This window comes from Eulemur rufifrons, chromosome 16, assembly GCF_041146395.1.
Source record: "Eulemur rufifrons isolate Redbay chromosome 16, OSU_ERuf_1, whole genome shotgun sequence".
NCBI classification, from domain to species: domain Eukaryota; kingdom Metazoa; phylum Chordata; class Mammalia; order Primates; family Lemuridae; genus Eulemur; species Eulemur rufifrons.
In genome coordinates, this window is record NC_090998.1 from 42555065 (window position 1) to 42678791 (window position 123727).

General features: G+C 48.8%; 4 protein-coding genes across 8 annotated transcripts; 1 reads left to right on the top strand and 3 right to left on the bottom strand.

The window, feature by feature from the left end:
- Window positions 1–19049: 19049 nt before the first annotated feature.
- COPZ1 (COPI coat complex subunit zeta 1) lies at window positions 19050–37580 on the top strand. Of its 3 annotated transcripts, XM_069491871.1 has the most exons (9): window positions 19050–19100; window positions 29836–29904; window positions 31237–31318; window positions 31955–32046; window positions 33368–33423; window positions 34744–34821; window positions 34978–35029; window positions 36650–36688; window positions 37497–37580. In XM_069491871.1, exons 1-9 carry the CDS (start codon window positions 19083–19085, stop codon window positions 37542–37544), a joined length of 534 nt encoding a protein of 177 aa, XP_069347972.1. In that variant the 5' UTR covers window positions 19050–19082; the 3' UTR covers window positions 37545–37580. The 3 variants fall into 3 exon arrangements, with proteins under 3 accessions (XP_069347972.1, XP_069347973.1, XP_069347975.1); XM_069491872.1 differs by lacking the exon at window positions 36650–36688 and having other exon boundaries at window positions 34978–35017; XM_069491874.1 differs by lacking the exon at window positions 29836–29904.
- A 10849-nt stretch (window positions 37581–48429) lies between these two features.
- On the bottom strand, window positions 48430–49738 carry GPR84 (G protein-coupled receptor 84). Its single transcript, XM_069491069.1, has one exon. The coding sequence runs from the start codon at window positions 49736–49738 to the stop codon at window positions 48548–48550; it is 1191 nt and encodes a 396-aa protein (XP_069347170.1). The 3' UTR covers window positions 48430–48547.
- A 4274-nt stretch (window positions 49739–54012) lies between these two features.
- Window positions 54013–74533, bottom strand: ZNF385A (zinc finger protein 385A). Of its 3 annotated transcripts, XM_069490219.1 has the most exons (9): window positions 69013–69119; window positions 68203–68305; window positions 67780–67916; window positions 60334–60444; window positions 58521–58683; window positions 56322–56564; window positions 55801–55970; window positions 55495–55590; window positions 54013–55350 (listed from the first exon to the last, which is right to left on the bottom strand). In XM_069490219.1, the coding sequence occupies exons 3-9, from the start codon at window positions 67864–67866 to the stop codon at window positions 55120–55122; spliced, it is 1101 nt and encodes a 366-aa protein (XP_069346320.1). In that variant the 5' UTR covers window positions 67867–67916; window positions 68203–68305; window positions 69013–69119; the 3' UTR covers window positions 54013–55119. The 3 variants fall into 3 exon arrangements, with proteins under 3 accessions (XP_069346320.1, XP_069346319.1, XP_069346321.1); XM_069490218.1 differs by lacking the exons at window positions 68203–68305; window positions 69013–69119 and adding an exon at window positions 74470–74533; XM_069490220.1 differs by lacking the exons at window positions 56322–56564; window positions 68203–68305; window positions 69013–69119 and adding an exon at window positions 74470–74533.
- A 4113-nt stretch (window positions 74534–78646) lies between these two features.
- On the bottom strand, window positions 78647–99687 carry ITGA5 (integrin subunit alpha 5). Its single transcript, XM_069491618.1, has 30 exons — window positions 99262–99687; window positions 92708–92838; window positions 91360–91472; window positions 91105–91225; window positions 90873–90934; window positions 90736–90781; window positions 90356–90481; window positions 90080–90124; window positions 89894–89937; window positions 87754–87810; window positions 87529–87581; window positions 87017–87225; window positions 86559–86750; window positions 86287–86332; window positions 86005–86106; window positions 85768–85823; window positions 85482–85636; window positions 85073–85210; window positions 84870–84937; window positions 84379–84529; window positions 84200–84292; window positions 83956–84035; window positions 83763–83843; window positions 83549–83654; window positions 83027–83179; window positions 82042–82125; window positions 81820–81933; window positions 81121–81222; window positions 80412–80534; window positions 78647–79766 (listed from the first exon to the last, which is right to left on the bottom strand). The coding sequence occupies exons 1-30, from the start codon at window positions 99627–99629 to the stop codon at window positions 79683–79685; spliced, it is 3303 nt and encodes a 1100-aa protein (XP_069347719.1). The 5' UTR covers window positions 99630–99687; the 3' UTR covers window positions 78647–79682.
- Between the last annotated feature and the right edge of the window lie 24040 nt (window positions 99688–123727).

Here is a 123727-nt window from a genome sequence, read left to right on the forward strand (position 1 = left end):
CTGCCCAGCAGGGAGATTATTCACCTCCTTTAAAGGAGACCCTGGGTGCCCTCTGTCCTCCTTTCTCCCAGGCAAGGCACCCCAGCCGCATGGCAGCCACATACCTAGGATAGGCCAGGACATGTGTGTGGGATATCAGGTACCCTCAGAAGTCACTCATTCATCCTTTTGCTTCAGTGGGTGGGGTGGCTCACACCTGTAATCCCAGCAACTGGGAGGCTGAGGTGGGAGGATCACTAGAGGCCAGGAGTTTGAGACCAGTCTGGGCAACATAGTGAGACCCTCATCTATAAAAAAAAAAAAAAATAGCAAAAAACCCAAAAAACAAAAAACTAGCCAGCCATGGTGGTGTGTGCCTAGCTACTAGGGAGGGCTGAGGCAGGAGGATTGCTTAAGTCCCTACACTCACTCCAGCCTGGGTGATAGAGCGAGACCCTGTCTCTAAAAAAATAAAAATAAAAATAAATGAGAGAGAGAGAGATCTTTCTTCCTTCTAGCTTTTAGTGGCTTTCAGCTCTAAGGAAAGTCCTTCATAAGTCTAGCTTAAATCCTTATAGCAGCAGCTTACATTTTTTTCTCTATTTCTTTCTTCTTATGGTGTTCAAGTTAAATTAGAAACATTTGATCACTGGGGAAGCAGACAAGTGCCACCCCAAGGGAGGGCTGGCATTCAGCCAGCATGATCTAATAGGATTGTGCTCACTGTTAAAATAGTGGAAAATGTTCTGTCCTAGTTGATAAGAGCAGCTTCTGTGAGCCCTCCAAGTGTCCCCCACTACTGCACCACTACCTGGGCCACCCAGTTCTCCCCTGAGATCCCCCACCGCCCAGCAACACAACCATGCAAGTGAAGAGGCAATCCTGATAACACAAGGAGCCTGCTATGCCACCTGCATGTGCCGGAACTGATTAATGCCTATTCCAAACCCATGGTTGCACGCTTTGAATTCCATCCCTATCCTAGTAGGTCATGGCTGTGCAAGCCTGATCTACATAGGACAGGAGGCAATCCAATGACTTCATCGCATGTTACATGTGAGTTCAGAATCTTTTGATGACCTGGGCATGAATCTGGGTCACATACGTACGTGGGCTTTCAGCTATAGCTCTCTCACTTGCATACTTATTTGGGCCCCCCAGAGGGGATGAGCAGTGATGATAGTCACACTTGTGGCTGATTATATAATGATATCAGGTTACAGATAGGCAACAAACATTTATTGAATAAGAATTTCCGGTTCAGGACACTGTGGTGTTATAGCTGCATCTATGGATAACGCAAGCCTAATCATTCATCGAGTGTCTACTGTGTTTTACACTCCAGGAACACAAAGATGAGTAAGACAGTCTGTGTCCTCACTTACATTCTGGTCGGAGAATTACATCAATAAAGGTATAAAGTGGTATAGAACACAAGAGGAAATAAGTTCTGCCTGGTGAAATTCAAGGGAAGCTTCTTAGAGGAGGTGACAATTAAGCTGGACTGTGGAGAATGACTAGGGACTCCCCAGGCAGAGAAGGGGAAAAGAGCATTCCAGGCAAAGATGTGGCCGCACAGAGGCAGAAAACACAGAGTGATACTTTGGGTTTGCTAGGGTGGGGTATGGGGTGGAAAGCAGTAGAAGATAAGCCTGGAAAATTTGACTGGGGCTAGATTATAAAGTGTCTTGAAAGTGAAGCTAGTGAGAGTATATTTTATTCTGTAAGCAAGAGGGAGTCAAAGAATTGTTTGAAGTCATTTACTACTTTTTGCAGGGACGGACATGGTCACGTAGGGTGAGCTAAGTGAAGAGACAGCCTTCATTTAGGTGACTGGCTAGGGCAGAGGTGTCTCTCCCACCCTCACCCCCACTCCTCTCCTATAGGAAGAGGACTTTACTGTGGTTCCCAGGCTGTGTCCTGCCTCCACAGCACCCTTTAAAGCCCTCAGGGGAAGGCTGTAAGGGGATGGTTAGCTCCTTCCTCTCTTATTCCTGAAGCCCAGAGTCAACACCCTTCTACTTTAAGTCTCCTTTGCTTGATTTATGAATTGCAGGGCATTGGGAGCCGAGTGCCAGCCTGAATGGGTTGGATAGTGCCTATGGCTTGGCAGGGCAGGGATGCCTAAAATTTTCCTCTCCCCAAGATTCTCCCACTTTAACAAAGGTAGCGGAGACAGAATACAGAGAAAAATGTGGCCACATATCTTTACTATTTTATCATTCTTCACCTATTCTGCTCACCCCCACCCCCAAAAGGTGGACTTGTTGTCACACCTGGTCAACCCATCCCCACCCTCACTCTCATAACGTGTGGTGTGTGTACACCATCACCACCAGCAGGTCAAGCCACAAGCAATGTTGCCAAACACCCCACTGGGTTATGCAACCAGCTTCCCGAGAAGGGCGGGGTGGGTAGAGGTGGAACCAGGGGAGGGCCATGGGTCCCAGAGGGAGCTGACTGCCTTGCCTGCTTGACTGCCGGTCTGACCGCAGTGGCCTCAGAGGGTGGGGGAGGGCTGGCCCTTTATCAGTGCCCTGCAGGGTTGCACCCGCCACCCCCTGGCTTCCTCTCTCAACAGACGGAAAGGGGAGGCAGCCACAGGGGGCAAGGGGAGGGCTGGGCGTTATCCTAGGCAGCAGAGCCAGGCGGTTACCCCGGATGGTGGGGGGAGGTGGTGGAGGGGTCTGGGACCAGGGAATAGGGAGGCCCCTGTTACTAAAGTAAGGGGGGTGGTATAAACTGAAGCCCAGGTGGTGGACCAGATCTCCTGAGCTATCCATTCATTTTTCCTTATGTTCCAGTTTGGAATAGGATTTAAAAAAAAAAAAAGTCTTTGAGGAGGTTCCTTTCCTTAGGTAAGAATTTTTAGAGGGTTGACTCAGGAGTTGGAGGGATACTGAACCCCACTGTCAGGCCAAAAGAGCTTGAGGCTTTCAAGGGAATGGGTAGGACTGACGTTCTCAGACCCTGGCATCTAAGAGTTATATCCTGCTAGCAAAGTCCAGCACTGACAACAAAATGGATGAAGGCTGATAGATGAGTCTAGAATAGCCCAGAAGAAATAACCCCTGGGGCTTAATTCTAAATCAGAAAGAAAAGTAGGTTTCATGGTACCAGATCTTGAATCTTAAGACTTGGGCTTAGAGCCGGGTATTATAGTGTATGCCTGTAGTCCCAGCTACTTGGGAGGCTGAGGTGGGAGGATCACTTGAGCCCGGGAGTTTGAGGCCAGCCTGGGCAACATAGTGAGACCCCATCTCTAAAAAAGAAAAAACAAAAATTTAGGCTTGGGCTTGGGTCATGGCATTTACTGGTTATGTGGCCTTGGGCTACCCAATCTTTCTGAGCCTTATTTCCTCATCTGAATAATGGAGATGATGATGATAATACCCACTTAGTGGAATTGTTGGGAAGGTAAAATGGGATCAATACAAAAGTGAGGCTGTTACTATTAGGAGATGAAAGCTTAGATACCTGCAGGCCAGAGTGTCAGGGGCTTGAGGAACTGAGAATACCCTGTCTGGAGGCCAGGCTCTGGTAGAGAGATGCTTGGGACAGAACTGGAGCCAGTAAGACAGGCTGATTTTGGGAGAGAGCCAAGGCTAGGATGTACTGGTGTTGGTGGGGGGTGGTGGGGGCCGGACTTCCAGGAACTAGCCCTCGGGCCATGGCTCTCCATCCCAGCACTACTGGGCAGGGCTAGTTCTAGCCACACAATGGGCACAGTGCCAGGCTTATGGCTTCATTCACCTTCCAGGAACCCCAGAACCTTCACCCCACCCCACACTATTGCTGTCCTCTGCAGTGGGCGGAGCTGCCTAGGAAGTCCCACTCTCTGCTCTTTGAGGATGGAAGGCCAGATGCCTGGCTATTTACTTACCCCTTTCACAGGCATCCTTTTTGTTCCAGCCTCCCATCTTTGTTCCTGCTGCTCCCCTCGACCTGGAATGTCCTCCTTGACCTTTTCTACTAACCTGAGGCAGTATGGAGTAGAAGAGAGATCTGGGTTTGAGTCTCAGCTCAGCAATTAGCAGTGTGGATTTGGGCAAATCTTTGAACCTCAGTTTCCCTTTGGTAACTGGGGAGAACAGAGCTTCCATCACAGGTTGTGCGAAGGATCAGATGAGGCAATGTACATACAGTGCACATACAGAAAGTACATCAATGTTGCTTCCCTTCCTCTGATCTACTCTCCGAGGCCCAGTTCAGTTCAAGCTCTAGTTCTTCAACACTTTTTCTGGCTATTTTAGTGCATATACATATTCCTCTTTTCTAATTCCTTTTGCAATGATATGTACCGGTGAATTAAAAACCTCATTTAAATATTTTATTTTCCATTTGAACCATATAATTTCATGTTTTATTATATCATCCTATAATAGTAATGATATAAACTGTATTGTACCAAAACTTGTCTCAGGCACCATAGTATCACGGTTAACAGCATGAATTTCAGAGTCAGAAATGCCTACACTCAAACCTTGGCTCTGACATTTACTTTGAGATCTCAGGCAAATTTTTTGTTCAGAGGTGGGATCTCACTATGTTGCCCAGGCTGGTCTCAAACTCCTGGGCTCAAATGATCCTCCCACCTCAGCTTCCTGAGTAGCTGGGATTATAGGCTTGTGCCACCTGACCTGGATTTCAGACAAATTCTTAATATCTCATAGCCTAATTGTACCCATGTGTAATTTGGGGATAATAACAATACTTATTTTACATGTCATTGTGAGAAATAAATGAGTTAAAAAATGCATATGTATGTTTACTTCAGTGATTTTGTGCCTGGGATATAGGAAGTACTATTCAATGGTACATATATGATACACATAACAGTTATTAAATTATTAAATAAATATTAAATATATTAAATCATCATTAAATTAAATTATTATTAACTAAAAGATAAACTTCTTATTGAGAGGGATTCTATTTTATGTTTTGTCTTTTTTATATTTACACCTCAAGGTATCTAGTTCCGAGTATAATATATAGTTATTTATTCAACAAATATTTACAACGTATGTACTAAATTGCTAAATTCAGAGGATACCGGCATAATTAAGGTGTGATCCTTGCTTTGGGCAATTATAGTATAATGACACAGACACATGAATAAACAAATAAAAGGATGTGGCTAATGTGCATAAATTAAGTTCTTTGAGAACAAAGACAAAGGAGCAGCTGGCTACTTGGGAGGCTGGGATAGGAGTATCACTTGAGCCCAGAAGTTCAGGAGTTCAAGTCTAGCCTGGGCAATATATTGAGACCCCATCTCTGAAAAAAAAAAAAAAAAAAAAAGAGCAACTAACTTGGAGGGATGGCCTAATGGAGGTAGTCTTTAAACTCGTCCTTTTTTTTTTTTTCTTTTTCATTTAACTGAAGTCTAGGACACACTTCCAAATTGCCTTGGAGAGTGCTTCTTAAACTAGTCTTGAAGAATGAATTCTATAGGGAGAAAAATGGGGACAACATTAAAGGCAGAAGAAACAATATATGTAAATGTACAATTTTCGGGGGAAAGTCTATAAAGGTTTGCTCAATTACAGTGCATGAGAGCCCCAGGATCATAAAAGGAGGTTTGGGTGAAGTTTCTCAGTTTCCTGAGGTGGCAGGATAGGTCATGGTGACGAGTGCTTAGGGCTCACTACCTGACAGGAGTCTACTTGCCTGCCTAAGTTCTCAGATAGCCCTCTTCCTCCAAGTACCCTGGTACAGGTTGGGCTGACTTACACTGGTAAACTCAGAGGGATTTACTGAGGTATTTCCAGTCTTGCAAGTGAGGATCTTGGTCAAAACTAACAAGGAGAGGGATTCCTGGGGTCTCTTTACTGTAGTGAGCCAAGGCCCCTCTGATTCCCCAAGTCTCACATACAGCATATTGAAACACAGGAGGAGAGATCCTCTAATTTGTCCCAGTACCTCTGGGACCCTTCCCAAATTCTCTTGTATTTAAAGCTCTTTCCAAGGAGGCTGTCTCCATACCAGGGTCTCACACTCTCCCTGTTGGCCGTTCTTTTGTCTGTGTCCTTTGTGGTTGTAGCTAAAACCATGCTCATAACTTGGTTGCTACCGCCTCTGGCCATGTTTTCCCCAGAGAGATCTCTTGCCAGAAAATGAGACACCCACGAGGAGGAAGGTGTAGGGCTCCTAGCCTCATCTCCCGACAATGATCAACTTTCTTTTTCCAGAATGAAGACACAGAGACCCATACTGAGGATTGGTGGACCATCAGCTTAGTCACCCCTAGGCAGGTCACAAAAAGTAAACTTTATTGCTCTTTTCTTTCTGATAGAAGGAGAGATAGAAAGAAGAAATAAGGAAAAACCAAAGATTGGAAAAGGAGAGGAAAACTGGAGCAATTCAATTCAGAGAAAATCCTTTGAAATGTTCAAGTATCTCACCTTCTGCTTAGCATCTTCTGTCTCTCCTTCTCATATCCTATTACCCCTCTTCCTACCCTAACATCCCTCTTGTCACCCTAATACCTGTCTTCCCACAAAGACCTGTAAACCATTGGTACTATCTTTTTTTTTAATTTTAATTTTTATTTTTTGAGACAGAATCTCCCTCTGTTACACAGCCTAGACTGCAGTGGCATCATCATAGCTCATTGCAATCTTCAGCTCCTGGGCTCAAGTGATCCCTAGCTAGGACTACAGGTGTGCACCATTATGCCCAGCTAATGTTTTTTTTTTTTGAGATAGAGTCTTGCTCTGTTGCCCAGGCTAGAGTGCTGTGGCATCAGCCTAGCTCACAGCAACCTCAAACTCCTGGGCTCAAGCCATTCTCCTGCCTTAGCCTCCCAAGTAGCTGGGACTACAGGCGTGTGTGAACAGGCCTGGTTAATTTTTTTCTATTTTTATTAGAAATGGAGTCTCACTTTTGCTGAAGCTAGTCTTGAACTTCTGAGCTCAAGTGATCCTCCTTGCTTGGCCTCCCTGAGTGCTGGGATTACAGGTGTAAGCCATCGCCTGTAAAAAATTTAATTTTTAAATTTTTTTTGTAGAGACGAGGTCTCACTATGTTGCTCAGGCTGGTCTCAAACTCCTGTCCTCAAGCCATCTACCCACCTCAGCCTCCCAAAGTGCTGGGATTATAGGCATGAGCCACCATGCCTGCCCTATCTTTTTATTTTATTTTTTAAATAATTCATCAACTCCCCTTCATATCCAGAACTATAAACTTGCAGATATTATTGACTTCTTGCCCCCTTCCCCTCCATCAAACTTCCCTGGAAAGAAAAATACAATTCTAGTTAAATCCAACAATTAGCTTCTCCACATCTATACCTGGGCAGACCTAAATACTGATGGAGAAAATCTCAGAATCTTGCTGATTAGTATCACTTTAAATTTGTGCCCTCAAAACTCAACACTCCCAAATAATTCTATGTTTCCCTGGTAAATTCTATTTTCTACTCTGTGCAATGACTGTTTCACACCTTCTCTCTTCTAAAATCTCCAATACTACCTTTGCTCTCAGCAGATGACCTTGCTTCATGTTTCATTAATAAAATAGATGCAATTAGATGAGACTGCTTTATTTTTCCAATACCAAAACCACCAGTTTACTTAAATCTATTCTCACATGCTTGGCCTTCTACATAATTAAGATGACAAAAGTATCCCTCTTTCTAACGAAGGCCTCCGTCACAGCTCTGTGAAGGGAAGAAAAAACTAGATTTCTCTGAAGGCACAGCTAACATTCAATTCTGCCCCACAGCCATGTTGCTGTCTATCCAGCTGACTATGTGTGATGCAGTCCCGAGGAAGGCTGATAAAGTATTTCAGAGGTAGGGGTGGATCTCAAGGTAGCAGTGTAAAGAGTTCATCCAGGAAGCACTCCCAACCCATTCCCTTGGATGAAAGCAGCAGCTATATAACTCCAGGAATCTTCCTCTGTATGGTCGTAAGTTTTATCATAGTTGTGTGTTGGGGAGACACCTCCTATACCTCAGAGATAAAGCCAGACAGACTGTTGATAGGTCAGAAAAACGCCACTCTTCCACTGTCTCCCCAAGACCTGCTTCATTACCAGGGAATGCCCCACTGAGAACCAAAGACTCAGGGTGTCCTCCCCAGTCATCTTGTGGAGGAACTTGCCCACATCTTCAGGTCAATAGCTGTTGCTGCCCACTCCACTGTGATGACCACTGTTTGTGCTGCTTCCCATTCTGCAGTGGCTGGAGTGGAAACAATCTATGATTGCTATAGCCAGAGTCAGAGTAAGGCCTGGGCTGGGAGTTAGTGTCTAGAGCCTAATCTAGGTGAACAGTGTGGCCCTAGACTATTTAAATTGCTTTTCTGAGTCTCTGGTTTCATTCTAGAATGGAAAACAAAACAACAAAAATATTCCTCTCACTGTCTCTCTGAGCACTTGAAATAAGGTTCCTTCTAAAGTGGGTTGATGCTAGAGTGGCAATGATGGAAACATTGCTGATTTTTTTTCTCTAAGAAGATCTAAGCCTTGGCTTGAATGCCCAGAAGTTCAATTGTGGTCAATTAATTCATCTTAGGAGAACTCACTTATGCTGACCAAACTCAGAAGAGCATAATGTATAAGCCACATGGTTGATTTACATATTACTACATAAAACTTACAGTGGCCTAGACAATCCTATTGGCTAATCAAAACTGTTGACTACTTTGGAAGTCAAATATGATAATTAGAAGATTGCTTAGTGAACAAATGGAATTAGTTGGATATTTTAATGACTAATAAAATAGCATCTACCTCCTTTATACAGATATAAGATATTCATTCATATTGGCCAAACAGGTAATCTTCTCCCATAAATGTCACCAGAGAGATACTGACTACTTTTTTGGGGGGGGATTCTTTGTAGACTACCTCCCTACTCCCCCTTCTATGAAGACAAGGTACAATTCAATTGATTGGGTTTCAGCTCTAGCCAAGTTAATATAATTGATTCTGTTTATATTCCCTTCAGCCATTTTATTATAATTGATTGGGTTAGAATTTGATTGTGTTAGGGCTCCAGCCATTTTACTTTAAGTGATTAGGTTGCTAGAACTTTAGATATATTGATAGAATTATGCTTTCCTGAAACTATACCAGATCATGTGCTATTTCTGCGATGGCTGATCTCATCCATCACACTTTGACTTTTCCTAATTTCACTTGTGGTGAACATCTTTTGGGGACATTTTTCTCACTGTTACTGTTTTGTGTTCACTGTAACCTGAAAAACTGCAATGGCTTCCTAGTTGATCTTTCTGCTTTTCATCTCTCTTCCAATCCTTCTTGCACACACAGCTGTGAAATTAATCATCTTAAAATTGCTTCCATACAACCTACAGAACAGGAAAAAATATTTCCAATTCATGTATCTGATAAGGGTCTAAGTATCCAGAATATATAAAGAACACTTACAACTCAACAACAAAAAGACAAACAACCTAACCTAAAAATGGATGAAGGACTTGAATAGACATTTCTCCAAAGAAGATATGCAAATAGACTGTGAGCACATGAAAAGATGCTCAAATCATTAGTCATTAGGGAAATGCAAATTAAAACCACAATGAGACACCACTTCATACCCACTAGGATGGTTGTTAAAAACAATACGGAAACAAAAAAACTCAGAAAATAACAAGTGTTGGCCGGGCATGGTGGCTCACGCCTGTAATCCTAGCACTCTGGGAGGCCAAGGTGGGTGGATCTCTCGAGGTCAGGAGTTCGAGACCAGCCTGAGCAAGAGCGAGACCCCGTCTCTACTAAAAATAGAAAGAAATTATCTGGCCAACTAAAATATATATAGAAAAAATTAGCCGGGCATGGTGGCGCACGCCTGTCGTCCCAGCTACTCGGGAGGCTGAGGCAGTAGGATTGCTTAAGCCCAGGAGTTTGAGGTTGCTGTGAGCTAGGCTGATGCCATGGCACTCACTTTAGCCCGGGCAACAAAGCAAGACTTTGTCTCAAAAAAAAAAAAAAAAAAAAGAAAAAAAGAAAGGAAGAAAATAACAAGTGTTGGTGAGGATGTGGAGAAATCAAACTTCACATGTTGCTGTTAGGAATGTAAAATGGGGTAGTCACTGTGGAAAGTAGTTTGGCGGTTCCTCAAAAAGGTAAAAAATAGAGTCATGTCCCAACAATACCAGTGAAAATTGAAAATATTTGTGACATTAATGTTCATAGCACTGCTATTCACAATAGTCAAAAGGCAGAAACAACCCAAATGGCTGTCTATCAACTAATGAATGAATAAACAAAACAGTATATATCCAGCAGTGGAATATTATTCAGCCATGCAAAGGAATGAAGTACTGATACATGCTGAAAAATGGATGAACCTTGAAAATGTTATGCTAAGTGAAAGAAGCCAGACACAAAATCATACATATTGTATAATTCTATTTATTTGAAATATCCATAGGGACAAAAAGCAGATTGGTGGTTGCCAGAGCTGGGAGGAGGAGGAAATAGGGAGTGACTGCTTTATGGGTACCAGGTTTTCTTTAAGGGTGATGAAAATGTTTTGAAACCAGAGAGAGGTGGTGGTTGCACAACATTGTTAATATACTTAACACCACTGAATTGTACACTTTAAAATCGTTCAGTTTTCACATGCATTTCACCTCAATTTAAAAAATTGTTTCCGGTCAGGCATGGTGGCTCATGCCTGTAATCCTAGCACTTCGGAAGGCTGAGGCAGGATTGCTTTGAGGTCAGTAGTTCGAGACCAGCCTCAGCAAAAGTGAGACCCTGTGAGATATTCAACACTTATTATAAAATAGGCTTTGTGTTAGATGATTTTGCCCAACTGTAGGCTAATTTGAGCGCTGTGAACACGTTTAAGATAGTCTAGGCTAAGCTATGATGTTCAGTAGGTTAGGTGTATTAAATGCACTTTCTTTTTTGTTGTTGTTGAGAGAGTCTCACTCTGTTGCCTGGGCTAAGCTCACAGCAACCTCAAATTCCTGGGCTCAAGCGATCCTACTGCCTCAGCCTCCTGAGTAGCTGGGACTACAGGCATGTGCCACGACGCCCGGCTGGTTTTTCTATTTTTTAGTAGAGACCGGGTCTCCCTCTTGCTTACTCTGGTCTTGAACTCCTGAGCTCAAGCTCAAGCGATTCTCCCACCTCGGCCTCCCAGAGTGCTAGGATTACAGGCGTGAGCCATCGCGCCTGGCAACTCATGAACTTCTTGATGTTTAGTGGCTTCCAGGTTGTTGATCTATGACTTCCATGATGTATTAAAGTAATGCCGTCTTGATAAATAAATTATTGAAATTGCCTTGTCCTCCCTGAAGCACTGCACAGACAATGTGAAATCTTGAAAGAAACACACAGACCAGACCCTTCCTGTGAAGTCGTGTCCTGCTTATTTAAGGAAATTTTTATTCCCAGTTTGTGCCCTAAATAAAATTCTCTGTAGAACATTTAAAAATTGAAAAAGAACAAAGAAACTAGAGAATCAAATTAAATTACTCAATGATCCTGCTCCCTATAAGCAGCACACCATTCTTAACATTTGACATATTTCCTTCTGGTCATTTTTCTATGCATGTTAAAATTTGAGATTATACTATATAGTTATGATTATTTTTAATTTATTATTTTAATTGATAGGTTTAATGGTATATCATCTCATAAATAGTTTTTCTTGGCATAAAAAATTGTTTCCATAATTTCATACCCTTTCTCAGAAGTGTTCAATGGTGTCCACTTATTTATAAGATAATATCAATAGTAGGGCATTTAATATTTCACACATATTTTCACATGTGTTATCTTATTTAATCCTTAATTTATCCCCATTTTGATATCACTTTTTTCTTTATAAGGTTTGTTTTGTTTGTTTGTTTGTTTGTTAGAGATAGCATCTTGATCTGTCACCTGGGCTAGAGGGCAGTGGCCTCATTACAGCTCACTGCAACCTTAAACTCCTGGGTTCACGGGATCCTCCTGCTCAGCTCCCAAGTAGCTGGGACTACAGGCGCGCTGCCACCACACCCAGCTAATTTTTGTATTTTTGTAGAGACTGGGTCTTGCTTTTGCCCAGGCTGGTCTTGAACTCCTGACTTTAAGCAATCCTCCTACCTCAGCCTCCCAAAGCGCTAGGATTGCAGGCGTGAGCCACCGTGTCTGATTTCTTTATAAGGTGTTTGATTTGTTTTGTTTTGTTTTGTTTTGTTTTTAGAGATGTGGTCTCTCTAAGGTGTCCAGACTGGAGTGCAGTGACTTACAGGCACGATGAGAGCACTCTATCTCCTGACCTCAAGCAATCTTCTCTCTTCAGCCTCCCTAGTAGCTGGGACTATAGGCGTGCCACCACATCCAGCTCTTTATAAGTTTTTAAACTGTAAACACATGCTTGTTGTAATAAAGTAATATATAAAGAAAAACTATTTAAGAATCCACTTCTATCTCACCCTCTACGGATAACCTATAGTAATACTTTTATTCCACACTTTCCTTTATATTCTCTTTGCCTAGAATACTCTTCCCCCAAATATCCACATGGTTCATCCCTTATTTCTTTGAGGTCTTTTATCAAATGTCCTCTTATTAATAAGGTCTTTCTTGACCACCTCTTTAACTTCCTCTCTGTCTCTCACTTCTTCCCAATGTGAATGGTAGCTGCCATTCCAATTGTGCAACATAGAGCTGGGTGTGGTGCTGTGCACCTGTAGTCCCAGCTACTGGAGAGGCTGAACCGGGAGGATCCCTTGCACCCTGGAGTTGGAGTCCAGCCTGAGCGACACAGTAAGATCTTATCTCTAAAAAACAAATAAATAAATAAATAAAATTGTGCAACATAGCAGAATTGTCCTCTACCCTCCTTTTCAGTTTTAATTTTCTCTGTAACGCTTATCACCACCTAACCTCCTATATAGTTTACTTATTTCTTTGGTTTATTGTCTGCTCCTGCCCCCCAACTAGAATGCAAGTTACACGAGGACAAGAATACTTGTCTGTTTTGTTCACTGCTTTATCCCCAGTGTCTAAAGTGAGTGCCTGGCACAATGTTGGCATTATTATTATTTTTTTTTTTTTGAGACAGAGTCTTGCTCTATTACCTGGGCTAGAGTACTGTGGCGTCAGCCTAGCTCACAGCAACCTCAAACTCCTGGGCTCAAGTGATCCTATTGCCTCAGTCTCCCGAGTAGCTGGGACTACAGGCGTGCATCACCAAGCCCGGCTAATTTCTTTCTATTTTTAGTCGCCCAGTTAATTTCTTTCTATTTTTAGTAAAGACGGGGTCTTGCTCTTGCTGAGGCTGGTCTCAAACTCCTGAGCTCAAGCGATCCTCCTGCCTCGGCCTCCCAGAGTGCTAGGATTACAGGCCTGAGCCACCATACCTGGCCAAGGTTGGCATTCAATAAATATTTATTGAATGAATGAATAGAATAGAAACATTTACAAACATAGTTATTCATGATTATGGTCTTACATTTTCTTAAATGAAAAAATGGAATCATATCACATAAATTACTCTGCAACTTACTTTTGTCATTTAACATGCCATTGCTATTTCTCCAGGTTAATTACATATAGATCTAACATTCCTTTTTTATTAGTTGCATATTATCCCACAGTCTGGATGTACAATAATTTAATTAACTATTTCCCTGTTGATAGATAATTTAGTTTTTGTCATTGTAAATAATGTTGCAATAAGCATTCTTACATACATATCATTATGTATTGGATTGTGTTTTTATTTCTTTAGGAGAGGATGTACTCATGTTTAATTTTACAGGATATTGCCAGATATCCTGTAATCGTACCACAAAAATTAGTTTCCAAAAGAGTGTAGCAGTTCCAACTTCCATATCATCTGGTCCCTCTATAGCAGCTACCTAGGTTTGCTTTCAAGGTGTTTCATAATCTGGCCACAAACTACCTTTCCAGTTTTATCTCCATTCTCTTCCCTATGTCTTGATTTTAATTCTCTGTCCCATGAAATCAACCCCTCAAAGATTTCTTACACAACCTTTAGGATATTCTGCTAAGTTAAATAAGCTAGATGAAAAAGGAAAAATATCATATGATTTCATTTCATGAGGTATGAAAACAGTCAAATTCATAGAGTCAAAAGTAGAATAATGGTTATTAGCTGCTGGGGGAGCGGAGAATGGGGAGTTATTGTTTAATGGGTACAGAGGTTTAGTTTGGGATGATGAAAAAATTCTGGAGATGGATAGTGGTGATGGTTGCATAACAATGTGAATGTAATTAATGACACTGAACTGCACATTTAAAAATGGTTAAAATGGTAAATTTTATGTTACATATATTTTACCATAATAAAAAAGTTAAAAAAATTTCTCACATATCCTAACTGCCATACTTTTATTCACAGCAAACCCTACCTGTCATTTCTTCAATGCATGAATGAATTAAAGTCTAACTCAACATCCCTTCTCCTCCTTGACCTCACATTCCACCAATCCCCAGGGATTATTCCTTTCTCAGTATATGTCTCTTATATGACATTTAATCCTACATTACCCTTTGACACAGCCCATTCATATTTGCATCTTGCATTCTCACAAACATTTATTCCATTCAGTAAACACTGTTTGAGTGTACTGTTTGAATGCTAGGTGCTAAGGAAATAAAATAAATGGGACAAACACTCCCTGGGACAACACGTCTGGTGAGTTAAACTGATATGTTACAATATGGCTGTGACCAGAGTCGATGAGGGTGGCAAGGAGGAAATGTCCAACTCCACCTGGGGATATCAGGGAAGCCTTCACGAGGAGAAGACTTTGATTTTGTCGTTTACAATATTTTCTGCAGTATAACATAGCTCTCGGCCGGGCGTGGTGGCTCACGCCTGTAATCCTAGCACTCTGGGAGGCTGAGGCGGGAGGATCACTTGAGGTCAGGAGTTCGAGACCAGCCTGAGCAAGAGCGAGACCCCGTCTCTACTAAAAATAGAAAGAAATTATCTGGACAACTAAAAATATATATAGAAATAATTAGCCGGGCACGGTGGCACATGCCTGTAGTCCCAGCTGCTCGAGAGGCTGAGGCAGGAGAATCGCTTGAGCCCAGGAGTTTGAGGTTGCTGTGAGCTAGGCTGACGCCACGGCACTCTAGCTCATGCAATAGAGCGAGACTCTGTCTCAAAACAAAACAAAACAAAACATAGCTCTCACACCTTTTAGAACACCTAGAAAATATGGAATCACTGAAAAAAACCTATGATGTCAAAACAGCCGCTGGTTACATTTTGCTGTATTCCTTTCCAGTCACTTCTCTATATACATTTAATAAATAGTTTGTAATCATAGTTTGTAATTCATACATGGGTATATGATGAGAGAGATAAACATAAGCGTTTTCCATTTGATTGGTTCTTAAATGTTGAGAAACAGTTTTCCTTTTTTTTTTTAATTGGGAGGGGTGGTTGTGAGGAGAGTTGTTCAGTTTCTTTTTTTTGTGTGTGTGTTGTTGAGACGGAGTCTCACTCTGTACCCCTGAGTGCAGTGGCATCATCATAGCTCCCTGCAATCTCAAATTCTTGGGCTCAAGTGATCCTCCTGATTCATCCTCCCGAATAGCTGGGACTGCAGGCATGTGCCACAATGCCCAGCTGTTTTTTTTTTCTTTCCTCCTACTTTTGGTAGACACGGGGCGGGGGGGGGGGGGCCGCGGGGGGGCGGGGGGTGACTCACTCTTGCTCAGAATGGTCTAGAATCCCTGAGCTCAAGCAATCCTCCCACCTTGGCCTCCCAGAATGCTAGGATTACAGGCATGAGCCACCACGGCCAGCCAAGAAACAGTTTTCCAAGAGAAGGGGAGACAGAAGCAAAAGGAGCAGCAGTGATCGATCATATTATTTTATTTTATTTTTTAAAAGCTAGTTAAGTGAAGCAGTGGAAATGAAGAAAGAACAAGGAAATCTGTAACTGGTTGTGATCAATTAGTTGTAAACACCACTGTACTCGGACCAGCCATAGAATTTTATTTTATTTTTTTTGTTTGTTTTTTATTATTTACACCAACCAACTGCACTTGTCCAGCCATAGAATTTTAAAGCTAAGTAGAGCTCTAGAAAGCTCTGGTCTGTACCTCTCGCCTTTCCAGATGTGGCAGCTGTAGTCCATCCAGAGAGGGCAGTCTGGCAAGTCTCCAGAGAGACTTGCCAGAGGTCTCTCACTGATTAAGTCAAAGTCACTACAAAAACTAATGTCTCTAATCCAGTCAGTAGTCTTCCCCCCACAGTACAGTTACCCAATAGGCTGGAGAGCTAAGAATTAGCCATCTTCTAAATCTATGTCTTATTGTTAAAATTTGCCAAAATCCACAGAGAAAGAGGAGAAAACTAACCCCATGAACCAAACATATCACACCTTTTTCCTCCTCATGGTCTTTGTAGAATACCTGGCACTGGTGTAGGGTCCTTCACATAGGACTGGAATGTATGAGAAGCTGTACAGCAAACATGCATGAGTGAGTTGTGGGTAAGAATATGGTTTTAGAATCAGCTCTCCTGTGCTCAAATATATGGCTACCAAAATAGTTCTAAAACCTTAAGGAAATTATTTAACTGCTCTGAGCTTCACGTTTCTCATCTGTAAAATGGGCATAATAGCCATCTACTTCATAAGAGGTTTTAAAAACTGTATTAAATAATGTATTCAAAGATTTAGCTCTGTGCCTGGCACATAATAAGAGGTCAATAAATGTTAGTATTATCATTAAGCTGAAACACCAAGGACAACCCACTAACTGTGATGCCAGGCGCAGTGCTAAATGCTTGAACAACTAACTGTGTTAGAAATGGTGCAGTGGCTCATGCGTATAATCCCAGCACTGTGGGAGGGTAAGGCGGAGAGTCACTTGAGCCCAGGAGTTTGAGACCAACCTGGGCAACACAGTGAGACTTGTCTCTACAAAAGAAAAAGGAAGAAAGAAAGAAGAAAGAAAGAAAGAAAAAACAAACAAGCCCTTACCTCTTCCAGATATGAGGTATATGAAGTATGAGGCTTGTCACCTGGAACCTCACCAGAAAATCACTTTCCTTCATACCATATATTAGCTCTGTAGTTTTTCCTTTCTTTTCTTTCTTTTTTTGAGACAGAGTCTTGCTCTGTCTCCTAGGTTGGAGTGCACAGGCGCAATCATAGCTTACTGCTACCTTGAACTCTTAGGCTCAAGCGATCCTCTTGCCTCAGCCTCCCGAGTAGTTGGGACTTCAGGCACATGCCACCAAGTCTGGCTAATTTTTTCTATTTTTGGTAGAGATGGGGGTCTCGCTCTTGCTCAGGCTGGTCGCCAACTCCTGGCCTCAAGTGATCCTCCCTCCTGGGTCTCCCAAAGTGTTAAAATTACAGGTGTGAGCCACCTTGCCCAGCCTCTTTTTTTTTTTTTTTTTATTAAAAATAATTTTTTTTGAGAGGAGGTCTCACTATGTTGCCCAGGCTGGCATGCAGTGCAGTCGCTATTCACTGGCACCATCATAGCTCACTGCAGCCCCGAACTTCTGGGCTCAAGCGATCCTCCTGCCTCAGCCCCCCAAGTAGCTAAGATACAGGCGAGCTCCACCATGCCCTTGTATTGTTTAATAGGGTTCTCTGACTACTTTGAGATTATTAGAAAAACTCCTGGATGAGTTTGGGCTCTCTCTTGGAGAGCTCCTAAAGACAAAATTGTCACAGGGAGAGGTGTGTGGGGGTAAATCTCCTTAGGATAATTAAGGCAATAGGTGTCCCTGACCTAAGGTGGGTCAAGGACCAAGGAACTGAGGGGTAGGGGAAAGCTAAACTTCATCAAAACCCTTTCCTATTGTGAAATCCCTGCATTCAGTAAACTTCTCTTTTTTTAAAAAAGCTTTTTTTACAGAAAATTCAGAAGAGAAACTTCTCTTCTTATTTTGCAACGGCTTGTCCCTACCGAAAAACCGCAGAACCTATTCCCTATACCCTCCCTTATTCTAATCCTTTTACCTCTTTGCCCCTCCTACTCTCCTCTCTAATCCGCAGAGCTGTAACATCCTATTCCATGTTGAGTCAAAGAAAAGCTGCTGACCAGGCGGCGGTGGCTCATGCCTGCAATCTTAGCACTCTGGAAGGCCGAGCCGGGAGGATCTTTTGAGCTCAGGAGTTCGAGACCAGCCTGAGCAAGAGCGAGACTCCCCCCTCCCCCGCCCCCATCTCTACTAAAAATGGAAAGAAATTAGCTGGACAACTAAAAAAATATATACAGAAAAATGTGGCCGGGCATGGTGGTGCCTGCCTGTAGTCCCAGCTACTTGGGAGGCTGAGGCAGTAGGATCGCTTAAGCCCAGGAGTTTGAGGTTGCTGTGAGCTAGGCTGACGCCACGGCACTCACTCTAGCCTGGGCAACAGAGTGAGACTCTGTCTCAAAAAAAAAAAAAATAATAAAAACAAAAGAAAAGAAAAGCTGCTTTTAGAAGCTCACTGGCTTCTCATCCTTCCCTGGGCCCAGCAAATCCTGGGACTCCACCTTGGGGAGATTGTTATTGTGACAATCAACCCCTGGTGACCTTGGTTTACCTAGTTAACATGTTGGGCATCTCTTGGCTGTACTGTATTGTTGTGCAGACTTTCTGTGAGGATGCTTAAGTGACTTGAGCAAGCCTGAAGGGAGAGATAGGCGTGTTTGCCTCAGCAACTACCGATATCATGGACCTAATGGGGGCGCTGGGACTAGGGATTAGGGTATGATTCGGTCAGGAGGGGCCAGTGTTAAAGGCTAAGGAGACATAGCGCCCCCTAAAGGGAGTGCGGATTAAAGTCGCTAAATCAGGCCTATAATATCACGTGTCCTTGGCCCTACCAATTGAAAATTAACAATCGCTTCCTCTGTTCCCCATGGAAACAACCCCCGCCCCACTGACCCTCCCACCCGAGTCAGTCGTGAGGTTTTGGCGTTTTATTGAGGGTTCAAGCTGACAATCAAGTACCTGAGCCTTCTGGCTGGACACCTTGCTTCCGCTAAAGCAAGCTATTACAATGATTGGTCAACAGAGCAATGGCTGGCTAATCCTTATCCAATGATCCTTATCCTGGGCGGGGACTAATGAGGACGTAGAGCCAATCAGCGGCGGCGTTGTTTTTGCGGCTCCACGTCGGCACCAGCTGCGGGGCAAGATGGAGGCGCTGATTTTGGTAGGATCCGGAGGGGCAGCGGAGGTGCTGCGGTGTCCAGAAGGGCTGAGAGTCAGGGGTGCAGCCCGACTGAGATGGGGGGAAAGGGAGTTCCGGGTAATCCTCGGGGATTGAAGGTTCTGCCGGTCCCTGGAATAAGTGTGTGGCCTAGTGCAGGAGCTAAAGCCTCGGTTTAGAGTAGGAAGCCCTGCCGCAGAGAGAGGATAGAGTTGGTGGAAAGTTGAAGGGAACACATGGAGTCCTTAGAATACATAGGATTATAAGCCTACTGGATTGGAGTCCTTCAGGTTACCCCTTATTTTTATCATTGTGGATGATATCCTGATTTGAATTTCCTCAAACCTCCAAACTCGCCCCAAATTGTAAGAACAGAATACAGGTGTTTTGTCATCACAGGCGCTTCCTGATGGTTTTCAGAGTTTGACTCTCTCCTTTGATAATACTCTGTCATATTCCTGCAAAAAATTGTTTTCTCTTTACTTCGGTTTCCTGTTAATTTCAATTGTATAGGTTTGTCATGGTAAAGAATCAGTATTCCGTTAAAGTTCTGGAATGCCTAATAGAGTTAGTATGAATTGTGGAATGTTTTTCCAGACTCCTTATTCTGTTCTCCTTTTCCCTCTCCATTTAGACTTTAGGAATTCTTATTGTAGGATCTAGGATGCTCATTTCTCCCCCTTTGGTTACAAGAGAAGGGTGGTGGCCAACGAGGTGTATTAATTCTCTTGTCCATATGATCCTTTTTTGCTTGTTCAAACAAAATACTTATTACACCTTCTTTAGCGCTGGACCAGAGCATTTCTCTCAGAAGTGCCTGTTTTGTAATTTGGAGAAGTGTGTGTGTGGTGTAGGAATTTAGCTCCCAGCCTCCTTCCTTAAGCGAATTGAGTCCTAGGCCTCTTTTCAAAGGTTTCTTGTCTTTTATTTTCCTTCAGATCTTATGTGTGTACACATCCAGATCTTCATCAGGTAAAAGAGACTAACAGGTTTTAATTACCCTTTCAAACTGTCAAAGATAGAGATAATTTCTCCTCATAATATGGGTTGGTCAAGTCTAGGTAAAAAGCTTAAAATCTGAGTAGTTTTAATATTTTCTATATCAGGCAGTTAACAAGTATTCTTAATTAAGTAGCAGACTAGGATATATTTTAGGGAATTGCTTTCTTTGGAAGTTTTAGACTGTTCCCTTATGTTTGTAAGGGAGACTGCTTAGAGATAAAGGAATGAGGAAGATGATACTTGCAGAGCCCTTTTAACAATGGGTCTGTGTGTAGTGGTGAGTTGGGAGAGTTATATGTGAAAGTCTCTCTCACATTTTCTTTTCTCTTAGTTTTCTTGTCTTTGCTTCCTCAGTGAAGTCTACTTCAGCCTGCGTCTTCTTCCTTATTCCTTCACTTTATGCCTAAGATGCTGCATTCACAGATCCCTGCTAACTTGGTCAGATACCCCTGAACTTTGCTTTAAAAGCCACACTGATGCTTTGTCATGAGGAACCTATGTAATGGGGTTAGGGACAACCAAGGTCCCTAACCAAGGTATGGGGAAAAGGGCTTGTTCAAGGACATACAGTGTAAAAACTGTGATTAGATTTTGATTTCTTCATTCTTCCAGACCACGTCTCTCTCTGATGTTGCTGTAGGTTCTCTCATCATGGGCTTTCCACCTCTTTAATATTCAAAATTATCCTTTCAACCATCAGTTATATGTTGAGGACAAAGTACCAACAGGTATCAATTCTTGTGCTGGTCTCCAGAGTTCTTGGGATATTAAACTAGTATCCTCCTTCATCTTTGTAAACTCTTTTCAAAATTTTTTTTTCCTTTTTGCAATTTTGATTTATTTTGGGCCCCAATTAAGAATCTGTATCCCTTTCCCTTCATTCCAACCTTTTTCATCTGGAGTTTCATGAGAGAAATAAATCCTAAGGCATTCGTTGTATGTAATGAATCAACTTCTCTGTATCCACAGTGGCACTAGTTTTGTACCATCCTTGGGAGAAGTCAGAAAATAGTAATTTAAATAATTTTCTATATTCAGTGGTTCAGGAACCTTAGCTGAGAATCAGGGGATATTTCCTAAATTTCTATTTCTTTTCTTGCTGCCCACACATACTGGCCCACAAAATTTAGCTCCATCTGATTCACGATCACCTTTCTTCACTGCTCCTTGTTGTCTCATCCCCTCTTCTGTCTACTCAGCAATATCTCCTGATTCTTAGGTCTCTAATCTTCATTATGAAGAGCATGAGGAATCCCTGGATCTCACCTTACATCTCTACTGAGCTAAAGAGTTCATTGTGCCTGGATAGTGTTTAACAAGCCACTCCTTAGAGAGGCAGATTCCTTCTAAAGTTCGTTTAGGCTTCCTTTTTTTCCTTGTTTGGCTGGACTTTGGGGGCAACATGATTAAAGTATATTTTTCTATCCTCACCTCTGCAAGGCACACAGCTACAGGATGTTGAGAAAAAGGAAAGGGTAAGCTAAAGGGGATCAAGAGGGGGTCAAGAAGAACCGTGGATCAAAGTTTGCATGGGTTATGAAATTTGTAAATAACAATAGGTTCCCTTCATTTAAGTACCTTATAATGGGTCACGTTTCTTTCTTGAATTATGTAATCCAGGCCTAGCTTTCAAACGGATTCATCTCTTTCTCAGGTCTCTTTGTAGTCTCTAAAGAAAGAAACCTTTTTGTCTCTTGCATTCCCAGTGCTTAAAAATAATGCTCTCAACCTTCATCTTTCGACTCAGCTTCCTCTCTGCTGCTCTTTCTGCTAGTTCTCCCTTTTTGAGTTGTGAATGGAGAGGGATCTCTGCAGGTCACTATTCTCCGTTAATAACCTATGGAATCTTAAAGATAATGACTTATCCCCTTCCTCCTTTCCTCCTTTACTTTTTTCTCCTCAAAGCTGAATTATTCTAGCAGTCTAGATCCCTAAATCTTTCTCCATAGGTTTCATTTTTTCAAATCCTCTATGGATTCACCTTCTGAGTGCTGCTCCACTGCTTTACAGACTAGTCTTCTAATTCTGTCCTTTTTCTCCCCTTAATAGTTTATCCTGCAACAATGACCAAATCCTGAATTCTAAGCCTCACTTGAAATGAAAATAAGGCCATCCAAAGTGCATGAGGGTATGAGTATATATGGAGGAAGAAACTATGCAGAATACATCAATGACTCTTAAAGGCTGATTTGGCTCCATGGCCTTCGCTTCCTGAATCATCTTAATGGGGCTTTTGTTAAATTCCTTTGGCACTAACAGTAGAGGTACTTGGCCTAAATGCCCCCTCCCCCTGCTCTGGGCAAAGGTATCAATTACATTAAGCCCCCAAAGCACTCCCATCTCGTTCCTGGCAGTCCCCTGTGCCCCTCTCCCAGCTGCGTCCTTGCTGGTGTCTGGCCCCTCCATTTCGTTAGGAGAAGCAATCTCCTCTTTCCTGCGCTGTGGAGATATATTTCTCAGCTAGGGCGTGAGCAGTGCCAGCACTGCCCCCGGTGAGGTCCCTGGCAGCCATAAAAATTTTTATTGTGATTATGTTGGTGTCGGGGTGTCCATCTGGGTTATTGCACACCTAGTTTAATTGATTGAAGTTTAATTTATTGACACTTCAAATTAAATGATCAGAATAAACTGTGCTGTTACTCTGGCCGGCTTGTTTTAATGGTTGATTGCTGGAAGCAGACCTCGGCTTGAACTAAAACCCCCAAAGAGCAATTGACGCTGCTTCTAACTCTCCCCATGTCTTGCCCTCCAAGAAGACCTTGTTATAGATTTCCGACATATTTATATATATTTTTTCCCTCTCCTTCACAGTGGTGGGAAAGAGTTGGTCCCTGGCAAGATATAAATTATATCAAAGGTCTAGGGGAACTGTCACATGGCCAAAAGAGGAGGAGGGGGCCTCCACGTGAAGAAAACCAAACCCTTGAGAAGCCAGGTCTGCCCTGGGAGGCAGAGGATGAGTGCAGTTACCCAGATACTGAGGGAGCCTAGTGGCAGGTTTAGGGTCTTTTTCATCTGGATACTTGCTACTGTTTTTTATTTCACTCCATTGAGGGGACTTGGTTAGAGTCAGGATATCGACAAGAAAACAAGTTGTGGAAAGGGGAACTAGAGAAGGCAAATAAAAGATGGAAGAGGAATAAAGAATCATACCTACCTACTGACTTGTGCTGAAATAATTAGGAAGAGGGAAGACAGAGTGCCCACGGGGCAGCTGATGAAGATGGATTGGGAGGCTGAGTCCACGCACATTATAAGATGCCCGTACTGGCAAGCGCCCTCTCACATTCTGCCTTCCCTGTTTCTGGGCTGAACAGGTTTTCTCTCATATCGGATTATTAGAGGGATCTCTCCTAGTCTTGGATTCCCTAGCCTATGTCATCTCTGGTAGTATTTGACCACCCCCATCTCTTCAGGAGGCCCTTTCTGTTGGTATAACTTAAGTTATATATATGCTGCAGATGAAGCCTGTTTCGTTTGGCTTTTTTATTTTCTCACTATCAGTGCAGATATCCCCGTGCACAGCCAATTGGCTTGTATAACTCTGACACCCAATTTTCTCTAAGCACTTTTTCTATTGTGTAGTTTTAGCGGGAGACTGAAACCAGAGAAGAGAGCAGTTCTTCCTCAGGGTTGATTTGGGGACATAAATAGACTGAAAATAACATAGAGGCTGTCAATTCAGTCTTTCAAAGACTGGCTTCTTGTTTTCAGGAGTAGATGTTGGGAGGGCAGAGGGATAAATCATGATACAAATCATGACCAAGGATGCATCAGAAATGGATCTAGCTCCATTTGATTTTTTCCTTTTCTGAGTGATATTTAAGTGGGGACTCCCGGATTAAACTGGGAAGGCAGGAAGTTCTAATGTTGTTCTCAGGCTTCAGGTGTGGAGTACAGTCTAATACATCTCTCTTCCCGGCAATGCTGTTTTGCCCCTCATTTGTGATTCTGCACTTCCATGATAGTTGAAGAATTAGGAGCCTGGTGTGGTGGCTCACGTCTTTAATTCCAGCACTTTGGGAAGCCAAGGTGGAAGGATTGTTTGAGGCCAGGAATTTGAGAGACCAGCCGGGGCAATGTAGCAAGACCCTGTCTCTAGGCCGGGCGCGGTGGCTCACGCCTGTAATCCTAGCACTCTGGGAGGCCGAGGTGGGCGGATCGTTTGAGCTCAGGAGTTCGAGACCAGCCTGAGCAAGAGCGAGACCCCATCTCTACTAAAAATAGAAAGAAATTATATGGACAGCTAAAAATATATATAGAAAAAATTAGCCGGGCATGGTGGTGCATGCCTGTAGTCCCAGCTACTCGGGAGGCTGAGACAGGAGGATCGCTCAAGCTCAGGAGTTTGAGGTTGCTGTGAGCTAGGCTGACGCCACGGCACTCACTCTAGCCTGGGCAACAGAGTGAGACTCTGTCTCAAAAAAAAAAAAAAAAAAAAAAAAAAGACCCTGTGTCTAAAATAAGTTTAGAAATTGGCTGGGCATGGTGTGGCCTGTGATTCCAGCTACTTGGGAGGCTAAGGCAGGAGGATCACTTGAGCCCAGGAGTTCAAGGCTGCAGTGAGCTATGATGGCACCATTGCACTCCAGACCGGGCAACAGAGTGAGACCCCCCCACACACACAAAAAAAAATAATTAATTGATTTTAAAAAAAAGAAAGAAAAAAGAATTAGGGGCTGTGTGACCCCTGGGCAACAAATTCTGCAGCAGACAGACTTTCTGAATTTTAAGAAAGGACCTGAGACTTTGCATTTTTGAAGAACATGGGGTTTGGTTATCTTTGTCCTGCCCATTTCACAGTCACTAAATTCATCCATTAAAAGCTGGAAGGGTGTGGTGCTGACCTTTACTCACCCTGTTGGTTTTGGTTTCTCAATCATATTTATTAATTTATGAATGCCACACACACATTTATTGAAGTCATTACTACGTGCCAGGCAGAGGAGAGGGGTGATTTACAAAAGTATCACTCATTTCCCCCTTTTTTCCTCCCCCCTCCACACCATATTATTATCTTCAGAGAGAATCTCATTTAATTCTAAACCTGAGTCTATGAATCCTTGAAATCATAAAAATTTGTGCATTTTACTGGGAACAAGGTCCATAGATTTCATCATGTCATCAAAGAGGTCTCCTGTAACTCAGAAAAGGTATTACCCTTAACTGATCTAGGTCAAGCCTCATTTCTCCTATGAAGAAGCTGAAAAAGGGAGAACTTGAATTAACGGCTGATCCAGATATAAGGGTTGTGGGAGTTTCAAGACATTTTCTCCTGTACTGTTAGAACTCTTGGTGACTGTGCTTTCCATGCTTTGTATCTGTGTCAGGTAGGAAGATTCTTTTTAGGTGTCTCTTTCTGCCATCAGTTCTTCCTAATACACGTGTTCAGTTTCCTCTTTATAAACAATATTTGGTCTCATGTCAGCTGAGTAATGTTTTCTGCTACCTGTGGCTCTTATTTTTTTCTGAGCTGTGCTTCTTGAATCTAATCTGGTATGTGAAAACTGCTCTTCCCTGTCCAAGCCCTTAGCTAATTCTTTTCATCTGAAGTCCATAGGTTTGTGGCTGGCAAATTGGAGCCCTTAACCCCAGAGGAGCTTTTAATTTTAAAAAAGTTGGCACAGAGTCAGAGAGCAAAATACCTGCTGAGCCACGTGGAGCTGGAAATGGTATCTAGGAATTTCTCCTTCTAGTTTTTACTGTCTTGGTTTTACTTTATAAATAGGATGAGAGAAGAGCATCTTGTTACAGTTTCTAATTGGTCAAGACCTATTGCCAAGTCAGAGTACCCCCTTTTGGTATGGCTCTAAAGATTTATTTTTAATTAGGGGATGAAGAACTTTCCAGGAATCTCAGCCAGATTCTTACTTGTGATCTTTCAGCTCTGTGGATAGCATCCTCTAAATCCATGAAGGCTCCTTTTTTTTTTTTCTCCCCTAAATGAATCAGATAATTAATCTAGCTCTTAAATATACTGTCTACCTGCTCCAGACACTCTTGCCTCAAACTTTTGGTGGCTTATCAAGATTTTATCCCAGTGTTCTCTTACTGTACACATTGTGAATAGACTTAATTCAGTGGTTTTTCAGAGCCCATCTCTACTAGTTTGTCATTTATTTATTTATTTATTTATATACACACCGTGGAATACTATCTACTAGTTTGTCTTATAAGACACACAAATAGACCTTTTATCCAGAGCTTCCTTTTTAAGTATTTTTGCTAATGACTGCAATCCTGAGGAAGCTGCAGGTCACCCAGAAGACCCACAGGGGGCAGCACTAGGAATGACTCTCTGCCTCCAGTCTTCTATGTGCTGGGGAGGTGGTTCTGGGAAATGTTGATGTTTTTCATCAGGCTTCAGAAGCCTCTGATATCAAAGACTCATTTTCAGCAGCCTGGTTGCTTATTCGGTAGTGTTTTCCTTGTCCTGAGGAGAGCATTCTAGTTTTCTTGATAATAAAAGCATACATGAAAATCTATCTAAGCCACCCAACCTCCCACAAACCAATCTGTCTATACATCATTTCCAGGCACCATTAGCATTTGAGGTGAAGTTCTGTTATACACTCAGGCTGTGGCTCTCTGAAAGTCAGTGCATCACAGAACTTTGTCTCAAAAGCTTTCTAGCAGCTACCCATTTTGGGAGTGGGAGAGAAGAATAGACCTTTTAAATCCTTTGAATATGGCCCTAAGCTTATAGGATCTTTCTCGACAATCAGCATTTAATGTGTTACAAGGTCAAGCCTTGTCCATTGTCCAGGAAACCCATTTCTCAGTACCTGGGAGTTATTTATAAACTTGCCCTTTGCAAAAACTTAAAGTGAAATCACATTATCAGTAATGGCTTCTGGGGCCTTTAAACTGGCTGGTTTTATGGCATGAGGAGAATTCCTAGCCCTCCCCAGGTAGGGCCCCAGGCTGAAGTGGAACCAGCTGCAGTCAGGAGGTGGCAGGAGAAGTAAAGGAGAAGCTACTGGCTCTAGCTGTAGCAGAGTGGAGAATTAAAGCAGCATTTAAACTCTTGCCTAAATTCTCAGCTTTATTTAGTGTGGTTCTTCCTTTGGAAGTAAATGAGCAGCGTTTTCTGTAATGCCTTCTTTCCCCTTTCAGAGCTCTGACAAGTCAAATCTGGTCTTTCTCCTTGCCTTCCTTAGCCTGTCTTTTATTCTTCCCAGGAAGATCTAGTATTTCTATTTTGGAGGATTCTTTGATAACATCTTCTATGAAGCCAGTGAAAAAAGCCAGGAGCAGAACCCAGGGATGTCTTTCTCTCCTTGCCAGTGTGGCTGTTTTAGGCATTCATACCCTGTTGGCCACAAAGGACATTGTCTGACTCTCCCAGTTGGCTGGTGGCCATTAGGGCTTTTCATTTCTTTGGGTTCTAGGGATGCCAGACTCTATGACTGCAAGAACTACTTTCCTATGCCAGAGTAATGCCCAGTTTACACTAATGGGCAGCTCTCTAAGATTGCTGTGAATGTGGATAGAGGAACAAGCCAACAATTTCTAGGGGAAAAGTTGGGGGAAAAATGATTTCTTCTAAATTTCCTTCCCTTTGGACTTCTCTTCTTCCATTAAGGAAACTCATTCCCATTGATGTCTCCCTTTTGGTAAATTGAAGACCCAAGTTACTATAGAACTGAGCATGCTTAATGGGAAGGTCTGTCTGTGAGGAATTAGGAGTTGGGAGAGCTGCTTCTATTTGTGACTTCTAGATTAGACTGTAGAGGACTTCCCTCTACTAGACAGCAAAGTTCTTTAGTTTGAGAGGAGTTCCTCATGCCTTGTTTATTCCAGAGTGCAATGTTTATAGGATGGGTATCCCTTAGGAGTATTTATCAGAGGAGAGATAAGATTGGTAGTAATATCACTCAAAATGGCCACACCAGAAAATCCATTTAATGCATTTACATGTGGAAGTCTAATTATAAAAAGTCCCCCTAGATGCTTACTGCATCAAGAAAATTTTACTTTGTTCTCAAATTTCCTTTATTCTCTCAATTCAACAAATATTGAGAGTTTAGTATATATCAGGCATTTTTCTGGACAGGTGGGATAAATCAGTGAACAAAACATAAAAATTACAGTCCTCAAGAATTCAAATGGTGGGGAAAGTGCTCCTTTTACTCCCATTCTTAATCCTCCTCCCCTCCCTCAGCTAGGTTGGTTCTTTGCATGAAATGATAAACCTGGAGCCTCATGAAACAATTTACCTTTGTAGAGGCTGCAGTTTCTGGATCCCTGGCACTGATTCTTTCCTCCTCACTCTTGAATCTTTGTTAAACACATGCTTTTGTGTTTGGCCCCTGTCAGGACTGTGGGTTTCCTAAGGAAGGCCAGGAAAGAGGTAGCAAAGGCAACAACCTTGTCTCATAGCACAAGGGATATCAATGGTAAGTAATGTTGATTAGAAAGTCAAGGAATAGGCTGGGCATGGTGGCTCATGCCTGTAATCCCAGCACTTTGTGAGGCCCAGGAGGGAGGGCTACTTGAGGCCAGGAGTTCAAGACCATCCTGGACAACAACATAGAGACCTCCTCTCCTCTTTAGCTAGGCATGGTGGCACATGCCTGTAGTCCCAGCTACTGGGGAGGCTGAGGCAGGTGGGATTCTGTGAGCCCAGGAGTTCAACGTTGCAGTGAGCTATGACCACACCACTGTATTCCAGCCTGGGCAACAGAGTGAGACTCTGTTAAAAAAAAAAAAAGTCAGGGAATGTGAAGCTGCAAACACCTTCCATACCCGTATCAATGTCTCCTCTCCCTTCCAGTTTTTCCTTTCCTGCTGGTTTTCTAGAAATTGCAGTGATAGAGGAGAGAGCACACCAGACCACCACAGCTTTAGCAAAGTGATATGCTTGCAGTTGAAAAAGGGAGTTAAGTGTAACCATTAAGACTGAGGCTGTGATTCCTTTTCAAGAGCCAATATCCTCAATTTGATTCTTTTTTTTTTTTTTTTTGAGACAGAGTCTTGCTCTGTTACCCTGGGTAGGCTGCAGTGGCATCATCGTAGCTCACTGCAACCTCAAACTCCTGGGCTCAAGCCATCCTCTTGCCTCAGCCTCCCAAGTGTTAGGATTACAGGCATAATTCAGGTTAGTTTATGTCCTAGGAAGTTAAGGGATAGTGATTAGTGTATAATGGAGGAATTGGAGATCATAGGAGAGGTTTTGGAAGATGGCTGTCTTACTAGGCTGCATTCAGGACTGGGTGTACTCCGTACACTCATTTCCCTCTGCTCAGTGTGTGGGTGGTTTAGAGAAGGCTTGCTTTATGCCTCTGCATTGCTACTGCATTGGGACTGCAGAAACTTCCAAGTATACTAGGGCATTCAACCCTATTTTCAAATGGCCTTGTGCAGTGCCTATTAATTAATCTGATCACATTCCATACCCACCTGTGCATGGGAGACCAAGGAAGGAGGTTAATTTGGAAAATAACTGTATGTAATAACAGCATGACCTATCTTGATTAAGCTCCCTGTGAATCAGAGAAATTGTTTCTCTGATGCTGCTTTGCAGTCTTTTGTTGAAATGCTCTCTCCTTCAATTCAGTTTACTTAGCACTTGATCACTCTCAATGGGAAATGTCAAAATCTAACCATGTTGGGGTAGGGGACATATAGAGGCACCTCTGTATGCTTTGCAGCCCAGTGGGATGAAAGGAAGGTATCTGGTTTGCCAGTGGTGGTGGGATCCTTCAGGACTGAAGGTATGTTCATATCTCTTTAGGAACCCTCCCTGTATACTGTCAAAGCCATCCTGATTCTGGACAATGATGGAGATCGACTTTTTGCCAAGGTGAGATTCCCTTTGAAATTAGTTTAGGAGCAGGACAAAGACTTATTCTGAGATTTGAATCTTGGAACTGATCCTATTAATTCATATTCCTTGATAGTATAATTTTGAGAATTTTTCCATCTTGCCTTGACTACTCCAGATAAAACCTAAGTTTTCTTCTGTCTTTTAGTTGCCCTGCTTGCCTACTTGCTGTCCTCAGACTTTGACCTCCTTTTTTAAAATCAGCATTAGGATAGGAAAAAGCTTTGGAACCTTGGTTCCTAACAAAGCAGTATCTAGACATTACAGGGAGCCTGCCCATGTCTGTCACTCCTGTCCCCTTCCCTTCTACCTTGTCAACCTGCCTGGATATTTCCAGGTTATTCTCTTGCAGTTACAGGGTTCCAATCCTAGGTCTACAAGTTATCATCAAGCTTGTTTCTCAGGGTGATGTTTCCAACTTTGGATCTATTGAAAGAGAGCGGAAAGGACAGCACTCTCCTTTCCCTCCGTATTCTCCCCCTCCTGTAGAAATTTCTTCTGTCCCTGGTGTATTAACTCTGGGCGAGCATAGCATAAATCAATCAGCAGGTAGAGATTAGTTTAGAATTCACCAGCTGTTCCTTCCTGTAATTGGATGTAACTATGCAGGACACCTTTTGAAACAGTTATCCAGTTACTAAATGCCAGACCTGTCATAGGTCTTCAGCTGACTGCGACGGATTAGCCCCTAAAGAGCAGAGCGATTTAGCAGCCAGCATCTCCGCCCCCTTGCCAGGGAGAGCCTGAGAGTGGGCTAAGTGATGTGCTAGGTTGCCTCCTGCTTCTTGTAGTTTGCAGAAAAGAAAGCTGAGGTATAAGAGACGATAGGGCAGGGTTTGCCTTTCTTTGGAGGAGGTTTTTGCAGTCTTTCCCCATTCCTCAGCTTCATACAATGAGGAAGGGTCTAAAGGAAGTGTTCTCTGCTTCTAGTGTTTTGAGTATTCTCTGGCACTGCTCCGTGACATGGGGCAGCTCCTAGGAAGCACTTGATGAGAATGGTCTTAGGAGCACTCTTCTAGAACGCAGACAGGAGCAGAGCCTTGGTATAGGGCTGTGGGCCTCTCCCCTCAGATAGTCTTAGAAATGTGAGGTGGGATTGCTTACAGCAGGGTCTTTAATTTTTATTTTTTAATTTGATTATTCACTGCCCATTCCCTCCCTCTGTAGTCCTTCCTTCTCCATGTCAATATTTCTCCCTTGCCTCATGCCTTGAAGGAGAGAAATCTAAGATCCCAGTGTAAAACATAGTCACTAATCATTCTGGGCTTCCAGCTCTAATGACCCAACCCTGTCTGCTTTCCCTCTGACCAGTACTATGATGACACCTACCCCAGTGTCAAGGAGCAAAAGGCATTTGAGAAGAACATTTTCAACAAGACCCATCGGACTGACAGTAGGTCATTTTCCTTTCACTACTCCCTGTGTTGAGAGGGGAACCATGTGGTGGGAAGGGGGTGGCTGCAGGACTTTGCAGAAAGGATAAAATGACTCTCCCTCCTTTTTCTCTTTTTTTCCTCCTCCCCTCATATAATAAACTCTTCAGAAATGTAATGGGGAGGTGAGTGTACCTCACGCGGGAATACCGTGCTGGAAGGTTGGCTGTTAGCTACCTGTCTAGTCCCTGGATTTATGAGCCTCACTTGACAAATTTAACTGCAGCTCTGCTTATTGTACCGCATCCATTAGGGCAGGTAAATGGAAGTCTGTAAAGGTGACCGCTCTGCATTTTCACCTCCGAAGGATCGACTAGTATCCTGTCTCATATACAAGGAGGGAAATAAGTGTAGTGGGCAGGAGGAGGGGAGGGGGTGCTTAGAGGAGAAGATACATTTAGACTCCCCCAAGTTCATACTTTTCTTTTCCTGCTGCCACCCAAAAGAACAGATCAACTTCATTAGGTTATTACAATCTGCCTTACCTCAGCCCAAAACAGCTGGATACCAGGAGTTCATGGTAACTCCTTCTATCCTACATCCTTATTTCAGACCACCCACTGTTTCCACCTTTTTTTTTTTTTCCTCCCCACCAGGTGAAATTGCTCTCTTGGAAGGCCTGACAGTGGTATACAAAAGCAGTATTGATCTCTATTTCTATGTGATTGGCAGCTCCTATGAAAATGAGGTGAGAATCCCCATTCCTCTTTGCTATGTCTGATTCTACTTCCTAAACCACTGGCAGTACATAGCCACTGGTTTGGGGGCCTGGTAGAGCCACATTCTCTGCTTTAACAAACATGGGCCAGCAAATGAATCAGCCTAGAAAGGAAGTTTTCTCAGATCTATCTTTTATCTCTGTGTAGTAAACTCCATATATACATTAATACCCTTCCCCAGATAGTATAGTGTTTTTTAAGATAGATTTCTAAGGCGTGGTCAAGGTTGCGGGGTGGGAGGGGGAATACTTGCTCCTGCTATGAAGGGTCCATACCTGAGTTTGGGTCAGTTAGCCAACACCCTGGGGTCATGTTGAAGCCATAATTCTGAATGGGTCACTTGAGAAGACTTGGGTATAGTTCTAACTTGCTTCCTATATGCAGGAAAAGCTATTTGCCTCAGGTAGCAACTTCTAGGAGAGTAAATAAGTAAAAATAAGCCCCCAGGTAATTTGAGGCAGAAGTAAAAGTTTGAGAGAATCAACTCTTACTGAGCTCCTATTATTGCTATAAGTGCTTTGTAAAATACATTTGTTTGTTTGTTTTAAGAGACAGGTGGGGAGAGAGTGTCTCAGGGTGGGGGTGGGGGGTGTCTGGCTGTGTTGTGCAGGCTTGTCTCTAACTACCTAACTACACCTCAGCCTCCCAAGTAGCTGGAATTACTGGCATCTGCCTGGCTTAAAATACATTGTTATTTCAACCTTGCACATTGCAAGGTTGCAATTCTATGAATTGTAGAAGAACATTAGTGCTTTTGTTTTACAGATGAGGAAACCAAACCATGAAGAACCATATAAAATTACTTGTATTTGACCATTGTAAAACTACAAAAGTGGCAGTTTCATGTGGTTCAATCTAATAACTTTCTCAGGGTCACACATGTAGAAAATGGCTCAGCTGGGATTCAAGCCCAGATCTGTCTGACTCAAAAGCCCAAGCTCTTTCCACTAACTCTGCAGCCTTCCTCTGACCTCAGTTATTGCTTGGTTAATGATTTCTCTGCCTAAGACATCAGATAACACATATACAGTTGGTAAAGACATGTAGAGGACTATGACAGCAAAGTTCTGTTTGAACTTTTGGCTAAAAGAGATGTCAAATTGTAGGATCATATAGCAGAATTTATTTCTGTGAGAAATCACAGGTCCTCTTCCTGTGTGCTCTCACTTCCACCTTATGTTTTTTGTCCTTTGTGAAAGCCTGTGTCTTTTGAGGCTTAATGAATTAAAGGGTTTTGTTTTTAGATAGAGCTTTCAGGGCATTGAACCTTATCCTTCTGTCTCCCAACAGCTGATGCTTATGGCTGTTCTGAACTGCCTCTTCGACTCACTGAGCCAAATGCTGAGGTGAGCAGGCCATTCTTGACATCGGTTTGGGAGAGAAAGTAACTATTCTTCAGGCCCAGGGATTTGTGGGGGATTGGCAGAGGCTCCAGGAAGTTGATTTAGTTTAAGAAGTTGGGCCTATTATTTCAGAGTAATTCGCACTGATGGGGAGGACTGGATAGAGAGCATGTCCTTCCCATATACATCTCTTACGAAGGAAGGGGATTAGGAGGGAGCAGAATCTTCACCTCCATGTCTACTCTTGCAATCCCCTGTGGCTCTGTCAAAGTTCTAAGCACCCTCAAGGTGCTTTCCTGGGCTTCATTCTTTACATTAGAAGTAGGGAAAGGGCAAGCAGAAAAAGTGTCCCAGATGAAGCATTGGTACCTTGAGAATGAAAGCAGCACTCGAAATTTCCAGTTTTAGCCCTGAGTTGTTCCTTTTTATAGAATAGAGCAATGTGCCATTTGCCCTCTTCCCTTTCCACCTCCCCCCTGGCCCTCTGGTCTCCATGTAGATGGGCAATCGAAGAAATACAAGATACTTTTCTTGAAAACACCCAGGGCTCTGAATTTCATTCCCCCAGCAGCTCCCAAGTGAACCCAGTACAGACAGCCATCCGGAGCAGAACAGCAGGCGCTCTCAGGCCTGCAAAATCAGCAGGGCAAATGGCTCAGATTTCCTCAGGAAGAGGATAATTTATTTCTTAGCCAGGTGAATGAATAGACTTCATTTCGGGTAATCTAGTGAAAGAGTCAAACTGACGGATGTGACAGGCCACATGCACCAACCACCGGATCTGAGGCTGGTGTATGCAGACCCTGACCGTTCCCAGCCCCCTTGTTGAGCTTCTTTTTAGGGCCTGAGCAGAGCTGGTAAGGGAGGAGGAGGAGGGGAGCAGAAACATGCTTTGGAGGTTTATCAGAGCTTGAGTGCAAACAGGGTTTGCATTCAACCCCTTCCCACTTCCTACAATCTCCAGATTGAGTCTTTGCTCTGTTTATTTCCTTTTTCCACCCACTGATGTCAGTGTTTATGAGCAATATCATGAGCAGCAGCATCATGGCAGGTAGGAAAGAAATAATAGCTGTGGAGAAAAACCCTTGAATAGTCAGAATTGACTATTTTTTGAATTTCCAGAAATCTCTGATCCTTACTCAGCAGACAAGAGTAGGAAGGGGTTTAGAGTGGATTAGCTAAAAAGTTCTTCACCTTATTTACTTCTTTGTCTGTGTGGTTGGTGGAGACATTTATTGGTCTAGTTTAGGATCCCTGATTCAGACAATGTCCTGGGATTCCTGTCACACACAGGCTGGTTTTTCTTTTCTCTTGGGGATGCAGGAAAAATGTAGAAAAGCGAGCTCTACTGGAGAACATGGAGGGTCTCTTCTTGGCTGTGGATGAAATCGTAGATGGAGGGTGAGTTCTCTGACCTCCCTGGATCTGGGGTGAGGGGGGGTGGGGTAAACTGCCCCTGTCTTAAGTCAAGCAGGCTGAGTGGCCAGAGGTCCTGTCCCCACAGTAAGTTGGTCTTTCAGGACAGAGTGAAGAATGATCTCTTCTTTGTCTTTGTAGAGTGATCCTAGAGAGCGATCCCCAGCAAGTGGTACACCGGGTGGCATTAAGGGTAAGCAAGAATGTGTTCCCTTGCATCCCCTCTTCTATTCACAAATAACCCTCCGGAGCCAGACCTGCTGAATGTGTCAAGGGCTTATAGAATATATACAATCTTCTCTTTTCCTTTCAAATACATACAGCCTTCTCCTTCCCTTCCTTTCTCATTGTCCCAAAGAAGGGAAGCAGAAGGAACTTATTTCTGCCCCTAACGTGGTGCCTAGCATCATCTCATACAATCTTTGCACAAAGTGGACATTTAATACATATTGAATGAATGATGAAATAAAACAGACTGTAATATGCATGGTTCTGAAACTATAAAGGAACTTGAAGTTGGCTTATTCCCTTCTTTGGGGATGGATCCAGTCATGTGAGGCAGAGGAGCGCCTTTCTTGTCTTTTAAAATCTTATGTAACTGAGGATAATACCTCTCCATCAGAAAGTACTTATTTGCTAGAACCTCAGTCCTCTTTGGTGTTAGTGATATCAGAAAGGGGCCTCTGGCCGGGCACAGTGGCTCACGCCTATAATCCTAGCACTCTGGGAGGCCGAGGCGGGCGGATCACTTGAGCTCAGGAGTTTGAGACCAGCTTGAGCAAGAGTGGAGACCCCGTCTCTACTAAAAAAATAGAAAGAAATGATCTGGACAACTAAAAATATATAGAAAAAATTAGCCGGGCATGGTGGCGCATGCCTATAGTCCCAGCTACTCGGGAGGCTGATGCAGGAGGATCGCTTGAGTCCGGGGGAGTTTGAGGTTGCTGTGAGCTAGGCTAACGCCACGGCACTCTAGCCTGGGCAACAGAGCAAGACTCTGTCTCAAAAAAAAAAAAAAAAAAAGAAAGGGGCCCCCTGAGTTAACCATAGAAGTCTGTGAGTCTGCTGGGGAGATAATGGTAAGTTGCAGAGAGAGCCCACTAGCAAATTGTGGGGGTGCAGAGACGTCTGAGCAAAGCAAACCTTTCCATTCACAGAATGTCCTGGCTCTGACCTCCACAGAGTGAAGGCTGACAGTGCCGGGTAATGGGAAATCTTCTCCCTTAACTGCAGTGGGCTCCATTTGCATAGTTTAATCTTCTCCTCTAACATATGTCTCTATGTGGCAAGAGAGAGGGCCCCCCCAACTCCCCCTTTCTCTTCTCAGGCTGCTGTTGCAGCAGTTTATTTCTTCAAATTAACATGCTGTCGTTACCCATCAGGCCTTGCGGGATCTGTTAAACTACCCCTGGCTCCCCCTCATCCTTTCCCTAGCAATATTGATATTCAGGGAAGGTCTTCTCTGACTAGGGAATCGGGTCCCCCAACCCCAAGTTGAGAGAGTTCAGCATCAGATAGCCTGATGATTACTTGGAATGGAGTAAATCTTTTAAGAAGTCCTCCTGCCTTAAAATGGAGGATGGATGAAATGACTCTTTTTTGGGTCCCTCTGGCCCATGGTCCCTCTGGCCCATGGTCCCTCTGGCCAGGTAAAATTGTGGCTGTACTAATCTCTAAAAGGGACTGAGAAGTTTAGCAAATCTGCACTTTGCTTCAGTTTAAAGGATCACCTTTTTCTTCTCTACTACCAGACTCCAATCAGGGCTTACGCTAGCTTTCTCCCACACTAAATGCTTGTCTCTCTGTGCCACAGGGTGAAGATGTCCCCCTCACGGAGCAGACTGTGTCTCAGGTATGACTTTCTCCCTTCTTCCTTTCTAGATGGATTGGGTCACTAAAGAGGCTAGAATAGCATTCCACCTCTTCCTGCGAGGTCTGAATCAGACAAGAGGACTGAAGACACATCTTCGATCCCTCTTATTCCTGAGAACTGGGACTCATATAGCCAAACACTCCCTAGCCCCACTCCCAACTCCCCTCCTGGTTTCTTGTGAGCAGTGGCTGTCAGCTTTGCTCTGTACCCTTCAAACCCTCCCTGCCTGATGCCTCATTCAGTGATTTATTCCTCAGCAGAGGCTTGCCTTAAGCAGATGGTCTGTGTGCATGTGGGTACACACTCTCTCTCTTTCTCTTATTATTCAAATGAGGGCTAAGCTGGAAATGCATATTCCAGAATATGCAGCTTTTGCAGATCCATCTTGCTACCTTGACTGCAGATAGATTGTCTACCTGATGTAGGGGGGGAAGGGAGGGCTTCTCTTTTCTACCCACGTGGAATTTTTGCCAAGAAGTCCATCTGGATGTGGTAACCACCCTCTGCCTTTTTAACATGTCTAGTAACCCCCAGTTTTTTTCTTTCCTCCCAGGTATACCTCTTCTCTCTTCAGCCCCCCAGTAGATTTGAATTTTTTTGGAATTTCCCAAACTGAAAATCCTCTAGGGCCTTAGAGAGCTTCTTCCCATTCCTCTACCCTTGAGGATTTTCTATTCCCCATTCTTCTAAGGAAAGGGAAGGCAAGTGAGGGGAAGGAGATCCCCAACCCCCATCCCCACCGTGGCCCCTCAGCAAGCCTCCCTCAATGCTGCCGTTGTCTCTGCAGGTGCTGCAGTCAGCCAAAGAACAGATCAAGTGGTCACTCCTTCGGTGAAGACCTCACTGTTCCTGGCTCCTCAACCGCCTAAAAGAGAAGCCACGTCTGCTGTGAATTCTCATCCAGTCCCCCAACTGATACTCTCAGGGCCATCTTAGGGATCATAGGGGATCCTTAAATCTCCATCCTGTCTGTGGTGGTCCCCTCCCAACCCCTAAACCCCCTACACACTTCCCATTCCTTCTCACTCTTTGCAGTACTGGGAGTAAAGCTCCCAGGAGGCTTGGATACAGGGCAGGGGAAGCACCCTCTTCCTATCTAGGCTGGATCATGCTCCCATGCTCTCCTACCCCCTTATTTTCTCCTTGACTTCTGTGCTCTTTGCTATAGCTACACTTCAGATCAAAGCAGGAGAAAGAATGTGCTGAGTGTTTTCCTCCCTTTGCCTTTGCCCAGCCATCATCCCAAGAGCCCATATGTCCAGCAAGGGGAGGGAGAGAGAATTCTTTTTTATAGAATGAGTGGGGGTGGGGATGAATAGGGATGTATCCAGTGTCAGCCGCAGCCCCACTTACGGGCCTCAGCATTTTCTCCTATTCCTTCTTACTGACCTGTCTTCCACCTTGGAAAAGAGATTGGGAATAGCTCATAGGGAGGGGACAGAGTGGGAGAAACAGTGATTTAAATTTTATTGGATAGACTTTATAAAATTCATTCCTCTATCCTGATCCTGGCAAATAGCTTCAAAACTGCTGTGGTGAGTGCCCATCTCTTGGTCGGCTACCTCATGGGATCTTTGCATGGTTCGTCCTCTCTGTGTCCCGGAGCAAAGCCAGTCCCTGGGACTAAAACTCCATTTTAATCTTGGGAAGAAGAGTTTCTGCTCAGTACTGGAGAAAGTGGAATTTATGACTCGGGGCCTCTAGGCTCTGTTGGTTCCCTCGGCTCCCCCACATGCATTTACTCCTTTGCCTTGGGTCTGCAATCTGCTGCTTAACCCTGTCCTCTCTCTGCCTCAACCTTACATCCAAGTAGTGGGTCTGGGCTGTACCCCCTAGGTTGCTGAGAGTGCCGCCTTTCTTCATAAAACCTTTGGGATTCGATTTCCCCAGGAAGATGGAGAATGGAATACCCACTCTTGTGTCTAATCTTTCCCCTGGACCCAAAACTTCCTCCCCACAAAAATGTCTTAACCTTCCTGAGATTTAAGCATTCTGCCCCACCCACTAACTGCCAGTTCTTCAACACTGAAGTGGGGTAGACAACTGGGCATACTTAAGGGGGCATCTTTGTGTAAGAGATGTATGGAGCCAGGAGATAGCCACCCTCCTATACTGCTCTGTGCAAAGAGGAATAAAACAGATTTCTTTTTCCAAACTGCCTTTGTGTGGTGTTTCTTTTCCTCTTCCCCTCTTTTTGGCAGCTACCCCTATTCCTCTAGCCGCCCCCCTCACTCCCCATCTTATAATATTTCTTCCCTGCTACCTCAGAGACTCCCCAGCAATCCCCCCCATCCCTAATTTACGGGGCTGTTTGCCTCCTTGGCATCTCTCCGTCCCCTCGCCTGGAAATTGGCGCCAGGGGTGGGGTGGGGATGGTATTTTCTCAGTGGGAGTCCCAGGGAACCGAGTTCTTCCCCCACCACCCCCAAAGCCAGCTGCCTGGGCTCCCGCCTCAGCCATTAGTAACCGGGAGACGCGCACCTGCGTGGGGGCTCTCCTCCAGCCCCTGCTCCCTTCCTGCACCTCCCACTCCTGCTCTGAAACGGCGCTGAGCGGGTTATTTATCGGAGCCAGTGCTGCTCCAGAAGGTCAGGACGGTGGTGTAAATAACCTCTTCTCGCCATTTCCCCGTCCCTCCAGAGCCTGCTCCCCTCCCCCTCCTCCACCTTTATTCGCACAAATGAATGTGGCTGGGCTGGCGCAGAGCCTGGCCCTGCATCTTAATGGGGCGGTGAGCTCACAAGATGGATTTAGCTGGGGGTTTTATGGTTGCCGCGGCGACAAGAGAATGCTTTGGTTTTCTTTCCCCCTTCTTCTGCAGGATTTTAAGGAGGAGGGAGTGTGGGGAGCCTCCTCTCCACTGCAATTTGAAGGGTCTCCTTCTCAGTCACCTCTACTGCTCATAAAATGGGCCTGCAATTCCAGGATTAAGTAAGAGAGACCAAATTAGTATCTCAGATGGGAAAGGATGAGGGAAGGAAGGTAACAGGAATGGGGATGAACCTCTCTAGCATCAGGACATGAAACTCGGAATCCTCCAGTCTTGCCTGCTATTCTATGAAAACCTGACAATTAAGCTCACCACCTATAGGGCACCTGTGCCTGGGATCTCCCTCAGCTGGTAGAAAAGAAAAATGCCTGGGTGTACGGCCTCTGTCTGCAGTCCTGTATTGGAAGTTGGGGTGCAGGAGGTTGGATGAGGGCTGAGTACCTCTTTTGTCTTTGCTTGTCGGAGCTGGGGAAAAGCAGTGCCCAGCTTTACCACCCTGATCTTCCTACTCATCACGCAGCACTGATGAGTGCCAGAGCCGGGGGTTAGTGATCGGTGACCGTGTGGAGAGTGGAGATCTATTCAGCTCTCAAACTTGGAATCCTCAGCTTCAGTTTCCCCAGCCTGGCCTGGTTTGAACTTCTCCTGCCTGCTCTTTCCCCCAGGAATGGAACTTTGGTGCCCTGTCCTACCCAGTCCTCTGGCCAGCAATTTTCTTTTGGGACTATGGGCAAACCCATCGCTAGCACCGACTGAAACAGAGACTGGGGAGCAGGGTCTGGTTATCTCCCTCTCTTGGTCTCTTTCTGTCTGATTGTGAGCCTCTTTCTGTTTGTGAGCTTTTCCCTCTGTCCCAGGGGACCCTGGGAGGCCCCTCCTCTCCTCTCCCCCCTTTCCTCCCCTTTGGCTGGGAAAGTGACTACAGCCTGAACGGTGCCAGACACCTGCCTGCCAGATGTGGCGATTCCCCATTCCCCCCCAATGTCTATCCTTTCCCCACCCCACTGAGCTCAGGCAGAGGGAGCCCCCCCACAGGGTGATTTACTGCAGCAGCCTCTCTTCCTCAAGTGCCCCTCAGGCTGCTCTCCCTCCCCCTGGTGCCCAGGCCTCCTCTTTTCCCACCATGTCCTGCAGTCGCCTTCCTGATACAGCCTCCTCCCACTCCCACTCCAAGGTGCTGGGCTGTGTAAGCCCCAGCTCCGGGACTGGAGGACGAACGCATGGGGCAAGGGTGATTGGCCTGTGTTTCACCCATGGGAGAGTACATCAGCAACAGGGCTGAGGACTGTGGCAGCCAGCACTGATGTCATTCTCACTGGGGAACAAGGGAGGTGACAGGGGAGGAGGAGGTGAATGGGGAGGGAACCAGCACTCCAAGACTGTCTGCAGAGGAGAAAAGAGGTCTCTGAGAACTTCCTAGGCAAGCGAGAGAGTCCAGAATTGCGGCTGCCTGGCGGACATCGCATCTTTGTTTCTCTGGCGGGGTCTCCAGACCTTGTCTCTGGATCTGTGTCTCAATATGACTCAGTAGATTCCCCTCAGCTCCTCCCTTCATACTGACCCAATACACATACTTAGAGGGAACCTAAGTCCTTACCCCTCTCTCTTTAGTGTCTGCTCCTCTGTCTTTTCTTGATCCATCTCTTCCCTCCCATTTCACCGCTCCTCCCTTAGTTGTGCTTCTCTCTCTGCTCACCTCCTGGCCTCTCCCTGCCCCACTTCCATACCATAAGCATAGCCCAGTAGGATTCCCAGACCTCCCACCAAAGCAGGGACTCAGAGCCCCTTTCTTCCTTCCCATTCCTCCTTGCAACCTGACTACCAAAGGTCCCCCCTAGGCCAGAACAGGGTTCTGGGGTGAGACTGAGGTAGGAGGATGGCTAGGCTGAAGAGTAGCAGAGATAGGACAGATGGAGAGGCCAAGAAAGTAGGGGAGGGGGAAGAGGGGGACAAGAAGATGGAAAGAGAAACACAAAGAGAGAGAAAAGGTGATCACTGAGAGACAAAGAGGCAGAGGCTGAGAGTTCGTAGAAAGCGAGAATAACAAACCAGGACAGTGAGAGACAGAAAGAAAGCAAGGCTGAGCAGAGGAAAAGAATGCAGAGATGGAGGCAGGAAAGTCACAGCAAGAGAGGGCCACCAGGGAGGGACCAGGCTGGCTCTCCTGGGCTCCCTCATGGTGAAGGGTCATAAATCCTGTGTGTGTATGCGCATGTGCACGCGGCACACGTGTGTAGGGGTCTGCGGTGGGGATACAATGATTCCCACAATATTATTTTCCCATTTCTTTCAGCCGCCTTTTTCCTTGAGGCACCCCATACAAACCCCGTATCTCCCAGTATTCCTGATGCTCCAGGGGCCACTCTGAAGGTATTTCCACATCTCAAGAATCCTGGCTTTCTCACTTGGAATGCAGGCCTGCTGGAATGTCCAGGATCTGTAGAATCCAGAGGCCCCATCCCCTCACTGCCCACCCCCCCATGCCTGCCCACCAGCTGCTCCTGTCCATCTTCTCCTCCCACTCTCCTTGTATCTCCTCCACACTGACCCCTCCCCCAGCCCTGACCCCCAGCCCGCCTGGGGCCTGGGTCAGAGGGGAGACAAAGACAAGATTTATCACCAGTATTGAGAAGCAGCCAGAGACCAGAGCTGCGGGCAATGGCTGACCTCCCTGGGATGGGAGGGAGCACCAGGCCGGATACTGGGAGGCTGGAAGCCTGGGTTCTAGTGGCTCCTACTCACAACCCCCAACTTTTCCCACTCCAGCCTTGCTCTCTCCCTTGTCTCCAAAGACTTAGAAAACAGAGATGAGGATGACCCTGAGGTGATGGAAGAGATGAGATTGATGCCTTAGGGTTATTCTCTTATGGATACCGAGGAGGACTCAGAAACCAGGGCAATCAGGCACCAATTATTTCCAGGACTAGGAAGGAGTTCAGGTCTAATACTGCAACAGATGAGATGCAGAGGGTTTTCCCTCTAATATAGAGAGGGACTTCCCAAGAACAGGCCCTGATTGACAGTAGGGAGGGAAATAGGGGTGTTTATGGGTCCTGAAAGATGGGAGACAGTCTCACCTGAAAGCAAAGAAAGAAATGAATTTGCCAAGGGTTAATTCTAGCTGTAGCCCCTCTGAGACAGCCTTCCTCCCTGAGATCCCCAACTCCCTCTGGAGAGGTATAAGGAGCAGTTGGACCCTGCCTTTACAGTAAATAGGCTACTGGCCTGAAATCGTCTCTACTCAGCAGACAGGGTGTGTGCTTAAGGAGAGGGAACGGTATGATCCAGGAGTTTCTGAGAAACCAGACTGTATATCTTTCAGTGGACAGCTCCTGCAGTGTCCCTAGCTGCCCGTGGAGGCCCACCACCAGCCCCTCCAGAATCTCAGTGTGTCAGGGGCCTTCATAAACCCAACTCGGGAAGCTCTCGTGCCCCTTTCCAGCCCCTGGCACCCAACATCCTGCCTCCTGCCTTCACCCTACTGTCCTGAGAGAAGGCTGCTAAAGTTAACTCCAAGTGAGAAGAAGGTGGAAGAAAGAGAAACTGAGGGAACTGGGAGATTCCAGTCTCCCAGTCTCTCACCACAATCCCACCAACCCATTCCCACCTGGGTCTGGTGAAGGAAAATTTCTTTCACTCTTCTCTCCTGGAAACTGAAAACCATTCTCTCAATTTCTGATGGAAAGCCCCAAACTGTAAATTTTAGTGGGAAGGGGTCAGGGATTGGGAGGAGGGATTGGGAGAGGACAAAAGAATTGGGGGGTGGGGTGGGCACACTGTGTAAGGAAGAAACAGGAAAAGGGAGAAGAGAGCATGTCTTTTTTCCTCACTCCCCCTTCCCCCAATTGAGGAGGCAGATTTACAACCTTGGTTTGGGGGGGGTGGGTGAGCATAAGGAAGACAGATCTGCAGTTCTGCCCTCTGAGTGTCTGGGTACTTAGCTTTAACTCCCCCATTAGCATCAATCCCCATCTTGCTGCCCATCCGTCTTCTGACATCAGCTCCTTCCCCTCTCTGTAGCCCAGGCTTTCTGACCCTAAGTGGCTCTTAAAGGGCCAGTCTAGACCCTCTCTCCCTGTCATCCCCGCTCCAGGCAGCAGTCTGGTGTGTGTACGCATGTCCCCTGTAGCCAGCCCTGTTAAGGCCATAGTGGATGAAGGGAATGGTGTGGGGGGATGGGAGGGAATGGTGTGGGGGGATGGGAGGGTGGGTGACTCTTTCCCAGCTCTCTCTATTCTCCTTAGACCTCCCTTAGATCATGGACCCCCAGCTTTGTTCATTACCTACCCAAGCTCAGAGCAAGCCCTCTTACTGGACTGGGGGTCACAGACACATGGTTCCTGGAGCCGAGGGCTGGAGAAGGCATGTGGATCCACAGGCAGATCTTTTCTCCCTCCCTCATTTCCTGGAGGCCCAGGGCAAGGGATGTCAAGAACTACTGGCTGTTTTTAATTCTCAGCCAGCAGTGGGGGTGGACAGGTTGGGGGCTGAGACTCCTAGGAGATGCCCTGAGCCCTACATTCCTAGCCTCCTTTCCCAGGGACCCAGGCTGTGGTCTGTGGGAGGTGGGGGATTTCAAATCTTCCTCTCCCTGTGAGGGAGGTGACAAGCCAGAGAAATCTGCCTCCTAATTTCCTGGCTTCTCTCCTCTATTCCTCAGCAACTGAGCTTAAGGGGACAGGGGGGAAATGGGTTTCTCCCCATCTTCTACAAAAATGCTGTAACTGCACTCCAGGGGCTATAAGAATGCCAGGATACTTGGAAAGTTCCTCCCCTATCTGCCTTCAATCCTTTCTGCTGCAAAGCTCTGCAGTCCTCTGAGGGGCTCTCCAGGATAGTCAAACTCCCTTCCTGATATCTGAAACCCATTCCCCACCTCCCTCCTCTGGCTCAGGATGAGAGGGAATGGGTGGGTGGGGACCTTGGGAAAGTGGCCACGTTAAATATAGGAGCCCCCATCTGCACCCCCCATGGCCCCTTATTTATCACCTTCCAAACCTCACTCTCAAAGAAGCATAAATATTCCTAATTCCTGAAGGCCAACAACCCTGGACTCATAAATTTAACTGGGGAGGTGGGCAAGGGGGAGGAGTGAAGTGTATGGAATGGGGAGCCTACTGCAGCCTTGAGGAAGCAGAATGTCTCCTGGGGGAGGTGTCTAACTTGTCCCCGTGCAGACACCAATGGGTCTGCATAGAGAGGAGGAGTAGGAGTCCTTTCTCTCAGTATTTCCTCTGGGGGTTAGTCTTTTTTCACTGCACCCTGCTATCCCCACCAGCCCCCCCCCCAAAAAGTCCCCCGCCCTTAGGTCTGGTCCTCCCCATTAGTTCTCTATCCTTCTCCCTCCCTCCTTGCTTTGGTATTACCTTCCAGTTGTCCTTTCCTGCTTCTCGCTCTCATCTTTTTTTTTAAATTAAACATTTTTTCCCCTGATATTAAGAATCAGTCCAACCTTTTACCTCTCTATTGCGCCTTTCTCTCTGTCTTTGCTCCTCTCTAAGCCTTAAGCTTTTCTCTTTTCAGAGCCCTTGTCTGAAAAGGAAATTTCCGTCTCTTATTCAGTCTGGATAGTGAGGTTTGAAAAGAAAAGCCCCTCTCAGTGCCCGGATCTTTCTGCTGTAGCCCATTTGCCCCTCAAATGCGCCCTTTCCCTTCAGTCTCTCCTTTCTTCTCTTCGGATGCTCCTCCCCTTGTCTCCTCAACCATCTCTCTCCCTCAGCCTTTTCTTTCTGTCATCGTTTTACCCCCTCAGTTTCCCCTTCACTCCAGTTCGGTATCCTCTCTCCCTGTTCAGTCTCCTCTCTCTGCTCGACCCCTCAGACTCCCCCGCCCACAGGTGCCCCTCCAGACTCCATCTTCCCTTCAGTTCACACCACCACACCCCATTTTCCCCTCCCAGTGCACGAAGGGAGGAGGGGGCTTGAGGAACAGGTAGAGGGAGCACGATTCCTTGTGGGGAGGGAAAGAAAGAAGAGAAAAAGCAGGGAAGAGGGAGAGGGAGAGGGAAGCGGTGGCGAGGGGAGGGGCATCCTCATTCCCCAGCTGCGCCCCCCTCCCCACCCCCTACCCCCGCAGCCACTGAGCCATAAATCAGGGCCCAGGCGGTTTGGCCAATGGTAGAGTGACTCGTAAATCGGCCTGTCAAGCTCAGCCAATGAGAGGCGGCGTTAAATCAAGTTCTGTCAGCGCTTGGCCAATGAAAGGCCCTGGGCTGACCATAAATCTGCCTGTAAGAGACAGCGAAAGAGAGAGAGTGTGCAAACGAGCAAGAGCAGCCGGGCGGGGGAGGGGGGGTAGGGGGAGGAGGGAGAGAACGAGCTTCGGAGGAAAAAGGCGATAACGGAGGTACAAGAGATGAAGACAGCCTACAGGAGAGACGGACAGATGGGGAGAGACAAAGAGAAGCCGTGAGAGATAGCGTCAGAAAGTCAGCGATAGAGCTCGGCTCCGGCGGGAGACTGACAGAGATAAAGAGACAAAGCGAGACAGACGCTGGCTCACACTCATGTGCATACAGGGCCCCCACACGCACACACACTTCCCCGAGCCACGCGTGAGCCACGCACCGTGCAGGACCTAGTGTATGGACACACGGGCCAGGCACACCCTCAAGAGAGAAGGCTTGAAGAAAGCCTTGTTTTTCTTCCGTTTCTTTTCCTTCATTCTGCCCTGATTGAAATTAGAAGCGGGGTGGGGGCGAGGGGGAGTGTGGGCGGTAGGGGGTGAAAAGGAAGGGGTTGCTTTCTTGCTAAGATCTGCCTGCCCTCTCTGCTCTGACTCCAGGGTGTCCCCCTCTGTCCCCTTGAATCATTTTTTCCAGCGTCCCCTGAGAAATTTTTTTCCAGTGACTAAAAATTGGGAAGTCCTTTCTGAGGTCTAACCTCAATCCCTACTGCAGCTCCTTTCTACTTGACAAAACTTTTGAATTGCCTTCAAGGACTACGAAAAGTAAATCCTTTTACAGCCCTCCAGAGAGTTGTTGACTTTCAGATTCTTAGAAGGTCTGTGTAGGAAGGACTGTTAGAGATCATCTGGTCACTTGATTCTAGTTTTAGAAAGGCAGCTGTCCTGTAGTGGTTAGACTTGGGCCTCAAATCATGGTCATATAACTTAGTAGCCCTTCGACCTTCGACAAATTATTTAACCTATTTGTGCTTCAATTTTCTCACTAGTAAGGAAGAGATTATAATAGATACTCGTGGTAGTTCTGTGAGGATTACATGAAATAATATATTTACAGGATTTAGAACTGCACTGGGCACATGGTAAGAGTACACCCCACACCACACACCCCGCTTTGTACAGATGGTAAAACTTGAGGCCCGGAGCGGTCCAGAGATCTGCTCAAGTTCACAGAGCTAATTATCAGAGAGTCTTGACTGAAACCATCTCTACACTCCTAGGCTAATGTTCTTCATTGGTCCTACAGTTCACCTGTCTGGACCCCTGCCTCAGTAGCCCCACCTTGACTCAGTTTAGGCTGCTATGATTTTTGTGGGAGGAGGACGCCTAGAAGTGCATGTTCCAGGTTAGGAGTCAGGATTCCTGGGCCGTGGAAGTGTGTTGCATGTGAGGGTATTGATCTGTCCACCATAACTGTGGTTCTTTCTGCCTTTGTTTGAATCTCTCTAGACTTCACTTTGTTCTCTCAAACCATGGATGTAGGGGTAGGGAGGGGACAGCGTGCAGCCAGAGTGTTCATGTCAGCATGACTCGCATATTCCATCCTCAGTGTCATCACGGTGCCCACCCTGCTACTCCCCCCAGGCCCTGCCCCAAGTAGATAATAACTACCTCATGAACAACAAATGTCTCATTCTTCACTTTTCTTCCTAAGGTTTGGGGAAAAAGGAGAGTGCAGGTCCCTGGGTCTCCACTCTCTGGTCAGCAGTCTCTGACTTCCCGGCTTCTGTGCTCAACTGGGAAGCCAGAAAGGAAACACAGAGAACCAGCGTCACCTGGTGGCCACAGGTGCTTTAAGGCTGTGCGTAAGCATGCACACAGTGACAGGATGTCGGTAGTGCTGGAGGAAAGGAATGGTATGGTCTCCCCCTGACTTGGCCCCCTGGCCCTCTTAACTAGAATCTCTGTTCTTCTGCTTTCATAAACCAGGATAACAAGTGCAAGGGAAGTGAGGGCCTGGGACTCAGGTGAATTAGCTCCAGTGAGTGAGACCCTGCTAGGGCAGCTGGAGCCTTTGTCTGCCTTTGCCTCAGCCAAGCTCAGTTCCATTTCCACAGAGCAAGGAGTCCCCCTCCATGACCATTCCCCTTGTATAGGGAAGGGCCAAGGAGCTAGACTCACTGTAGTAGATATCAAAGCTAAATTATAAAACTTTTTTAAATTTTTCTTTCTTTCTTTTTTTTTTTTTTGAGACAGAGTCTCGCTCTGTCGCCTGGGCTAGAGTGCAGTGGTGTCATCATAGCTCACAGCAACCTCAAACTCCTGGGTTCAAGTGATCCTCCTGCCTCAGCCTCCCGAGTAGCTGGGACTACAGTTGCTCCACCACACCCAGCTAATTTTTATATTTTTTGTAGAGATGGGGTCTTGCTCTTGCTTAGGCTGTATAAAACTTTTTTGAGCTGAATAAATCTGTTTGCAGAGATGGGGGATCCTGGCAGCAGTGGTTAGGGGCAGGGCTATTTCTGGGAAGTTAAATAAAAAGGCTAATCCTCTTAAACCACTTCATATGTTTTATAACCTGGAAACCTCTTAGCTGAAGGCTATGTCCCAGGCCAGCTGCTTCTTGCCCCTGCTCTGACCTAGGTCCCCCCAAACCCTCAGCTATTAGGTTCCAGCTCCAAACAAACCCTGACTTATTTCCTTCTTCCCCAGAGACCACACCTGAGCATTAAAAGCATAGAATTCATTTATTAATAATCAGTAATACTCCTTAGGCAGCCTAGGGCCGAAACATTGATTAAGGGACAAAGACACTTGGTTTGGGGGGTGGGGAGAGGTTGTCTGTGAAAATGCCCACAGGTCTTACTTTCACCTATTCTTATATCAGCTGGCCACTTGGGTTCTGCAGGAAACAGTTCTGGATTCTGGTGACTGGCGACACAGTTCTAACGAAGCCTACGGAAACTCTGGGGCCCTCGTTTTATGAGGGAGCCATATGCTTGGCGGAATTGGCGGTTCATGGCTGCATAGAGCACAGGGTTGATGCATCCATTGAGCCAGGTGAGGTTGGCAGCAAGCATGTGGACAACCCGGGGAGCCTCGACTCTGGCATCCAGGATGTTGAGTAGCAAGAAGGGGATGTAACTCAGGGCAAAGCAGAGGAACACAGCAAAACACATCCGAGTAACCTTCCCAAACTCTGATGAAGATTCTTGACCTCTTCGGGCTCCTTTAGTGGGCCGGGCTTTGGCAGATGCTTCTGGAGGGCTTTTCTCTGCCATCTGCTTAGCTACTTTGCTGTTGCTCTGGTCTCCCACTTCTGATGAGTCCCCCTCCAGGGTCTGGGTGGTGGCAGCACTGACTGGCTCAGATGAAGTCCCCTCACTGGGCCCTCCTGATGCTATCCTGCTGTCCAACTCCTGGAAACGACCAGGCGTGGCCTGATCTGTCCCAGCCACATGGTTGGAGCGGATGCTTGCCTGTTGCAGCTTGTATTGGTCCAGCGCCTGTGCTGCTCGTTTCACCTGGCGGTGGATGAGGCAATAGAAGATGCCAACACTGCTGAGCCCAAGCACAAAGTAGATGCCCATGAGGATGGTGGTGTAAGGCCGGCCTCGGATGCGGTCAAAGCTGCAGGTGCAGACTACAGGTACCAAGATATAGATAGGCCAGAGGGGGGCAAAGCTGGCCACACCCACAACCCAGGTGCCCACCAGTGCCAGCACTATGCCCTTTGCACTGAAAACTTGGGGAAAGAGCTTAGGGTGGGCAATAAGGAGGTAGCGTCCCAGTGCAATGAGGCAGAGGGTGAGGATGGAGACAGAATTGGAAGCAAAAAGGAGGAGTCCAAATGCCCTGCAGAAGGTGGCACCAGTGCGCCAGTGCAGGTGGAGATAGGTGTCCACAGAGAAGGGCTGGAGAAGGGTGCAGTAGAGCAGATCAGCCACTGTGAGGTTGGCAATGAGCAGGTTGAATCGGGTACGGAGCTTGGGCTGGATGGCCAAGGCCAGTAGGGTGAGCACATTGCCCACGGTGCCCGTCACAGCCACCACCACACCCCAGCTAACTGCAACATAACGATAGCCTAGCACAGACTCATGGTAGCAGGAGAAGTTGGTGTCGGAGGTGTTCCACATGATGGAGGCTAAAGAGGAAGGAGGTAGAAGAGGAAGAGGGAATCAGAACCTGGCCATTAAGTTAGCTCTCTTGAATAGCTCTGGGCCTCTGGACATCTGAATTGCTTCTGGAGCTCACCTTAATTCTCTATTCTCCTGAGCCATTCCTAGGTCTCTTCATCTCAAAATCCTCAACTCTCTCCTTAGGCTCTTTTTAATTCTTTGCCATTCCCAAAGATTCTCACAAGTTCTTATCTAAATATCTCTTAGTTTCTATTTTCTCCAAACCCCAGGCCTCTTCAATATCCGTCTAGATGCTCTTAGTAAACCCAGTGCCCTGCAGCCTTTCTAATTCCTTGCCTTTCCCCAAAGATCCCTCTCTGTTCAGGATTCCGCTGAAGTTCCCTCTGCTCCTCTCCACTATACACACATATAGGCTTCAGGTTTTTTTTTGTTTACCACCTGGTAGATGAGGAGACTGAAAAGGTCAAAGTATACCCATCACAAAAGTACTTATCTGAGTCTCCCAGCCTCTAATTCTCTTTCCAGTGGAAGAAGTTCAACTCACCCAAAGAGCAGTCCTTTCTGGTAGACAGTCGGGCTTTAAGCAGGAGGTATCCTGTTCTCATGTATCGTATTATAGTAGACTGAAAGAATAAGAAACTCCCCAGTTACCCAACCTCAGCCACTTCCTTCCCCACCTCCGGTCCTACGCATTTTCCTTTGGCTAGTGAAATCTAGGCTTCTCTGTTGAAATTCCTCTGCTACTTACCCCAGAGTCATTTCACTCTTTGCCTTCTCCTTCCTGAGACCCAAGCTGTTTCCTTCCCCTCTTTGCATGGCAGAACACTTATAAGATCATTGCCAAGAATTGTTGGGACATAGAGACAGAGCATCAGAACATCTGGGCCACTTCTCAAGGGGCCAAAAGATAAGACTAGGTTTCGGGACTTTAGGGACCCCAGAAGTATTGGGTTTATTTTGGAAGAACACTGCCTTTCTTCTTTCCAGGCCTTGGAGAGACAAGCTACTAGGACAGGTATTATTTCCTTCCTTATTTATAGATAAGGAAACTGAGGTTCAGAGAGGGGAGGTGATTTGCTTAAGGTCACATAGCTAGTAAGTGGCAGATCTGGGATTCAAACCCAGTCTAGCTGTTTGCTACTCTTGAGCTGTTTGTTCCTACATGGTTCCAGCCAGAGGGTTCCATGTGACACCCTAGCACATCTGAGAAAAGAAGTCTGATGAAGAAAGGTGGGAAATGATGCATACAGGTTTCTGGCTTCATTCCCCACAGGGGTTCAGGCTCCTGTTCCATCATTCACTCATTCATTCAGCCATTCACTCAACAAGTCTGTACTGAGTGCGTACTATGCAGCAGACTCTGAGTAAGACACTGGGGATACAAGAAGTTCTGATAAATAGTCTATAGGGGAGACAGATACATATATATACAAATGCTTAATTGGTTCCCTAAAGCAGGGGTCAGTAAACTTTGGCCTATGGGCTGAATCTGGTCTGCCATCTGTTTTTGTATGGCCCATGACCCAAGAATGTTTTTTTCTCATTTAAAAATGGTTATATAAGTACCTATGTGTATCCTCAATTTTGTGTCTTGGTTAACACAGTTTAAAATGTTTACTATCATGTCCTTTAAGAAAAAGTTTGCTGAGGCTTGCTTTAAAATACTGTATATCACTAGCCTGAGCAAAAGCAAAACCCTGTCTCTACAAAAAATAGAAAAATTAGCCGGACGTAGTAGCACACACCTGTAGTCCCAGCTACTCCAGAGGCTGAGACAGGAGAATTGCTTGAGCCCAAGAGTTTGAGGTTGCTGTGAGCTATGATGACATCACTGCACTCTAGCCCAGGTGACAAAGTGAGACTCTGTCTTAAAAACAAACACACAAACAAGCAAAACCCTGTATGTCAGGGGCTTACACAAAACGAGCAAGTACTAAGCAGGAGGTCAGGAAAGGGTTCACAGAGAAATACCTGAGTTGAGTTTTGATTGATGAACAGGGAGATTTTTGGGGGAGATAAGTAGAAGGACATTCTAAACTAAACAAAACATGCATAGAGGCACAGAGGTTTAGGTAGAAGCCAACAAAGAGTTTAGGTAGAAGCCAACAGAGAAGAGCCTGGAGGGGTGAGCAGATAGGATCAAGGACGACCTTGTGTATCATGCTAGGGAGCTGGGGTTTTATGTTGAAGGAGATGGGGAGATTTGTACTCAGACGGCTGTGAGTAAGGAGTGAAGGCATGCAGGCTGGAAGTAAGACCAGTAAAGAGACACAGTTCAGACAAGAGGTAGAAAGGCCTGTGTTAGGGCCAGGCCACCAGTGTAATAGCACAAGGCCCTGCACTTAGAAGGATCTGGTGCTTGGTTTAATGCTCTTCAGTCACTCTCTTGGAATTCTTAATACTTTTTGAATAAGGGGCCATGCTTTTTCATTTTGCACTGGGCCCTACAAATTACGTATCCAGCCCTGGTTAGGGCAGTGGTTGTAGGAATGGAGAACAATGATCAGGATCCACAGGCCTTCAAGAGATCAAATATGACTTATTTAGTGATTCATTGGATGAAGTTAGGAAGAGGGAGGAACTAGAATGACTCCCTGTTTTCCAGATGGATGGTGGTGCTCTTAATCAATAAGACAGGGAATATGGGAGGAGAAGCAGGCTTAGGGAAAGGGGTAAATAATGAATTCAGTTTTAAACTAGCAGGTGTGAGGTACCTATGGGGCATGTTAGTATCCCAACCTCTTTAACTCCAATTTCTTCCAGCCCTTAGCTCCCTCCCGACATGTGACCCAGCTCCTGCTTTTCTCTACCCACTCTTCTGTAGGCCACTCTTGCCCATCATGCTTTTGGATCTCTGTTTTTTTTTTTTTTTTTTCCCGCTAGATTAACCTGAAAAACAACAGCAACAACAAAAAACTCCTTGTCGGGTTTCATTTCTGAACCCATAGTGAACCCTTACCCCCAACTTCACAGTTGACAAACCCAGGAGGCCCCTATTCCCCTCTTCTTCCTCTTTAACAGTTATTCCATCTTCCCTCTTCCTTTCTTCTGCAAGACTGGAAAGTGGGTAGAGAGGGGGAACTGAGCAAAGAAGAAGCAAACCAGGAATATTCCACATAGCTGCTGGGTTTTGGTCTGAGCTTTTGGTTTTAGCTTCCTGCCACTCAGCAGGGCTAGAGAGAAGGGGTCACAGGATTACCGACTGCTCTTGGGAGTGTACGGTTGAATTGAATTCCGGGTTTAATGAGGAAACCCCTCCCCCATGCACCATGTGAGAGGCAGCTGAGCAATGTGCTCCTCAGTCCCATAGACCATTTAAGGGGCTAGATGAGAAGGTATTCTAGCGCATCTGTGAATAGCACAGTCCTAGTTCTTTAGTCTTGGATACATGAAGTCTCAATGAACTTTTTTTAGACAGAGTCTCACTCTGTTGCCCGGGCTAGAGTGCCGTGGCGTCAGCCTAGCTCACAGCAACCTCAAACTCCTGGGCTCAAGCGATCCTTCTGCCTCAGCCTCCTGAGTAGCTGGGACTACAGGCATGCGCCACCATGCCTGGCTAATTTTTTCTATATATATTTTTAGCTGTCCATATAATTTCTTGCTATTTTTAGTAGAGACGGGGGTCTCGCTCTTGCTCAGGCTGGTCTCGAACTCCTGATCTCGAGCGATCCTCCCTCCTCGGCCTCCCACAGTGCTAGGATTACAGGCGTGAGCCACCGCGCCTAGCCTTCAATGAACCTTTAAATGACTCAAACCTACTCATTTTTGTAGATGGCGACAGTGAGATCCAGAGAGGGCAAAGACTGACCCAAGGTTACTATTCATATGGGGCCAACCAGAGCCTAGAGCTCAGACTCCCAGTCCCTGCCCACCGGACGCACAAATTCCTTTGTTTAAGACTGAGTCTGGACTCGTCTCCCTAGAAGAGCGAGACGAGTCACAGGAGCGGCTTAGCCTAGGGGAAACTCCTTTTCTGGGTCGTTGGCGCCGCCTGGTGGAGTTGCGGCAAATTTCCAACAGCCGCAACTGCAGTTCCAGAGCTGGACCCGAAACGATTCCCCTAGCTAGGCCAAGTTTACACGAGCTGGGCGGGAGTGGGGGTGGGTGGGATGGGGAGCCTCTGCTCGCTTTGCACGAGCCTCGTATCTTGCTTGCCGCCACCCTGTTTTCCCATCCCCCTCCTCTTTCTCGCTTCCTTTTCTATGTGTGCCAGTTCTCCTCACCATACAGATACGTCTCCTGGCAAAGACAGAGTCTGAGTCTGGGGGGGCGGAGGGCAGAACGAATTCAGACTTTATTGTCAGGGAGAGGAAAAAGGGGAGGACGTGGGTAGGGGGCCGGGGTTGCTACATTGTCAAGCAGAAAGAGTTGATGGGAAGAGGAAGGCCAGTGGGGGCCAGTCCCCTCCCGGGTCGGCGGCTGGAGGGCTGACGATACGGAAACCATAAGGGGGGGGGGTGTCACGCCCCCACCCGAGTTGTGCAGTGGAGGTGTCTGGTGGGAAGGGACAGCCATGAGGTCTAGGAGCTGGGATGGGGAGGCTACAGACTCGGCGAATCCTGCGGAAGGGGGAGGGGCGGGGGCGAGGCTTCTATTGCTTTTTGCTCACAGTTTTGCGGAAGGCGAGGCGGGGGTGGGCTTGGACTGGACACCCCTTGCCCCCCTCGGTACCCCTTGGGCGATGGGTGCTGGTGAAAAGAATGGAACCCGGACTGGGGAGGAAGAAGGCGAGGAAAAGGTCTATAGGGGCATCTCCTTGGTCCCACCCAAGTGCCAGAGATGCCCTCAAGTGCTGCCCCCTGCAATGGGCCCGGCTAGACCTGGGGCTGGGGCATGGTGCGTGGCGGGCACAGTGAGGTTGCAGGCGGTAAAACCAAAGTGCTTATGAGGGACCCAGGATCCCACCTGCTCCCCTCCCCCTGCGGAGGACGGGGGTGTTCACGGAAGCGCTTCAGTTTGGGGTAGGGGGCCGGAGTTCCAGAGTCCGCTTATTGCCAAGAAAATCCATTTCTGCCCCCTGGACCCCGACCATGGCTTGTGAACCCCGTTTTGTGCTAGGTTTGGGGGGGAAAGGATGGATGGACATGGCTTTTGGGAGGGGGGTGTCTCCAAGGGGGCTCGGGGATGAGACGGCCCCCCCTTTTCTAGGGGAGAGGGAAAGGCAGGGGGCGGGGTTCCCTGAGATCTGGGGTGTTCCCCCCCTTCTGAAGCCCCCCTCCCCCGCTACCCCTCCCCTTTCCTGGAACCCCGAACCTCGGGGTGTGGGGGGGAAGGAGAGATCATTCAGGGAGTGCCAGGAGGAGGGGCGGGCTGGGAGCCCGGAGGCCTGGGTCCCGGCTGGAGGTGGGGAGTTGAATGGGAGGGATTCAGGGTGGAGGTCAGTAGGGGGAGAAGAGGATGGGTCCGTGCGCAGTTCGGATGGGTCCGGGGGCCGGGTGGAGCAGGGGGTGGGTGATCGGCGGTCCCTGGAGAAGAGGTGCGGCTGGAGCTGGGCGCAAGGACAGCGGGGAGCCTGCAGCCGCTGCCATCACCGCAGCCACCGCCAGGGGGCTGGGGAGCAGGCCACCCGCCAGGGACTTGGGCAGTTCCTTGGAGAAAGTCAGCGTGCCCTGAGCGGGGAGAGAGGTGGGGTAAGAGAGAGAAGTCATCCTGCTGTCCGGCAAACTCCACCTCTCCCAGGGCCAGGCCCGTGTCCCTCTCTGCTCCTCGCCCAGGTCCTCCCATTGCCGAATTCCCCAGCGTCGAGTACGCACCGCCAGCTCCCCGGCGCCCCTAGACTTCTTGTGACGGCTTAGTAGTGGGTTGGGTTTCCCGGCCACGCCGTCTCGGTGCCGCCGGCTGGAGATGTGCTGCGGGGGCGAGTGGGTAGGGGTCTGTGAGCTCCGGAAAAAGAGCAACCGCGAGGGGGCACGGCCACAGCGCCGATAATCACGTTGAAAGCACCTGGCCTCGCCTCCTTTGGCGACCTGGGGGAAGACCCTGAAGAAGCACCCTTACCCAAGCTGTTGTTCTCCTTCCCCCCTTAGCGGGGAAGGGTCTGAGAAGGGCCTTCGACCCACCTGTTTCAGTTGGACCTCCGAGTTGACCTTGACATTGCAGATCTCACAGTGGAAAGTTCGGTCCTGGGCAGGAGCCTCTGGTTCCCCAGGGGTGGGAGGCCCCAGCCGAGGGTAAGCTTTGATGGGTCCCAGCCCACTTCGGGCCTCCAGAATTGTCTTGTGCTTAGTACCTGGAGCCCACAGAGGACAAGAGGTAAAGGGTGGAGGAAAAAATTCTCCAAGCCTACTAGGATTCAAACACCCACCTTCCCAGTTACAATGTTGGGGAGAGGGAGGAAGGAGGAGAGGGACAAGTGTGGGGTTTTTTCCAAGGCTCTTGAGACCCTCCCAAACATAGATCAGAGGACCATCACAGGTAAGTAAGGTGGAGGGGGAGCTGAGGGCTAAGGAATGGGGGAGATGACTGGGGAAGGAGATAGGCTGTTAGGTCTTGGAGGGTCTACAGATATTGGATGCCAGGGGCAGGGGCCCAGGGAGGGCTGAGGGCAGGAGAGTGTGGATGGGGGCAGGGGAGTCCATACCTTTGTTATGTGCCTCAAGCTGGGACAAGGAGTTCACAGCCACCTTGCACAGAGCACAGTAGAGCAGCCTCTTGGCTTTCTCCTCCTCTTCCTTGCTACCCCCAGGCAAGGATGCTGGGGCTGGAGTTCCCCCTTCAGCCTTGATTACACCCTGACCAGTCTCCGGAACACTGGGAGGGGATGGGGAGCCAGGCTGTTTCTCTGGGGATCCTGGGGCTGGACCCAGTCCATTCTCCATGGAAACTGTTGTTGGGGGAGAAACATGGGGGTCACCCTGGATGGCTGTTGGAGAAGACTCTTCGTGTGGAAGAGTCCCACCCCCATTTCCTGAAGGGCAAGGGCCCAGGAGTCCCCACCCTGTGACAACATGCATGTTCTCATGCCCTGGGCCAGAGCCAGATGTGGTCCAGCAGCCGCAGGCTGGGTGTGAGACTCCAGTGCCTGGTTCATTCCCTATAAGCTGAGAATAGCCGAGGGGTCTAGCCCCACCAGCCTACCTTCAGGGTGAAGCTGGCAGCCAGCCCACCTTGGGGGGAGGTATGAAACAAGGATTCACCCCTCAATGGCCTGCCAGCCAGTCTGGGCTTCCTGCCAGGACAGCCCCTTCCCAGAGTCCTGCCCAGCCCCAAGGAGGCACACCAAAGAGCCCTAGGAAGGGGCACAGGCAGGGTGAGGAAAGGTCTCTAGAGACAGACACAGACATGGCAAAAGGGAAGCAGAAACAGCAGAACCAGAGAGGGAAGAAACAGGGATGCAGGTTGCTCTATAATTCATGGCTCGATTAAAGATGCACAGGCCCCAGGCCTCAGTGCTGGGTTCTGGCCTCTGTACAGGGGAAACTCTAGTGCTCCCATTCTAGCTCCAGCAGCCGATCCAGTTTCCGGGTCATGGGGAGGCTGGCAGTGGGGGAGGGGCGCTTGTGGGAGGGGAACTCCTGACCCTTGCGGGTGTCTATTTGCTTGTCCATCGTATGATCCTTTCCCTCATTTCTTTTACTCATTTCTGACATCCTCCACCTCCATCCCAATCCAGACAGCAATCCACATCCCAGTCTGATCAGGACTTCATGGTTTATGAAAGCAGGGCAGGTATAGTTATCCTGCCCTGTATCCCCAGAGAGATACTGGAGGAACTAAATGAGGTAATATGTGTAAAGCACTTAAAACACTGCTATTCAAGAACTGTTAGCTATTACCATCATCATCCTCATCCTCATTTTACAGAGATGTTAACAAACTAACCTAAGATGATCAGGCTAAGAAGCAGCCAGAGTACAAGTAGAACTCAGCTCCCCTACCTGCCCACCTGCCCACTCACTTGTCTGTGCATGCCTGAGGGTGTTTCTCTGTGTGTGTGTGTGTGTGTGTGTGCGCGCGCATGTGGTGAGAATGCAGGCTGGGTTCCCAATCTTGTGGTTCACATGCTTGTTTCTCATTCTTCTTAGGCTGGGGCAGGAAGGACAGGCAAGGATAAGGAGGAAGATGGGGATGTTAGGTCTGCCTGGAGCTGGCCATATTTGACATCTGATGTGGTAATCCCAGGATCAGGGGGCTGATATCTTCCTGTCTTGATAGTCCCTCTTTCCAGTTTCTTGGCTGGAAGTATGGTTGAAGATGGCCACCAGCCACGAGGGAGAAAGAATCTGAGAGTTGCTTTTTGTAAACCTGGAAAAGACCTCAAAGATCTTAAAGTCTCACTCCCCTATTTCCCAGAAAAAACAAAACAAAACAAAACAAAACTCTGGTCCAGAGAGGTCAGAAGGTCTACCCAAGATCATCCAGGGAGTTGCCCAGGTTTCCTAGACTTTGTCTTCCCTGAGGGGAGCCCCAGTCGGGCAGGCACTCAGGTAGCCTGATTCCCTCCCCTGTCCCTCTCCCCAGGAGGAAGAGGCCTCTCTCTAGATTTGATGGTTCCCTTTTTCTTGGGGAGGTTTGCCAGGTGGCCTCACCCTAGCCCCTCTCTGAGTCACTGGGCAGTGGGGAGGACAGACAGTGGGACTATGTACAGAGGAGCTGTGGCGGGGGTAGGGGTGACAGGATGGAAATTTTACATCACTGTGCTTGGCTCCAGGACTCACCTTGGGTGGGGGTAGGGGTGGGGACTGAAGAAGAGAGATGGAAACAGAGGAGAGTTCTGGGAAATGGGGAGAGAACAGAGAAGACAGAGATCAACTGAAGCATGTGAGGGATTCAGACACACCTGGACGGGGTGCTACGCCATCCCCATTTGGGGGGGTGCTGCCTGGGGGAGCTGGGTCTCCAGGTTCCCGGACACTAGGCTCTCTGCCTCGCGTCTTGGCGGCCTCGATGCCTTTGACTCGCCGGGCATGACGATTACCCTTGTAGTGCGCCTCGGCCTGGCTCTTTGGGGATAGAAGAAGAAAATGGAATCTGAGATCACTTTTCATCTGACTGATTTCCCCACAGAGCTCCTTTAAGCCCTGGGGTGGTCTCAGCAGGCTGCAGTGAATCTTTCCCTACACCAGTGGGATGTAAAGCTCCATGCCAATAAGTTCTGGTTATTCCTGGGGCTCAGACTAGCTTCTCAGCTTGAGTCTCTGGGAACCTAGATCCCCAGCTAGCCCAGACTCCACCCCCCACCACACCCAGGGCCTGGCTGCTGACTCAGGCCCCCACCTAGTCCTGGGGTGGAGGGAGGGGGGCCCCAAACCTATGGAAGGATTCTAAACTGGGTAGGGCCTAGTAATCCAGTCAGTCAGAATCCTTTTAGATCCTAGGGACTCCTCTTAGTCCTCTGACCCTGGGCTCCAGCCTTTGCTGCTTTCACCCTCAGGCTGGGAGTCCTAGTATCTCTATAGCCTGGGCTCTGGGCTCTATCCTGACTACTCCCTCCTGGGTCTCATTTTTCCTGAAGCCTCTGTGGATACCCTGGAGGACCCTGGCCTCAAGCCCAGCTCTAGGGACAGAGACAGCAGCAGAGACAGCTGTCAAAACAGAGTCACTTGATGGGGGAGGGAAAGAGAGGGCAAAAAGAAGGCAGAGCTGTCTGCTATTGGCTCCCCACCTCCAGTCTTCCACCCTCCACCAGTGAAGGAGAGCCAAGGTTGGCAGAGAGGATGCCTGGGGTCCAGGCTAAAGGAGAGGCATAATGCTGGGTTAGTCCTGGCTCTGCCTCCCCACCCTCGGCTCCACACCCATGCACACCCTCTGCTAAGAACGCACAGTGCCGGAGGTACACGGTCACCTAGACAAGCGTAGAAATAAAAAATATGGATAGGCAAGAAAAGAAGATTGACAGCTTAGGGATAGAGTAGCATGGAGTGTGTGTGTGTACTGGTTAGAAAAATAGAACATGCTTGTATTTTCCCCTACTCAGCAGAATGAGGCTCTGCTGTTTTTCTCCAAAAGCTCTCAGAGCTTGCACCCCACAAAGTCCCCTCTAGACCCACACAAAAGTCCCAGTGGAGCCTCAGAAGATTTCCAAGAGGAAATCTTGGAAGCCAGACATCTGGGTTCTGGGTTTTGGGTGGCTTCTCTCCATGAGAAAGTCCTATGGGAGGGGAGTGTAGGCCAGGCCTTGTGTGTGATTTGGAAGGAGGAGGGTAGAAATGGGGTGGAGAGAAGAGGAAGCCAGGAGGTTAGAGTTTAGCAGAGGCCAATGAGGACAGAGGCTCTGTGGGGGAGCCAGTCACCTAACACAGTCCCTTGCCCAAGGACCAATGGAACAGAGACCACACTCTCACTCAGACACTGATGGCTACCTATGTTCCAAGAAGCTCTGAGGCAGGGATGCCCCGGTCCCCAGGGAGGGAGGGGGTCAGTCTTAGAGAAAGAATCTATTTCACATCAAAGCACACAGCAACTTCTTTTCCCTTTTGAGTGCTTTCCCCATCAGCCCCTGCCCCTCCTGCAGTATCCCCATTCCCTGCTCTTCCCCTGATATCCTCTTAATCCCTGCCCCTCTCCCAGAGCTCCCAGCCTTTTCCTTCTCTCAAGGTCCCCTGGCAGCCCCTGTCCCACCCATTAGGTGAATGAGCAGCTGGGCTTCTTACCTGAGAATTGAAGCGGATCTGACAGACATTACAGGAAATGATGGGCCGCTTGGTCTTGAGCAAGGGTCCCCCAAAAGTGTGGGAGAGCACAGCCTTCTGTACAGGGTCCATCTGTGGAGGCAGGCTGGGGTGAGCTGGGAACCCCAGCACAAGCTCATGTCTATCATCCCCCCACTGGCAGCACCTAGGTTGAACCAAGGTCCCCAGAGCCTCCTCCCGTCCCTCAATATGCCTGGGGACTCTGAGCCTCAGTCCCAATTCTCTCCTAGCCCAATCTTCATAGCACTGGAAGGGACCTGATGGATCAACTGGCCCAATGTTCCCATTTTATAGAAAGTAGAAGTGGTTTGCCCAAGGTCACACCATGAGTTAATAGCAGAGCTGGAACTTGAACCTGGATTCCTGCCTTGGTCTATCATACCATGAAGATCCAACTCTGTTACCTTGACCTATCTCCTATAGCTAGGCCAATCTACTAGAGGTTCCTTGACATGAAATCTCAAAGCACCCCAGATCCTAGGGCAGGCCTTCATCTGAAGCCTTTGAACCCTTTTGGCCCCCACTCTGGGGTAAGACTGTCTGCCAAGCCCAGCCTCTAATCCCAGGTAACAGATGTTCTCAGCTTCCCATCTCTGGGCCCCAAGTTGCCCTAACACACTTGCTCTCTGTACCTCCTTAAGGCAGTAACTTCTAGAGGGAGTAAAAGAACTCAGGAGAGAGTAGGTGTCTCTAGAGAATAATGAGAAATAAGTGCAGGGACCTAAACAGCTAGGCTGGCCTGAGGCAGCCCAGGGATCTTCTGAACCCTCTCTCCCTGATCAACAGGCCTTCTGGGGCAGGGCCGTGGGGCTGGGCGGGATTAGGAACCATTTCTGCCCCCACCCTGGGTCAGCAGATGTCTTTGCAGTCTCCTGCCAAGAGTTCACATAAGGAGGGGAAAAGATGGGAGTTTCTCTGAAGGCTTCTGCTACCAGGGGATGAAGCCAGGGACCTAGAAGCATGAAAATTGCCTCCTGGAACAGTCTTCCTCCCTGCTGGCCCCTAGGCAGTTAGGGAGAGGAGAGACTGGAATGCATCTGAAGCTGAAGATTTGGTGATGGCTGGGACCTTGCATAAGAAAGGGACAGAATTAGGGCAATAGCCTTATTTTCCAAGTGGAGGGATCAAGAAAAAATAGTTGCTGGGGACTTGGGGGTCCCTAACTCCTCAGCTGATCCCCTCTGGGTGCCTAGGTCTTTGGGTTCCCAGTGAGACACTGGTGAGAGATGGAACATGAAGCACAGGGTAAGTGGTGAGTCTGGAAAGCCCAGACATCTTGACTTTCCTTTGCCTCTCCCTAGTAGTCTCACTGGCTGGTTGGGGTTAATGTAAGCAAAGGGGCTTCAACATCCCTGTGAAATGGAGGTGGCCTCATCATTCTGCCATTTTTGTAGTGCTGGAGGCAGGAGACACGACCGGGTTCAGATAACTGGTATGATTGACAAGTGTCAATTTTTTGGCCTATGTTTGACTGGAAACCAGCCCTCCCTGAGGTTCAGTTTTTACCTCCCTGTTAGCTTTCTGGAAGCCCCAGTCACATCCAAGGAAAAGGCAAACAGGAGAAGAATGGGTGTGTCTGTGTGTGTTAGGCAGGCTGTGATCAATCTGTGCATGGGTGGAGTGTGAATGAGTGTCATGTACTGTGTGTACATCATTTATGTATCAACAGTTCTGCGTTGGGGGCTTTGCCGACACCATGAATGGTCAGGTTGTGTAATCTTCAGCTGTGTGTTTATCTGTGTGAATGTATGATGTGTTTGGCAGAAAGAAAGACAGACCAAGTTGGAGACAGGTTTTAATCAGAAGCTGCTGTCAGCTCCCAGTCTCTAGGCCTCAGGCCTTCCTACTTAAAGACCCCCAACTCTTCCCTGGGGTCCTCCTAAGCCCTGGGTTTCCTCACGTGCTGGGTGGGGAATAGGAATTCAGCCTAAACAGAAACCCAATCTGGGTCAGGAAACTTAAGTCGGATGAAAACTGTAGAACGAGAGGAGGAGTGGGATGGAAAGGGGAGAGCAGAGTCTCCTGGTTCTGCCCATGCCCCACCCTACCGCCCAGCCTGCTCCCCAGAGGGGCTGAGGACCCAGCACTCTGAGGATGACGTGTGGACTGACCATCCCAACATCCATCACCTGAGAATGGTCCCCGTGCTACCTGGGTCCTTCCTCCAGGGTGAGAACCTTAGCTTTTGCACAACCCCCTCCCCAGATTTAGTACATAAATGCCAGCTAAGATTGGGGGTGGGGGATGGAGCAGAGGGCAGCAATGGAGTCAGGTAGGTCCTTGTCACCCTCTCCTCCAGGAACTGAGGAGAAACCAGGCTGAAGGTGAGGGCTCCTGGGCCCAATCCCTGCGCAGGTGGAACGTGAGCCACTGAAGTGCTGCTCCAGGCCAAGGTCAGGAGGCCCCGGTGACCTAGATGAGGGCTCCCTGGGGAGGGGCAGAGGCCAGCATCTCCCAGAACCCATCTCACTCCAGAGCCCCTTCCTTGGGATGTTGGCCTAGTCACTGCCTGGAAAGGTCCATAAAACAGTCCCCTCCCACCTGCCCTCCAACAGCAGACATGAAGGGGAATGGCTCCCTGAAGCTGGGGCAAAATGAATCAGGAAGGGCAAGGGGGAGGGAAGGGGGGAAACCAGATCAGGAACGTGGGGGGGTATGATTACATTTCCTTCCATTGCCCTTTATCTGAGAGAACTCATTGCCCCTTGTCTGATCACCCCAGCTCCCCACCCACCAAAATAAAGACGAAAAGGGAAAGGTTGTGGAATCTCAGGGATGGGAAGACCTGAGGGACCGGAAGGATTGACATAGGAAAGAGAGGGAGTTAGGGGCTATCTAAAGAGCAGGTGGAAGCTGGTAGGGGACAGATGCTGGGAAGAGGCCAGGGCTGGAGAAGAGGGATCTGGTCAGTGTGGTAATTTGAGGGTAGGTGTAAGACCTGACGGGAAGTCTGAAGATTTGGGGACTCCAAGGATCTGGGAAGCAGAGGCTAGGGTATCCAGTATGGTGGCAATAGTCTGGGGGCACCAGCTGGGATCCAGAGATTGGTTAGGGCCGCGCCGGCGTGGGGGATGGGCTGGATAACCCGAGGACTAGGCGAAGGCAGAGGTAGCCAGCCCCGCAGGGGCGGGCGGGGATGGGGGGGGGGGTGCGCTGCGGCAGCTGAGGGATCCCGGGAGAGAGGAGGGGCCGGGTGGCTTACCCTGCGAGACCCTGGGGGCCGCGGCTCCATGGCCCGGGGTGGCGGACCCGGGCGGGGGGACCGAGCCTGGCCTGGCCGGGCCGGGCGGGCCGGGGACGCGGCGCTCGTTGCCCGGGCGTCTCGGGGCTGTGCGGCCCGGCCGGCCGGGAGAAGGGGAGGTGGCGCCGGCCGAGTCCGGAGCCCGCCCCGGAGGCGGGGCCGAGGATGGGGGCGGGGACACGGAGCTTGAGAGGAATGAAGGGGGACTAGTGCAAAAGGGTAGAGGAGGGGATGTCCATATCCAGACACTCCTTCCAAGAAAGACCTTGTCCTGGCCAGGGGCCACTCGGTCCGGCATCAGGGGCATTGACCTGATGACCTCTGTTGCCTCCACTGGGGTTCCTTCTTGGGTCCAGTGTGCCCACCAATCCTTCGCACGACCCTGTTTGTCTAGCTCGGACATTTCTCCTTTCTTCCAACCCTTGCGCCCTAACCTTCCCTCGCGCCTCTGCCAATAGCCTCTCTTCTCAGTCCCTAGACGACTCTTCCCCAGCTCCCTCTGCAGACGATCCCTGTGCTGCTACCTTTCCCCCTAGGGATGGGAAACGGAGCCCAGGTACCCACGTGTCGGGCACTGCTCTCTCGGCTACTTCTCCGAACTGTGGCCAAGGGCAGAAGCGACCTCAGACTGGGAACATCGTCCCTCACCTCTTCCCAACTCCCCTGGCCCGCCACCTGCCGGAAAACCAGGCTCCCTAACAGCCTACACTTCGTGCACTTGCTGCCCTCTGCCGGTTGAGTGTGGGGTGCACTGGGGGACCGGCGGCAGGAGGGCCAAGCAGCCCACTCCCCCGACACCGCATCCTCTTTAGACAGGTCCTGGGATACCCACTCTCTTATGTCTAGGTCTCATCCCCTCCCATTCCACCTAGGTCAGAGAGATTAGTGAAGCAGAGGACTGGATCTAAAGAGAGGCTGGCTTTGGGAGACAGTGAGGGACGTCCAAGGGCAGAGAAAAACAGTGAGTGGGAGGAGAATGAGGGGAGACAGTGATGCCAGGTTGGGTCTAAGGGGTAGGAACTGCCCAAGTAGGAGAGAGAGCTGTAGGCACCAGTTCACCGGGAAGGACTCTGTCATGACTAATAATACGACCACTATCACTAACGTTGATTGAGCTCTTGGAATGTGCCAGCTTCTGTACTGAGCTCTTTGCATGGATTATCTAATTTAATCTTCACAGCCACTATTTGAAGTAAGTACTATTATTATCTTCATTTTATAGATGAGGGAACTGAGGTTTAGAGAGGTTAAATAATTTGCCCAAGGTCATAAGCTAGTAAGTGGCTGAACTGGGATTTGAATTTAAACCTGGGCAGCCTGACTCCAAAGCCGTGTACTTAACAGCTGCACAGTACTTCCCAAGGCCTGTCTGCAGCTTTTCTGCAGCACTCATTCCCCTGCAGAATCTGACACTATTGATGCAGCCTGCCACGCTCTCTCCTTTGGCTTCTCCAACTCTACAGGAACATATTTCCCTCTCCACCCCCTCCAGTGGCTCCTCCATTTTCTTTGCTGGGGCCTCCTCCCATTCCCACTGCCTAATCACACTTATTCCCCAAGGCCAAGGATGGCCTGGACCATCCTACCTTTTTCTCTCTGCTCCTCACTTAAATAAAAATAATAGCAATAACAATAGTAATAACAGAAATCATAGCAGCTAACACTGATTGAGCGCTCAGTTTGTGCTGGGCATTATGATTATGTAATATGATTCTCACGACCTTGTGAGTTGATGTTATTACTATGCCATTTTACAGCTGGTAAAAGTGAGGTTCAGAACAGTTACATAACTTGCCTAAGGTCACACAGCCAGTACTTTGGAACACCGATTCAAATCCTGCCAGCCAGATGCCAGAGTTGGTGCAGTTCAACACCCTATTGCACTCCTCAAGTTTATCCATGCTAATGACTTTAAATACCTATGCTAGAGGCAGAGGAGCTATGAACTCTGCAGGAGTCAGAAACCCTGGATTATCCACATCAATCAACTAAGGAGCTTTGTAACCTTGGACAAGTCACTTGACCTCTCTGGGCCTGTGTTTCCTCATCTATACAATGGGGACACTGATGGAGTTGCTAAGATCTGAGGTTAAGTGTAAGTCAGGTATTTAGATGGGGGAAAGTATTCTCCCCACCTTATGCTCCAGTCACACCCAATCAATTGCACTTTCTGAAATGTTCTTTTCCAGCCCTTGTTCATGCTATTTGCTTCAGTCTGGAATGTTCTCTAAGGCTACTTTTTAAATCTTACCGATAATTCTTCAAAGCCCAAATCATATGTCACCTACTTCAGGTTAAATCCCTTTTTCCTCTGCTCTCTGTTTTCCTGCTTAACTCTAGTTGGTCCCTTAGGCACCATCACATCCAGCAAGTCTTTCTTGACATTGCCCTGGGCTCCCATGCAAGCTAGATGCTTCCAACACAGCTCTTCTCACACTACAGGATAACTGTTATCTTTCCTACTAAACTGTGAGCTTCTCAAGGGCAGGGGCTGAGTCCTGTGTCCCTGACACCAGGAATAGTGCCCAGTGCATAGTAGGTACTCAAAATTCTTTTTTGTTAAATTGAATCTTTGTTAGTGTCTTCATCAAAATATTTGTAACCTTTCCTCTGTTTTGCTGTGAACTTGTCTTTCTCCCCGATAAAAGGTTCTTCAAGATAGGAGCATCTCAAATTGTATCTAGAGTGTCTCCATTGTATCTCAAACAGTGCCTTGCTTATAGTCAGTACTCAATTTTCTCATCTGTAAAATGAGGATAATAACAGCTACCCCATTAGGGTTGCTATAAAGGTTGAGATATGAAAAAACACTCTGTAAACTTCAAAGTGAAATGCAAATGTTTGTTTGGGTTGTTTGGGAGGAGTTTAGGGGGAGTAGCTGTGGCATAAAGAGAATGCTACTTAGAGTCAGATGCTACGGGTTCAAATCATACCTTAGGCACATACTGTGTCAACTTATATAAAATACTAAACCCTTGTGAGCTTTAGTTTCTGTCTTCCCATTTGTCAAATGGAAATAATAATGTCTACCTTGTTGGGTTGTTGTGCAGATTAAATGAGATTATACGTAGAAACATCTATTGCAGCGGCTGGTGCCATAGTTGATGCCTAATACTAGTTTTGTGGCTGAATATAGTTTAGTGGTGGATTTTTTAAGTTGAATAAGGCTAACTTCCCCCAAACCTTTAGCTCCATTTCATTCTCCAGGCCACAAATTCCAACTGTCTGTTGGACATTTTTGGCTTAACGTGTCTTACTGGTACACCAATTCATCTTGTCCTAAAGTGAGTTTGGCACCCTCACCCCAGACCAGCTTCCTCCTTCAACCCCTGCCTCTGTCAATGGTGACTTCCTCCTCCCAGTCACAGAGGCCTGAACCCTGGAGTCATCCTTGACTCATCTCTTCTCTTCTCCCCCACCCCCAAACGCCAGTTGGTCACTATGGTCTGCCTTGTCAATATTTCCTTAGAAACACCTCATCTCATACTGCCACTGCCACTGGCCCAGTCTGGCCCATGAGGCTTCTCTGCAGGCCTGCATTGCTGGGACAGCCTTCTAACTGGCCACCCTCCTCCAGCTTCTGCTCCCTTCTATCCAACTGCCCCACTCACCTTCCTCAAATACTGCTCTTAGCAGGTCACTCTCCTGCTCAAGAGTGGACAGTGGCTCCCTATTTCCTATTGTGTTAAATCTAGACAACCTTGACAGTCCTTCAAGTCCTACCCCATTGATCCTATACACCTAGCCATGGGCTCCAGAGAGCTGGAACTTACAAACTGTCGTGCTTTTCTTCCTGCTTGTTCCCTTCTGAATTCAGCACCTATACCCCTCTCACCTCCCTACAGTCACTACCATCAATTTAAGTCTCATTACTTCTATAGATGGTCGGGTGACTCACTGGTGGACTAAATGAGATAATTCATCTGAAATACTTAGCACAGTGTTTGGCCCATAGAAAGATATCAGGAAATATTAGCTACTACTATTGTTGTTAATAGTATACCAGATAGCCAACAACACTTGTAATTGACTAGAATTAAGGAAGATGGAGTCATAAGAAGAGATAAGGAATTAGATGTAGGAGAAGAAGAGGGCAAGGGTGGGTCCGAGGGAGAGGCGGGTTGGGGTCACAAGAGGGTGGGGAAGGCAAGCAGGCTGCTACTCACCGTATTGTAGTTGCTGAAGAGGCCCAGGGTGGGGGCTGGCTCCAGTGGGAAAGGCAGGATCTGCTTGAGGTCCAGTGGGGGCTGCATGATGGGGGGCTGCCGTAGCAGAGGGAGGGGCCCTGCCCGGCTCAGGCTGCCTGAAAGGCAGAGAAAACATTCTGTGGGGCAGGAAGATTAAAGCTTGGGAATCCCACCCAGGCCTGTGTCAGTCCCACTCCCTAGCTGGGGCCCCCCCGCACTCAGAAGTGTGACCCCCAGTGCATGCGCACACTTCCCCTGCCGGCTCCAGAGTAATGGAGCATGGTGCCCTGTGGGGAGGGTGCAGACCCGTCCTTCCCTTCTGGGTGGTTTTCACTTCCTTCTTCTCCATCCTCCCTCCCCCAAAAACTTTAGGCACTTTATACACCCAGGAAGAACCTAGACCTTTTCTGCAGGCTGCCTGTTGAACCAGCTGGACTCCTGAGCCCCAAACCCCTGGCCACTCCCTTCTCCTTCTGGTTTTGCTTTCCCCCAGCGGATCCTAAAGCTTGGTATCAGCCAGGAAGAAGAGAATCAAGTGGGTGATTCATCCCATTGACCAGAGGGGAATATTAAGGCCTAGATTTGGAGGTGGGCTGCTGAATCTTTCAGGTTTGTCAGAGTTATGATTTTGTTCCAACCATAATTCTTAATTCACTGTTGACATCTCTGGGGGTAGGCAGTGAGTGAGTGGCATTTGCTTTGGGAGGTGGACTGCCTGGGCCATTCTCAGGGCCCCTTCTACCAACGTCTCTCATTCCTCCCCCATGCCCTTTTGTCTCACTGGAAGTGCTCAGTTCCAGCTCTGCAGGAGGAACCTCAGCCTGGCCTCTGGGAGGGGAATGCCTGGGTCTGACCCCAAGGGGAAATGAAAGTCCAGGCCAGCCATTCAGCTACCCTCCCCTGAAAACTTCTCCCCCTCCAGAGTCAGGGGAGGAACTCTACCAGGCTCCAAAGGGGTAGCCCAAAGGCCCTCAGAAACCCTCTGGGCTTCCACTGGCCTAGCTGCCTTCTCTGACCCCCTCTGTCCACCAGCTGGGGAGCTCTGCCCACCCTCCACTGCTCTAGCAACCCCCTGCCAGCAATAAGGTTTCCCAGGAACAAAGGCAAACTGAGGCGGCTGCATGCTTGGCCCTGTCCTCCCTTGACCTTACGAGGGCAGAGGGTCCCCAGGATCCCTTCCTGTTCCCTCCACAGAGACCACCCTTTTCATACCTTCGGTTTCTGGTGCCTGCTGCCCCCAGGCAGTGGCCTGGCCCTGGCCCCCCAGGGGCCGGGGCCTGACAGCGTCCCCTTCCCTTGGTTCTGCCCTCTGCCCCCTCCCTTGCCCGCCCCCTCCCCCCAGCCCAGTCAGTAGAATCAGCCAATCAGAATCCTGGAAAAGTGGGGCAGAGGGGAGGGCGGGGGAGCAGGGATTAGGGGAATCTGAGGCGAGAGGGAGGGGGTGGGGAGGGCTCAGGCACAGCTGGGGGCAGGGAGCTGGTCCAGAAAAGTCTGGAGGGGTCTGTCTTTTCCATCCAGTGCCAGGACTGGGTGGCCAGGGTGCCTGAGACAGAGAGGGGGTCAAAGCTGCTGGGGGCTTGGGCTTCAGAATTCTAAGGGCTAAAGGAGAGGATAAGATGCTTGGCTTTGGCCCTTGAGCACCTGGGGGTCTGTATGCCTTGTTTCCATTCCCTCGCCTGTCACCTTCAAAATTGAGATGGGCTGGGGAGAGGAAAGACAGAGAGAGAGAGAGAGAGAGAGAGACAGACAAAAGTGAGTGAGAGAGAATGGGAAAGAGTGGCAGAAACAGGAATAGGCAACTAAGGAGAGAGACACTGAGAGGGAAAAGGATAGAGAACAATGGAGAGATGGAAGAGAGTGAAATAAGATATAAAAACAGAGAGACACAGCAGAAAAGCTGGACACAGAGCTAGAGACCAGGGTAGGACCAAAAGACAGAGACCAGAGAGAGAAAGATGGAAGAGAGGGACGGACTGATGGTGCAGCTTGACCATCTCCCCTTCCTGGTCTGTCCCCTCATGGCCTCTCCCTTCTGTGCCCCACACTCCCTCACGGCCTGGCACCCACGGCCAGGGCAGCCTTAACGAGCCCTGAGCAGCATCAGGAATGGTGAGAGAAACCTGAGCACTCCCAGAGTCCCCAGCACCCAGCACCCACCCCCTGCAGCTGGTTTGGGCTGGCACTTGCCCCGTGGCAGAGACAGCAGCTTGGCTCCTGGTCCCTTTCCTTGGCTTTAGACTCTCTGGGCTCCCACCCTTCAAACCTATCATAGAGGAGACAGCAGAGTTCCAGAAAAAAACCACAGAAAAAATTTATTGAGGAGCCACTATATGCCAGGTAATTAATTCCAAGTATTATCACACTTAATCTCTGAAGCAGCTCAGTCTATGAGGTAGCTGTGATTCTATGAAATAGCTGATATTTTTTTCCATTTGACATATGAGGAAACAGAGACTCAGAGACATTAAAAAACTTGGCCAATGTCACACAGCCTGTAAGTATCAGGGCTGAGATTTAAATCAAGATCTGTTGCACTCTATAGCAAATTCTTTCTCTGCTACATCACTCCCAAAGGGCTCAAATTTAACTCTGAAGCAGAGATCTGAGCACAGGCTTTCATCTTGTTCAAGGAGAGGTAGGGGAGAGCAAGTTCCATCAGTTCCTGGGGTTGGAGTCCTCATTTTTCCTCCAGAGGAGGGATAGAGGAAGACAGGTAGCAGCCACTCAGTTCCCTATGGCCAGCAGCTCATCTTTTCCACTGATGTGAGCCCTGGGTAAGTTGGGGGTAGGGTGGGGGAGAAGTGGGAGAGAGGGGTGAAATGAGGTTAGGGCAGGAAGGAAGTAGGGTAGACAATGGGAGACTCATTGTCTCCTTCCCAGATTCCTGGGCCCACTCCACTCTGAGATCTGAGGTGGGGAGAAGGGCAGATGGCAGCTTACGGGTTGGATGGACAGAAACAGAACTCTTGGTTTCAAGTCGCCTGGGCCTCAGGCCCATCCTTCTCTTTGTCTGAGAATAACAAAAGTTGCCACTTTTTGAGTATTTACTATATGCCAGGCACTTTACATACACAGTCTCCCAGTGGATGGTTCTACCACTCACTAGCTGGCCGACCGGCCGGTTTCTCTGACTCAGTCTCATGTCTCACCTGTTAAATGAAAACAACAGTACCTGCCTCATAGGGTTGTTGAGAGGATTGGACAAAGCCATGTAAAGTGCTGGCATGTCACAATGAGAACTCAATGAATGTTTGCTGAATAAATGAATCCTCATCTTATAGGTGATGACAATGGGCTCAGAGAGGGGGAGTTACTTGGCCAGGGTCACACAGCTTGTGAGGGATTTGAACCTGTTTGTCTGGCTCCAGAGACAGGGCTTTCAAGCACTACACTTTTCTGGGTAGATTGGGGAAGGGAGGTGGGAAAGGCAGGAATACAGGAAGAGCTGGGGAAGCAGGAACTGAGGTAGGAAATCCAGGGCTTTTGACATCTGGCTAGGTGAAGTCTTCAGGCAGGTCTGGAGGAAGAGGCAGAGAGCAAATTGGAGTATGTGTGTATATATGTGCATGGGTGTGTGTGTCTGTGTGGCACCCACATCGGGCAGGGCAGGGAGGAGCTGGGGCCTGGCAGGGGCAGGCCACTCCACAGGGAAGCTCATTAGAGTAATTACCTCCCGCAGATAGAGCCCCACCCAGTTCCATGGAGAATTGCTAAATGCTTTATTAAAGACAGCTCCTCACACATTTTAGAGAGGGTGCACCCCCAGACCCTTGCTTGGATGGATGTCCATCTGTCCATTACCCCACCCTACTTGCCCTAGGCACTTTGATCCTGCTCAGGTTTCCCTGTTAGCACTAACCCACAACCAAGCCACATCTGGCTCCCTCCATCCCTCTGAAGTCTGGTCTTTTCCTTTCTCTCTTCCTCAGAAATTGTGGCCAGGTGTGGAGCGGCAGCCCCTTGGCTGTCCTAGGTTTGGCTGGGGCCTCAAGCCCTGGTGGTAGAGAATGGGAGAGCCTGCTGTGAGCTGGCTCAGGGAGTGGCTGCACCCGGCTAGGAACAGGAGCCAGGGAAGGTGTTAGGGTAGGGCTGTGGGTTAGTGTTGGTCTGAAGACTGGGCCAGGATGAGATTAAGATCAGAGAGAGGCATTGGGGTTAGGGTTGCAAATTGTTAGGGCCTAAGGTGATGAAAAGCACAGGGTCAGCACTGGGTTAAAATGGGAATTAGACTCTGGGACCAAGGGAGAACTTGGGATCTCATCTCTAATTCATCTTTTTTCCTTCAGGCCTTTTGGCCTCTCCTCCCTTCCCAGATACACCTAAAATGAGGGGTGAGAGTGGGAGGAAAGCCTCGAATCCCTGGGTCTTATATTCTTGACCAAGTCCCATGTATCTGTCCCCGTCTGCCTCGGTTTTCCCATCTTGGCAGGAGGCAGGCTGAGGGCTGGAAAGCTACTTTGAAGTCAAAGATGAAAGAGACAAGGGGATGATTATGAATAACTACTCAAAACACCAACCCTAATACCCTGAGGGTGGATATGGGCGGGGGCAGGGCCTAGAAGGAGGAGGTGACTGGTAAGGGAAAAGCAGGGAGACCCTGGGGAAATCTTTCCCAGCCTGACTGGAAGGGGCCTCCTCCCGTGGCTCCCTGGAGCCACGGCACCAGGGACTCAGTTGGAAAGCATGGTACAGAAAGGCTCAGAACAGTGAACCTGGGGCCCAGATCTTCAGGGCAGGAAGATCTTAGGCCCTTCCAGGGCTACTGTGCACATGGATTCAGTGGACCTCAGCATTCAGAACTGAAAACCTTAGTGTGGTCCCTGAGGGCGGGGCCTGAGCCCTGGCTGGCAGTTTCCTCCTTCTTCCTTCCTCAAAGAGGGCCAAGGTGTGTGGGCCCCACCAGACTTCCCGCCCCTCTGTGGGCCTGGCACAAGGGGGGAGTTAATTACAGTGTCCTCTAGGGAGGGGAGGGTGGTGAGGGTCCAACTGGTGGCGGGGGTCCAATTTCAGAGAATCTGGACCCAGGCATTCTTCCTGTGGCTGGGGTCTTGGTTGGGCTCAAACAAGCAGGTCCCTGATATCCTCTTCAGGGCCTGCTGACCGGGGAAAGTGTGGCTCATGCCGGCCTGTTCTGGGCAAGTATGATGCTGCCTCTGGGGCCTGTGCCCAGGGTGGAGCCAGGGTGCAGGGATCACACAGGGTGGAGGAATGTGGAGCCTGTGCTCTGGGGGCCTGAGTCCAATGTGTGTTGGTGGGGGTCGTCCCAGGGTGGGGGTAGTACCCATAGAGGGGTGGGGAGTATCTTCCCCTGTTAGAGATACTCTTGGAAGGAGGCAGGCAACCGGTCATTCATGCCCTCCTTCACTCATTCATTTAATAGATATGATGGAGTGCCAGGTGGAAGGGGGTGAGACATACAGTGGTGAGACTGAGGACACACAGGAGGAGGGGAGAGAAAGAGATGGGAGAAGGGGGGCAGAAGGAGAGAAAAACTGCTTGTGGGAAGTCAGTAGGGATAGGGGGTGAAATGAAAGAAGGAAAGAAGGGAGAATAAATAGCAGAGGGGCTCAGGAGAGGGGTGAGGGCAGGAGCCCAGTCAGGCCCTCAGGGCATCAGTATGGAGCCAGGTGTCTCTAGTGGAGGGCAGGGAGACCACAGGTGTCTGGGCCTGGTGGGGGGCTCCCACCATAAACAGGGCCCAGGAAGCGGCCTAGCCAGGGTGGAGGGCAGAGGTCAGAGCAGGCCTGTGAACTATTGTGGAGGCAAGGTGGAGGGCAGGGGCCTGAAGCCGGAGCTGATGCAGAGTCCAGAGCACAGCTAGGCCCTCTCCTCCCCCACCCCTGGGGCTCCCTTCCCGATGTAGGTCATGAGGATGGGGTGGCTGTGGCTGATGGGCTGTCAGAGCCCAGCAGGAGTTCCCATCCCCCATCCTTACTCTCCCCATCACCCCCCCCTCCTGGTGCCCCCGGCCCTAGGCAGGGGTGGAAGGGAAAAAGGAAGACGGGAAGGAAGGGCCCAGGCTGCCAGAGCAGGCAGAGAGAGGGGCAGGTCCCGGCGTGTTGGGGCAGGATGGCTGCGGAGACAGGATCTGAGCCGCAGGAGCCCTGGGATGGACAGTTTCCCACCCCCTCTTCTCCCCAGCTCCCTTATCTCCAGCCCTCAGGTTCCCACCTCCCACCACACTCACCTCGAAGCTACACCCACCATCTTCTCCTTCCACCCCCCACTTCCTCCTTTCCCCCTTATCCTGGGCCCAGAAGGATGTCGGAGTGTCTAAGCTCAGGGTGGGGGAAGGCGCTGGGGGGGACGAGTCAGAACCTTTCCCCAACTCCACCAGGCCAGGGCCAGCCCCCTCCCCCAGCCTCTCGTAGACTGTCATATAATATTCATGAGCCTCATGAATACGCAATGTTCTAATTATGGGGCAGGGGTCTCACTCAGCTCTGCCTCCCCCTTTAACACTCCCTAGGTTACCCGGAGAAGCGGCAGCTTGGGGAAGAGGGGAAGAGGGGACCCCAGATGTGGAGCCAGATGAAGGGGGAGGGGGAACCGGTCGCTGACGGGCGGCCGCAGTCACCGCGGTGCTGGGAGGTTGGGGCGGGCGAAGGGTGGGTGACCTACAGAGAGGGACCCAGGAGCCTGGAGCCTGGAGTCGCAGAGACCACTCACCGAGGATCATGCTGGGGACCCAGGCGCCCGGGGTTCCGCGTCGCTCTGTCCCGGGGGCCGTTCTGGCCGGGCTGGGGGTACGGGGGGAGGAGTCGGGGGAGGAGCAGAGGCCGGCCGAGGCGGAGCGGGGGCGGGGCCCGCAGCAGGTGAAGACGCGAGTGGGGGGGGGCCGGGCCCCGAGGGCTCCGCGAGGGGGCGACCTGGCCTCCTCCCGCTTCCTCCCGCCCTTCTACTTGCTGCCCCTGGGTCTCCTGGGTTTACTGTGTCACTGCAGCCCAGGCTGGGGGAACAAGACATCTAGAAGACGGAGTGAGGAGATGGAGGAAACTGGAAACGAAGATGCCTGGGTTCCCAGCAAGAGCTGAATCTGAGGGCGGGAAGTCTGGTTCCAGGCTGATATGGGGCAGGGGAATGCCTAAGTGCTCTGGAGAGAAATGGAGCTTGGGTTGGGCTGGGTGGAACACCTGGGTCCCCTCCAGAGTGATGGGCTGGGGAGGGGGCGGGGGAAGGTGCGGCAGAGAATGTTTGGGTCCTAGTTTGTTTTTCTGGCTTCGGAGCAGGATGCCTGGGGACTGGGTCTCAGAGGTGAAATGGGAGGTTGAAGATGGATCCCACGGTGATCTCTGGCTGGGGTTCGAATGCCTGGGTCCTTAGGGAAGGTCTCAGGGAAGAGGCTGCGATCAATGGATCTGAGGAGGTGGAAATAGAAGCCTGTAACAGAGATCATTAGGGCAAATGGAAGATGACAGAAGATCCAGAACTGAGGCATAACCTTGTAGAGATGACCCGGATTGGGGCGGGGTGGGGGTGGGGTGCATGTATCCAGGGCCTAAATCCAGGGCATTCCCCACTAAGGTGAGCTTCCACTGAAGGGGACTGGTGGGGTGTTTGGTGAGGTGAAGGGGAGTGTAGGACAAAGTGTATGAGGGGAGAATGTCTGGGGGGAGAGGGAGTACAGGACACTTGGATACATTCTTAAGAGACCCTAGGCTGGAGTCTGGGAGTCTGCAAGAGATGTCTGGGGAAGATGCAGCTGCCACAGCCTGGACCTGTCTGTACCTGCCTCAAGAGGGAGGGTGGCAGGCAGATTTCCCAGAAAGCTGAGCAGCCAGCTTCAGGCCAACCCCAGCCAGAGGGAAAGGGGGTGTGACTGGGAATGAGAACATTTGGGATTTAGAGAGGGTGGAGGCAGAGGGGACGAGGTCAGAGGAAGGGTGACAGGACTGAAATTTTTTTTTTTTTTTTTTTTTTGAGACTCACTCTGTTGCCCTGAGTAGAGTGCCCTGGTGTCAGCCTAGCTCACAGCAACCTCAAACTCCTGAGCTCAAGTGATCCTCCCGCCTTGGCCTCCCACAGTGCTAGGATTACAGGCATGAGCCACCAGGACGGCCAGGACTGAAATCTTAGAACAGTTTAGGAAGGGGAAAGGGACTGGCATTCCTGGGTTCCGTAGGGAAGATGGGACTAGATGACCAATTAATGTGCGGGAAGTTTGAGTTCCTATTTCTGGGCCCCAGCAATCTCTTGCCCTCATCCCATTGATCTGATTTGAAAAAAAGATGTTTCTGTACCTGCCAAGATTCTCCAGCTCAAAGGCAAGAGAATGCTGGGGGCACTGATGCCTTGGTTTTGTTCTGATCCAGTGGACCAGAGATCTCAGGGGGCTGTGGCTTTGCTACCCAAATCTGGCCTTGGGGGAGGTTATGGGGTCTCTGGGTCCATCGGAGGATGTCCTCTTGCTGTGGATCTGACCTGCCACCATACTGTTCAACTCCAGTATGACAAAGCCTGCTTCTCTTTAGATCCTGCCTCTCCTGTCCTCTTCCCATTTTTCTTCTCTTGGGTGGACTCCTTGACTAAACAAGGGTCATTTTGGGCACGGTTGATTGGTTACAGAGGCCCCTTTGGCCTCTGCCATTGTCCACCCTCCCACACTGCCCCCAGGGACTCTGGGCAAGGGAGGTCTCAGAAGAGGGTTGCCTAGCTTACCAAGGGGAGGCAGCTGGTTAGAGGGTGGGGTGACCTTGCAGGCAGCTGTGTGTGCGGGGGGGAAGGTGTGTAGGGTGAATTCATTATTGATGAGCCCTGCACCCCAGGCTACTAATGAGCCCAGGCCGGCTGCCCTAATTGATGTCAAGAAACTTGAGACCCCCAGATCAGCTTCCCGCCTGCCAGCTGCCTCGCCTGAGCCCCCTCCCCCTCCTTGCACCCCCAGCTGCTCTGTTCACTTCCTAGGGCCTCCTTCCCTCCTCCTTTCCATCTCCACCAACACAGACAAGGATAGGGCTCAATGCCACTGTCATGAGAATGTAAAATAAAAAAGGATAAGGCTCAGGCCTTCTTGTCCTCCACCCTCATGTTCTCTGGACTACTAAAGTCTCAAGGTGGGACTTGCCCTTGAGGGTTGGGAGGTTTGGGAGAGGAAACTTAGACCAGAGTTTGAGAATTACAGCTCAGGGACAGAGAGGCTTGTACTACATTACATCTGTGGCATTTCTGAGCCCAAGGAATTCTTTCCTTGCGTTGTGCATCCCTGGCAGAGACCTTGTCACGCTCTCAAAAGTACAGGCCCTACACAGAGACACACCCGCGACACCAGCCCGATACGATACTCAGAGCCCACTTCCCCTCATGTACTCCTCACAACAGTGGAAGACATTTCAGGTCTGGCCTCTGGAGTTTGGCTGCTGCCACCCCCATCCCTCTCCCAAGAGGGGGAACTCCTCTCGGTGTATCAGAAGTATGGGCTTTCCTTCCTTTAGAAATACTGGCTGAAAGGCCGGGCGCGGTGGCTCACGCCTGTAATCCTAGCCCTCTGGGAGGCCGAGGCGGGTGGATCGCTCAAGGTCAGGAGTTCGAGACCAGCCTGAGCAAGAGCGAGACCCCCGTCTCTACTAAAAATAGAAAGAAATTATCTGGCCAACTAAAATATATATAGAAAAAATTAGCCGGGCATGGTGGTGCATGCCTGTGGTCCCAGCTACTCGGGAGTCTGAGGCAGTAGGATTGCTTAAGCCCAGGAGTTTGAGGTTGCTGTGAGCTAGGCTGACGCCACGGCACTCACTCTAGCCAGGGCAACAGAGCGAGACTCTGTCTCAAAAAAAAAAAAAAAAAAAAAAAAATACTGGCTGGTTCTTTGCCTCACTGTGTGGCTGCCTCCCCATTAGTCCGTCTTCACTTACGGGTTCTGTGAAGACATTCCTGAGCTATAGAATTCTAAGAAGTCACAGATTGGAATGTGGTCCAGGCTTGGTCCCCAGGAGGGATAGATATTTTGAGGTGATGCAGGTACTACTAGGCCGTTAATAAGACTAGGCCTGGTGATGGGGGAAGAGGGTGAGGTGGACCTCACACCCTGCGGGCCCCAAATTCCCATAAATTTGTGGCTATGCTGCCCTCTGGTGGCTGAATTCTGGTCTAGCCTGACGTGGATCTCTTTGCCTCCAACAACTCCATTCTTCTCCTTCCTCTTGGGGCACATTAGGACCCTGAGGTTTGCATGATTACTCTTCAAAGACCTGAACCCTACAGGCATGGTGGTTAAGAATGAGGGCTTTCACAGTCAGACCAGCTGAGCTTGATTCTGCTCTGCTGTGTGACCTTGGGAAAGTTATATGACCTTTCTGGGCCTCAGTTTCTCCTTGTGTGAATGCGGTTAATAGTACCTACTTCACAGGATTGATAATAAATTAAATGAGATAATTATGCAAAATATTTAACACCAGCTCCCTACTCCCACCAGCACACAATAGCAATTTAAACAATACAAAAACCTAACTGGCTTTCTTCCAATTTAGTTCCACGGCTTTTTCCTCTCAACTCATTTCATTATTCTGATTTGGGGAAGCCCAGGTGAATTTCTGAACCATCCTCCCCCACCTTCAACTTGGACCTCCTCCTTTGTATTCTTCTCTAATTTTCAAACCCAAAGAGAAGGGATTCCTTTCTCTCCTCCCTCGTTGGGACCCAGATCTGGCGGGGGCTGAGTGAGGTGCAGAGGAGTCAAGCCTTCCTTTCTTCCCTTCCATCATCACCTAAGGGAAGGGAACTCAGAAACTAGTTTCACCGTTCTTGGGGGTCACATTCTTGGCTCCCAGTGGAAAGAAGCTGTGAGAGAAACAGGTATCTCCTTCCCACCAAGCCATCTAATTCCAGGATGGGTTTGGAAAGAGTTAAGAGCTCACAGATTCTAATTCCAGTAAGTGGGGGCACTGGGTGAGGTTTATTGCACTTGCAACAGAGTTTAAATAAGTCCTGGGTGTCTGGAGCCAAGGTGAGGGAAGGGGTGGGCAGAGAGAAGAGGGGCAGCGTCAGTGCAGCTGGAAGGCAGAACCCAAATTCTGTAGGCCCAGGATTGGGCTCCCCTTTCCCTGGGGGAGTGGGAGGGCCTGCGTCTGGCCAGGCTGAGGTTCCAGATCTGTTGCCATCATGGCCCCCTCAGGGTCCTGGGCAATTTCTGACTTCTTCCAAGTCAGGGGTGAGTTGGGCCTCCAGGACCAGTCTGGAGCAGGTCCAAATGTAGTCCTGGATCTGCCTGGATTAGGTTACCAATGTCTGAGTCTGGGATCCAGATCAACCCCAGGCCCCAGGCTGGATCTGGCCCCATCTGAGTTCTGATTGCCCCTGGAGCTGGGTTCTGGGCCAGCGTCGATCCTTGTTTGGGATCTATCCTGAGCTGGTCCTGGGGCACCATCCATAGTTAGTGTTCCTTGTTGGCCCACCAGGGCGGGGGCTGTCCACAGCTGCCAGGTCTCTTTCCCCAAGTTCCAGGTTCTTAGCTGGAGGCTTCCTTTGGATCTCTGGCAAGGCTGAGGACAGATTTTTGCAGGCTGGAGCTGGATAGGAAGTCCTTGTGGCATGTCTGGCCCAAGAACTGGGAATGGATTCCCCAGTTATGGTTCCAAGTTGTTTTCAAGAAACTCTTTCCAAAACACAAAGGCTGCAGGGAGGCTGGGGCCTCTGTCCCTGGATCTGAGTTCCCCCATCCATGAAGAGGGCATGTGTAAACAAGGGTCCTTCACAGTGCATGGGGGGAGGGATCTCCCAGCTTCTTGCCCCCCTGGCTCTGGCCCTTCAAGTATGTCTCTGGGCTGGGGAGAGGAACTTCTCCCTGGCCCTCAGCACCTTCAGGAAGTGCCCAGTCCCCTCACTTTCAGTAGACTGAGGGTGGGGAAACTGGGTCTTCTGGATTGGGAGTCTGGGATCGAGAAGACTCAGGCATCAGAGGTGGCTGGAGGCTTGAGCTGAGCTTTTTCCATGGCGGTGCCATATGGGAGAGAGCGTTTGAAGAATCCGAGCTGATGAAGGGGAAAGGAGAGAGAGTTTAGGTATTCTGGCTCCCATTTCTCCCCAGTTCTTATTTCAAGAGGGAATGAGGAGGATTCTAGTGCCTCCAACCTCTATATCCAGCAAAAGTGGCCTCTGAGTTCAGGCTAAGAATACCTATACTGGGTCCAGTGGGCCCAGGAGGGCTAAAATTGGGAGTGGTTTTGTATGGGAGTGTCTTTTACCAGTGCCTTAAAAATGCCCCCAGTGAGGCCAGAAATGGCAAATAGGTTTGAGCTCAGGTGCCAAGCCTGATTGCCTAGTAGTGGCTGCCTCTTGAGAAAGATTTTCAGGGCACTTCTAGGATATGATCAATTAGTGATGGCTGCCATGGATTTTGGAGGAAACGACAGCATGAATGTCATGTATTTGCCATCTCTGGGTTACACTGATTTTGCAAATATAGACAAATTTATCTTGAGTCAAGAGGACACTTCCTGAGCTAGGGGCTACAGAATGAAGGGAGGGATCCTATAGGAAGGGTCAGAATGGGATGCATGCAGCCAGGACAGAGGTGGGGGCATATAGCTGGAGAATTGGTCGAGGGGTAGACTATGCCAGGACAAGGGCAGAGCCTGATGAGAGGGTGGCCAAGTCATAGGCAGGATGTGGCTGACCTTGTAGAGGATGTAGATGAGCAGACCTAGGAGCAGGAGGCCAAAGAGGATGGCTAGGATAATGATCCACAGTGGGACACCATGGCTGCCTTCTGCCTTAGTCCACTGCATGGCTGTGGCCACCTGGTGAGCAAGTTGGGTGAGATTACTGAAAACCCAGAAATTCTTTCTACCCTACACTTGGCCCCCACTTGTCATTGGATCTAGACCCACTTCCCTCCTCTTATTTTGAGCTAACAACATTCTGAACTTAAAAATTTAAGTTCCTAAAATATGCAATATTGTCTCTTACTTTCAGGCCTTCACATCTGCTATTCACTCCCCCTAGAATATTCCTTTCCTGAATGGTTAGGCTGGTTAGTTCCAATTTATTCTTCAGGTCTTGGCTTGAACATCACTTCTTCCAGGAAGCCTTTCCTGACCCAGCATGACTGGGTTCAGGTGTTCCTATAATGTGTTTTCATAAATATTGTGGCACTCATCACACTATGTTATTATTGCCCACTAGACTGTGAGCTCCAGGAACAAAGATATCATGTTGATCTTGTTTACTACTGTATCCCTGACCCTTGCAAAGTGCCTGGAACATAGTAGATGCTCAATAAATAGTTGTTACAATAACAAGGCCAACTCCCACCCATATCCCAGTCCTAGTTCCAGCACTCTGAGCCCTGTCTTCCTTGGCCCAGACCTCTGGCCCTGGACTCACCTGAAGTTTCTTTTTGGGTAGCTGCCGAGGCAGGATTCTGTAGGGCATCTTCAGGGCTTCATACACAGCTTCACACTGCAGGCTAAATGATTGGTGCTCCCTCTGTGGGTGAGGGAAGGTTGGTCAGGGCAGCCCCTTTTGGGATCTAGAGGACACAGGGTTCTTCATGGTCTGGCTCAGGTTGTGATCTTTCCCTATTTTGGACTTATCTGCTCTTGAGTCTCTCTTGATGTATTATATGAGATAATAAATGTGTAATTGAATAATCTTAACTACATAATGTATAATTAGATGATTATATGTTTAATGCAAAACTTTTTTGCAGTCATTAATGTGGGTTAACATCCAGGGCAATTCCTGGCCCATAGTGTGTGCTCAATAAATGACTGCTCTTTACTATTCTTACAAATGCTTGCCTCTAAGGATTCATTTTCCATCTGTCTTTCAATCATTCTTTGCACACTGATCTCCCTTCAGCCCTTCCTCCTTTCGTGAATGGGCCAGGAAAGAGAAGCTGTTGCTCCCAGTGTGACCACTAGGTGGCGCCACGGACACACAGCCTGGTCTAGACAAGGGTGAGGGAGGGGAGCTGGAGTGCCTGGGTCTCATTCACCAAAGGGGAAGTGGCTAGGGCAGCAGAGAAAGGGGAAGGTCAGTCTAGGTAGGCCCAGGGGTCAGGGCTGAGGTGAGGCTCCTTACCTGCAGAAAGGTCTTGGCCCAGACTCGGAAATGTAGTTGGAGACTTAGGCTCTCTTGTCGGTGCAGTGGCCCAAGCTCACAGCGCAGCCTGAAACACTCTGCCTCTGGGCATTTCTGTGAAGAAGGGGAGACGGAACCTGGGGTTCTGCCCTTCTGGTGGCTCTGACAACCCGAACAGGTACTCAGTGCTTGGGCCCAGACCTCATTCCCAGGATGACTTACCAGGATCTGAGGTCCTGAGGAGGAAGGGCTCTGGCCCGGAGCTTCCCGTCTTTGAAGGTGATGCAGGGAACCCTCGGGATCCAACTGTAAGAGGAAGGAGACTGCTGCATCCCTATCTCATTACAGCGTCCTAGTTGGCCCGCACCTGGGTTGCAATGCAGCTTCAAACTATTCTTTTATCTACCTCTTTACCGATCCAGCCAACTGTCCACCCACTTCCTACGTGCAAGTAACTGAGCTCAGTAGTAAAACATGGACATGAATAAAACTTGGTTCTTGGAGTTTACATGGAAGAGATATGTACATAAATAATTAGGTCCTTGTTCCTGCCTTAGGGCCTTTGAACTGGCTCTTCCCCTCCGTCTGGAATGCTCTCCCCGAGTGTTCACAGGTAGCCCCACCCTTGTCTCTCAGGCCTCGGTTCAGCTGTTACCTCTTCAAGAGGATTTCCCTGATGACTCAGCGTCCAGTCTCCCCACAGCATATTAACACTGCACTTTCATCACTTTGCAATACCTGTTCATTTTTCTCTCTCTTTTTACTTTCGATTGTCTGTCACCCTCCAGTAGAGTGTAAGCTTCATGAACATGGGGACTTTGTCAATTTTGTTTGGTGCAGTATTTCCTGAGCTTAACAATGTTCAGTACGGGCACTCATTTAATTAAACGGTAATGAGTAAATGAACTATAAAACAGGTATTGGGGCCCAGAAGAACCAGTCTGAAGGCTTCCCAGAGGAGGTGGCACAGAGCTGGGCCCTAGAGGTATGCCAGGAAATGAAGGAAGGATATTTCAGGCAGAAAGACAGAAAGGCAGTGGATAAAAGTCTTCCCTCCCAGGGCTCTGAGGTGTCAGTGGGCTTTCTGACCCTCTTCCAGTGGCCTCAGTCCTAGCTATAGGCACATCCTCATTGCCTCTTCCAGGTCCCCAGCCCCTCATCCTTGGTCCTCTGGGCCTGCTCCCTTGCCAGCATCCAGGGCCCTCACCTCCAGGTCCTGTGGGTTGAGGGAGTGACTGGCAGTGCAGTTGCTGAGTCCCGTAACCCTGGTCACATAGAGGAGCTGCTGATCTCCCAGAGCCTGGGGACAGCTGAGCTCCAGCACGCCCCGGCTAATGGAGCTGGGACCCCGGTTGATGAGCTGAGGAGAGAAGAACACAATCATCAGGAGAAGGAAGGGGATGCTTCTGCCCCACCGAGACCCTAGATCACCATGGCCCCACTGCACCCTGCTGCGGGCTCCTATCTCAGCAGTGAAGGAGGTAACCAATGGGCAGAGATGAAATCCTCTCTAATCACTGTCTAAAGTCACTCAACTCTCTCCTCTGGCTGTCTCTCCCAGGACCCTGCCCATGCCTTTGCCTATCACTCACCCCTTCCTCCTCTTCTTCCTCTCAGTCCCTCACTCTGGTCCCAGCCACCTGTCACTCATACTAGCTCCTACTGTCCCATCATTCATTCCTGCCCTGCCCCTCCACTCCCCCTAGCCTGGACTCCTGTCCCTCCTCACCTCATAGACATGGTGGACAGCAGGGCCCACGTCCCCCTCCTCCTGAGGCTGGTCTTGGAGACGCCAGTCACTCACCGGGAACAGCACTGCTTCAGGCTTGGAGACACTAAGGAGGAGGGGGGTTTAGAAGAGCGTGGAAGGGACCCCATAGACACCCTTCCCTGGAAGCCTGTCTCCCCTCCCAGTAAAGGACCCATTCTGCTCTGGCACTGACCCGTTAAGGGAGACCTGGGCCTGAGCCTCCACGGAGAGCCGGAAGTAAACCATGTCGCTTTGCGAGTTGTTGAGATTCTTGCTGTGGGATGGAGGTGAGACTGAGGTGGTGCCGGAGCCCAGCCGGGAGAGCTGTGCCCGGCCCTCCCTTCCGCTCCCGACTCAGCCCCAGCCCGGCCACACCCACTGCCCACCTGAGGATCTGGAAGTCAAACTGGATGGTTTTCTTAGTGTCCCGGAGATGAGGGACTGTGAACCGAAGGCCACCCCAGAGCTGGGGGACAGGGAGGAAGGAAAAGGGGCTGTTAGATTGAGTGTTTGCCTCATTCCCATCCTGGCCCTCCTTCCCTATCCCACAGCTATGCTCTCGACTGGCTGGTCACTGCCCACAGGTGCTCTCTCCCTCCAGCCCCCTCCCCTCTGATGTCCCAAACTTACACTGGCTCCTGCCTTCATAGGGTTGCCCAGGTCACACACTAGCAGGCGGCTCTGGTTCACGGCAAAGTAGTCACAGCTCAGGCTGGAGAAGTTCTGGAGGTGGGGGCGGTGCAGGTCAGGTTTTGGTGCCCTCTCCCGAGGGGTGTTCCCCCACCCCCCACTTGAGAGTCCCCTCTTACCCCTGGGTGTCTGACAAGTCCTGAGTACTCAGCCTCTGGAGGGGCCGTGACCCGAAGCTCAGCCTCATAGGCACCACCCTCACCCACATTCTGGGCATGGAAAGTTAGGTTCAGCGAGTTCTTGTCACCCAGGTACACATGGTTCTGATCCCTGCAGGGGGCACACAGGGTAAGGGACACTGGAGAATTCATCCTCAAACCAGGACAATGGGCCGTAATAACAATAATACTACGGCAATAATAGACACCAGTTACTGAGTTCCAACTCTATGGCAGGCAGCAGGCCAGATGCTTTATGTACATTATTGCATTTAATCCTTCCAAAAAGTCAGAGAAATAAATGCTATTATTCCTACTAAACAGGTGAAGAGGTTGAAGCTTAGAGAAGTTCAGTAACTTTCCAAGGTCACACAGTTAATATGTCCATCCTCTACTTTTCCAGAGGCCAGGTGCATCTGGAACTGCCTGGCTTAATGTCAGACCCCACTTACCCAAACACTTCCAGCTGTAGGTCAGGCACACAGATGTTGTCTTCTCCACAGTCCAGCAAGATCTGAGCCTGGGGAGCAGGGCAGCCTTGAGAGGGGGAGTTTAGACCCATGCCTGGGCTGCAGGTTCTCCTTTCTCCAGGGCCCTGGCTTCAGGCGTCCAGGCCTCTGTCCTCCCAGGCCCCTTCTCCCTGCCCCATCCTCACCTTGTCCTCTATCCGGCTCTTGCTCTGGTAATGTAGGACTGGCCGGAGGCCATGGCTGTCCACAGGGGCTTGGGGGTCCAAGGAGAAGTTGAGAGCGATGTGAATTGGGGAGAGTTTGTCTCGGAATTCTGACTCATTCTGGGGCCAGGGGAGAGATTTCAGAGTTAGGAGACTCTGCGGACTTGATGGCCCTGCTCCTTAGCTTATTACAACTCCCTTTGTCCACGTAGGGCCCAATTATTCTGCAGAGGCCTTGGCAGCCTGGTTCCCAGCCCCTTCGACAGAAGGGCCCCCTTTCTCAGCCACCGCAGGAGTCCCAAGCCCTTCACTGTAATCTCCCAATCTCTTGCCCTAAATTCTATGTGGCCACCCACCCTGACCAGTCCACACCCCGCCCTCAGGGCCATACCCTGAGGTAGATCTTCATCTCTCTGCATTCCTCCCGAGCCCCATTCTGGATGAGCAGGGTCTGGGTCAGGGATGCCTGTCTGGAGGCCAGGAACAGTGCCCGCCGAACCCCTCCCTTCTGCTTCTGCCAGTCCAGCTGAAGTTCCACCGTGAAGCCTGCAGCCAAGGACATACAAGGAGAATCTGCCTGTCTATTTTCATCTGTTCAGAGAGAAGACAGGTGTCCAGGTCCCCAGTCCCGTCATTCCCTGCCCCAGTGCCAGGGAGATCCAGGCAGTCTCCCTCACCAATGGAGTCAGGGACGTGTTTTCCAGAAGCATTGAGGCAGAAGCTGAGGTTGATGCTGGAGAAAGACCAAGAATAAAGCTGGTGAAGCCAACAGGAACAGGCACCTTATCCTCTACCTCCTCCCAGACTAGGACATCCCATCCCCCTTCCTAAGGCAGACCTGGTACCTCTGCCCACCCCCAGGCACAGAGGTATCCCAGGCTCAGATCCCTGCCATCTCCTAGGCCCCCGCTCACCAGGCCACAGGGTTCCCCTCCAAGCTGCAGCTGCGCTCCTCCGGGTTGAACATGGCAGGGAAGATGGTGAGGGAGGCACTGGCAGACACAATGGGGCGACCCCTGCCGAGAGTGGGTGTGGGGTAAAGAGGATGAAGACTGTAACCTGTGCACAGGAACCTGATGCCCAGGCCCCAGGATGCCAGTGTCCTCTGCACTGACTTTCCCAGTCTGAGCCCTCCTGAGAGATTCCCAGTTCCCAGCTGTCTCAGGCTGCCTCCCCCAACCCCTTGGAGTTCATACCTGTACACCACAGCCTTGTCCACACCAAAGGACCCCACAATCAGATCTGCAAGAAGTCAAGAAACCACCCGTTACAGCAAGCCCCAAATCGAGATCCTTTCTTCCTAATCCCTTCTAGTTTCCTGGCTCAAGGAGGCTGACGTGAGAGGACAGTGCCGTCTGGTGGCATCATGCCAGAACTGCACCCAGGAGGTTAGGAAAGGTGCAGAGGAGGCGGTAGGGGTCAGTGACCAGGGAAGTCGAAGGCAAAAGGGGCCTCAGGCACAACTTACCAGGGTACCCATTGCCATCCAGGTCTCGGCCTCCACGAAGGGCAGAGCCAAAGAAGTCTGGGGTGTGGCTGGCTGCCCACAGCGGCCGCAGAACCTGGGAAGGCTTAGAGCCCAGCCCTCCTGGGCCCCCAGGGAATACAAACACTACTCCCTGCTGGGTCTCCCCTCCAAAGGGAGCCCCAATGGCCACATCTGCAAGACACAGAACACACACCAGTCAGCAGGCCAGGAATCCAGGAGTGCAAATCCCTACCAGCAGACCCCGGGACCTAGGATCCTATTCTTTCCCATCTGTCAATACCTGTGTTCTAATCCCTTCAAACCTTAAGACCTAGACATTGGGATCAAAGTCTATACCCCTCCCTGGGAAGTCAGGGGGGTCTGGGAGACCCACTCCCAAGCCCCCTCTGACTCAGGCCCCCGACTCGTCCTCAGCTCCCTGAGCCCAAGGTGCTTACCATTGTAGCCATCCTGGTCCAGGTCCCCCAGGGGGGTCAAGGAGCTGCCAAATCGGCCAAACTCATCATGGCCAGTGAGGGTAAGGGTGGCTGTGGGTTCTATGCCGGCCGGGTGCTGCAGGTAGACATAGACCCTGCCCACCTCCTGGGGCCGCCCATCAGCTGTCCGCTCCATGAGCAGCGGTGCCCCCACCAGCAAATCATCCAGCCTGAGGGGGAGGGCAAACCCAGGTATCCAGATACCCTGTCTTGCCACCCCTCCCCCAATCCTAGTGATAGAAATCCCAGGCATCCTGGGTCCCAGGCTCCCTCCCACCAAGTCAGAAGATCTGACGTCTCTGATCTTTAGCTCTCGGCTCTCTCCTTGTCCTTGAGCAAGGGAAATGTAGGTATAAGTGAGAATCCAGAGAAAAAGCCCTGGAGAAACTCTCCTTGCATTTTCTGTCCCATTCACATTCTTCCCTCCTGGATCCGGGAGGGACATCATGGTGTGCCCCTTTCCCAGTGCTCACCCGTCCCCGTTGATGTCTGTGGCAGCCACTGCATAGCCAAAGTAGGAGGCCATCTGGGGAGGAAAAAGGGGCAGCACTGGGTCAGGACAGAGGGGCCCACAAACAGGATCAGCAGGGGCTGCGAGGGGGAGTTCAGAGACTTCAGGGAGGCTGGGAACTTGGGCTGGTGTGACTGGGTCAGGGCAGGGGTTTGGTTGGCAGAGAGCCAAGCAGGGCTGTCCTTACCTGTTCCCCTGAGAAGTTGTAGAGGGATCGGATGTCTGAGCCATTGAGGATGGTGACCTGGGGGATGAAGAGGTAGGTCCATTGGTCCTGGACTCCCAGACCACCCTATGGTTGCAGGACTGAGGGGTACAGGACACTGGGGCAGGCATTCCTTGGAGACACAGACCTTGTGTCCCTAACTCCCTCCTGAGCTCTCCCTCACATTCCCATCTCTGTGCTAGGTAGCTCCCCCCACGCTTCACTGTTTTTCTCTGTATCACTTACTGACTACTGACAGATTTCATATTTGTCTGTTGTCTATCTCTACCACTAGAACGTAAGATCAATGGGGGCAGGAGCCTAACGTAGTGCCTGCTGAGTGGCAGGCACTCGGTAATTACGACTGAATACACTGGGGCCTCACACCCATCATGTTCAAAACCTGAGTCATCCTTCATCCTTCAGTTCCCCGAAACCACAAACACTCTTATCTCCCCCTGAGCAACAGGGGATTCAAGTCTCTTGAATCTTTGTTCGCTTCCCAACTTTAGCTGCTGTGACTCTGATGTGAGCCCTCTCCCAGGACTGCTAGACAGCTGCTTCCACAGTGTCCCTGTCTCACGTGCGCCCTTTCCTGAAGGCACCTTCCTCCCACCCACCGCAGCCAGACTGATTGACTGTCCCAGAGTGGATCTAGGACAGTGTCCTCTGGCTTGAAAATCTACAGTGGTTCCCTGGAGGCACTGCCCAAAGTCTCAACTTCTTGGCTGGTCCTCCAAAGCTCTAAAGAATCTGGCTTTAACCTACCTGTTCTTGCTCAACCTTTCCTTTATTCTCCTCATCCTCAATGAACCCATGAGTCTATTAAATTGGGCTGAATTTTTTTCCTTTTCTTCCATCTCTTTCATGCTCCTGTCTAGGATGCCCTCCTGCCTCATCTTTGCTGGTCCTTCATAGAATCTTCTCTGATCTGTCCTCTCCCTAGAAAGGAGGTTATTACTTCCCCTAAACTGCTGTAACAGCTAATCCTCTCCTCTCCTCTCCTTGTCTCGTCCCTTCCTTTCCTTTCCCTTCCTTCCCTCCCTCCCTCCCTTCCTTCCTTCCTTCCTTCCTTCCTTTCTTGACAGGGTCTTTTTCCATTGCCCAGGCTGGAGTGCAGTGGCATGATCATAGCTCACCGCAGCCTTGAACTCCTGGGCTTAAGCGATCCTTTCGCCTCAGCCTCCTGAGTAGCTGGGACTACCAGCATGTGCCACCATGCCTGGTTAATTTTTTTATTTTTTGTAGAGATGGTGTCTTGCTACGTTGTCCAGGCTATTCTCAAACTCCTGGCCTCAAGCAATTCTCCCACCTCGGCCTCCCAAAGTGCTGGGATTATAGTAGGGCTGCGCCCATCCCTACTTTTCTGAAATTTATCAAAATACAGAAAGAATGCTGGTTTTGCAATAAGATAGACCTGATTTTAAATCTGTATCCAGCTATTTACTAAACTGGGTGATCTTAAGCAACTTACTTGGTTTCTTAGAACCTCAGTTTTCTCGTATGTAAAATGTGAATGGTAACATCTAGCCCATAGACTTGTTGTGAAGAACAGAAATCATGAACGGACAGTGCCAGAGGTATTGAGGGGCTTATGAATAGTGGCTCCACCTTACGTTATAACTGTATGTGTGTCTTATCTTACATACTTGATTGGAAGCATCTTATGAGATGCGATATGATGTCTTATTCATCTTCTTAGCTTTTACCTTGCCTTAATAAATGTTGTTAATTGAATGAACTCGTATGGCCCTCTTACCCGTATCTTTTTAAAGCACTTGTCATGGTCTAAGAATAGCAGCTACCAGTCGTACACTGCCTAACAATTCACTAAGTACTTTCACATGCATTTTCTCATTTCACCTTACAAGAGCTTTGTGAGGTCAGAACTATTATTATCCCATTATACAGAGAAGAATGAGGCTTAGAGAGGTGAAGCAGGAAGCAGGGTAATGAATGAAGTACAGAATGACGCAGCCAGAGGAAGCGCCAGAACTTGCACCCAGTTCTGACGCCAGAGCCTGTGTTCACAGCCACTTTTCAAGCCCTCACAAACTGCCGTGCATGGCTCTCTGTGATTAGCCGGGGGAGAGAGGAAGGGAGAGGTCAGGCTGGGTCTTACATAGCCATAGGTGAGGTTCCCTTTGGGTACACCAGCAACAAAGTCTGCAAAGAGAAGAGGAAGTTGTAGGTTAAGGGTGGGGAAAGGTAAGCAGACAGGAATGGTGAGTGTCCAAGTTCATGGGCTCTCAGGTCCTGGGTCTCTATCTGCCTCCCTTCCTTGGCCCCAACCTGGGGACACACTCACCTTCCGTGTCATCACCACTGAATTCACCCACAGCCACAGAGTATCCTGGGGGAAGAGGTGAATGGATGTTACTGTTCCTGCTTTGGGGACCCCTCTGCCCTGGCCTATCCACCAATCCCTTCCCTACACTGCCTGGGCCTTCATAGCCATCATGCACATGACAAGTATGGCAGGGGGTTGGGGATGCCCGAGTGGGAGAGGGGAGGCAAGGAGGTGAGTGGGGATAGGAGCACGTGAGGTTCTCCCCTGCCGTGCCCTCTCCACTTGCCTGCTTACCTAGGTAGCTGTCATCGTAGATGGAGCTGGCCTGGCGAGTCTGCAGCTGCCCCGGAACGAGGTTGATCAGGTACTCGGGGTAATAGGATTCTGCAATCTGCTCCTGAGTGGCGGACAGGATCTGGCCTGGGGAAGAGGATGAGGAGGGGATGGATGGAGGGTGAGGTGGAAGAGGGGGCTCTGGGGGCTGACTGGGTATGATTTTAGAAGTCTGGTTGAAGGAAGGGAAGCATGGGAAGGGGGCAGAACAGGATATGTAAGTCTCAAGAAAGGAAGAGGAGAATTGGGAGAAGGGCAAGAAGGCAGAGGAGAAAAGTACTGGCAGTAGGGATGGGAGGCTATGTGCCAGAGAGCTAAAGGGCGGCAGAAGAAGGACTTACCTTGCCAGAAATAGCTCCCCGGACCACCTAGGACCACACGGCCAGTCTGTGGGTAAAAGGAGGGGAGTCCAACATCTGGTCCCGATCCCTCTGTGTCCACCACCCACAGCCCCTTCCCTCACTGATCACCGTCTCACCTTGGTGAACTCGGCACTGAAGCCTCCTTGGCAGTAGCCCTGCCCTGCTGCCCAGCTGAAATCTGTAAGGGGAAGGAGGTGAGAGAGGGAACCAGAGAAAGGGCCTCCCTGGACCGGACAGTGAGGATAAAGGCTAATGGCCCATGGGGGGCTGTGGAGAGTCAACCCTGAGTATATGAGACACTCACATGGAGAAGGCAGATGTGGGGCACAGACCCCCTGTTGCCCCTACCTGAGCGGCAAGGTGCATATTCCAGAATTCGGGTGAAGTTGTCTGTGGAGAGGTAGCAGGTGCCCACGGGGTCGCTCAGTGGCTCCTTCTCTGTGCGCCAGCTGTATAATGGAGCACATGCCTGGGAGGGTCCGAGAGGAGGGGGCTTCAGGTTTAGTCCAATAAGGCCCCTCTTCCCTCCCTCCAGGCCTGGCCTTACCTAACCACTCTACCCATCCCCTAGCCACCATGCCACCGAGTCTGCTGGTTCCTCACCAAGATGGAGGAGCCATGGGCTCGAACTGTCGCCCCGAACCACTGCAAGGACTTGTACTCCACAGGCTCCTCTCCCTCTGAGCTGGCCAGTGAGGACTCCAGGAACCGAGAGCCTTGGGGAAATGAGAAGGGGGAGTCTTGCTGGGCCATGGCCACTTGAGCTCTAGACCAACCCCCACTATCAGCCTGGGGATACCCACGAAACACTTCCAAGCCCTGAGCCCCCATGACTCACTGGGAGAGGACAGCGGGGATTCTGCTTTGTGTCGCCTGACTCACCGCTCCCTACACACGCGTGTGCACACGCACACGGAACCTGGGCTTTCTGGAGTTGCCCGCCCCTGGTTCCCCTGCTTTCTCATCCAGCTGAGACAAGGATGCCCGCAGTGGGGTGGGGGCAGGAGGGTGGTGGGGAAGAGCGGCTATTTCCCAAGAGGGCACCCTGTGGCTGTACTTCTTTGTACCTGGGCTGTGTCTCTGACAGCATCTCGTTCCATCTCCTTTCTTGACCTCTCTCTCTCTGTGTCTTTTTCCAAGCCCTCTATATGACAGCCTTTCTTATTCCTCTCTCATCTTCCAGGCTTTTAAAAAATCAGTCTGTTTCACGATCCTTACCCCCGACTCCACTCCACTGTCTCCACCGTTTTATGCTCTCCTCCTTTTGTCCTCTCATCTGAGTCTTTATCTGGGGAGACAGACTGCCCAGCTCAGGTCCTTGCTCCACCATTTACTAGCTGTGTGATCTTGGACAAGTTTCTTAACCTCTGTTTCCTCGCTTATAAAATGGGGATAATAATACCTTGTACAGTTGTTGAAAGGATTAAGTGGGCTAATATATGTCAAGTGCTCACAACACTTAAAGTGCCTGGCCCAGAGCAAGTGCCCTTTAAGTAATAGCTGTCGGTCTCTCTCCCCCCGCATCCATGTCTGCCTCTACTCCAGACCTCGAGCTCCTTGAGGGCAGTGGCTTAATCATCTTTCAATCCCTGCAGCCCCAGCACGGTGCCTGCCACGCACGATCACTTAGTCAGTACTTAGTTAAAGGAACTGAATAGTCTGCTACTCTCCCTGTCTTTGTCTGTGTTATGGCCCTGGCCTCCCTGAGTTGTGGGTGATTCAGGGGAAATGAGAGCCACATGTTTCTGAATCACGCCCGCCCTCCTTGGGCTGGGCTGGACTGGGAACGTGGAGTGAGTGCCATGGGGAGCCACAGTGCGAAGCTGGCGCTGGGAGGGCACTTGGCCACCGTACAGGGCAGGCTCCACCCCTTGCTCCAGGCCCCACCCAGGCCCGCCCCCAAGCTGCAGTCCCTCCTCCCCCAGTCCCTCCCTGAATTTCATAGGCCTACCTTTGCTGTCAAATTCGATGGGGGTGCACTGTGTGGGGCTTGCGCCCCAGGGACAGAGGTAGACAGCACCACCCTGCAGCACTCCTGGCTGGCTGGTGTTAGCTTTGGGCGCTCCCACCAGCACGCTGACCCTGTGAAGGGGAAAGGAGTTCAGAGTGGCTCCTAGCTCTTCATCAGTCTCTGGAGGCAGGAAGGACCCAGGCCGCTAGGCCAGGGCTGGCTAAGGGTGGGGTAGATGCCCCCTGAGTTGTATTTATATCTCAGAAGATGCCACAGATGCCAGAGGCACAGGCTGGAGTCAGGCGGTCCCCATGTGCCGCTGTCACTAACACAACCCTCCCCTCCTCCCACCACTCTATCTCCTCTCTTACCTTCCCCTGGTACTAAAGAGAGGAGGAACCAGAGTCAGTTCCTGGAAGGGGAAGAGAGCCCGAGAGCCTGGACTCCAGCTTCTCCATCTCCTCTATGTACCTGCCAAGATTAGATGTGCAGCCCCTGGAACTTCAGGGTCCTTTGGAGCCTCAGGGTCCTCTCACCTATCCCATACCCTCTTGTTCAAGCTAAATCCCTTCCCTGGGCCAAGACCCAGGCATCCGGCTGCCCGGCTGCTCAGCCTTGGGACGTGTAGGAGGAAAATGTGAGTCTTGGAAATCAGGCAGCAGAGGTGGAGAGAGAAGCTGGAGGACGGTGAAAACAGATTGTTCCCATGGGCCTGGGCCTGCCCTCACCCTAGGCCCTGGCCCTGCCCTCACCCTAGGTCCTGGCCCTGCCCTCACCCTAGGCCCTGGCCCGGACCTCCCTTTCCCGGCTGGGTGTCTGTCACAGCCCTTGAATCCCTTTCCCATATACCATTCCCAGCAGACTGAATTCAGAGCCTGATCTACTGGGGTCCTAGTTCAGGACACAGTGCCTCAGTTTCCCCTGAGATGAGGAGAAGGTTGCCTCTCCTGGGGTGTCCTGTGTAAAGGGGTGGTCATAGCTAAGGGCCTGGGCAATCTTCCTGCCTTCAGCTCTGCCTCTTCCACCCCTGGGTTCCTTGCCTCCAAGGCTCCACACAGCTCTTGGCTCCCTTGGCTTTCCCCTCCAGGGTCTCCCGCCAGGACTGCATCTGGCAGCCTGGGCAATTCCACCTGGCCCCTGGGCCAATGTCCCTGCCAGTTTTGGCCTCTGCTCTCCTGCTTTCCTCCTGCGGTATGCTTCTCTGTCCCTCTGCCCCTATCACTGCTTGTTCACTTGCTTTTGTTTTTTGGGTGTTCTCTCTCTCTCCCTCTCTCTCTCTCTTTATCTCAGATCTTAGGTTTCTTTATCTCTGTTGGTTTCTGTCCCCTTTCAGCTTTCAACCCTCCCAATACCTACCCCTTTCCTGATACATGAATACCTTCCTCAGCCTTTCTTTCTTTCTTTTTTTGTTTTTGGAGACAGGGTCTCACTTTGTTGCCCGGGCATGAGGGTAGTGGCGTGATCATAGCTCACTGCAACCTCCAACTCCTGGGCTCAAGTGATCCTCCTGCCTCAGCCTCCTGAGTAGCTGGGACTACAGGCACACACCACCATGCCTGGCTAATGTTTCTATTTTTTGTAGAGACAGGGTTTTGCTATGTTGCTCAGGCTGGTCTTGAACTCCTGACTTCAAGTGATCCTCCCGCCTTGGACTCCCAAAGTGCTACAGGCATGAGCCACTGTGCCTGGCCACCTCAGCCTTTCTTATTAGGAAAGAAGTCCCAAGCGGGGGATTATGGTATAGGTCACAAAAGCTGGGGATGTCTTCCAAGAAGACCAGGTATACTGAGTTGCAGAGGGGTAGGGTCCAGGAGGAATGGGGGATGGAAACAACAGAGAAAGCAGGACTAAGGGGAATGAAGTAGGGAATGAGGAAATCTATGAGGGCCAGGAGATGGGAATGAAGGAAAGAGAAGCCAGAATCCAGAGCAATAGGAGGGAGGAGGCAGAAGAGGGAGAGTTCCTGAAGTTATGGGGGATGGGAGGGGAGGTGCCAGCCTCGGTTACCCTGGGGACAGGAAATGTTTACTGCCTGTAGCTTCCTGTCTGTTTCCAACCTCTCACTTCTCCATTTGTCTCCCACCCTACATCCCCCAACCCCCTGCCAGGCCCCGCCCTTCTCACGTAGGCATTACATCCAGCTGGGGGGTGAGGTTGGTGATGGTAAGAGGTTGCTTTGCCCCAGGGCTGGTATACCACTGTCTTAGCAGGAGCAGTGCCCACAGAACTTGGTTGCTGCCTTCAGGCTCCAGAAAGCAGAAAGGGCCACCAACTGTACCAGGCCAGAGAAGCTGTGGTACAGGAAGCAGTGAAAGGAGCCCTGGACCAGGAGCCAGGAGTTCTGGTTCAGGTGCTAACTCAGTGTGGACTTGGGCAATACCCTTTCCCTCTTTCTCTGGGTGAAAAGATTATCTCAAAGTCTCCTGGCTGCCTCAGCACAGGGCTGAGGCCAAGGGGCCCCGCTCTCGGAGAGGAGCTGAGCCTGAAACTCCTGGGATGGCCTGACAGAGTAGCTTGGAGTCTAGCAGGGTTGGAAGGTGCGAGAGGGCTTACAAAGCTTGTAAAGCCCACAGGCCCATGGGCCATGGGCACATCCATTCTAGCTGTGTGAAAGTTTAGGTTACCTGTAATATAGGCAAGTGACACAGACACATACCTGTTCCCCCTGCCCCCCCCCCAACTACACATGGCTTATACCTGAAGATTCAGCAGGGCTTCGATTCTAGCAACCCCAAGTTAATCTAATAAATACTGCTCCCCCTACATGCCAAGTGAGGTGCCTGGTGCCAGGGATGGCATGTAAGCTAGTTTGTCCTTATTCTCCCATAGTTCTTGCTTCCTAAATCCTGCAGCAGTTGGGCCCTCGCAGGGTCCAAGAAGGTAACAATGGAGGGTCCTTAGGCTTTTTGCAGTATTTTAGAAAGCCAAACAGAAATCATGCATTTATCAGATAAGGTGGGCCAGGCTAATTTATACCTAAAGTGTATTTGCTTTTGGCTGGAATTATATCAACCCATGTGGGGAACCTGGTTATCTCAGGCTGGTCAGAAGCTCTAACTGACAGCTATAGATGTTTCTGGTTAATAAAAAATGAGAAAAGGAATTAATTATTCCTTACTAAATGCAGTTTGGCAGGTAAGCTCTTCCAAAATAGAATCCAAGGGAAGAAATAATTGCTATAATTTATTTCGAAGCCTCAGAACCCTGACATTCTAGAGTTGGTCCTTGGAAACAGACTCCAACAGCTGGAAGGCACCGTAGAGAGCATCCACTGGTTTTAAGACTTTATTGTAGATGCCTCAGGGTGCCACATGGAATAAGGGGAAAAGTTCAAAACTGCTTATCTAGTCCCATGTCCTTATTTTACAGATGGGAAACTAAGTCCCAGAGAAGTTAAGCAACATGTCCAAGGTCACTCAGAATCCTTCCCAGCACAAGAACCAGAAGCCAAGAATCCTGATTCCTAGGCCAACATTCTGATCTACCCCATTGTCAATGTATCCCCTCCTTTCCTCTCCACTATCTCCCCCGCCAGGCTTCTGATTAACCAAGTCCCTGTTCAATACTCGGTTACTGTTTGACTCCCTGGGCCTGGCAAGGTCGGGGGTGGAGAGCAGCAAGTGATCAGGGCCAGGCTTTGCAGGACAGGCCAGAGGAGGACACCTGGTTGTGGGTCCTCCAGTGTGTTCACAAGGGATGTGCCTGCTTGGCTGAGGAGGAAGAGCTGCTTCCACTTGTGGCAGCTGCAGAAGGGAATAGGGAGCTGAGCGGAGACTGGTCCACCTTTCAAGCTTTCAGGTGTCCTGGGCCAATCACTTCCACTCTTCAGCCTTTGGATTCTCTACTCATAAAATGATGGGTTTCCTTTGAATGATCCCTAGACTAACTTCTAGTTCTAAATTTCTATGACTCCTGAAGCCTCAGTTTTTATACATCTATAAATGGGGCAATAATGCTTCCTCTGCTTAACACAAGGATTTCTGTAGCAATCCAATGAAAAAATTGATGAGAAAGTGCTAAAGAAATGTGAGAGACTATTGTTACTATCACTGTTAAAAGCAAGTAAGAAATGGGGCTATACTTAAACAGAGAACTAGGTGGTCGCCAGGGAGGAGAGAACCAGAAACAGAAACAGCTACCCCATAAAATTCATACACCTCCCATGTATTGATCACCCTCTGTGGACCCAGCGCCTTTTATGCATATTTTTTCATTACGTCCTCAGAACATCCCTGTAAGTTAGGTGTCTGATATTCACAGGAAGACCAGGCTCCAAGCGTGTAAGTACCTTGCCCCAGGTTCCAGGAAGAACTAGTGAGCAGTGGGGCTAGCACCCAGCTCTGGGTGACTTAAAGCTTTGCTGTTTCCTACCATGTAACCTCTTTGGTGCTCGCCCTGTCCTTTGATGCTGTTTTGGTGTTCCCTAAGAGAGGTGATGCAGGAAAGAACAAGAGCACTGGGGCCTTCTCTCTCTAGCAACAGCCCTAGGTGAGGGGCTGTTCATCCCACGTTGGGGGGAGGGGGTTGAAGGCTTAGTTGTGGTGGAAGGGAGGTCGGTGGGGAGGCAGAATGTTCGGAGTCCTATTCTAGGAGGGTATTGCAAACAGAAAATGAGAGGGGAGGAATGCAAGTTGGACACCTGGGTTCTCTTGGGAGGGGAGATGAGCAGAAGGGGAGGGGAAAGGATGAGAAAGCTGGGTCCTGTTTTAGAAGAGGGCTTTAGGGACTGTAGGATCAGGCCAGGGGCCAGACAGACACCTAGGGGACCAGGAGTATGTGAAAGCCCAGATGTTTTAGAGTACTTTAAAAGGGAAATAACACTCTTGTTTAGGGGAGGGGGGAGTAAGGGGAAGGTTAACTTCGAGACAACTAGATACCTTGATCTGGGGGAGGAGACCCCATTCCCTCCCTCCCTCCCTCCCTCCTCTCTATTCCATTAGGGTCATGGTAAGAAGTTTGAGGGGACCTGGGGGAGACCAGGCCTGGCAGAGGCTCCAGTCAGGGGTGATGCAATGGGGTTTGGGCAAAAGGCCAGAGGGGGTGGGGTGGGGGTTGGGTGGGGACCTTGAATAGCCCAGAACCAACAGCTGGGGCCTAACCATCTTTCTTTTTTCCCATCCCCAAGTCCTCCAGACAAAGGAGAAATCTGCCTCTCTATATTAGCTAGATTAACCCTTTTTCTCCAAAAATTAAAGAAATCAGGCAGGGATCAGTTAACCGTATCATGTGTAAAAACAGGTCACTTCTGACAGAGTTCCTATCAAACCCGGAGATGCTGGGTTAGATCCTGGGTTTGATACTGGGCGGGGCGGTGGGGGCAGTGGGGGTAGGGTGGTGGTGAGCAGAGGGAAGCTCAGAGCTCAGAGATGGAGGAGAAAGAGGCTTACTCCAGTCACTGTGGAGGATCAGGAATCTGGCATCTGGGGGTTCCTGTCCCAGTCCAGGAGCAGTCACTTTTCTCTCTTCCTTCCCAATTCCCCCCCTCACCCATTTAAACAAACACCCTTGTTCTAATGTTTCTGCTCTAACTCCGGTTTCCTCAAGCCTGTGAGCACCCCATTTTCTAGGCACTCAGGATCTGGGTCAGCTTGTCACTCTGCTAAGTTGGGAATAAGGGTCCTCCTTGGAGACTTCCAAGATTCTGAGTCCTTCGTTCTGAAGCTTTTGGGCCCAGCAAGCCAGCATCTCCCCAGCTTCCCACCCCAGCCCCAGAAGTCATGGTCTCAGTTCAGCTCCAGCCGACAAGCTACAGGAAATCAGCTTTTCTCTTCCTCCCAACAGCTAGAGGAAGAGGGAAACCGCCCACCCCCTTTCACGCGCTCACACACACCCCTCCCGACACATCCGAGCACCCGCCCTTGGCTGAGCCTGCCCCCAGCCCCTGCGCCCCCAGTGCCAGGGTCCCAGCGCTCTCCCCAATTCCTCGGATCCCCGCGCCTGAACACAGATTGGGGGTGGAGGGAGGAGTGGGAGACAGAGAAAGGGGAGGGAGCCGCCGTCCCCTTCCCCAGTTTGAGTTGAGGGGGGAGGGGAGGATGAGGCTGGCCCCCATTTAACCTTCCGACCCCCTCAGTCTCTGACTCCCCTCTTACTACACATAGCTCGTTCTGCATCGACCCGTTCTCTCTCGGCACAATGGTCCCCGTGGATCCCAAGCAGGGTCCCCAAAAGCTCTTCCCGGCCTCCGGGGCCCCTCTCCGCCCTCACCCTTCTCAGGTCCCAGCAGCCCACAGACCTCAACTGGAGACCCTCAGCTCTCCATTCACTCGCTCTCCTCTTCTCCCTCGGCCCTGAGACCCCTGCCTAGACTTCTCCAGCTTTCAGCTTCATGTCTTCTCCCCACCCGACACATGTCTCCCCATTGATCTCTCTCAAGCTCCAGGCCCCTCTCCATTCTCGCCACGGTCCCCTAACTACTCCAGCGCAGGCCCCCAACTCCAGCCCTAGTTCTTCCAAACTCCACCCTCAAACTCAAGCCCTGGTCCCCTCCAGACTCCAGCCGCGTCTCCAGGCGGACCCCCACCCCCATCCTGTAGCCAACCCTTCTCACTCACCCGTCTGTTAGAGGCCGGTAAAACTCCACCGCGAAGCCGAAGAAGGAGCCTGGGGGCCCAGAGAGCACTGCTGGGGCCTCCGTGTCTAAGTTGAAGCCCCCGACCCTGGGTGGCGGCGGCAACAGCAGCAGCAGCAGCAGCGGCTGCAGCGGGGGTCGGCGCCGGGGGCCCCAGCGCAGCTGCACGGCGTGGAGAGGGGACCCTGGCGTCCGGCTCCCCATAGCGCCTGCTCTTCCCTGTCCTGGGGCCACCGACCCGGAGCCGCTTCCTAAACCTCCCAGAGGCGAATGACTCAACGCGGGGAGGAGTTTGCCAAACTCCCGGCTGAGCCCTCCCCCCGCCTGCCGAGGGGGCTGGCGGGGGGGCATTCCTGGGTCCTGGACCGCTGAGCCCGCGCCCCCCGCCCCGAAGGGGCGTGGGGGGGCCGCACCTCTCCACCCCCGTTCCCCAGCCCCAGCTGGAGACCGGTTGTCTGGACTGGGTCAGACTGGGCGGGTTTGGGCTCTTCCCCCTCCTCTCTGCTTCCCCCTCCTTCCTCTCCCCTCCTTTCCAGATGTACAACGTAAACGCTCGGAAAAGGAGTCGGAAAAAGAGAGCGGAGAATTTCCTAATGAGGAAAGGAATCACCTCTGGTGGGTGGAGGGAGCCTGTATATGTGTGTGGGGTCTCCCTCACTGCTTCAGGGAGGAGACTTTGGGGTCTAAAGAGACAGGAGACTCCTTTGGCATGTGGCCAACTGGGATTCCCCCTGGCCTTCTGGGGCCACCGGGTGCTTGGGTTCTGGCCAGCTGGATTTGGGACTCAGGAGTATAGAGCGCTCCTGGTCACCCTGTTAGAAGACCTACACCAGCTCCTCAAGTTCAGCTGCCTTCCCCTCTGAGCAGCTAGAATTGAAAACCCAGGAGTTTGGGGTCACTCACCAGGGAGATTCTGCCCCCCGTTCACTACCTTCTTGGTTGTAGGGTATGGAAACCTCTACTGAGCTCTTTCCTTGGATTTGGCAGTTGACCAAGAGCCTGGGAGTGGCTGGGCCCTCAGTACCTCGTTGATTAAACTGGCCTGATTGCTACAAACCTGGAGAATTGTGAGGGGTGGTGGTGGTAGTAATGGGGTGTCTTGCAAAGATTCTATTGGCTTTGACTATTGGGAGCTGGAACCCAGGACCCCCTTCTTCCCAGACTCCCTGTGGAATTAGAGGAAGGGACTCCAGTAAGGGAAGGCAGTGACCCCCTCCCCACCCCTTCCCCCAGCTCTGGCTCTGTGTGATGAGATCACCTTTCAGGATTCTAGTCTTTATCTTAGTCTGGGGGAGGGGGACCAAGGGGCTTAGATTCTCTCCTAACTCCCTCTCCTTTCCAGTCCCCTTGCTGCCTTTTTCCTCCAGGACTCCTCCCCTTCCAGAATACCCCCAAAGTCAAACCCTGTCCCCTCTCTTCCTCAGTCCTCTGCCCCACTCTGGCCTGGGAGGCTCAGAATAAAAGTGCCCAGAGTCAATGTTTTTTTCCCTGCCATGACTCTCCCCCTCACTCTACTACTCTACTTCCTGTCCCAGATCACCCATCTGTTTTTTCTGAAAGCCCCCTCCAGAGCCAGCTGCAGCCCAAGGGAGAGGCCGGATGGTCAGACTGTGGGGCGATGATGCTGGCCCCCCCTCCCACTCTCGCATCTGCAGGTCCTGACCCTTTTCCTAGGCGAGGAACCCAAGGAATCTCTGGGTCAGGATCTTAAGCACAGCCTTGCCGCAAAGGTAACCTCTAGGTGAAAACTACCCAGCCACAGAGCTGGGAACCCCCTTTGGGAGAAGGGCTGAGGCCTGATGGCTATATAGCCCAGCAAAGCACATGTGTGTGAATCAAGCTCTTTCCTTTCTCAGTCTAGGCAAACTCTTTAGATTTTCCCAGGATTTAGGAGCTTGGGGATGGGGATGGGAGGGGTGCAGGGAGAGTGCAGGGAGGGAGGTGTGTGACTCAGCTCCTCCCAGAAGGCTTAGTGGGGGACAGGGGACATAGTGTCCTGCCCAGTCCAGTCCTCCTCCCCACTCCACCGCCCATCCCCCCCAGCCACGGCCAACTCAAACAGGCCCCCTCCCTGTCCATTCCCTGCTCCTGTTTACACCGGGAGCCCCTTAGTCATTCTCTGGCTGGCTTTTCTACTCTCCCCAATATCCCTCCTCTTTTGGCTGTCTTTGCCCTTATAAGTCCTCTCCCAATGGCCCCAACACCTCCTGCCTTCCTTCTTATCATGCCTCTTTGCCTGGCCCTCCCTTCCTCGGCTCTGGGTTGTGCCTGACGGTGGGGTTCCCTCCTAGTTGGCAGGAACTTCAACTTCAGCACTCCTCCAGGCCTGGAAGCTGACCTAGAAAGGCCAGCTAGGAGGGAACCCCATGGCCCAGAGGCCATCCGTCTAATCTTGAGAAGAGGAAATGGGTGTAGAGAGATGAAGAGACTTGTCCAAGGTCACATCGCTAGCCAGTGGTGAATCTAGAACCTAAGTGTTTTAACTCCAAACTCAGTGCCCTCTCCTGTAAGCCCACTGCCCCTCTAAATGCTCTGTCTCCTCTCAGCTTTTTCTCTCTGTCTTATGTATCTCTCAGCTCGTCTCTGGCTCACCCTGTGTACCTCCAAGTATGTGTTTTTTTCTCTCCAATCTGACCTCTGTGGTACCCTCTGTCCCTTCATCGCTCAGTAGGAATGATTTACTGTGATGACTGACTATTATTAATCATGGTCTGCTCGATGGAAGGGCAGAGGAGTGAAGGGCAAGGCCAGGACACTCACCAGGGTCCTGCTGTCACCAGCCTGCCTGCCCTGAAGGCTGGAGTTTTGGAACCAGAAGAGTGAATTTCCACAGAGGAGTTCAGGACACAGGTGCAATTTCTAAAGCCAGGAGTCATGCTGAGTTTCAACAGCATGGGAGAGGGGTGGGGAGTATTAATAATGGTTTATTTAAGGCCGGTCTGGTGGCTTACGGCTCATGCCTGTAATCCTAGCACTCTGGGAGGCTGAGGCCGGAGGATCACTTGAGCTCAGGAGTTTGAGACCAGCCTGAGCAAGAGCAAAACCCGGTCTCTACTAAAAATAGAAAAAATTAGCTGGTGTAGTGGCATGTGCCTGTAGTCCCAGCTACTTGGGAGGCTGAGGCAGGAGGATTGCTTGAGCCCAGGAGTTTGAGGTTGCAGTGGGCCATGATCATGCCATTGTACTCTACCCAGGACGACAGAGCAAGACAAAAAAAAAAAAAAAAAAAAATGGTTTATGCCATATTCCTGGCTCTGGGCTTGATCTTTAATCTACCTCTATCCCATTTAATCTTCCCAGCTATCCAGCACTGAAGGTATCATGATCCAGGAAACTGTGGCCTAGAGGAGAGAACTGACTAAGCCAAGGCCAACAGAAAGAAAGGAGCAGAGGTGAAATTCAAACCCAATCCCTATAGATTCAAAGCCCTTGCTTTTCTCACTGCACTGTTAGTCGTCTACACTGGGTTGAGAGGGGTTCTGGGGTGGAGGGGAAGATTCTAGAGTAGGGATCTTAACCTAGATTCATTGATCCTGGGGTAGGGTCGGAGGCAGATTGGGTGTATAATCCATTAATCCTCTGAAACTGGATGGAAGTTTTGTTTGTTAGGTATGTGATTTCTCTGGGGTGAGACTCAGTGGCTTCTTTCAGATTCTCAAATGCCTGGAAGTTCTGAGAGCACTAAGGCTGGATGCCTTGATTTCAAGAAATAGGCTTAGGCCTTGTTTGGCCTATAAAAAGCCCAGGGTGAGTAGAGGTGGCTTAAGCTGGGGAGTCCATGAAATAAAACTTCTCAATTGGTGTGCTGAAACAAACACAAATGGGTTATAGGTAGGCTGAGACAAATATCGGTCCCTCTTAACCCTCAAAGGCTGGAGAGATCTGGAATTGCTAGACACCCTAGGCTGGTAGCTTCTGGCCAGAGCAGCCTCTCTCGCTTACTCTGGGGGATTGTACAAAATATAATTTTCCCAGTGTGCTATAGTGCAAGAAAGATTGGGAAGGGTCTATGAATAAAGGGGTCAGGGGAACTTGTTGGTTTGTGGCTTCTAGATTTGGCTCCACAGCTCATTCCTCCTGCCCTGTGGTGGGTTGATGAGTAGGAGTTGGCTCTCACAGAGGGAAGGAAAGAGGGATATTTATGAAGATTATGAAGCTATTAGGGGAGGGTGTGTTTCAAGAAGTAGAGTAGGAGCCCAGTTATACCAGGAGTCTGGATCCAGAGCCTGCTGACGTTGGAGTGTTGTTGCTGTTGTTGTTGTTATGTGTGTGTGTGTGTATGTGTGTGTGTCTAAGAGAGGGAAATTGGAAACCATAGGAGCAGACTTCTGAGCCCTTGCTGCCCTGACTCAGGTCTCTGCCTAGGGGAACTGATGGCTCTATCATCTGTGAGTCACCACCCACCACCCCCACCCCCTGTCTGACCCGGGAGAAACCCTTCCCCCATGTCCCAGACCTAAAATAAACTCTGACTTCCCTCTTCGTTCCACCCCCGTTTTGCTCAGAGCATAGGAGGGGTGGATGAAGGATGTTTGGTAGGGTGACTAGAACAGTCCTGGGAGATAAGATGCTTGGGTTCTCTTGGTGCTCTAGGACTCTGAACCTCATGATTGAGACTGTGACTAGGTATCTCTGTAGGGACCAAACTGGAAGTTTTTCCAGGCTGGACTAGGTTGGGGAGGTGTGGAGGGACAGGGACTAGGGGAAGGGTACTGACAGAAGAGAAGCAGAGCTAAGGGTGTAGCGGGATAAAAAATATAAGACTCAGGAATCCAGAACAAGTAGATCAATGAAGGAATTTCCCCCACTCCAGCTATTGTCTTTTCTTCCAAACTTCCTTCAGTTTTTCTTTTTCTTTTTTCTTTTCTTTCTTTCTTTTGGCGTTTTTGGAGACACCTGAATTCTACAACAAAATGTAATGACTCCAGATAGGAAGTTAAAAGGAAAATAAGATCCTCTGGGGTATCCTAAACATTGACCTCATTTTATTTGCTCACTCACCCCACCCCCATTACTTTCCTTTGTCTCCCCTTTGCTGTCATGTACCTACCTCTGGAGAGGAAAGGCGTGCCTGAAGCTTCTCAGCTCAAGGGCCTGGAAGCCGGAGGAGAGACCCACGTTGGGTGGGAGCTGTGGGCAGGAGTGTCAGCTTCCTGGGATGGTCTTCCCAGATGCAAGCACATCTGGAGCCCATCAGGAAGGGACCTGGAGCATCAGGATTCCCAATGCACATCTGACTGGGCTGTGAGGGGCTGAGGATGACCAGGCATTCCCTTCCACTCCCACAAGTCTGCCTGCCATTTCTAGCCATCTCTTGGGAAGGATTACCACCAATACTGATGGAAAGTTAGGGCACTGAAAGGGGACAGGGAGGAGGGCAAGAGGGCCAGGGATTGCACTCAAAACTCAGACATGCTGTTTGACTAGCTTCAGCTCTATCTGGCTCTGTGGAGATGACATCATCTCTGATTAGGTAGGGGGTGTACGTACATAGAGCATATTATGTCATCTGTCCTTAACACAGTGGCATGAAGTTGGGGATAGGGCCCAGCATATCCTGCTCCTTGCTTTTCATTAGCAGGCATAAGTCTTCTTCCTGAGTTCTCTGGACCTCTGGCACTGCTCACCTCTCCACCCCCAAACAAACATACACACTCCTTCCTTGGCTGCAAATTCCTCCCTGTTCATCATCACCTCACAATGAACACATTTGTTTTCCAGGAATCACGTACAGGGCTAAGAATAGGTCTATCCCCTTGCCCTTCCCTTCAGGGAGATCTAACCTATCGGGCGCTGAACTAGGGTAATTGTGTACAGCAGTCCCTGCAAGGGTTCCAGGTGTTCCTGACAGCCAGCCCATAAAGGCACAAGGGAGGTTCTCTGGGGCTGAGACTCAGGAGCCCAGTGATATGGAGCACTCCTGGGGAGAGGAGCCCCTCCCTTTCTTGCAGAGCTATCACTTGAGGAGGAATCAAGCCTCAGAAGATTGTTAAACAACTCCTGGACTCCAAGGTTGTGGCTTACTAAATTGAGAAAATAATGTAAAAGAAGGTAATGATGCATACAATTCACAAATTTACAACTTACAAGTGGTTTATTTCCAGGTCTAATATACAAAAATATATTGGACTTCCTGCCTTACCTGTAGCAAAGGTTGAATGCACTATGCCCTTTGGGCATACCCCCTCCCCCTCTGGCCTCAACTGTTGATTGGACTTCAAAGCCCCAGGGGAGAAGCCCAGAGGAGGTGCTCTCTGACCCTTTGGCTTAAATCCCTTTCAACAGCTAGCTGTCTTGGCCGGGCGCGGTGGCTCACGCCTGTAATCCTAGCACTCTGGGAGGCCGAGGCGGGTGGATTGCTCAAGGTCAGGAGTTCGAGACCAGCCTGAGCGAGACCCCGTCTCTACTAAAAATAGAAAGACATTATATGGACAACTAAAAATCTATATAGAAAAAATTAGCCGGGCATAGTGGCGCATGCCTGTAGTCCCAGCTACTTGGGAGGCTGAGGCAGTAGGATCGCTTAAGCCCAGGAGTCTGAGGTTGCTGTGAGCTAAGCTGACGCCACGGCACTCACTCTAGCCTGGGCAACAAAGTGAGACTCTGTCTCAACAAAAAAAAAAAAAAAAAAAAAAAAAAAAAAAAACAGCTAGCTGTCCAGCAGCTCAGAGGTTGGGCATCAGAGACCTCCCTCTCCCGGTCTCTAATCTACATTTGGCCAGAGGGTTCCAGATGGCAGAATTGTGGGGCTGGGCTAAGGCCAGGGCCTTCAGGTCTCTAAGACAGAGGAGGGATGTGTGTTAGAGATTGACCTGGGAAGAGAAGTTTGGCGGTTTGAGTAGAGAGCTGGGTGCTTGGGGGCAGGAAAGCTGCCCTGGAGCTCAAAGTTTTTACCTCTGGAGTAAAAGCCTGCCTTCAGGCCACACCCTTCCACCCAGCCTGCCATGGCTGGCCACACCCCCACAGCTGGCTGGGAAGAGATCTCAATCCTACCCCCCTTCACAAGCCGATTGCTTACAGATGTTCCAGGAAGGGGGGGGGGGGGGATGTTGAGAGGAGGAAGGGCAGGATAGGTGGTGTAGGGAAGGAAAACTGAAGGAAGGGTGGGGGAGATTCCTGGAAGGGAGCAGGGAAGTTATGATCAGGTGGGGAAGACTGTCAAGAAGGGGAAGAAGTCAGAGAGAAAGAAACAGTTGGAGACAGAAAGAGAGAAAATGAAAGAGGGTCTCATTTATCCCTGCAGTTCACCCTACTCACTGCAGGCAACTTAATCTTCCTAAACCAAGGTTCTTGGTGAAGTTACTTCTCAGCTCAAAACCTTCCATGGCTCCAGACTTTTAACCCATAAAGATCTCAGTCTCCTGTAAAGTGCCCAGAACTGTGCAAGGGACATAGTACCATTGATCTAATTCAGTATACAGTTTTTGAGGACTTACCATGTACGAAGCTCTGGGGGTTATGGTGGAGGGAATGAAGAAAGAGAAGGAGGGGGAATCAGCCTAGGTTGGAGACATGAATGAGAGCAAAGAGGTACACAGAGAGAGGGCTCAGAGAGAAAAAAGGCAGAGTGACTACGGATAGGTGAAAAAGAAAAGGGTGGAGGAACGAAGGAGGAGGATCCTGGACAGACGGTGCAAGAGGAAAAGAGAAAGGATAGGGGAAGCAAAGAACAGGGAGGAGGGATAGAGAGTGTGGAGAGGGAGGGCAGGGGTGCAGAGTCACGGAGAGTGGGGGACGGACTTTGGATGGAGGGACCAATCCCTTCCTCCTGCTGGACAGGAAGCGGACCACCTGGTCTACTCCTCTCCCTGCCACTCCCTAGCTTCTCATTTAGGACCCAGTTTTCTATGTCTTTTGTCATAGTTGGGTTCTTTCTTGGGTTCCCTGCTTTCCCCACCCCCACCTCTTGGGCACAGATATGTGAAGTCAACTTCCTCCCCACTTGTCCCACTGCAGTCTAGTCTCCTGTGTCTCTTCTGGCCCTATTCTCTGGGTTTATTTCCCTGAAGTGGGTGGGCAGGGATGAAACAGACTGAGGTGCTTCCAGCTCTGGTCTGCCCTTCACACAGTGTCCCCCTCCCCCTCCCCCCAGTCCAAGACTGAGATGTTTGCGTCAGAGGTCCCTTTGGCCCCTTTCCTGTTCCTGAATCCCTGGGGTGGTATTTGGGATGGGAGGAGGGGTAAGGTCCAAGGTGGAAATTCTGACGCTGAGTCCAGGCCCCCAGCCCCACTCAGACTGGCTGAGCTCATCTCTCCAAGCAACCACAGCTGGACATTTTCCATGTGATCACCTCAGGGAAGGGGGCTGGGTTCCAGAAGGCCAGACAGAGCTGACTGAGTTTCACAAGCAGGCTTAGGAATGGAGCACCCTCAGGTGCCTCTTTTCCACCTTCTGGTGTATTCTGCCTGGGAAAGCCCTGGGGGAGGAGCAAGAAGAGGAGAAACAGGCCTGGAGAAGAGCCAAAGCTGGAATAGACTTTGGGCCCAAGTTGGCTCAGGTTTCTTCAACTCTTCACGTGAATGTTCACCGTTTGTGCTGGCCAGGCTGGGAAAAGATCCTGTGTGATGTCAATGTGTGTATGAGGTGAAAACCTCTTTGTGTGTTTGTGTGTGTAGGGGGGTGGGGGGTCTGAACACCTGAACATGCTTGTGTTGGTGTGTATGCTTGGGTTGGGTGTCTGTGTCCTGAGCAGTCAATAGGCCAAGGTCTGGGTGTATGTGTGTGAGGGTGTGATCATCCCTGCCCTCTTCCCAGTGCAGCGGGAGGTAAGAGAGCAGTTTTGGGGAGAGGGCTGCCTGTTCTTACAACTCCCCCATTTCTCCCCACCACCCCACCCCTTCCCTAACCCATGGCTTTCTTTTTCAACCGGAGGTAACTGGTGGGCCAGAGAAAGCAAGCCCTGAAACAGAGACAGGAATGCGTCACTTTAGTGGAGGAAGTTAGGGCGAGGGGGTTTCTGGGACTGGCTGAGGTGGGAGTGATCATCTAGTGGTGGATGCAGGGGCTGCTGGGAGAGTAGCCCTGGGTCCCTGCCATAAAGGCTGCTGAGCTGGAAACCTTTGAGGTGTCCAGTGTGGGTCTCTGCACCCCTTTCCTCCCTCTCCCCCAGGCCCTGAGATGTCCGGACAAGCTGGAGGAGGTTGGTGGGGAGGCAGGGAAGGGGACGGGCAGGAAGCACTTGGCTGTTTGTTCTCTCTTTCCTGACTCCTTTGTGGCAGCAGACTGGCTTCCTTCCTCCCCTCAGCACCTTGGCTCCCAGTTCATTTCCGCTCTTATGCCCTCAGTCTAGCTCTCAGCTTTGCACAGTGGAGCTTTTCTAAGCTGGTCTCCTCAGCATCGGGACCCCTAGAAGAGTGGGGTAGGGGCCGAGGAATGTGAATGAGATACCAGTGTGCCCTTTCCTCAACCCATTCAGTCAGAAGCCCAGGATAGAATGCATTGGGGGAGGAGCTCATTTGCCAGGGGATGGGAAGCAGGGGCCCAGGTGTTTGGTTACCTGGGGCCTGCCTCTCCTTTAGCCTGAGACATGGAGAGAGCAGGGCTGGGACGATACCCCACCCCCACCTCAGCCAAGCTTCCTTTTCTGTGTCCCTACTTGGCTGTTCTTGCCTCAGTCTGCCCCTGCCCCACCTCCCACCTCCATCCACTGCCCTACAAGTCAAGGAATGTAAGTTTCCTCTCTCACTCTCTCATTGATTAGTCATGGGCACCCCGATCCCCACGGGAACCGTTACTCACCCTTGGGCCCCCCTCACCGGCCGTCTCCCCAGAACTGGCTGAATTCCTGTAGGAGGAGCTCACAGCCAGCCCTTGGACATGGGGGGGGGATAGTGGGGGTTGTGGGTGGTGGGCAGTGTCTTAGAGATGGCCACTTTTGGAATAGTGGTTTGATCTTATTATGGCCCAGAAGCAGGAGTCTCTCTGTCCCCTGCAACCCCCCAACACACACACATACACACAGGGAGGTTGTACTTCTGGTCCTAGCCACTTTAATCTGCATGGAGGTTTAGTCAGAAGGGGTGAGGCTGGGGTAGGGAAAGTGTGCTGTGCCTGTCTGGAGAAGGATCCAAAGCAACTGAGCAACTAGTCCCTTCACCAGTGCTGTCCTCGGGGCCAGGACTAGGGCTTGGGGCCCACTCTTTGTACTTGGCTGAGTGCCCAGGCCTGGCCTCTGTCTCTCAGAATCAGACAGGGGCCTTTCCCAATAAGGAGCCTCTCAACTCTGGGTCCACTCCCCTGCTGTCCCCACCCCCTCTACCCTCTAACAGCTCCTCTGCCCTAAAATGGCCACGTTTTCCCTTCCCTTCTTCCATCCCTTCTCTATACCCAGGTTTGGGCCCCAAGGGTAGAGATGGGGGTCGAGTAGGGGTAAGACTGTCAGGGGCCAGATGGGCAGGTTTAGAGAAGGGTAATGAGATCCCAGGAAGCGAAGGGAGTAGCCCAGATATGTATGGGGGTAGGGGTGGAGGCAGAGCTTCCTGGAGTTATTGTCTCTCCTATAATAATAATAGCTTTATGTTTTATGGCACCTACTATGTATTCTAAGAGCTTTACATGTATTAACTTATTTAACTGGCACTGCCCCTCTATGGGGAAGGTATTATTGACCTATCCCGCAAGATGAGGAAACTGAGGAACACAGTGGTAAATTAACTCACCCAAGGCAAGTGGAAGAGCTGAGATTCAAACCCCAGCTATCTGGCTTCAAAGACCAACACACCCCACTCCTTTGTGTTTGGAATGCTTGTGCCTCACTGGCAGAGACATGGGAAGGCCCTTATGGGGATTCTGGGCTAGTGATGCTCACAGAAGCTGCCAGCCGAGTGCGCACCACTACGGACCCTTGGGTATTTGGATTCAGACTAAACACTCCCAAAAAGAGCCACTGATCCATTCTTTTTATTTTTTTTTAACAAATTCATTTTTTCTTAAAAAACCAAATCTATTGTTAAGTGACATGCAAATGATATGCAGGTTAGCACAGAAGCCAAACAAGTGTGGCTGGAGGGAGGGAGGTGGGACCTGAGAAGGGAGGAAAGCATGAAGGGGGAGGAATTAAGAGTTAGGGAAGACCTGGGAGATGAGGAAGAAACCAATAAGGTTGTGTGTGGAGGGACTTCCTTGAGCTCTTCTCCAGCCTTTGCTTATGTTCTAAGCAGTTAAAAATAGTGATTTATTATTCTACCCACTGAAAGGGTGAAAGGAAGAAGGGGATGAGAATTCTTTTATCCCTGAAAGCAGACAGGGACCCTCTGGGCTGGATCCAGGTATTGACTTGGAAATTCCAACTTGAGCAAGACTCTGCCCTTCTTTGGCTCTCAATTTTGTCTTTCCTAAACCAAAGGAATTGGGCTAGATGACCCCTGAGGTTCCATCTTACTCCAACATATTCATATTCTCATATAGGAACTCAGGGGAAAACCAGGGTGGGGGCTGGAACTCTGGTGTGGGGGCCTGGAATAAACAAATAATTGGTAACCAGGATGAGCTCAGGGCTCTGGGGAAAGGCTTTGCAGGGGGTAATGGGAGGGAAGCCAGGCCAGGGGAGGCTATACCCCAGAAAAGTAAATGGAGAATGGACTCATTCATTCATTCATCTGTGTACCTTCAGAAACTAAAAGCTAGGGATTTGAGCTTCCCATCTAAAGAAGTTATCAGGAGGGCATGAACTCTAGATGTCTCGGGAGGGCAAACTCCCAGGTCCCTCCCCAATTTTTGAGTTATAGGAAAAAACTAGCTAATAGTTATCAAGTACCAGGTATAGATCTAAGTATTTTACATACATTACCTCATTTAACCTCAAAATAATCCTCTGAGGCAGCATTTTATATCCTTCAAATCGATTTCCTTAATTTTCCCAACAACCCTTTAAAGTTAACAAGGGCTTTTTACTGATGAGGAATTTTTAAAGCAGGAAAAGATGAAATTAGATTTTTAGTAGGACTTTCAAACTGGTAAAGGTGGGAGACCATGGGAGGAGTTAGGGGACTCTCACTTCCCAGTAAGATCTTGTCTGGTTCTGGGCTTCCAGATTGGGGGGTGGGGTGTGCTTTCCGGCCCTTGACAAATGGTGAAGATGTGCATCAACATCACATGATTAGGAGCAAGAAAATGGCACCCTGATGTCTTTGAGAATGTTTCTGAGAAGTCTTGAGATAGAAACAGTTACAGTTTTGGAGTATTACCTTAAATTTGCATAGAGACCTTCAGAGGCTAGAGGCAGAATTTTGAGTGAGCTAGCTCCTCTTTGTTTCCACTAACTACTGGTCCAACAGCAGGAGAGAAAGAAATTAGATAGATAGAGGGACTTCCCTATTGTTTGAGGCTGATAGGAAAATCTTGCCTCCTGTAGGTGATTGCAAAGTTAATGAATTCTACCTTCACTGTAATCAGCAGGAGGTAGAGGTGTGAGTTGTGGTGTTAGTGGAGAGGGGGGATGGTAGTGAGGGTGGGATTGCCTGGAAGACCTCTGACCAGTTGGAAGAGCCTGAGATTTCTGAGGCACAGCAGGAAATTTGCCAAAAGGGTACTTCGGGGGAGGGTCCATGTGTTTGGGCTCCAGCCTGGGGTGAAGTCAGAGACATAAATCACACCTCCCAACTGCCCGTTTCCGCTTTGAGTTCAATTCCCAGCCAAAAGCCCCAGCTAGCCTGCCAGAGGAGTGAGTGTGTATGGGGGATGGGCCAGTGAGCTGGAAGCGGGTGATTGGGAATGGGAATCAGCTGGGAGTGGGAATCTGGTCTCATCAGGATCCCGAAATGGGCTCAGGGTCAGGGCTGGTTGGGCAGGGAACCCAGGGATCTCAACAGAACTGGGTTGTGGATTTCTCATCCCACTCAGGACACACCCACAGCCACACCCTGTTTGCTGAATTCTCTCCCACACATAAAACCAGAGTTACAGACACCTACAAATACACACTCCCATCCCTCTTCCATCTAGCTGTTGCTCACTTCTGCCAGAAAACCCCAGATCTTCCGGGTAAGCAGAACTGGAAGTGAGTGGGTGTTGACACAGATAAGAGGATCCTGGATCTTCATTAAGATCTTGAAACATCCTCCTCTAGTGTAATCTTTTTTTTTTTTTTTTGATAGCTGTAATCCAGTATGACCCTAGTAATCTTAAAGGCCTACTCTATATTATCTTTTTGTCCCTCCCCCCTGGGGACGGGTCAGGATGTTTTTTTTTCCTTCTCATTTTAGGAGGAACTCAGTGGTCTGTTGTCCTCTTGGTGGGTGGCACTGTCCTAACCACAGTGATGGCAGAGCACGAGGCATGAGACTGAATGTGCATGTTGGGCTGGGTAGGGGTTTAAGGGCAGGAAATCCAGAAAGCAACAATGGCCTTTTCCGCTGGCTTGGGTCCAGGCTGCAGGATCCTGTCTGACCGTAACAGCACCTCCTATCATTCCCTTTGGTTAATTTCCCACTCAACTGCTCATTTGGGGAGAGAGACAGGAGAGGCAGGATTCCTCTGGAGGAAAGGTATCCCTTTCATCAGCCCTTTTCCGGGTGCTTGTTCTGCACTGACCGCCGGATCTGGTGGCATAAGTAACCTCAGAAAGCCTGAGACCATCCCACCCATGCCTAATGTCCTCTTCCATGTAGAGTTTGTCACGGCCCCCTACATGGTATAGCTATACGGACTTTGACATCTTAAAGGATTAATGATGCTTTTATTTTGGGCTAAGTTTGCCCCATTCTATTCTCTGAATTGTCTGCTTGTATCCCATTAGACTGGAAGCTTTAATGGAGCAAGGATTGTGTCTGTGGTTGGTACAGCCCCAGACCAGAATTGGGAAGATAATATATGTCTTTTTACATTCAAGGTGACAATATGATTATACGGGAGAGGGGGGGATCTTGGGAATGCTGGAATATATTTCTTCCTAGAAAAGGCGGGGTAGGATCACAGCTACCAATGCCACTTAAATGGGGGTAACCTGACATTGAGGTCTCTTCACCTCTCTCCCCTCCAGGCACCCTGTACCTTTGAGAAGCAGAAAGTTTCTTTCCAATATACCCTCTACTGCAGTCATTTGGGCCTCATGTCTCAGTATTGTTTCACTAAGGTGCCCAGTTTATCTTTATTTCAGTGTCTGGAATGCATTGTCCTCTGTATTGTTCATCAAGGCTTATCCAAGCCCTGCATAAGCTTCCCCAGCTCATTCTAACTCTTAGCAATGTCCTACTCTTCTGAAGTCCTACATTCATAGTCTGGACTACACAGTCCAGCACTTAGTTATTCAGGGTATTTATAATTTAGAAATTAAACACATATGGATGTATATATGATATAAACTATAAATATTTTATAAAAGCATATTATATAGCATTTTTAATGCTAACGTTTGTCTTTTGTTAATGTGCTTTTATTTTGCACAGAAAAAGTATCTCTTATACTGGAATGGCTTGAGTCTGAATGCTGACTCCCTTACTTAATAGATATGTGACCTTGGCAAGTTACTTACCCTCTCTGGGTTTCAGTATCTTCGTCTGTAAAATGGAGATATCTTTCTCACAGATTTGTTGGGAGAATTAAACTAATATATGTACAATACACTATATGTATGTTACACCAGTTAGTTGCAAATGTTAAAGCCTCATTCAGTGTGTCTGATGAATCTGAAATCTATTCAAAGTCTGATGTGCTCTCTGAATGTAACGTATTTTATAGGTCAAATCTCAGCACAAACATTACTTCTTTCAGGAAGCCTTCCTTAATCCCCTACCCAGTACCCCAGGTTTCACGAATCATAGCATGTATCTCACTTTATTGTATCTTCCTGTTTAATTGTCTCTCCTACTAGACTAAGTTCTGTGAGGTAAACAACTGTATCTCGAGGGCAGAGTCACATCTCCAGTGGTAAAGCCTGTCTCCAAGGAAAGGCAGGGGAGCCAACTCTTGGACTTTAAAATCCTACCTCTGCTTCTGTTATCAGCCTGTCACTGAGAAGACAAAAAGAGTGGATGCAGCAATTTCTCAATTACATTCTGCTAATTTACAACCCCTCCCTTTTAAAAAATCTAAATAGCTGGTTTTTGAGGCCACCGCATTCTTCCTTTTTCCACCGCCATACTGGCCCTTTTTTTGCCCAGGAAAAAGTAAATAAACTTCTTCTCTTTATCCTAATCTTTGTCTGGAGAAATCTTTCTCAAAACCCGTGTATACTAGCTCATACCCTAAACAGTAAGGATCTTGTTTATGCCTGTTTTTCCATTGCCTAGCACATTGCCTAGATCAGTAAATATTTGAATAAATGGAGCCTTTCTTTAAAAACAGTGGTAAACATAACACATTACAAAACTAATTTCTGAACTGTATGACAATTTTTTTTCTTACAAGGTAGTCATCTAGCAAGATAGCACTTCTTGGTATCATGCTTTTAATGTGCATCTAATTCTTGAAATGGATCTGGAGATGGGGTCCAATTACTTGTTAACCTTGGTCACTTGACTTGTTCCCACAGAACTAGATTTTATAAGTGTGGCAGAGACCACTATCTTCCATCATCCAGTCTCCTCTTCTTCTTTTTAGTAATATGACACCACTACCCTGCCACTCCCACGCTGAGTTTTAATAGGGTACATAGCTGCCAGCTAGATTCTACACTGCCTAGTCTCTCTTGCAGTAGGCATTGGCCCCATAACTAAGTTCAGGTCAACAGAATGTGAGTAAAGCAATATGTGTAATTTCTGGGTCATGTCCTTACAAAGGAAAGCTGGCTGCTCTATTACTCTTTACTCCTTCGGCTTGCTGGGACATGGTGGCACATTAAGCAGCCACCTTGGACCCAGAGATGTGAGCCTTTTCCACCAGTCAAGGACTGGTGTATCCCATGTACCCCTGAACTATTACTTTATTTGGAGTAAGAGGCTCACTTCATTTGTGGGTCTCTTTGTTATAGCAGCATGGCTAATACTCTTTGAATAAAGATTAAGATCACCAGGCAATTTATGAAATCACTTAGCTTACTCTGAAGAATGCTTTTAAGGAGTTTAAAAGAAAAACCAAGTCTCAGTGAAAATAGTCTGCTGAATTCTAGTTTATTTAATGGCATTTCGTGAAAAACTATGAAATTTGCTCTATCATGAGCATATTCAGAGGTTTATATACTAGCTCTCCTATTAAGCATTATTTTTAATGATAGTTTTGAAATCCCAGATGGATTATGTGGTGGGCAGCCTCCAAGATGGCCTCAGTGACCTTCATCTCTTGGTATTCATGCCCATTCTGTGTTCTCTTCCTACATTGAATAAATGCTGGCTCTAGTGACTAACACAATACAGTGGAGTGACATCTGTAACTTCTAAAGCTAAGTCATAGAAGACATCATAGTTTCCACCATGGTCTCTCTCTCTCTCTCAGATCACTTGCACTGAGGGAAGTCAGCCACCAAGCAGCTTACTCAAGCAGCCACATGGAGGGGCCAATATGAAGAGGAACTGAAGCCTTACAACAAAAGCCAGCACCAACTTGCCAGCCATGTGAGTGAGCCATCTTGCAGTACAGGATGGCCAACCCCAGTCAAGCTTTCAGATAACTGCAGCCCTAGTTGACATCTTGACTGCAACCTCATGAGAGACATTGAGCCAAAACTGCCTAAACTGTTCTTAAATTCCTGACCCACAGAAACTGAGAGAGAGATTAAAGGTTAATTATTGTTTCAAGTAGCTACATTTCGGGGGTAACTTGTTATCAGTAGATAACTAATACAGACTATAAATTTCTTGAAAGTAGGATTCATGTCTTATACTTATTTAACCTCAAGTTATTGCATCAACTACCCTCCTGTTCCCAACCTGGGTGACTAGAGCATACTAAGACAACTGGTGGAAGATGAGAGGTAAAATGACATTCTCTCTGAAATTTAGCATAATGCAACTGAATAAGAGAAAATGAGATATTAATCAGTCTAACTATTCCTACAATTTTTCTTCCCTGAGGGCATTTAAGATTTCCCAGAGTTAGAGTGAGGACAAGGGTTAGAACTCAGGTCTCAGATGAGTGTCGTTATTTGTCATACTGGAATATCCCCAAGGGTCTCTATTCTCAATACTTAAGTGGAATATATTCTTAAGACTGGGTATATAGGAAAGCTCTGGTAAATGGGAAGTTTCCAATATCCTATAGAAACTCATCTGGACAAAGGAAGTGAATCAATGCCAGGAAGGAGAAAGTAAAAGGATGACTCTCTTCACAGGAGAAATTTAGGCTCAGGTCCTCTCCCAGGGACGAGGTGAACACTGCAAAGGTATCCAGAACTAATAGAGTCAGCCCACTATGGATATAAAGGGGCAGGAAGAGGCTTGAGTGAGTATGGGGTGGCTCTGGGGGCAATGGAGCAGAGAACAGAGACAGATCTGCATTAGACATAAACTCCATATATATTATTATAATGAATGCTACCCAGATAAACATCACTTTCTTTTTTAAACAGTAGCTTGAGCCTCCAGCGTCCTCAGTATACAGAAGACTAGGAGATCTGGATTTCTGATCTTCAAATCCCTGTAGTGGGTGCCTAGTGGTGGGAAATAGATGGTGGGGGAAGGACATTGGGAACTCAGAACTTTCACTTCCCACACTCCTATAGTACATGGTTCCCTTAGTTCAGACATAGTTTACGCCTGGGGTCACATGGGGTTCTGTGGGTGTTAGACTGGTCACTCTCAACAAGGGAAAGTCAACCACTTCTCAGAACTGAACAGCAGATATTGAGGGAGGAAGATATTCTAGATATCATCTAGCCCAACATCCTCATTTTACAGGTAAGAAAAGTGAGGCCCAGAGAAAGGAAATGACTTGCCCAAGGTCATATAGCTAATGTGGGATAGAATTCAGGTGTCCTCATTCTAAGTTAGCTCCTTCCACCATGCCACATTTGCCTTCACTTTACTTCCATCATATATTCCATTTTATCCTCCTGATTCCCAACCTCCAGTTCTGAAGGTCCATTTCCAGACTTTTCTTTTCCAAAGATAGGACTGGAAAAAAGACTTTCCTACTATTTTTAGGTAAAATAGAGCATTGCCCCCTTTCCCTATCTTTCCCCTGTTGCTTTCAATGAGGAACTGGGTCTATTTCTCCATAGGCAGGAAGACTCTCAAGTTCTGAGCGCCATTAAGTTTATGGCAGGGAAGCTGATGGGCACAATGCTGTGGGATGCCCTACACCTTGGCTAGACTGACTGTACCCAACTGGTGGTCATGGCCTAGTGCCCACTGGCAGGCAGGCTGTCCATCCATGCATTAACTTGATGTCTGTTGTCCATGGATGCCAGGTGGCTGGTTGGATATCATCTTGTCTGGTCTGCTGTTTCCGATTTGTCTCACTTTTAGATTTGTATATGTGTGGGAGTTTTAGGAGGGTGGTCCCTCCATGGATTTAAGATACTGGCATTTCTAGGTTTGCAGGAAAGAAGATACACTGCCAACCTATTATCTGTGCTGAATGGCACAGGACCTGGACTTCAGGAAAGTCCTTCAAATGTCTCTGTGATCTCTCTCTTCCTAACCTTTCCTCACCATAGAGTTCTTGGTGTCATCCTTCCCTAGTCTAACACCAGAAACTGACAGATCACACATGGTATGTATCCTAGCCTCAGACCAAAGTTTTTGAGAGGGAAGAAAGAAAAATGAGGCATGTGTGGGTTAAGATGAGCGGACTGAGGAGCAGAAAAGGCATCCTGCTTACTCTCTCCCACAGATTTCAGAAGACTATGTAAACTACCTATTGCTCTAAAATTTCCACTGCAGTCCCAGGCAGCCTTAGACTGTATCTCCACCTGCTGGACACCAAGGAGATTGACAACTCTGTCTGCTTTTTCTTTACAACTAGCACAGAGACTCGAACCACCAATACTCCACCTTTTCCCCAAGGTTAAATCCTTCCTTCTCAGAATCTGTTGGGGCTATAGGAGCAGACTGCCATTGCAGGGAGACCTGTGTACAAATTCCCCTATATAACGTCCTTTCCCTATCAAAGAAAATCTCTCAGAGGCTGGATAAAGAGCCTTACTTTCTTGCTTCAGTTGCCCTGGGTGTAGGGTGGCTAAATTCTATTCCCCTCCTATGCCCATAGACGGGGAGCAACAGGTAGGTGGGATTAGATCATAGGGTCCCTGTTAGCCTCAGGGCAGAAAGAAAGACATCCTAGATAAAGAATTGCCTTTTACTTGTCTCTCGGTCCATGATACCTGATTCAGATATGAGAGATACTGGGGGTATCCTCTACTGTTCTTTTCATATCCACCAGCAGTTTTCCTCTTCTTATGCCCATTAGCAAAGATAATTCCATTAGAACTTGTTAACAATCATTCAGTCCATGTTGAAACCGTGGGCTAGTCAAATTGGTACTAACTGATCAAAACTAAGGTGCTTACATGGAAGTAATCATTGGGTGCCAGTCAGGTGGGACGGGGGGCAGTGGGGGTGGGTAAACTCACAACTAATGGGTGTTGGAGCACATGGTGTGGGGGAAGGGTATGCTTAGAGTTCTTGCTTGGGCGAGGCAAAGGCATTATATGTAACCAAAATGTTTGTACCCCCATAATATTCTGAAATTAAAAAAATAAATAAAATATTAATTACCAAAAAAAAAAAAAAAGAAAAGAAAAGAAAAGAGAACATGGGCTAGGTATTCACTAAAGTTCCCAAGCTACATCTTCAGAAGTGTCAGAAGTGAAGGTCATTTATAAGTGGTGACAGCTCTCAAATGAATCCTTTATTGGTGCAGGACAATGTCAATACACATTCACAAAATTGATTAGACTGTATAATAACATCAATCCATGGAGGTTATAAGACTAGGAAAACAATTTAAATCTACAGAAATCTACTCTCATTCCCCAGCTGACATTGTGATATACCCAGGTTAAGTAAAACGCTATCATTTCTTTTTAATTTTTTGGATGCCTGGCTTTGATTTAAAGGATGCCCTTTAAGTATCTTTCAAATTTTTGTTTTAAAAGGAAGGCATCAAGAACAAATTAAGACAAAATGTTGGGGATAATCTTCTGCTACATGTACTTCATGTCATTTCTGTATTAGCTATCCTCAGCTTATTAATTATAGCTAATATGTATGAGTGCTGTTAACTTTAATGCATTTTCCCCATTTATACCTTTAAATGATGTTGTAAGAATTGTATCTTTATTATCTTCATGCTCTTAATCACTACTATTCTATACTTTGTGATTAGTGTGTGGACTTTTTAAGAACCTGGGTCCTTAGAAACTCATATAGTACATGTATCTTCCTTGTAAATTCCTAAAAAGACTCTATTCAATAATGTGTTGTTTCAGAAACTTTATTGTGTATACAGACTAATATGAGGTATACTGTAAAAAATATTAATAGATTCTTCTGTGCTGCTTCCAGACATTCTGATTCAGGAACTCTGGACCAAAGCCCAGGAATCTGCATTTTAAAATAAGCATCCAAAATAATTTTGATGTAGGTGACAGCCGAACTATGCTTCCAGAAACACTGCCTTTGACCACAAATGGCCTGAGGGTAGGGCTGTAACCAAAACAAATCTTCATGTGTACATCCAACGGCTGCTCATTCACTCTTTTTTTTTTTCCTTGATTTCACAGTGTTTGGAATAATTCACTCTTATTTCATTTTTCTTCTGTAGCAAGGAGAGGCAGCCCTGGAACCTGTCTGTTGGAAAACAGGCTGTATTATATTTTAAATGGCTTTTTTTCCCTAACCTGCAAAGGTTTGGTGAAGGCTGTACAATTTGACATATTGGCCCTGGTGATTCTGCAGTCTTCACTGAAGAGGGCTGGGAAGAAGCTGTTATTTTTTTCCAACTTTTGAAATCCACAATGCAGCGGGCAAGGAGAAGGGAGGAGAGTCAAGGGACTATGCCAGAGTTGGTAAACAAGCTTTGAAACAAAATAAGAAAGCTTATTAGCAGGGGAGAAATGAAGGGCTGTATGTGGCTTGTGTAATACTAAAGCATTCTCTTAAGACAGCACCAGTCAAGGCCGGGTATCTCCTCTATTTTGTGGGAAATAACAACAAAAAAACAGTACTGGCAAACTGACCCTCAGCTAACATCTGAAGGTCTGGAAATGGTGTGTTCCAAAAAGCAGTTCATATCAGAGAAACAAGAGATGAAGGACAAGTCTTGAAGAAAAAAAAAAAAAATAGGGCAAAAAACACAGCAAGCACCTCAAATAGCCCAAAGGAGGTTGCAAGGATTTAGTGGAAAGCTCCATGTAATCTCTGGCCTAGCTAACAGCCTAGAGGACACTTTCAATGTATTTTTTAGAATAAGCCTGGCTTTTGAGGTTGTAATGAGCCCTTCTAGCTCCTAGAATCAGTGATGCTTCTTTGAAGAATTTTTTTTTTCCCCTTAACTCCTGGGGACAGATTAACTAAAACCTCCAATTGGGAAATTAGGGAATTCCAAAGTTGCCTGTTTTAAAAAACTGTATTTGATTCAATATGGTGAAGGCAAAACCCTCTTCATTTTCTAGGTTACTTTTTTCTCCCCACTGCTTCTCTCACCTCATCTGGATGGCCTCAGAGAATATTTTAAGGCTGACAGGAAAATTTTACAGAATGATCAAAAGTAAAGCAAACCTTAGAAAAGGTTGTATAATCTTCCTCCCTCTTTAAAAATACTTTTTTCAATTGAATAACTAAAAACCACAAAATTTTAGAGTTGGACTGAACCTTGGAGGTCATCTAGTTCAATTCTTTCACTTTATAGAAGAGAGGATTGAGGTACAGAAAGTTTAACTGACATTTCCAACTGTTGTTGACTGTAACAACAAAGTTTTTGGCTTTTCTGGGGGGGAGGGGAGTGTTGGCATATGGTACATATTCCTCTGAGCTTTGAAAATAAATGATTTCCTTAAAAGAGAGACTGACCTCAATCTTATAAAAGCAAACTTTCAAAAACCCCAGTACAGCCTACAACAAACTCTCAATGCTCTAGGTACTGATTATCCACTTTCCTTTTCCCCTCTTCTGTTGACCATGTATTTGGACGTTTATATTAGTCTATAAAAATTCTGATACTACATACGTTGTGGGATTGTGTGGCAGGTTCCTGATCCCTGGATTGTAGCTACGGTGCTACCTTCTCAAACTTAGTATTCTAGTGGCCATCTGAGGCTATAGGTCCCTTGATGAGTTAGTTTGGTAGTGTTCTGGGAGTCATTCCTAGAGGCCCCAACTATAGCCTGCCCCTTCAACTATTCAAATGATTTTGTAAGCACCTAATTTCCTGTATTAAATTCCCTTTCTGCTTAAAATATCAAGAGTTTGTTTCCTTCTAAACCCTGACTGGCACAGGCATTTAGTAATTACAACACAATTCAGGGCCATTAAAAAAAGTATGAAGAGAAAAGGAGCATAGAACAGAGAACTTGGAAGTTACTCAAGGAGGTAATATTTGAGTTGGAATTTTAAGATGGAATTGGAATATGCTAAGCAGAAAAGCACTGGGAAGGGAAGGGAACAAGTACATTTTAGGAAACAAGATGTGCTGAGGTATGGTTATTAAAGAGCACGTAACAGAGATAGTGAGTTCATCATGGCTAGACTATGAACAGGATGGGGAGAGATAAGGCTGAAGCAATTGTAAAATGCAATGGGGTTAAGAGTTCCGCCTTTAGGGCTAGCAGACATGACTAATTTTGGTTTCTACATCTAGTAACTAAACAACTCTGGTCAACTCTTTTAAGTTTTATGACCCTCGGTTTCCTTATCTACCAAGTGGGGACCTAATAGTATCCACTTCCATTAGTGGAATTATTAATAAATGCTATATGCATATAAAGTATATTATACAGTGCTTCGCACATACCAAGTGCTCAAAAAGTCTCTGCTATTATTATTAGGATTGTAAACAGATCATTCAGTACCTGGAGAGTTGTGCTAAGGTAGGTGGAAGATAAACTCAGGTAGGGAAAACCTATGGGCTAAAAGACTATTAGGAGGTTGCTGCAATAATCCAGGCAAGGGTGATGATCTGAAATAGAGTGGTGGCAACAGAAATGCAAGAACTGGTTGGCTTCAGAAGTCATCTCTGGTATCGAAATGCCAGGATTTAGTGACTGAATGTGAGGGAATTCTGAAAAGACTGAGTGAACAGTAACACCATTAACCTAGATTAGTCATGTAGAAGGAAGAGCAAGTCTAGGTGACAGCTGAAGCTCTAAAAACCTTCAAAGTCCAAGTCTCCTTTGAGGAAAGTTTGCCCTAAGTAATTCTTTTGTGTATAACATTGACATGGCCCCTACCACAAGCATCACAAGAAACAACCTGCTACCCCTTGAATGCTCTAGGGCAGCAGTCCCCAACCTTTTTGAAACCAAGAACTGTTTTCAAGGAAGACAATTTTTCCACAGACCAGGGAGGTGGGGGATGGTTTTGGGATGATTCAAGCACATTACATTTATTGTGTACTTTATTTCTATTATTGTTACACTGTAAAATATAATGAAATAATCATAAAACTCACCATAGGTTGGGGACCCCTGCTCTAGGGAACAGGACTGATATAGACCACTGGTCCTGCAAATTAGAGCGTCCAGCGGAGACACTGGTGTGAACAGAGTGGGCAGATTGCAATGGATGAAGGAGAACTGAAGACCAAGTATAGATGGAAGACCAACTCTTTCAAAAAACTTGGCACTGAAGGAAAAAAGCAAGTAATTGCTTGAGAGGGAGGGTGGAGGGTTTTATGTCTTGGTTTGGTCAGCATGCACACTCTTCTAGCATGCAGAAGCTGAAATACTAAAGACTACATTTCCCACATTCCCTTGTAGCTAGCTTGCTTAAATCACATTGAATTAAGTTCTGCCAATCAGATATACTAGTCTATCACTTGGATTCTGAAGCCAGCAGGGGTTAAGATAGGCTGCAGGGCATCCATTTAGGGATGCTGACAATGGCAAGGGTGGTATGCTAATCGAACTGGCAGCTGCCATAGCAGCTTTTGAATTGTACTAGAAGCAATAGTGGCTCCCTTAGCAATCTTTAGGAATCATTTCTGGAAGTCCAGGCTAGAGTTTATTTCTTTAGCCACCCCCAGAATTCTGTGATCTATTTAATGCCCTATAAAAGGACCTTACCGCTTAAACTAGCTGGAATGGATTTTGTTCTCTGCACCTATATCCTGATCAATATGGGGAACAGAGCATATCTTTTTTTAAAAGAATAAACATAACCAGCATTTTCATAGCTGAAAGAGTGAGGAAAGAGAATACAGTTAAGATAAAGAGAAGAGAGGGACTAACTTATGGAAGATATTAGAAGATGGGAGAAACTGAGTGTGGTAGCCTGGTTCAAGACAGGCCTCACTGATTCTTGCCCCCTGGCTTTCGTGCTCCTGTGAAGTCCCCTTCCTACAATGAAAAGGGCTCAGCAGTGTAACCAAAAGCATATTGTGGAAATGATAGAGTATGGTTTCTGGAGTTAGGTCATAA

Bases quoted from the DNA above. Each gene is read 5' to 3' on its own strand.
- ZNF385A (XM_069490218.1), bottom strand. The intron at 58,684-60,333 runs GTAAGAAGCCCA...CTATCCCCAAAG, and splicing joins AGATCCGCTTCAATTCTCAG to AGCCAGGCCGAGGCGCACTA. The intron at 56,565-58,520 runs GTGTGTCTGAAT...CCCCAACAACAG, and splicing joins TGGCGTAGCACCCCGTCCAG to TTTCCATGGAGAATGGACTG.
- GPR84 (XM_069491069.1), bottom strand. From the start codon at position 49,738: ATGTGGAACACCTCCGACACCAACTTCTCCTGCTACCATGAGTCTGTG.
- COPZ1 (XM_069491871.1), top strand. The intron at 29,905-31,236 runs GTGAGATTCCCT...CCCTCTGACCAG, and splicing joins GAGATCGACTTTTTGCCAAG to TACTATGATGACACCTACCC. The intron at 34,822-34,977 runs GTGAGTTCTCTG...TTGTCTTTGTAG, and splicing joins GATGAAATCGTAGATGGAGG to AGTGATCCTAGAGAGCGATC.
- ITGA5 (XM_069491618.1), bottom strand. From the start codon at position 99,629: ATGCCCCCCCGCCAGCCCCCTCGGCAGGCGGGGGGAGGGCTCAGCCGG. The intron at 85,211-85,481 runs GTATGGCCCTGA...CCCTGGCCCCAG, and splicing joins AGATGAAGATCTACCTCAGG to AATGAGTCAGAATTCCGAGA. The intron at 80,535-81,120 runs GTGAGTCCAGGG...CTTGCTCACCAG, and splicing joins TACCCAAAAAGAAACTTCAG to GTGGCCACAGCCATGCAGTG.